Source organism: Mytilus trossulus, chromosome 11 (assembly GCF_036588685.1).
Source record: "Mytilus trossulus isolate FHL-02 chromosome 11, PNRI_Mtr1.1.1.hap1, whole genome shotgun sequence".
NCBI lineage: Eukaryota > Metazoa > Mollusca > Bivalvia > Mytilida > Mytilidae > Mytilus > Mytilus trossulus.
In genome coordinates, this window is record NC_086383.1 from 48,283,455 (window position 1) to 48,427,633 (window position 144,179).

A 144,179-nucleotide genomic window follows, 5' to 3' on the forward strand; every position below is an offset into this window, starting at 1 on the left:
TCAAATTAATATATAAAAAGTTCAATTGTAACTGAAACAAAAACTTAATATTTTAACTATTTTTTAATTCACGCTATATGTTGATCTCTTGTATTAAGCATGGCGATCAGTAATACATTAATTGCATTATGAATTGAAGATATTGGAAGTAAACATAAAGCGTTTAGGAATATTTAGAAACTTTACCAAAAAATGCAAATGCAAAAGAACATGACTAAACTGCATACATGAAAATGCTAAAAATATTACGTTACTTGAATTGTGTCACCTTGGACGAGCGTACCAAAAGAGGATTCAGATATACAAATAAACAAATACCTAATTTTAATTGTTCGTTTGTTCATTTTATCTATCTAATTGTAATAAATTATCAATAACAATTTGTAAAACTAAAAATAAAGATTGTTTCAATGATACCCACATGATAAAAAACATGTATGGTCAGCTCGTACTAGACCGTACGCGTATACTCATACGGTCCGACCGTACGCGTATGGTCGGACCGTATGAGTATACGTATACAGTCTGGACCGTACGCGTACAGTCCAAAAACTCATATGGTCTGGAACATATACAAATTTGTCCGCCATTACGTAAAATCACACAGGTTCCCGAAAACATAATAATTCAAAATATGATTGTTGCTTGGCATCAAAAGGTGTTTCGGAGTAGATCTAACGTTATACGGAGGCAAGATACAGCTAAATACCAAAAGTGTAAATACGTTTATTAACAAAGTTTGCAGAATGATCAATCGATATATAATGGCTAATTACGGATAACGAATTTCATTTCAAAAGGTGGTGGTTCTAGTGTTACGAACGTCTGCTTTCCTTCTGTAGACAAATTTTGATCAGGGTTAGCCTTTATCAGGTCAAATCGTTGAAGTAATGAAACAAAAAATAAAAACAATTCTGCTTCACCTAAATGTTTTCCAACACACTGACGGGGTCCTAGAAATATAGGAAGAAACAAGAGCACGTTATATGATATATGACTCTTAGTTATTTTTTTAACTACTCATGGACTTGTTTTTATAACCAAATGATATCTTAGACAAATAGAGAACATGTTGGCAATCAGTTTCGAAAACATGATAGGTATGATGTATTGGAAGTATCGTAGCAATAATGATTAAAATAAAAAATTATGCTACACGGTTCAAACAGAAACCATACAATCTTCAGATTGTTGTATCCTATCAAAGTTCTGAAGATAATTAATAGTTTAACACGACGGGTGTCACATCTGGAACAGGATCTTCTTGCCATTTCGAAGGACCTGGGATCGCCCCAAGTTCTTGGCGGGGTTTGTGTTGCTCCATCTTTAGTTTTCGGTGTTGTTTCTTGTGTACTATTAACTGTCTGTTTGTCTTTTTTCATTTTTAGCCATCGCGTTGTCAGTTTATTTTCTATTTATGAGTTCTTCTGTTCCTCTGATACTTTCGCCCCTTTTTGAATAACCATTATATAAATGGTTTTACCAGTAATAGTTTTTTAATTGAAATTATGAATTCACTTAATTGTAAATGCATGCATGCAAGGATTGTGCCTGATATTCATATGATGAAATCATAATCTTTCAATCAGTTTAATTGAAGTCTGAAGCTGGCATGTCAGTTAACTGCTAGTAGTCTGTTGTTATTTATGTAAAATTGTCATTTTGTTTATTTTCTTTGGTTACATCTTTTGACATCAGACTCGGACTTCTCTTGAATTGAATTGAAAATGTACGTATTGTTATGCGTTTACTTTTCTTTGGCTAGAAGTATAGGGGAGGGTTGAGATCTCATAAACATGTTTAACCCCGCCGCATTTTTGCGCCTGTCCCAAGGCAGGAGCCTCTGGTCTTTGTTAGTCTTGTATTACTAGGTCTTTCCACTTTTCGTGGAAAGACCTATTGTTTTCTTCTGATTATTTTTTTTTCTTCTGCCGTCTGAGATGCTTTTTTGTTTTACAACATATCGAATGGATGTTTGGCCAATGACGTTGTTCAGTAATGGAGGTTTTAAAACTCACCCTGAGTTATCTCCCCGCGTCCCCTTTCTCTTGTTATTGCTATATCTCTAAAACCGTATAAGATTTTTACAAACTGTTTTCATCAAATTGTTCGTCTACTCTTAAGAATGATTTGTTTTATTTGACTGAGGTGATCAGAAGACATAAGACATCTTATGGGAGTTATTTCCCTTTGAAAATTTAAAATAAACGATATGTTGTGTTATTTCATACGGTATAAGTTGTAGAGGCCTACAGTCTTTTGATATGAAGTCCTTGGTCCATATTAAGTAAATTGAGGTAAAGGTCAAAGGTCAAGGTCATGTTATAAATTTAGAATTTTGCTTGTTATCGTTATTCAAAAGAAACTGTAACAGTTAATGATATGATATGTTTGCAAATTCATTGTTTACAATAAGCCGCAACTTCAACTTATTCAGTCGAAGTGTTTTGGTTAACCCTTATAGGAGTTTTCTCCCCTTATGTATTTGAAATCATTATTTCTCCACAACCATACAGGTATTTGACCGCGGACCTTCTAATTTGAGTTCACTGAACCATTACCTTGAAATTGAGGTCAAGGTCAAAGGTCAAGGTCATGTTATAAATTTTGAATTTTGCTTGTTATCGTTATTCAAAAGAAACTGTTACAGTTAATGATATGATGTGTTTGCCAAATTACTGTTTACAATAAGGCGCAACTTCAACCTATTTAAGTCGAAGTGTTTGGTTAACCCTTTTGGGAGTTTTCTCCCCTTTTGTATTTGAAATCATTATTTCTCCACAACCATACAAGTGATTGATCTTGTGTCTTTTGATTTGAGATCACTGACCTATGACCTTGAAATCGAGGTCAAGGTCAAAGGTCTCTACAACCATACAAGTGATTTACCTGGGGCCTTCCTATTTGAGTTTACTGACCTATGACCTAGAATTTTAGGTCAATGTTGAAGGTCAAGGTCATATTCTAAATTTTGGAATTTGCTTGTTATCTATATTCAAAAGAAACTGTAACAGTTAATGATACGATGTGTTTGCCAAATTACTGTTTACGACAAGGGGCAACTTCAATCCATTTAAGTCGAAGTGTTTTGGTCAACCGTTTTAGGAGTTTTCTCCCCTTTTGTATTTGAAATCGATATTTCTCTACAATCATACAAGTGATTGATCTGGTGTCTTTTGATTTGAGATCACTGACCTATGACCTTGAAATTGAGGTCAAGGTCAAAGGTCAACTTGACGTTCTATATTATGACCTTTGCTTAAAATTTGTTTTTTATTTATTATTAAACAATTAAGTCTTCTGCATATACCTATTAATCTTATTTCTCTATATCAGTTGAGGTACCAAATAACATCAACAAGGAGTGACCCTTTCTAACATCTTTTTTTAAATTTTATTCTAATTATCGAGGTGGAAAGACCTTCAATTGTTCTCTGAAGAATTGGTTTTTAATTTTAATTTTAGTTTCTTGTGTACAATTTGGAAATTAGTATGGCGTTCATTGTCACTGAACTAGTATATCTATAATACTAAAATTACGAGGTCCAATTTGTCAGCCGTCATCACGTAAAAACGACGAATCAAAGAATTCAACTTTATATATAACTAATATAGTACAAATGTGTAGATTAAAAATTACACCACTCAAGGCCCTTTTGTTTTCCACGTAGTTAATATTGCCAATAATTAAGAAGTTCCGGGTCGAGTCCGATACCGATACCAATAGTATATTCACCTGTTATCTATTACCTTATCTGTACGTTCCGCATCTGACAGGCGCACCAACAAACGGTGTATTCAGGATTAATATGCTATATACACGGGTCATAATCACAGAGTTGACACTACTATATTGTCAAATTGTTACCTTTTGTAGTATTTTAATCAGTAAGACTTTCTAAGATAACAATACGAATACTAAAAATCTGGACTAAAATAAGGCGTTTTCAATTTGTTAGCGGGCATGACGTAAAACAGCGAATCAAAGAATTCAACTTTATTTATAACTAATATAGGACAATGTTGTTGATTAAAAAATACTCCATTCCAGGACCTTTTGTTTTCCAAATAATTAATATTACCAATAATGGATAAGTTCCAGTTCGACGGGTTCAAACAGAAAGATTTGAAAGCAGAGAAAACTGTGTATCTTATAATCGGCATGACTTTACTAAAATAAGGCTTGCGCATAGTTTTATACTATAATTCAATCACGGACCCGCGATACCACGGGTGTGTTCTAGTATTTGTTTATAGGGGCCAGCTGAAGGACGACTCCGGGTGCGGGAATTTCTCGCTACATTGAAGACCTGTTGGTGGCCTTCTGCTGTTGTTTTTTTCTATGGTCGGGTTGTTGTCTCTTTAATACATTCCCTATTTCCATTCTCAATTTTATCTTAAGTTTCGCATTTTTTTTCTTCTTTCATAAAATGGTCTATCAGTTGTATTTGTTTCACTTGAATAAATAGTTTTTATATACTTGTATATCTTCAATATTGATTATATTATAATGACATAAAAAGCAGGAAAAATATTACAAAAATCGAGGACAAAATATTTTAAAATACGTTGTATGTCACTATGAAATAAATAAAAATTTAAAATATGATGGTTATCATCTAAATGACAAATAACAAACCGAGTGAAAACGGACAGAAACTTTTTCTTCTAAGAAAATGACCCTTGTCATCAAGAAATCTTTCAGGACGGAACATTGCTGGTTCGTTCCATACAGTAGGATCAACATGTACAGACATCAAGTCGCACAGAAGTATACTCTTCTTAGGGATTAATTTACCCTCAATATAAATGTCTTCTAGCGTAGAATGGGGAACTGCCATCGGAGCTACAATGTACATATAATCATGACAAGTTCCGAACGGAAAAGGAAATATTTTCACTAAGATGGCTGTATAACATATACCAATGATTTTTCTTAAAATGTTTAAAGACCATATGAAATAAAAGGTTAATATACTACTACATTGTAACTTTGTTTCGCAGTGTTGTTGTCTCATATAAAACAGCCATTACCAGACATTTTTTTTCAAATGCCAATTTTGTTTATTACGACTTGGAAGAGCATATATCTATAGATCAGTGCTCGATAATTTTACACTAATTTTTACTGTTTACCGACATAATCGTTCAAACTATCTTTTTACCGGAAGAGTTTCCGTGGAGTTTAATTTCATAAAACTTGCATAAAGCGCGGGAAACTTTATCACACCAATGAAAAGAACATTACAGGAAACAAATGATCCTCATAGAAACGAAGATGGCGGAATAACAATGGAAAACATTCTGGAAAATGTGAAGGTCAGGATTTTTGCAGTGCCATCACAATTTCAGCTGACGGCGACTATTACGTGAAATGAATCTGAGGGGTATGCAACATGAAATATATATATATGTTCCTGAACCTATGAACTGAAATCTTAGCTGTCCTTTGACCTTTTATGTCCTTTGGTTGTTTTTGTCCTTGATGTTTTGTTGTCACATTGATTTATATATGTATCTTTTAATTTGAATTTTGCCGATTTTCACACATTCTTCCAACTAATCCATCTGTAACTTTAATAAATAAACTTCTACCGTCTTCTTTAACCATCATAAATTGAATATCTGTATAAAATCATATATATATACTCTAAAAGATCTAAATTTTGAATTTTTCAGAAACGTAAGGATCAAACCGGAAAGAGAAAAAGGTTTCAGTTATTTATAGCAAGAACGACAGAATTCTCAACAAGTCTTTATTCTGACGTACAATTGACAGCACAATGAAGAATCAGATGCGGATCCAGGAGTTTAGGTAAGGGGGAGATTGTTGCAAACTTATTCTTTTTAAGATAAATTATCGAAATATTCTTTATATTAGATGTTTGCTACTCTGTTTTAAAATAACAATCTTTTTTTAAAAGACTGACTTAAATTGATAGAGTATAAATCAAGAAAGTAAAAAAAACAGAAAAAAAGAGTGCTTGTTTTCAAGTTATATGGCATCTGAAATTTGGCGGAAAATAAAATCTCTAGATTTTTCGTATAATTAATATTGACACTTTTCCTTTCAAAAATTAACAAGGATTTTATACGTTTTTCAAAGATAACATTTTAACTATATACAATCAAATTCTGGAAAGAAAAGAAGGAATAAAGTTGTTGCAAGTTGACGTAATTTTTGATACTGCCACTAGAGCACTTCTTATCTATAAAAATAAAAGTAAACTTGTACTCATGTACTGTTTTACCTTTTGTTTTACCCCTTATTGAGATGTGGGTTTAGCGCTCAGGAATAATCGGTTTAATCTAGATCAGAGGAATAACAAGTCTTTAATCTATTTTTTTTAAAAAGAGATGTCACAGTGGTAATAAAACAGTGTTTGCATTTATCGAATACTAGAACACATGCAAGAGTTCATCTGGCAGCACAAAGAGGGTCAACATCATTGTCCTCTTCTGAAATTTCAAGAGGATTAAAACTGTGTCGGAAACAATCTCGAGATGTTCCAAAAGGAGTGTGATACGAGGATTGCAATTGATAACAGTCATAAAGCAGCGGTATTGATACTGTTACTTGACAAATGAATGGAAATAACACTTTATTAATGTGAAACGTTCGTATCGCTTTTTTTTTTTAGGTTAACCCTCATCAGGAAGGCTCATACCATCGAAAACCGAAAGCCCATGTGAAGGGCTGAATAATCAAAGGGGAGGTAAAAGCCAAACTCACTAAAATGAACTAATCCCTAAACGAAATGTATTTTTTTTTTATATATTCTATATTTTAATACTTGTTGTCGCAATTCGTTGTATTTCATGAAGTGTAGCATTGACGTAGGATAGGTCATCTCGGTCTCTAAGGTGTGGTATTCTACTGTCTCCTATTACCTTCAATAGACAAACGAATTTGAATGAAACATGAATGTATTCATAGTATATGGATACCCACTCACTATCAATGTCTATGTTCAGTGGACCGTGACATCGGGGTCAAAACTTTAATTTGGCATTCAAATAAGACAGGTCATATCATAGGGAACTTGGTTATAAAGTTTCAAGTTGATTGGACTTCAACTTCATTAACAACTACATTGATCCAAACTTTAACACGAAGCGGGACAGACGGACGGACGAACAAACGAACAAACGAACAGGGTACATCAAGAGAAGCTTGGAATCTTAATAGTTTTTGTAACAAGCAATATTTGATGAATAAAATAATTATTTTGTTAAAAAAAAAACCAGGACGGACGCACAGACCGAAAAGCATCATGTCCATAGGTGGGTCCCCATAATATATCATTATAAAGTTATCAAGACAAATCTTGCATATCTTAATTCGCAAGACAAATAGAAGTAAACGATGACAAGAGATATTAGACATTATACAAAAACGAAGATCAAAATATTTTATGTCAAGCAAAATTTAATAATTTAAAGCATAATTTAATAATTTGCTTATCCCAGGAATAGATTACCTTGGTCGTATTTGCTTAAACTGTTTGGAATTTTTGGTCTTAAATGCCCTTCAACTTCGTACTTTATTTGGACATTTAAACATTTTTTTATTCGAGCGTCACTGATGAGTCTTATGTAGACGAAATGTTCATATTTATAAATTAACTGTTAACAAAACTGAATTTTTGAAAAACTAAGGCTTTTCTTCCTCAGGAATAGATTACCTTAGCTGTATTTGGTAAAACTTTTACGAATTTTTGATTCTCAATGCTCTTCAACTTCGTACTTTTTTTTTTTACTGTTAAACATGTTTTGTTTCGAGCGTCACTGATGAGTCTTATGTAGACGAAACGCGCGTGTGGTGTAAATATAAAATTTTAATCCTGGTATCTATGATAAGTTTATTTGCAACTACTGGGTCGATGACACTGCTGGTGGAGATTTATTTCCCCGAGGGTATCACCAGCCCAGTAATCAGCACTTTTGTGTTGACTTGAGTTATCATCGATATGTTCATAAATATATATTAACTGTAAATTACTGTTAACAAAACTTAGAATTTTTGAAAAACTAACTTACAGGCTTTTCTACCTCAGGAATAGATTACCTAAGCTGTATTTGGTAAAACTTTTAGGAATTTTTTATCCTCCATGCTCTTCAACTTCGTACTTTATTTGGACTGATAAACATGTTTTAATTCGAGCGTCACTGATGAGTCTTATGTAGACGAAACGCACGTCTGGCGTTAATATACAATGTTTATTCTTGTATCTATGATGAGTTTATCGGCTTTACAACTATTTTGATATGAGCGTCACTGATGCCTATTATGTTTACAGACAGCGCGTCTGGCGTATTAAATTATAATCATTGTACCTTTGATTACCATTATTACGGTTTCAATCATTGGTGGCTATATGCTACACGGCAGTGAGAGGAACACTGAAAGAGACAGAAGTTACTCTGGACATTTAAATTCATAAATCGAGAGAAACTGACAACGCAATGTAAAAAATAACACAAATACGAAATGACAAACCAATTCCAAAACACTATATTGAATCTAAACACAGTGCAACACGACCCCATATAAGTAGGACCGTCACTCATCTCAAATGCTTCACAAGTAGCATCCATCGTATTACAGGGTAATTTTTCTTTGTGATATTCTGCTTATCCTCAGCAATATTAAGGTCTAAGGGTGAATATATTTATCACACACGGTCTCTTCTTTTTATAACAGCTGCTTCAATTGAAACACACATAAGAAAATAAGTTAAAACACAATGATTTGCGTTAAATCCAAAAAGGACCAAAATATACAAAAGTTTGTGTAATAAGCTTCCGTAGGGTGCTATATGGACTTGTAATATCTGCTTTGACAATATCTGCTTATTCTACAATAAAAGAAAGAAATTAACAACAAAACAATATCAACTTACTTCAAGTATCTCTGCTCGACATTTTTGCTGAACATCCGGGAACTTTAACATATATAACATGCACCACTGCAAGGCAACAGATGTTGTGTCGGTTCCAGCAAAATACATGTCAACAATTGTGTTAAAAAGATAATTTTCTGCAAAAAAAATATGGATAAAAAAGTTTAATTAGGGTTTATCTAAGAACAGACAATTAAGAAAAAATACAGGTTCAATATATTTAAGAAATAGTTCATGGAAGCCATAGATTTGTTGGAAATTTATAAATATATATATATATGGAAGTGTTTAATGACTTTGACTGGCTTTTCAGCCCTCGCACTGTCGGCTCGGTGCCGGAAGGCGTTTGTTGAGCTTTAATATATTGTATGCCGTGGGTCAGGAACATGTAGTTGAGGACGCCATATGTAGGCCGCAATCTTGGTTTTGGTGAGTTGTTTTTCTTTGTTTATTATTTTTGTTGTTATTTCTTCACTAACGGCTGCTTTCAGGGCCAGTTTGGTCAGCTTGGCAGCCCGCTCGCCTCGATGATGAAGTACTGGTAGATGAGTCGTGGACGGAGTTCTAAAGATGACAGGAAGCGTTATCAGTACCAAAGCCGTGAGGCAGTGAAATGCAGGTCAATCACCCAACACCTAGGATACAGCCCTCGGACGTTAATCGGCATAACACTCCCCATGATACAATGGTTTTGGAGTGCATGTTAATGCGGGTACGCCAACTACTACGTCTACTGTACGGCATGGATTGGTTTCTGTCATCTTAAGTAGTATGTCGTTGATCATCTAACTGTAAACCCTCATCGAAGATAGTGGGTTAAGAAGAGCTGATCCAGCACGTCCGTTCAGCTGTTATGACTGAGACGTGACTGGATTGAATGTGATTGAATTTATAAATGACCTGATCCGTGATATGCATATTTTCTGATTGCCGCAACACGTTCTTGTGATATTCTTCCGCATGCGTTAACACAATTTTTCGGTACGTGCGCATAGATATATTATCAATGATATTTTACTTATATGTATATATAGACTATCGACAAAACATTTTCAGATTATTAAATTATGTTCTAGACAAAACTATTGTTATCAGTATTCATTGCAGAAACGAATTTGTAACAAACGATAAGGACAGTTATTTTGCACTCGTTAAATGTCCGCGTATGTATCGTGTTTATAGATCCGTTACAAACCCAACACGAAAGTTACTAAATAGAAATATAGGCGACATCAATACATCAGAATGCCCTCTGGGTCATTGCGATGTAAAAATGCTACCTAATGTTAGTTAAAATGTTACCTGATACTAGTTAAAATGCTACCTGATGTTAGTTAAAATGCTACCTGATAATAGTTAAAATGCTACCTGATATTAGTTAAAATGCTACCTATTGTTAGTTAAAATGCTACCTGGTTACATCTTCTGACATCAGACTCGGACTTCTCTTGAATTGAATTTTAAATGAACGTATTGTTATGCGTTTACTTTTCTAAATTGGCTAGAGGAATAGGGTGAGGGTTGAGATATCATAAACATGTTTAACCCCGCCGCATTTTTGCGCCTGTCCCAAGTCAGGAGCCTCTGGTCTTTGTTAGTCTTGTATTATTTTAATTTTGGTTTCTTGTGTACAATTTGGAAATTAGTATGGCGTTCATTATCAAGAACTAGTATATATTTGTTTAGGGGCCAGCTGAAGGACGCCCCCGGGTGCGGGAATTTCTCGTTGCATTGATGACCTGTTGGTGACCTTCTGCTGTTGTTTTTTCTATGGTCGGGTTGTTGTCTCTTTGATACATTCCCCATTTCCATTCTCAATTTTACCTGATATTTTTGAATCCTGTTTTTCTTCCTGGGCAAGGTAAAGATCAAGAAAATTTCTGATAACATAAGGATCGAAAGTTAGTCTTTGTTTATCTATTCGTCTCCGTATATACTCTCTCGTCTCATCGAAACGTTCGACAGCAGTCTGAAGCTGAAAAAGAGGCTTTCGTTTATTTGGTAAAGATAGTCATTACGGAACTGCCGTGTGAAGGTAATCAATGAAGACTTTGTCTAGTTTTTGTTCTACAGATACCCTTAAAACATGATACATGATTTACATATATATTTCATTTTACACTTGTCGTTTTGGGACCCTTTGTAGATTGCTATTTGGTGTGAGCCAAGACTTCGTATTGAAGGCCGTACTTTGACGTATAATGATTTACCTTTCACACATTGTGATTTAGATTAAGAGTTGTCTCATTGGCACTCATGCCACATCTTCTTATTTCTATTTTAAATTAAAAAAAAAACAGTAAATAATCATAGATTGTTAGGTTTGTAAATTTAAACATAAGTGGACAGGCTATGGCATACCCTGTCAACACATATGGTCTCGTTTGTAATGTATTGCGTGCGATTCCTGAAGTTTTGGAGATTTGTTTTCTGTCTTGATTGATATCTTCTAAATGGATTTATGAGATTTGTTTATTATAGTTTATCGAATGATGCGAATGTATACACCAATGGGGTAAGGCATACATAAATCAACAAAATAAGTTTACAAAAATTAAAATACATCATAAAAAAAAATAAAAGAACAAAACAGTATATACATATGTGTCTATCATGCTGTTGTTGAGTCCAACCTCCACAGATTTGAACATCGGTATCACCAGCCCAGTAGCCAGCACTTTTTGTGCTGACATGAATTATCATTGATATGGTTATATTTATACATTAACTGTTAACAAAATTTTGAATTTTTGAAACACTAAGGCTTTTTCTTATCTATGCTAATGTGTTAACGCGTCTTTTCCTATTAAACGCCACGAATGTCCTATGTTAATGATCAGCATTATATGCAGTGCTCACAACATTATATGAAGTGATCACAACATTATATGCAGTGCTCACAGCATATGCAGTGCTCACAACACTATATGAAGTGCTAACAACATTATACGCAGTGGTCCAAACATTATATGCATATAATGATGTGAGCACTGCATTTATTGGTGTGAGCACTGTATATAATGTCGTGATCACTGCATATAATGCTGATCATTAACATAAGGCAGTCATGGCGTTCCATATTTTTCTATCCAATGTGTTGTTCATTGTCTTTACGTCATTAGTATCTTATTCTCCCAGTGTTTTTAGAGGGGTGGTATAAAGGATTAAAACTTATTCGCTTTGTGAGAACTCTACAGTAGGCTGCTTTCACAAATACATTTAAATTCATTAGCGGCAACAGAAATAATGATAAAACATATGAACTACCTGATTAGTAGTACGAAAAACCTCTAAAATTGGGAAGAAATTATCCGTCCTGAAAGGCGAATTTTGCTCTATGATAAACTGCACGTTCTCTAAGAGTCTGATGAAATCTGGATCTTCATGGTCAAATCTAGGAATGTAAAATAAGTTTTTTTATTAATGAAATGCACATTTAAACCCTAGGTTGAAGGCATATACAAACAATAAAATACAAAATACGCACAATGGAAAAATTAACATATTAAGCATGATTTATAAAGTGGTAAAACAGTAATAATTATGCAGGCGTTGTGTCCACTCCACTCAGTGCAAATGACTTTTCAATGAACGGCACAGTAAGCTGCATTATATCAAATGAAGATAGGATGAATTGTAATCTATCTGCTTCAGACAATTTTAAAGAATTCTGGACATATATTATTTATATCTTTTTTAAGCTGATAACGTAGAGATTTATTAATTTTACATTTTTAAGAAAAAGAAGGTTTCATCTTTAACCTCATTTATATTATATTGAAACATATCCTATTTTCTCTTTGAATTTTTTTTTATATCTACCCCTCTCTATTTCCCAAAAATGATCACTTACTCGCATTTTACCTGATAATTTTCTATTTTCAAAACTATTTTTAAAAATATATTTGTCTATTTCATATTTTGTCTTTACTTTACTGTACAAGAATATTTTACTAGTTTCATAAGTCAATTTTTATTTTTCAAAGAAATTATTTTCATTGCTATCTTTTAATTCTTTTTTTAATATTTTTTGAGAATGAACTCTTCTCTTGTTAATAGTTTTGGTCCTGTATTTTATTTATGTCTAATTTATTTGAGTGGGCTATATTTTCTACATATGAGAATCATGAAAATATACCGAGTGTGCTAAGCTATTTAGATAAACAGAACGCATCATATAAATAAAGGGTTATTTTCATCACTGGAAATTCTTGCTAAGTACTTCAATGCTTGTACTTTAATAAAGACATATATGGAATACTGCGCCAGTTCTGCTCAGGCAGTCGATATAGATGCGAATAGATAATATCAAAATATGAAGCTGGTTAATAATATTCATTGATAGATGTAATAAGTATATAGTCCGGCGGCTACAAGCATATTTCAGACGAATTGTGCACATCCTGTTACAAGCATGAACTTTGGCATAGACCTTCCTCAACTATAACTCTTTGATTTCAGATAGGGAGGCATTTGAAAAAAATGTCTCACTTCCGGTAAAATTCAAAATGGCGGACGTCATACTTAAATCAGCCAAATATCGAAGGCTAGCGTGTAAAAATGTGTTATTATCATGCTACTATCATAATATTTGGTACATACCTTTGTTTTTTACTACTTTTGGATAAATTAAATAGATAAGATGTTTTCAGAAACCCCACTTCTGGTTAAAATCCAACATGGCGGACATTGTACTTAAATAAGCTTATTTTTTAGGGAGGGTAATTGAAATGTGTTTTAACGTATTGCTACTATCATTACATTGTGAAGGATTCTTTCTTTGGTGCTTCTGATGGATACAATGTATAAGACATATGTCTTAAAAATTCTTACTTCTTTAAATATCCAAAATAGCGGACATAGAAATATTTTTTTTTATTCAAATATTCAACTTTTTTCAAAATGTGAAGAAAATAATTTTATTTTGTGCTGGTCACTAAACTTTTGGCATAAAGTTATCCCCAAAACCACTTATTCTAGCATGTTGTAAATGTTAAGATATAAAGTTGACACTTCCGGTAAAAATATGACGTAAATTTCAAAGATGAGTCCTCAATCTATTTCTTCGATGTAGAGTTTTGGATAGATTGATTAAAACAAAATAAAATCACCATAATACTAAAAAATATTTAAAGTTACTGCTATTTGGACAAGAATACATTTTTATTCACAGTCACTATGACATGCACACATCGCAGTGCACGGGATACCCGATTTTCCTAGTCTGATTAAATCACTCATTGCCTAGTGCATTTGAAAGGCCATTGATAGATATTCATCCAAAGTCTTTTGCCCTCCCAAACACAATCCATAGTTCGTCTACCCCTATGTGACAGAATAACGAAACAGCAGTGACAGCATCATCATTAACGACTGTTCGAATCATGACTCGTTTAAGTTCGTGTTTGACTGCATCAGACACATGCACCATGATTTTAGTGTCTCTTAATATGAACTTGGTGCTGAACTTGAAATACATCACGTGGTGGATAAGATAGAATATCCTGACCATTTGTTGCTATAACTACCATACGCATCCAAGACTTCATCCACTCGTATTTCAGTTTCAAGGTATTTTATTAAGGTAAGGACATAATACCCAATCAGCATACTCGTTAGGCCGCAATTCACAATCGGAGAGCTGATTTCCAACATTTACAAAGACTGCGGTCTTGTTTCTCACATCGTTAAATTCCAAAAACCACATATTTACTTGCCTTGTTAACCAAATCTGTTTCTTTTTTTTCGATCTTACAACAAAACCACGTATCGTTTTCAATGACATTAAACTTATCAAATCCATATTGTGATGTTGGCTGGTCAATCATCATTCTAAATGCTATAGTCACATCTTCAAACTCCATTAATGTCACCAACGCAGTTCCTTTTCCAGCAAACGTGTTATCTTTTAATGCCTAGTGCATTTGAAAGGTCATTGATTGATATATATCTTATACTTTTTCCCTTCCAAATGCAAACCAAAGTTTGTCTGCCCCTATGTCACGGAATAGCGAAACAGCAATGACATCAGTATCTGTTTGAGTCATGACTCATTTAAGTCTGTGTTTCACCGCATCAGACACATCGATCTTGATTATAGTGTCAGCCTCTTCGTGTAAACATGGTGCTCAACTTGAAACATCATCAAGTGTTGGATAACACTGAACATCCTAAGCATTTGTTGCTTCAACTACCTTATACTCAAAATTGTATTGAGCAAGCTGCTGTGAATGAAAACTTAAAAGTTCTTTCTTACTGTCGTCATCTCTCAGAAAACTTTGCCAATTTTGAGGATGTTTTTAATCCTGGATTCGTCTGTGTATTCCCTTTCCCCTAAATGTTGCTCTTGCTTCTTTTAGCAGCTTTCAAACTACCAGTATTGCCTATGTTCACATCCGACACTACATCCACTGATGTTACAGTTAAAAGTGTTTCCGAACGAGTATGATGATTGGGTATTATGTCCTTACTTTAATAAAATACCTTGAAACTGTAACAAGAGTGGATGAAGTCTTTGATGAGTATGGTAGTTGTAGCAACACATGCTCAGGATATTCTATCTTATCCACCACGTGATGTATTTTAAGTGTAGCACCATGTTCACATAAAGAGACTGACACTTAAATCATGGTGCATGTGTCTGATGCAGTGAAACACGAACTTAAACGAGTCATGATTAACAGTCACTGATGATGCTGTCAATACTATTTCGCTATTCCGTGACATAGGGGCAGACAAACTATGGATTGTGTTTGGGGAGGCAAAAATCTTTGGATTAATATCTATCAATGGCCTTTCAAATGCATAAGGCAGTGAGTGATCACACACACTTATTTCTGACCCATACCTTTACCGGTTGTGATACGGTTCTCTCTTTGCTTTAAAAGGAAAAAAAAAGACTGTGCGGGAGACATTGATGGTATTAGAAGATGTGACTTTAACATAAAGACGGTGATTGATCAGCCTTAATCACCGAGGTTTTACTGTAAGATCGCACAATTTTATCAGATGGAGCTAACATGATTAACGAAGCAAGAAAGTAAATTTTTGCACAAAATGGAAAGCTCATTATAAGTGAGGCTATTCCCACGACTTGGCCTAGTCTTTTCAAGCATGTAAAACGTGCAATATACTAATGCAGGTGTTTAGTAAGACGAGCTTCTGATTGACTCTTATTCTACCTAGTCTTGTCATTAATGGATCGCAAAGGGACAAAGAGGGTTCCTTTTAAAAAAATCTCTTTCTGAGACCTCATCATTTTTTCAGAAGCTCGTACATTAAGGATGTAAGAAAGGATACCGCGGTTATTTTTAATGTGGAAAACCGGGTGTTCCGTGCACTGCGACGTGTGCATGTGGTGGTGACTGTGAATAAACATGTATTCTTTGCCAAAGAGTAGTAATTTTAAATATTTTTTAATACTATAGTGATTTCGTTTTGTTTTAATCAATCTATCCAAAACTCTACATCGAAGAAATAGATTGAGGACTCATCTTTGAAATGTACGTCATAGTTTTACCGGAAGTGTCAACTTTATATCTAAACATTTACAACAAGCTAGAATAAGTGGTTTTGTGGATAACTTAAAGCCAAAAGTTTAATGACCAGCACAAAATAAAATAATTTTCTTTACATTTTGAAAAAAGTTGAAATTTGAATAAAAAAAAATTATTTCTATGTCCCCCACTTTGGTTATTACCGGAAGTAAGGGTTTTTCAGACATATGTCTTATACATTCTAGCCATCAGAAGCACCAAAGAAAGGTTCCTACACAATGTAATGATAGTAGCAATACGTTAAAACACATTTCATTTACCCTCCCTAAAAAATAAGCTTATTTAAGTACAATGTCCGCCATGTTGGATTTTAACCGGAAGTGGGGTTTCTGAAAACATCTTATCTATTTAATTTATCCAAAAGTAGTAAAAAACAAAGGTCTGTACCAAATATTATGATAGTAGAATGATAATAACACAATTTTACACGCTAGCCTTCGATATTTGGCTGATTTAAGTATGACGTCCGCCATTTTGAATTTTACCGGAAGTGAGACATTTTTTTCAAATGCCTCCCTATCTGAAATAAAAGAGTAATAGTTTTGGAAGGTCTATGCCAAATTTCATGCTTGTAACAGGATGTGCACAATTTTTCACTAAGCCGCCGGACCAATACTATTAGCCAATGTTAATAGAGTAATTTGTGAGAGATTAAAATATTTGACTGGCGTCTAGATATTTTGTTCAGTGCATGTCTTTGATATCAAAGCAATGGAGACAATCGGTGGTAATAGAAAACCAAGGATATTGGGTATCAATCTATGACACATAATCAGTATATACACATCCCCAAAAAAAGCAAGGGAAATAACTATTAACGATGAATACATAATATATAATTCAATGAAATAAAATTGAGAATGGAAATGGGGAATGTATCAAAGAGACAACAACCCGACCATAGAAAAAACAACAGCAGAAGGTCACCAACAGGTCTTCAATTTAACGAGAAATTCCCGCCCCGAAGGCGTCCTTCAGCTGGCCCCTAAACAAATATATACTAGTTCAGTGATAATTAACGCCATACTAATTTCCAAATTGTACACAAAAGACCAGAGGCTCTAGCTATAGAGGTTTTTCATTGTTTAATCTACTGTATGATTTATTAAACGTTATACACATGACTTCAGGTTTGAACATACGAAAAATGTAAAAATAAATAAAATGTAGACACATTTCGGAATGCTTTGTCTCGCTTTTGCAGGCTCGACAACATTTTAAGTTCAGTTTATACCCTGTGCACATCATAATAAAAAAGTTTTTTTTTTTCGTAAGTTATATACCATACTTCTTATAATATTTGTTATTTCTATAATGTTTATGCAAACCGTTCTCCGAAAATGATATTTGAAACAACGTTCGATGAAACCTTTGGAAATAGTTTGCTAGCATCGATTAAGGAATTTTGACTTTTAGATAAAAAAAAATCAAGCAGGTATCTAGTTTCCTCGTGAATTCTCTCTTCAATCGATTTTGTTCCAACCCCAAAATCTTTCAATGCTGTCACAGTAAATTTTCGTGCAGCTACCCATTCTTGTCCATTGCTAAACACTAAACCTAAAATGAGTTGTTACTCATTTAGGATTACACATTACTGTATGATACAAACTATCATGCCAACAAAAGAAAACGAAAAGAAAAAAGACATCACCACGTAAAAGAGCATTTTTCGACTGCTTTTTTTTATTTTGAAAAACTGATAAAGAAATAAAAAACTATAAATTCACCAGCAGTTATATTCTAATATTGATGACCCCTGAAATTTTACTAGGTCAAATAAGTGTCTTTCTTAAAAAAAATATCCATTCATATTTTTATATCTAACTCAATCAATCCTACCGTAAATTTTACGAGTTTGTTGACCGTTATGGAATTACCGTTTCACAAATGATATCGGATATGTTCCTTACGTCGTAACTACAAACCCCTTCCTTTTCATGAATGTGACCTACCGAATTAGACTATTTACGGGATTTGTTATCACATAAGCAACACGACGCGTGCCATGTGTGGAGCAGGATCTGCTTTCCCTTCCGGAGCACCTGGTTTTGCGAGGTTCGTGTTGTTTATTCTTTAAATTAGTTTTCTATGTTGTGTCCTATGTGCAATTGTTTGTCTGTTTGTCTGTTTGTCTTTTTCATGTTTAGCCATGGCGTTGTCAGTTTATTTCGATTTATGAGTTCGACTATCCCTTTGGTGTCTTTCGCCCCTCTTTTTCAATACATTTTTTTTTCCTTTGGCCTTTGTACATGTCACACGGCATATGCATAAAGTAATAAAAAGGATTTTGGATGGGTCTACAGAATAGAAACCATTGACTGGGTTTACAGTCAGAATAGAAATAAAAGACAAATTCTACAGAATAGAAAATATTTGGCCAATTCTACAGAACAAATAGGTAAACAGTATAGAGTAAAACGAACAAAAAAAATCAAAAATAGAGAATAATTGGCCAATTCTACAAAACAAGTTGGTAGACAGTATAGAGTAAAAGGACAAAAAATAAAGAATAGAGAATAATGGGCCAATTATAAAGAACAAGTAGGGGAACAGTATAAAGTAAAAGGCCAAAGAATAAAGAATAGACAAGAATAGGCCAATTCTACAGGACAAGAAGGGGAACAGTATAATAGAGTAAAAAGACCCCCAAAAAATTAAGTATAGGGAATAATGGGCCAATTCTACAGAACACGTAAGGAAACAGTATAGAGAAAAAGAGAAAAAAATAAAGAATAGAGAATAATGGGCGCTAATTCTTAGGAACAAATACGCTAATATTATAGAGTAAAAAAGACACCAAAAAATTAAGAATAGAGAATAATGGGCCAATTCTAAAGGACAAGTAGAGGAACAGTATAGAGTAAAAAGACCCAAAAAATAAAGAACTAGGACAAGTAGGGGAACAGTATAAGGAGAAATGCCAAAAAATAAAGAATAGAGATTAATGGGCCAATTCTAAAGGACAAGTAGAGGAACAGTATAGAGTAAAAAGACCCAAAAAATAAAGAACTAGGACAAGTAGGGGAACAGTATAAGGAGAAATGCCAAACAATAAAGAATAGAGATTAATGGGCCAATTCTAAAGGACAAGTAGAGGAACAGTATAGAGTAAAAAGACCCAAAAAATAAAGAATAAGGACAAGTAGGGGAACAGTATAAGAGAAAATGACAAAAAATAAAGAATAGAGATTAATGAGCCAATTCTAAAGGACAAGTAGAGGAACAGTATAGAGTAAAAAGACCCCAAAAATAAAAAATAAGGACAAGTAGGGGAACAGTATAAGGAAAAATGCCAAAAAATAAAGAATAGAGAAGTTAAAGGCCACAAAATAAAAAAAATAGCGATAATGGGCCAATTCTACAGGACAAGTAGTGGAACAGTATAAAGAAAAAGGCCAAAAAATAAAGAATAGACAATAATGGGTCATTTCTACAGTACACGAAGGGGATAAATATAGAGTAAAAAGACCCCAAAAATAAAGAATAGAGAATAATGGGCTAATTCTAAACAACAAATACGCGAATATTATAGAGTAAAAAAGACACCAAAAAATTAAGAATAGAGAATAATGGGCCAATTATAAAGAACAAGTAGGGGAAAAGTATAAAGTAAAAGGCCAAAGAATAAAGAATAGACAAGAATAGGTCAATTCTACAGGACAAGAAGGGAAACAGTATAATAGAGTAAAAAGACCCCAAAAAAATAAAGTATAGAGAATAATGGGCCAATTCTACAGAACACGTAAGGAAACAGTATAGAGAAAAAAGAGAAAAAAATAAAGAATAGAGAATAATGAGCGCTAATTCTTAGGAACAAATACGCGAATATTATAGAGTAAAAAAGACACCAAAAAATTAAGAATAGAGAATAATGGGCCAATTCTAAAGAACAAATACGCGAATATTATAGGGTAAAAAAGACACCAAAAAATTAAGAATAGAGAATAATGGGCCCATTCTAAAGGACAAGTAGAGGAACAGTATAGAGTAAAAAGACCCAAAAAATAAAGAATAAGGACAAGTAGGGGAACAGTATAAGGAAAAATGCCAAAAAATAAAGAATAGAGATTAATGGGCCAATTCTAAAGGACAAATACGAGAACAGTATAAAGTTAAAGGCCACAAAATAAAAAAATAGACAAAAATGGGCCAATTCTACAGGATAAGTAGGGGAACAGTATAAAGAAAAAGGCCAAAAAATAAAGAATAGACAATAAAGGGTCATTTCTACAGAACACGGAGGGGATAAATATAGAGTAAAAAGACCCCAAAAATAAAGTATAGAGAATAATGGGCTAATTCTAAAGAACAAATACGCGAATAGTATAGAGTAAAAAGACACAAAAAAATTAAGAATAGAGAATAATGGGCTAATTCTAAAGGACAAGTAGAGGAACAGTATAGAGTAAAAAGACCAAAAAAATAAAGAATAAGGACAAGTAGGGGAACAGTATAAGGAAAAATGACAAAAAATAAAGAATAGAGATTAATGGGCCAATTCTAAAGGACAAGTAGAGGAACCGTATAGAGTAAAAAGACCCAAAAATATAAAGAATAAGGACAAGTTGGGGAACAGTATAAGGAAAAATGCCAAAAAATAAAGAATAGAGAAGTCAAAGGCCACAAAATAAAAAAATAGACAATAATGGGCCAATTCTACAGTGGAACAGTGTAAAGAAAAAGGCAAAAAAAAAAAAAGAATAGACAATAATGGGTCATTTCTACAGAACACGAAGGGGATAAATATAGAGTAAAAAGACCCAAAAAATAAAGAATAGAGAATAATGGGCTAATTCTAAAGAACAAATACGCGAATATTATAGAGTAAAAAAGACACCAAAAAATTAAGAATAGAGAATAATGGGCAAATTATAAAGAACAAGTAGGGGAACAGTATAAAGTAAAAGGCCAAAGAATAAAGAATAGACAAGAATAGGCCAATTCTACAGGACAAGAAGGGGAACAGTATAATAGAGTAAAAAGACCCAAACAAAATAAAGTATAGAGAATAATGGGCCAATTCTACAGAACACGTAGGGAAACAGTATAGAAAAAAAGAGAAAAAAATAAAGAATAGAGAATAATGGGCGCTAATTCTTAGGAACAAATACGCGAATATTATAGAGTAAAAAGACACCAAAAAATTAAGAATAGAGAATAATGGGCCAATTCTAAAGAACAAATACGCGAATATTATAGAGTAAAAAAGACACCAAAAAATTAAGAATAGAGAATAATGGGCCAATTCTAAAGGACAAGTAGAGGAACAGTATAGAGTAAAAAGACCCCAAAAATAAAGAATAAGTACAAGTAGGGAAACAGTATAAGGAAAAATGCCAAAAAATAAATAATAGACAATAATGGGATAATTCTAAAGAACAAATACGCGAATATTATAGAGTAAAAAGACCCAAAAAATCAAGAATAGAGAATAATTGGCCAACTCTACATAATAAATAAAAGAACAGTTAAGAGCAAAGGGACAAAAAGTGATGGGGAAAAAATACCAACCAACCCTTAAAAACATTTAAGGAATTACTGTAATATTTTTTCTGTCTATTTCGAATAGACAGAAAAAAATATTACAGTCGTTTCTTATAATTTAATTCTAAATTCCATTTTAAACCGTAGAAAACCATGAAAAAACGTTGATGACGTCACGGTCACCTGACTAAATTATGTCTATGGGCTCAAAACAAAATAACGTCAGCCAATCAGAAGACGCGTTACATCCAAAATTAAATTATTTATTTCTATTTTAAAAAAAAGTATTATGTCATTATAAAAGGATGTATAAGATACCAAGTCGAAAAAAACCTGACATGAGCCATGTTAAAAATAGTACAACGATGAAAAGACAAGCAAGCCCATAGACAACCAAACATCAATTAATGCGAACACCCCCTTCCTCCCAAAAAAGAGGTTTATCTTTTAGACTTTCCTAAACCAAAAACTTTAATTCCCAAACCCCCCTCCCCAACAAAAAAAGGTGTCTCTACTAATTTACACTAGGATGCACACGTTTGATTTAGCGTTTCATATGGTATTAATGTTATTGAATTTAATATGCTTGTAATATTTGATACTGGGCGTGAAACACCAAGCAGACATATTGCAATATGATCACCAAGTACTAAACAACTTACTAGTTTGTCCTTCAAACAGCTTTACGAATGATCGTAGCCATAGCGGTCTGAACTTAGTTTTGTCGCCATTTTTTACCAGGACATCGTGTATTAATTTAAATCCGAAACAAAGTACAAAAGACTGTGATCCAAGTGTAAAATAGACAATATCTCCATACTTCATTCTCAGTTCTAAGAACAGTTTGTTCGGGTTCTTGGTTCGTAGTAACATCGGAAGGTTTCCAATACTTGGCCATGGTATAGGTCCAGGAATGTTAACTCTGCCATTGGAGAAAGTATTCCTCAAAATGTAAGTTGTTAATAAAACTATTGTTAATATAAAAAATGAAGACAAATTCAAATAGTTAAATAGGTTAAAACAATTGCTCAACATGCTGATGTGTAGGTCAAACAAGGAAATACAGCGTTCACAATAAGTTCTTAGTGATCAATAAACACAGAACTGTTTACACCTTTACTGTTTGTTATCTAAATATCTCATAACTGTGATAGCCTTTATGCAATATAAATAAACATGTTATGTGATAACTTCTTGTTAACTCGGTGAAGGCTAAGTGGTCTCTTGTAAACTGTAAAAGATATATTTGTTTTTTCATTGTTTTTTGTTGTTGTTTTCCCCCTATTAAACTGGTGACGAAACGGACCGAGTGTGCACACGTTAAACACATGTTTGATGCCATGACTATCGTCAATGAAACAGTTTACAGGAAGACACGGCATCCTACCCGGACACATTATTCTCACTCTGGGCCGATTCTACTTCATCTATACTTCTACTGGATAATGGCCACAATCACCAAACTGAATATTTTGCCATAACTTCGGTGCGCATACGGCCCCCCCCCCCCTAACCCAATATTGTTTGAATTTTTATCAGCTTTGTCACCGAGCCATTAAAAGCCTCGACTGACGGTGCTGATACCATCCCAGGAGGGAGAGTGTTCCTGATGGCACCGGGAAAGAAGGAATATTTCCGGAAATCACTTGATGCAATTATCAAAATTGTAACAGGTTTTGGGTTTATGTTTCCTGGTCATTTAAATCAATCAATCGGTCAATGATTGTTTTAAAACTATTTCCTACTATCTTCATATATTTTTTCACTCATCACCGAGTTTGAACTAACAAGAGCAACACACCAGAGTTCAATATCGTAGCAGCTACGTAGCGGCTACGAATCTGCTATCAATATCTTTGTAACAATTAGTCTATAGCTACAAGTTTGAAATAGTCAAAATCTACGTAACACTACGTATAGCTGCTACGATATTGAACTCAACCCTGGTTTCACATGTATATATACAGTAGGATCTGCTTACCTTTCCGGAGTACCTGATATAATCCCCAGTTTCTGGTGGAGTTCATGTTGATCATTCTTTTGTTTTCTATGTTGTGTTTTGTGTACTGTTGTTTGTCTTTTTTAATTTTTTTTCCTCAGCCATAACGTTTTAAGTTTATTTTTGACTTATGATTTGAATGTCCCTTTGGTGTTCTTCGCCTCTCCTTAACCAGGGAACTTAGTAACCGATCGGTCTAAGAAGTCGACTCCCACACGGCACTCTTAATTGGACTAGAATTGTCAGTGTTCCTACCGGTTCATTCTCAGAAACATACTAGTTCATCCCCAATTTAAGTAGTCTTTGTTCCGTCCCGTTTGTGAAGTGTTTTGTTGAAATTTGTCTTCGTCTTCGTCAAATTTTGTTTTTATGTGCTGCTGATTGTCAATTTTGAAAACTGTCATCTTTCTTCCCTAAAGGAAGAACTAAAACAATTATATAACTAATTTTTAACACCATACGTGCGTTTTCGTCTACATCCGACTCATCAGTGGCGCTCGAATCAAAATATTTTGAAAGTCAAAACCAAGTTGAAGAGCAAATTGTTTGTACTAATAAGGGCTAAACAAACTTGAGAATGGAAATGGAAACTCCCGCACCTGGAGGAGTCCTTAAGCTGGCCAGAGAAGTTCTCGCTCGGACACAAACTCCAAAAGATTATTATGTCTGGGTGTAAAAAACACTTAATTCGAGCCGGGTCTAAAACTGACCTGCCTCATTATTATATGAAAAATTCAAGAAAACCAACCATCGTATAAAGCAAAGTGTTAATTTTGATTTTGGGGTTCTAATTTATGGTTCAAGTTTGGATGTTTCAAATATTCACACTACGTCTTTTTCTACCAGTATTTATGCTCATTTAAGATACATGTAGTTGATTATGAACGAAAGAAGAAAGTGAGTTTACAGTTTGCAGCTATCCGACGACAAAGAATAACCAGGTAGTTTCTAAGGGTTCTGTATCAATCCGTTGAATAAACTGTCCACTTCTAAATTTTCAACACCTTTTGGTGTGACTGGAACTGTAAAACACGTATGGTGCCACAGCTTTCTTAATGAAAAAGTTGCACATTTATTTTAAAAACTCTGCGGTTTCGGAATTTTCGAGATAGTATGAATAAAGAACATATGTTGCTTAATTTTGTTAAGAAAGTTTGCTTAACACAAGGTTTCCTCCGATTTCTCGCTATTTCTACACAAATAGCTTACACTCAGTGTCCACTATTTCAATTTTCGTTTTAGTTAACAGGGCAGCAGAAAATAAATCTACTACTACATTTGTACCTAGTATCTAAAATTGTAAAAAATAGGTAGCGCCAGTCATTTGATATTTCTCTCTTTTAGCTATATATACCTACATATTGCTCTCATTACATTAACAAAGACCTGTTATAGATGAAATTGACGTTTTCTCATATCTTCCTTTTGTTCTTTACATGCTCTGACCTTCTTTTTTTTCTTGTAACTTTAAAAACATTTAATCCACACTGATCTGTGTCCACACTTGTTACTTTAAAATAAATATCTTACAATCAATAAAAAAAAGCTTTACTATTTACTAGGATAATAATTTTTACTGAATGAATGAATCACTTAGCACGACATCATGTAATCTTACGGTCGGTTTGAAGATTAATTTTATCAGTTGTTGAAGTTTAAAGCCTGAAACATTGTGAGGCGGCTTGGAATTTAAAGGTCATATTCATCTTTGATATAATCCCAACTTAACAACAATTATATTATACTTATATTTTGTAAGTTCAAAGTTAATCCTCTTTAACGGTAAAAATTACAATACTCTCTCCATGGTAATTGTTCAGGGTTTGTAGGAGAACCCATGGTATATGTTATCTAAAATTACTATGTGTTATTCAAGAAATGATTGAGTAACAGGTTAAAACATTAGTTCAAGAACTTCAAGCAGTTTTTGTTGTTGTTTTGTTGTTGTTGTCGTCAATAGATAATTCTATGAACGCTCCCCTGGTAAGTATAATGAAGAAGATGTCGGTAAACATTTAAAAATTAGTAAAGTTGGGTATCGCATTAGTATGCATTAAAGCTAAATGCAAAATGTAGGAACATATGAGAAAGCTTTAGTGTCCCTGAAATCTAGGGTAATGGTGAAAGTTGTCCAGGCGTCCTATAGGAAATAGCAAGGCTCTACTTTGAAAACAATTACATTGTAAAGGAACATATAAAAATATGGAGATGTGGTATTTTATGCTTATCAGACAACTATCCACTAAAGTTCAAATGAAGTGGATGCAAGCAATTATAGGCAAGCATACGGTGGCGGCCTTCAACAATGAGGAAAAAAATCTATACCGTATAGCTTTAAAAGGATCACATATTAAAAATTGAAAAATTCAATGGAAAAAACTAATAGCCTAATTTTAATAAAACATATTACGAAAAACAAATATGACAGACGTTAACCAGTGACAACCACCAAACTACAAGCTCCTAATTTGGGACAGACACGTACAGAATGTGGCGCGGTTAAACATGTTTGATGGCGCTACACCCTCCCCTAACTTGGGACTTATGGGGGTGTATTACACAGTACAAAATAAGAAGTAACTTCTGTTTATAGTTTATAAGTCACAGTTTACTTGGTTAACGATTTTCATGTCGTCTTAAAAAAAACCCGCAATATTACCATCATGATGAAAATATTTAACAAAACGGTATAGAGCCTCGCAGTGATTGCATGTCATTAAATACAATATGGGCGACACCTGTTGCTTAAACTTTGTGAATCAATATCAGATACTTTACAATCAACAACTTCAAATTTAAGTAAGTATGGTTATTCTTAATTAACGAACATTGACTTATATTTGGTTACTGTTGGTCAGTTTTTGAAAATTATCATATATGTATAGTTCTATTCCGTATTTCACTATTTGCTTCCTATTAAGGCGTCATCTCAATATACACAGCTACTTTTGCATAGGTATTATTTCTGTACTATAAATATGTAGCACTAGAAATTTACTTTTAATATTTATTACAATTTCTTTACTTTAAAATTATTGTAATACTAAGGTACTTGTATTTGACTGTACTTGATTTGTACTAAAATAGAAAAACTTTCAAAATGCTGAAAATGTAACGGTAGTAACCAAAAATCTGTAGTACCTAAATTTCAAGTACAAATTAAGTACTGTAAAATACAGGTACCTAAATATAACAATATTTTTAAAGTAACAAAATAGTACTGAAGATTTAAAGTAAATTTCCGGTACTGCAGATTTTTAGTACACAAATAGTACCTATGCAAAAGTAGCTGTGTATGTTATTAAATGGTTGCTTACCCTTATAAAAAATATTCTAAACAAGTAAATGTGTGATAATTGAGGGATTTCTACTTCGTTTCATCAAGCATTTTGAAATTTCATAGAAAGTAAGGCCGTGAATACGTGTTTATTTGGTTAGTCAATGGAAAGGCCTGATCTAGTTACTTGACAGATATTTACACAGCAGATTAGATAAGTTGTATCTGAAAACAGATCAAAAGTAGAAAAGAGATGTAAACTGAAATAAATATTTTATTCCAACCTCAAGTTTTTCTTCTTATATTTCCGTTAATTAATAAAATACGCGTCATTTTTATAAATTCAACCTTTTGCTATATTATTAATGTTTTATTATAATTCTGGATGTAATATGTCTAATGCTTGATTGGGTGAAAGTGAATTAAATTATAAGAAATGACTGTAACATTGTCTACTTACTCATGGGAGTTTTTTAAATTTACATTGACTGGCTATAAAGCGTTCGCTCGCTCGCACGGTCGGTTTCTATTTGACATAACCAGAACCTTTGTTTCAAGTTTCTTTTGAATGTTACAAATTGAAAAAATATAGATAGATGAAATAAAAATGGAAGGACATATTTGCCCTGTTGCTCAGATCAAACGTTTTTGTACTACCCAACTTTCGGAAACCCGTGTGTTCTATGTTAATTCTAAGGTATGCTACTTTTTTTAAGCACCTGTATAGTTTTGAGATGAAATTAGTACTACAACTTTGTTTAAACGTAAGACAAAATAGCTATGAATGCTTGAAGTTGCAAAAAAGAAAGCAAGTGTGTTATGATTTAGTGGTGTTATTCCGTAAAGATTTGCCTGTTATTTATAATTTTTGCCATAAATCTTACGCAATACAAAGTTGAAACGAGTTTGAACTTTTGGCTATATTCTCTGTGAGCTAGAAACACCCAAAACGAGCGAACACAACGTATAAACAATATCCACAATATTCATCTGTGACGTATTTAAAATTTCTCAAACCAATTTGTAACAGTAAAATCTGCTTAGTTTAAAATATCACTTGTGTTTTTTCGTTTTGGAAAAAATGATATTTTAATTTCAAGGGCAATGAAATCCAAAAAAGTTAATATACCGCGAAACAGTGTTATTGGCTTCATGATTTTTGGCGCGTTTACGTCATAAAGTCAACAGGACGTCATTTGAAATCTTTTGGGTGAAACGTAACGTAGCGTAGTGTAAAGTTTTAAGGTAGGCTGTGTTTATTATAATGCTGATATTCAGTCACTTTTTTCTGTTATATTTTTTTTCTTTAAATTAATTATTCAAGTTATGGTTTCAAGATATTATAAATCGTTTCTTACGTTTGTCTGTAAAGTTTGTTTTTTTTATACATCTTTGTCTTCCCGTATGTTCACGTTGCTGTTTGAAATCTTCTTTATAGTGCAGTTACCGATAATAAGTGGAAGACAACATAACAACATAGTTTATGTTACTTTGTATTATGATATTAAATTTTGTAAACGTAAAATATGAACTTCGACAAATAAAAAAAAATGGGTGAAAGTATCATTTATATGTTTGAAAATTTGGGTTTTTTTTCTGAGTAGAATCTTTCGTTTTTTTCACAAAATATGGAATGATCTCGGAAAGTCATAACTGATGGTTTGCTTTTCCATGCAACAATGCCATCTGTTATCGAAGACTAGCATCACACTACTAGCCTAGTCCTATAATATATGACCTCGGGGGCATTATTTAATATTTATATTTACTGTTCTGGTATTTTTTTGCCACCCGAGCATTAGACAAAAAATATAAAATGAAAATATCAGCATGAAAACGTAAAAAAGTGAATATATAATGCGAAGGCATATATTATAGGACTACACACTAGCCATAAAAAAATGTAAACTATAAATGTTCTGGCACGTGAACACAGTTCTTTGAAAATATCAATCACGTGGTAGTTGATTTCTATTTAAAATTTTAGTGTTTATTTTGTTTACGTAAATACGACTGTTTTTGCTGGTGAGTAGTTTATTTTCCTAGAGTTAATATAAAACTTCTGATTGTTTGAACCGATACATAAATTATGTAAAGGTAAGTCTTGTGCTACAACTATTAAACACATGAGTCAATTTTTAACAAAACCTGACGGCACTCTTGATACAGCAATTGAACCCAGTGTATCTTCCTCTGGGGGCTTTCCCTATCCTCATTTTTGTAATCATTTTTTCATGTCAAAAGAGTGGAAGTATCCAGCTCTCTCTCTCTCTCTGTACGATCATAGCTACATACAGGAAGCCTCTAGAAAGGAAAAAAAACTTTTGATGGGTCCGTAGAAATCATTTCTGCCCAGGCAAAGTTTTGTCTCTAGTCTATGCAACATGACCTCATGTACCACACAGGGACTCGGTTAAAAGTAAAAGTTGAAGTTGAAGTTAGCAGATTAAAATTTTGTTTATCAATGTTTTTTCAAATCTTTTCTCGTATTTCCTGTCTATTTGTACCACATTACATATCAAAAATTGTGTCAATGTGCAGTTAACTATCCATATCTGTATACTGAAAAGTCCTACTGAAGGATATCTTTAAAACGTTAATATTGTAATACTAGTTTGTTAATTAAATAGACAGGAAATACAATAGAAAAATGTTTTTTAAAATATTGATTAACACAGTTTTAATCTGCGAAGCAATTCTATGTAATTTACCGGCGAAGTCTTATTAGATAAGATAAGATAATTTTTATTAACCAATCATGGTGCCCAAAATTTGAGCTATACAATCAAATGAATGAATTACAAAATAAAGCACAGAAAATGATTAGAATGATTAAAGTACATTTAGACAACAAAAAAACTATTATGTATGCATTATTGTCGATGAAATATGTAGAATCAACTTGAATTTCTTCTTCGTCGGTTACAGAAATGATGTGATTTATTATCGTCTTGAATCGCTGGGATATATATTATATAAAATATTCACCACTGGGAATTCAGCCAAAAAAATTCTTTTTTCTTTTTAGCCATTCAAAAATTTAATTTTCATATACATTCTTTTTGTTACAAATTTCTTGTTAACCAACAAACAGTTATAATAGACTTTGGAATATCCTCTTTTTTTCAGATTCGGATATGGATACCAATAGATTTGTACTACTGGTGTTATTCACAATCTTAGAACAGACTTTTGCCGAACGTAAGTAATTCAATTTCAGTCATTTACGTGACCTTGTTTTTTTTAAATATTAGTCAAACCAGAATAAAACAAGAATGTATCCCCAGTACATGGATGCCCCATGCACAAAATCATTTTCTATGTTCAGTAGACCGTAAAAATGGGGAAAATCTATAATTTGGCATTAAAATTAAAAAAATCATACCATAGGAAATATGTTTAGTTTAAACAACTTATATTAATCCCTTTCCACTTTGCGGGTGCGAGTGCTGCCTTGTAGCGGCATAAGCCTACTCTTTTTCGAAATCGACAAGGGTGTCTTTAACGTACAAGAGATATGGCTCTCTCTTAACACGGGTCAGCCATTTATCGTCCTCGTCCTCGTCCGACGGACTATCATCGTTTCCTCAAGACCATACTCGCAAATGGTGTCAAGGGACAGCCGAAAATGGAGTTCCTGAAATTTTCATCCCAAACGGGAATCGAACCAGGAACTTTTGTGTTAGCAGTCCGATGCACTAACCACTACACCACGGCTATCTCAGGAAATATGTGTACTAAGTTTCAAGTTGATTGGACTTCCAACTTTATTTTATTCATCCTCTATGGTCTGTAGGGGGTCAGTGGTTAACCGTATAACGATTTTATCGCACGCTAAACTTTTTCTGCTGCGTTTTGTTAAAAAAATAAGCAATGAAACACAACATTATTAATTTATCGGACCACAGATGAAAAAAAAAGTAGGGGTGCGATAAAGGGTGTGCATCAAAGTCGATATGGATTAAACAGCAGGCTATTTATCACATATGCAAAACTACTGTATTTACTACTAAATATACGATAAAGCCTTTTAAACTTAATTTAACAAAATTATAAAAAAAAGAAAAGTAGAGGTTAATAGCGGGTATAAATTTTTAATTGCACTACAAGAATAACACTAGAGGATTCCATATATCTGACCAACAGTCAAAAACTTATTTTATTATTTCAGCTGCTTTTTGTCACAGATTAATCGTAGATAAGAAAGACACACACAGAAAACATTGTTATGAGGAAAGCACGTACAGAATTTGTAAAACTTCGTGTCTAAGTGTTGTTTTAGACGAAAGCTTTATAGCTAATGGTAAGTAAAAAAAAACTTTTAATGGATTGATAACTTCCACTTATAAATAAATGCACTATTAAATTGGCGTAAAAGAACGGAACAAGCTGAATACGTGACATTTACAAATATTTACAATAACTTATTTAGATTGTTTCGGTTGAATTTAAAAGATAATCCGCTTCAATCGTAACTACTCGGCCATTCTCGCTATGCAGTACAATAACCTCGTATGCACTACGGAGAAATACTTCTTAAATTGTTGGCCGGAATTGTAGTGATCCGCGACACAAAGAAGTACTATCCTCCAGGTGGCGCTATAATTTGGTTACATATCACAGTAATCAAGAACTTTAACTCTGCCAAATATTTTGGCGCGAAAGAAGGAGCAAAGTAAATAAGTAATGGTAAAAAAATTGTACCATTCCAGTCGAAAAAATATAAAATTTAATCGGATCGGAAAATTTTCCGGACAGGAGCAAGGTAAATCAGTAGTGGTAAAAAAAATGTACCAGTCCAGTCGAAAAAATATAATTTTGAATCAAATCGGAAAATTTTCCGGACAATGATTCCTCCGCCTAATGCATACGAGGTTATTTCTTCGTGCAACCAGAAAGGCCGAGTAGTTCCGATTGAATCCGCTTCTGTACGGAATTGGCCGAGTTGTGACGATTGATTTTTTTTATGTTATGTTTTGAATTCCCGCATCTGCGCAGAAATCTACAATACCAATTTCATTTTTAATAATTCCTTGATATGAAAAAACGTTACCCGATGATAGCGTTTCTTTTTTTACATTGCATATGACGTCATAACTTTAATAGCGTTACAACTAAAATCCTATACAACAGAACCAAAATTGGAAACGTTACGGTACTTCCGTTTCTTTTTTTTTAACAAATATTTAAGTTATAAAAAAATCATTCAAACAGAATTCGCGTCATAATAATAAATTTTAGAAAGACAACCATAACTTGGAACAAAATGCCGCCAAATAGAATAATGCACCTAGGTAAATGAATTTACTTTTGTAAAGTAATGAAGAACAGAAATATTTCAGTACGAAAACAGGAGTGAAAATTTATAGTCAGTCCAAACAGTTATGAAAGCTGGTATATATATATATATAAAAAAGAGTCGTGATTTAACTATAAATAACACATAAAATAACAAAAAAGAAATAGAAGTTGTATCAATAGGTAAAATTAATACGAAAGAATCTTAATTATATGCACAAAAAGATTTCTAGTTTGTTTTTGTTAATTGTTGTAATGCTGTATCACTGACGTATTCACCAGGTCTCCCTTTGTCCATATGTATGCAGGAACTTAATAAATATTCTTGAAATAATTGAGATAAACAAATGTTCATCCTTGTAATACTCCTTTTTCAGATTGTCCATGGGGCGATGCACCACAGGCTAGAGGATGCCAGAAAATCAACGACTTAACCTCAGGAAGATTCTGTATTAGGAGAACAGGTTCTACACTATTAACAGAAGATGTGGTTATCGGGATTAACTGTTGTGGAACTTGTATGACATCGAACCTGAAACAATCTCCAGACAAACTTAGCGGTTATAGGTCAAAGTTCCCTGAAATATATAAGAACCGTTCAGGCTAAACGAAAGCCATTCCTAGCCGTTCATCCGTTAAATATTTAAAAAAAAAAAGCTGCCATAGACATTTTGTAACTCCATCTATATACAATTCTTCATCGCATCTGATAGTCTCTGTTGCAAGAATGAAAATATTAGCTAGACATATATATATATATTTATTTCACTTTTGATGTTTTAATTTATTGAATAATCATTTTGTTACCAATAGAAAATAGTGTCAGCGATTGTTACTGGTATATTTGTTCCATACGTTGACAGTATACAAACATATAAAATAATTATCAGTGACGCTAGAATAATAAAAGCCTCACTATTTTCAAGATTTGAATGTCCGTAAGACAAAGTACACCTGACCTTGACCTCATTTCATGTCTCAGAGATTAAGATTAAAGTTTCAATGGTCAAACCTAGATCTCAGATCCCATATAAGGAAAGACAAACTATATTTGGTGTATAGAATGATTATACGGTCTGTTCATAACAGGTTTGATTTACTTTGTTCTCAACTTATGGTTCATACAACGTTTCATGGTGTTGGTTATTGTTGCAGATGCTATTTTTGGTATATTGAATGATTCTAACGTGTAAGTCAGGTCGTTTTCATTTGTTCATAGTGTGGTTTTGTGATTGTGTTGGTTCGATGTATCGAAATATTGCAAGATGTACATGTCTGTCTGTCAATTACAGGCTCATTACTTTTGATCTCGGGTTGTTTGTTGTCTCATTCTGAGTCACAGGCAGTTATACCACATCTTCTCTTTTTGATATCAAAATAAAATTTCACCTGTACTCTTGAGATGATATTTTGATACTGTCAGTTTTGAAAAATCTTTTAAATTAGTTCTGGTGTTATTTGATATTTGGATTAAATTTACTTATCTCTTTTCTTTTTTGAGTTTCATGAAGCTTTGTTTTATATATAGAGAATAATACATGGCAAAATTCGTATCAAATGTCGTATCATCCCGAGACACCAATATCAGCCCAAGGGCCTTTAGCTCCGATGGTGATACGGCATATGAACGAATGTTATCTAAACCGAGCCGATTCGAGCGTATCGTATAAAAATGTTTTAGGAGACATATTGATCATTCAACTACTGTATCTCCCATCAATGCAGTTTAAAATGCCCAGACTGAACAACTGACCTGATCAAGCCCGGACGGATGTACGATCATACACCGCTGTTTTCACGACGAATGTACGATCATACACCACTGTTATCACGACGGATACGAGTATACACCGCTGTTATCACGACGGATACGATCATACACCGCTGTTATCACGACGAATACGATCATACACCGCTGTTATCACGACGGATACGATCATACACCGCTGTTATCACGACAGATACGATCATACACCGCTGTTATCACGACGGATACGATCATACACCGCTGTTATCACGACAGATACGATCATACACCACTGTTATCATTTAGCACATGGCAGGAAATTAAGCATTTTTACAATATACCCAAAAAGAATTCTAAATACACAAGACTATGCATTTTCGTGCATACTAGTGTTATGTTTTAAAAACTTAGATACAAACAAAACGCATGCACAAAGACTTGTAAATGTATGCACGATATGAAAGTAGCGGATTATCAGGAAATGGTGCAATTATTGATAATGGTATACACCCAAGACATCATCAGGAAACTATAAACATTCATTTTTGTTTGATCTGAGGGTTTGTTTTCAGCTTGTGTTTTTTTTTTTTATCCTACATCGATCTTTTGATGTCGTCCCTAATATTGCTGTCCATAATTTTCGATCCAACAAATTATTTCGATTTACGTCAGAAACCTGAAAAATACACTTTACTAGTAATAGAAATGCAGGACATTTTATCAACATGTTGCAAAAGAGGGACGAAAGATACCAAAGGGACAGTCAAACTCATAAATCTAAAACAAACTGACAACGCCAAGGCTAAAAATGAAAAAGAAAAACAGAAAAAAAATAGTACACACGACACAACATAGAAAACTAAAGAATAAACAACACGAACCCCACCAAAAACTAGGGGTGGTCTCAGGAGCTCCGGAAGGGTAAGCAGATCCTGCTCCACATGTGGCACCCGTCGTGTTGCTTATGTGATTACAAATCCGGTAAATAGTCTAATTCGGTAGGTCACATTCATGAAAGGGAAGGGGATTGTAGTTACGACGTAAGGAACATATCCGATATCATTTGTGAAACGGTTATTCTATAACGGTCAACCAACTCGTGATGGCGTCCGTAAAATTTACGAAGGGATGATTTCAACTTCACCATTTGGAACTCTTGGTTTAATAGCTTCCTTGTGAGCAATAACCCTCTATAAAATCATGATAGTAAATGCAAGCAGCTGGAATATCGTATCAATTGGGAGATATATACCCCGTATGCAGGTGCTGCTGGAATGTTGCTACTTAGAAATGGAAAGTTCACAATTGGAAAGCTGAAATCATCTCTTTTGTCGTAAAGTTTTGTTTTCAACCGACCCTCATTGTCAATTTCTAGATGTAAGTCAAGATATGAAGCCGACTTAACTGTATCTGTAGTACCCTTTATCTCCAATTCGATGGGATAGATGCGTTCCATATAGTCACCAAATTTTGAATTGTTTAGTGAAAGAACGTCATCTATATAGCGGAAAGTAGAGTTAAAGGATATTGCTAACTTCTTATCTTTCTTCCTAAGAAATTCCCGCTTGAAGTCAGCCTCATACTAATAAAGAAACAAGTCGGCAAGTAGAGGGGCACAGTTTGTTCCCATTGGGATGCCGACAGTCTGTTGAAAAACATGTCCTCCGAACGTAACAAATATGTTGTCAATCAAGAAATCAAGCATCTTGATAATATCGGTTTCAGAGAATTTTTTGTTTGAATCAGAGTGATTCTTTACAAATTAAGTAGGATTCATCCCTCCCTAAGACAAGATACATGTACTTGTATCTACGTTGGACATTCTTTTTTATGAAGCAAAGTAATACCAACTCTTTCAATTTGTCTTTTAGTTTAAAATGTGGAATACTTGTGTAAAGAGTAGAAAAGTCAAATGTTTTAATACTGTTACAAGATGAAAGAGAGTTAGGCCGCGTTCACATTGACCTAAATTCGGTGTTGTGTTAGTGTAACTCACACGTAAACTAAACACAATTGCGTTCCCATTGATTAAACTCAATGTTTACATGTAGTTTAAATCATGTTTTACCTACACACAGTCGATAGTCGATGTAGGCCGTGTGTAGGTTAAGTGTACACAAAACTAGGCAATTAGGACATTAGTTTTATCGTGTATATATTTAAGGAGGAAACTATTTTTGAGTAAAATTGATATTTTTGATAATTATTAGTTGTCTAAATTTTACAGAAAAAAAAATAACGTACTTTATTAACCCCTAACCAAGACTCAATGCAGCATCATTGCCGAACCCACAAGGCAGCAACCAATTGATTTTCGGAGGGGGGCTATTATAGTTGAAAATGCTTCTAGTTTTTGGCCCTGAAAAAAACATTGTTTGTTTCACTCTCAGCTGCCACTATATATAATGCTAAAATTGATTTCGACTTGTCACCAAAATTTGTCCTGAAAAAAAAATCAATAGCTCACGCCCCCCTACCCCTCCACAAAAAATGAAGTAAATAGTTGCTGCCTAATTCATTTGAAAAGGTCTTTTCGAATCGAATTGACGTACACAGAAATATTCGCCACTGGTCTTTACTCAAAAAACGATTCACGCATAAATGCATGACTAAAAAAAGTGTGAGGTAAATGATATGTTTGGGTGCTATAAACAGTTTCGTACCAAAAACTAGGGGTTATTCCCCGTCTAAAAATAACCATGGAGGAAAACCCCTGTTTATTTACTTACTTGGTGAAAAAGTATTATGTTTTTTGTATTTGATTGTAAAAATTGGTTAATAAGCTTTCAATTAAAACAGGTTGAATGATTGAAATAATTTTAAAAATTATATTAAATAAACATGTTTCGAGGGGAGACAACACTGTAAACAGTCTGGTTTTTTAGCAGTGAAAATTGAAAACTTATTTGCAGCCACTGTAGCTCTTTTCGGAGCAGGAAACCTTACCCTGAAACAAGATTTTTTTGAAAGGCCAGGTAAAAACCTACAAAATTCATACAGTTTTGATTATGAAAAATGTGCATGGATCATGTCTTCATGGGTGTGCACTTGACCTGATTTCAAGTTTTTTATGTTAATACTATACCTTTTTTTCCCCATGTTCATTGGATGATATTTTTATAATATATTAAAAGTACACATTATTTTTATTTCATTATAAACTAGAGAACATTCTGATTCCAGTGATATCTAGATGTATACAAGTATTTTTAATAATCAGTCCACCAGTAAGGGTCACACATGCATGGTCCCTCAAAACATGACGTCATAGAAAAAAACTGTTGATTGCACCCTTTGTCTAGTATCTCAAATCCGTTAAATAACACGTAAAATAAATTAAAAAAAACGTTACCCTATTCCTTTACCAAATACTCCTTGGAGAAGAAATACTATTTGAAACGAACAGAAAAGATAAAAATGTAGTGATCCCTAATATCTCAATCCTTTTTTTCGGCTGTAAGCACGCTGTTGCAGCTAAAGTTTTCTAATGCGTTATGATATCGAGACATCTCTAGAATATTCAAACTACTGCAAATTTTAAAAATGGCTTTCATAAAGTAGCAACCACTTAACTTAAAAAAAGGGGGAGGGTTATTTTTTTTTATCTGAGTCAGATTTTTTTTCGCGCGTTCGTTTTTATTCCTTTTTTTCGATGCTGGTGATTACAAGTGAGAACAAATCGTATGTACAGGTAGCTAAACAAGGTGTACAGATGTGAACAAATGTAATGTGAAACCGGTGTACACTACACTAAACTAATTGTAAACATGTTTACTCTACACGGCGTTTGGTGTGAACACGGCCTAAGATTGTATGTACTCTAAAAGATCTTTGGAATTTTAAAGTATCCACATCTGATTCACGCCGCCTCTAGAATAGGCAGTTTCACAATAACTTTGAAGCCCATCTTTGATTGCTGATTAAATAGATGTTAATAATTTAGAAAGAGGTTTTGTGGAGCACTTGGAAGACCCAGCAATATACCGTTGTTTGTAAGGACACTTATGTAGTTTAGGTATCCAATACAGTGATGGAAGATCCAGTTCTTCATCTTTGGTTGAAATACCAAAGGAACAAAGGACAGACCTATGATTATCCAGGATTTCCTCTTTGGTAAGTGTCGTGAGGGTATATGTTGAGTTTCCAAGTGAATTGTCTATACCTAATTCGTTTATCAAGCAATTAATGTAATGACTTTTACAGACAAAAACGATGTTATTTGGGGCTTTGTCTGCGGGGACAACAACATATTTATCATGGAGCTCGGATAGGTGTTTAGCAACATTAGAGTCTTTAAAGATTGACGTAGCATGGGCATTGATGGACCCATTCAGTTTCTTAATTCTGATTTGTATTAACGACCTTACTGCCTTAATCCATACGGATAGCGCGTCTACGTCTTCCTTCTCGCGCTTAGCCCATTGCCTGGCATAATCCTCGACTGAATCCATCATAATTTTAAAGTTGTATTTCCAATTGATGGATTTAGGCTGACGATATTTCGGACCTTTCGATAACACATTTCGTAGAGAGGTGTTATTAACAATGTTAAGGTCACCGGTAATAACGTGGCCAGCAGGATTATATGTGAATTGGGAACTAGCACAAGTGCAATCAGGAGGTTTAGACTTGAAGTCGTCAATATCGAGATCCTGCAAAACGCGTTTGTAATTGAATATTTTAGTTGCAATAGGTTTGATATAGGTATAAGAAATTATTGGTACAGACTGGTCTTTGAAATAAGGAGGTATTTTCGATTGAACTAATTTATGATGAAGGATATTGCCTAGGTTGACGCCATCAAGACCTTTGTTGGCAAAGGAAAGATTTAGAAAATATCTTTTCTCTTTTTCATCTTTTCCAATGCGAACTGGCTTGAAAAGTCTGTGACTTGCAATATCCGAAATTATAGCTTGAAGTTGTATTGCAAATATCGAATTGACTGATATTCCATGTTGCAAGTATTAAACATTAATATTATAATTCTATTGAATTACATAGTCCCAGCTAGAGTCGCTAATTAAGAGTTGCAGTTCTGTGATATTATCTACCGAATTTCATTGTTGGAAAATTGAATGTATTGAAAAAAAATAATGTTTAGTTGAAATTTCGAAACTTCGGAGTAACATACATATAATTTAGGAATTACAACTTTGGAAGATTAACCCCGTTGGTTTCCATCGATCAATATTTTACATTTTAAATCATCTATCTAGCAATTTTTAAAATTAAAACGTGGACATGATAAAACTATTTTAAAACATTGCATACCGTTTAATCGGATAAGGCGTAATAAATACTAGAAATGAACAAAGTTATTATACCTTGCTTTTGCGTTTTCTTTGTTCATGTATACACGTGCCACACGATCACTGGTGGTTCATTCCAAAACAATAATTACATGGACACGTATGTTATGACAGCTTATAAAAATATAGGACCTAAAATGTGTGTAAAGGAATGCATGTCGCACCATGGCTGCAATGCTTTAAACTTCAAAACGGAAACACTGGTGTGTGAATTGTTAACTGTTTCGTACCCAGGGGACCAACTGTCGAATGTACCTGGATACAGTTTTACTGAGATTAACAGATGGACACAGGTAGGATGCGTAGTATAAAAAAACATTAACACATATGAATTGATGTATAGTCCATGTTTATAATGACCAAAGAAACTGTAAATGCATATAGATGTTCAATACGTTTACTTATTATTTTTACGGTGGCAGAATGCGGCCATGTTAGAATTTTTTTTATGGTGTTCCCTCAAGATACTATGTCGTTCCCTCAAGATGATTTGTCGTTCCCACAAGATCCCTCAAGATACTATGTTGTTCCCACAAGATAGTTATCTCGTTCCCTAAAACTGCTATGTCGTTCCCTCAAGATACTATGTAGTTCCTTCAAGATGCTATGTTGTTCCCTCAAGATAGTTATCTTGTTCCCTGAAGAAACTATGTCGTTCCCACAAGATAGTTATCTCGTTCCCTCAAGATGATATGTCGTTCCCTCAAGATGCTTTTTCGTTCCCTCAAGATGCCATGTCGTTCACTCAAGATATTATGTCGTTCCCTCAAGACACTATGTTTTTCCCTTAAGATGATATGTCGTTCCCTCAAGATGCTATGTTGTTCCCTCCAGATGCCAAGGGAACAACTTAGTATCTTGAGGAAACGACATAATAAATTGAGGGAACGACATAACATCTTGAGGGAACAACATAGTATCTTGAAGGAACGACATAGCATCTTGAGGGAACAACATAACATCTTGAGGGAACGACTTGTATATTGAGGGAACGACATAATATCTTGAGAGAACGACATATTATCTTTAGGGGACGAGATAACTATCTTGTGGGAACGACATAGTATCTTGAGGGAACAAGATAACTATCTTGTGGGAACGACACAGTATCTTGTGGGAACGACACAGTATCTTGAGGGAACAACATAGTATCTTGAGGGAACGACATAGCATCTTGAGGGAACAACATAACATCTTGAGGGAACGACGTAGTATATTGAGGTAACGACCTAATATCTTGAGGGAACGACATAGTATCTTGAGGGAACGACATAACTTTCTTGTGGGAAGGACTTAGTATCTTGAGGGAACGACATAGTATATTGAGGAAACGACATAATATCTTGAGGGAACGAGATAACTATCTTGTGGGAACGACATAGTATCTTGAGGTAACGAGATAACTATCTTGTGGGAACGACATAGTATCTTGAGGGAACGACAAAGCATCTTGAGGGAACGAGATAGCTATCTTGTGGGAACGACATAGCATCTTGAGGGAACGACATAGTATCTTGAGGGAACAACATAATATTTTTTCTTTCATGGCCGCATTCTGCCACCGTACATCTTGCCGCCGTAAATTAGTCATATGTTGAAAAACGTGGTCAAAAATTATGATGCATACACTTTCTGTCTTTATACGTTTGTGTTAGAAGCTTTTAAAACTTGGTCACTAAACAATCATTGTTCAGATAAAATGCTATTATATTATGTTTGACCTTGAACTGATAAAACACCAGTTTCTTTCACAGATTCCCACTCCCTCATGAAAAGTTAACCTTTTTATAATATACTTGTTCTGTTGAGGTATACCTTACATATAAAAAAAAAAGCTCGTCAGACACTTAAAATTAATAACATGTAGTTTTCATTTGATAAAGTTATCTGCTCTTTGGTGGATGTTTTTTTCTAAATTGACATAAATTGATATGTCGTTCCCTCAAGATGCTTTTTCGTTCCCTCAATTTTATAGCTATATTTGCTCACGTGCAATATCGGTTAACGAATGATTTATGGTTGACTTGTACTCATCAAGGAGATTATATTGTCAGAGCCATGCTTCGGATTCTGAAATAGCTAAAGTAGTAAAAAAGTAAAATCATTCAACCTTCTCATTAAAGAAAAAAATGGTTGGTATAATTTTAAAATTCTGGATATATATAAATGATCAGTCACTGTTGATGCCTTACTGCTGTGTTAATCAATTCCTTATATTGCTATGCTATAGACATCTTTTGGACGAAATAGTTATTATCCAAGACTTTACATAAAAGTTGTTTACTAAAATTACAAATCAACATGTTTTGAAAAGCCCCGAAAGAATCCCTTTTAATTGTGATGTTTAGAACATATCCTTTCAGAATGAAAACAAATCTGTTATTTATACATACAGCATTTGTTATGTTTATACAACCATCAGTATTTAACTACAATATCAATTGGGCAATGGCCTCGGTGGCTGAGTAATCTATGTAGCGTGTGTCCTCGGCGATCTCAACCATGATTGAGATAGATGAAAAGGAGCAAAGCACCAGCAATCAATCAATCTATAAGATAACAACATAATTTTCCTTATTAGAATACAATGGGGAGTACTTTTCTTCAATTAATACATATTTTATACAATTTCTTACAAGTATTTTCGACGCCTCATACATCGCCAACGACCATGTTATCAAACATTTAAAGTTGGAAACATATCGGGTTATCCTACTATTCTATTTTTTTTGTATCATGCTAAACATCACCCTTTTGCTTTGTTTTAATAATTTCGCTTTAGTTTCGCTAATAGTAGACTACCATTATACAAAAATATCTTTTGTATTTTTTTGTATTCTTGTCTTTCATTTCATTGATAATGTGCTTTGTTAATATACGTAATGGTGTTTCTTTGATGCATATGACGTGGCTCTGTACTTATACATCCCGTCATGGTGATATTGTGCAATTGCACATTTTGGGATTCCTGTCTTTTAGTCCAGTCAAACTAAGATTTAACCTCAAACTAATTGCAACAGAAAATATTTTAGTTCTAATCTATAGTATTATGTCCTTTATATACACAGAAAGAAGTCCCATAAAATCTAACTTGAGGAAAACTCAAAATCAGCATTTAAAATTTCCTATGGAAATTAACATTGGGAGGGGAGATAACTCTTGCAAAAATTAGTCTTTTTTGGTCAGTTTTTGGTTTGTTTTTCTTGAAATTTATGTATAGTATGATACTTTGATGGGGTTATAAGTTTGTATTTGACTAAATTATATAATATTCTGCTCATGAAATGTACAAAACAGAAGTGCTATGGGTAGTTTTATTTTTTTCGTACATTTTTCATTAAAGAAATTGCAAATTTGAAGCTTTGTAACCATTTAAAAAAAAATAATGTGAAAATTTGGTATTGTTTATATCTGTATATTATATTTTTTCAGCAACTTACTTATCTAAGAAACTTTAAACCACAAAAAGAAGAATACATGCTTAATAATTTTTATTAAATTTGAGATTCTTTACCTTGACATGTTGAAAAATTCATAAAATGGTCAACTAATAAATTACGAAATCTAGATTATAGCTTGATAAAATATATGAAAACACCTTTAAAGTTGTTTGTTATACTCTAAAGACCGCTTAAAAATCAAGAATCAATACATTCTGATGAATAGAAGCGGTAAAGTTATAATTTTGTATCATTTTTTATAGATATTTCTGCCTTTTTTGCAAGAGTTATTTCCCTTTTCAATGCAAATCTCCATAGGAATTTTAAATGGTGATTTTTTTAGTTTTCCTCAAGTTAGATTTTATGGGACTTTTTTCTGTGTATATTTGGGGTATAATGCTAAAGATTAAAACTTAAAAATCTTCTGTTGCAATTACTTTCAGGTTAGGGTCAAATTTATGCTAGATTGACTGGACTATTTCTTTTTTGTTGATGTATTTTGTCTATATGCCTTTTTATGTTTCTTTGATATATACATGCCATGGTTAAGAAAGTGTACATCCCGTCAATGTGTTATTGTGTTATGGTAAATTTTTGTATTCTCGTCTTTATTTGTTGGTAATGTGCTTTGTCTGTTTGTGCTTCTTTGTTTAATATTTGATTGTTTTTATAGTGATTAGGATTAAACCATAATGTATACTGTTGTACCTCTATTTTTTTTAACATTTTTACTTATTATGCCTGCTTGTTTAATTCACACATCGTTGTCAATATAATGGAATATTTAATGCGTCTGTCGTACAAGTGAGAGGTGTAGCTAGCCATACAACCAGTTTTAATCCACAATTTTCTACACAAGAAAATCATCAGTGCCAAGTCGTTAGTATGACAGTTGATATCCATTCGTTTGCTGTGTTTGAGCTTTTGATTTTGCAATTTGATTAGAGACTTTCCTTTTTTGAATTTTCCTTGGAGTTCAGTGATTTTACTTTTTACATATTATGTTCACTAAAAGCAATAACTTAGCCCCAGGAGCATCAATTTCAATTTCGAGTACTAGTATTACAATATAATAATAAACTCATTATAGATATCAGGATTAAAATTGTATATTTACGCCAGACGCGTGTTTCGTCGACAAAAGACTCACCAGTGACACTCGAATCAAAATATGTATAAAAGGGCAAAAAAAAAAAAAAAAGAAGTTGAAGGGAATTGAGGACAAAAAGTTCATAAAAGATTTGCCAAATACAGCTAAGGAAATCTATTCCTGAGGTAGAAAAGCCTTATTTTTCAAAAATTAAAAGTTTTGTTAACAGTTGATTTATAATTATGAACATATCATTGATAACTCAAGTCAACACACAAGTGCTGACTACAGGGCTAACGTAATATCATAAAAATTGAATGTGGATATTATTAATGCTTAATTTAATGACACAAACTTTATTCAAATGAAGCGCTTTATTCAATACCATTATTATCAACACAATTGATATCTGAAACATCTCATTTTTCAAACAATGAAACAAAAGCAGCATCATTCATATTACCTTAAAGTTGGATTTCATTTCACGGAACAAATAAAAGTTACGATCACATGTCTGGAATAATACCAGAATCAAATGAATATTTGATATTTTAAACAACAAAAAACAGAATACGATTTATCAAGTTAATCTGAAAAAACATCATTAAAATCATATCTGGACCACATGCCAAGATATAAATTTTCAAGTCGTCAAATGCATTTACAATTTCAGCATTAGTCACTACAGAGTTAAATTCATAAGAAACCAAATCTTCATCAATATAATCCAAGTAAAATTATTACTGCAATAATATTGCATTGTGTGTCATTTCTATTTAGTTTTATACATGGAGCTTATATTTCTATCATTGTATGCTTTTCTTCTCAAATAACACACATTGGGGTGAAAGGATTGCCCAAAACAGACCTCTCAAAAAAATGGATGAAAAAAACCAGTAATAGAATGATAAAGAGATAATCGTTGTTTTTTTTTCGTATAGATATCACCAAAAAGGTTCACATTGTGTCTCGCGACTGATATTTTACGATATCAATGAAAAACCTGATATAAATCTATACATATCAATAACAGAAATTATGAAAAATATATAATCCATTACATAGAGAATAATACATGGCAAAATCCGTATCATATGTCGTATCATCCCGAGACATCAATATCAGCCCAAGGGCCTTTAGGCCCGAGGGATGATATTGGTCGAGGGTGATACGGCATGTGATACGGATTTTGCCATGTATTATACGCTTTATCATATGTTTCACAGAAGAGTATTATATGAACTGTTTTCTGATCCATAGCACTGGGTTACCTTCAGTTCTACTTTTGTCTTGTTTCAAAGGCCTTAGGGTAGGGGTGTGATAAAGGGAGGGTAGGGGTGTAATAAAGGGTATGCGATAAAGGGTGCGCATCAAAGTTGCGCGATATGGATTAAACAGCAGGCTATTTATCACATATGCAAAACTACTGTATTTACTACTAAACATATGATAAAGTTACATAATACTGCATTGTTTGAACAAAACTTTTATAGATTCTTTAGCGATTAACATAATTTGAGTAAAATATATTAGAAAATCGGTAACCTAATATCTTGTATGATTAATTCAGCAGTTATTTTTCCCACTACGAAATGTTCTTTAAACATGAGAACATAAGGAATTCGACAAATTAGTCAATATATTGTTCTCCCATCATCAAGTGACAATATTAATTACCAAAATTCAAAACGACTGAATTAAAATGCACTTTTTTTAACATTGAATACTTCTAGTTGAAAATAGGCAATTACAAGACATGTATCTACTTCAGACAAATCTGCTTGTTGGCCAAATGTTTGTGGAGGTCGAACCAGATGTGTGGTCGCTGCATACAACAACCAGCCTATATGTTTACGCTATGGTAAGTTTGACGAGAGGGGCAAGGATATAAAAATTTCATTTACAAAAAACATGTTAATACAGTATAGCTGCAATGGAATAGAAAATGTAACAGACTTTTTATAATCTACCTAAATTGAGAATAGAAATGGGGAATGTGTCAAAAAGACAACAACCCAAACAAAGAGCTGAAATCAGCCAAAGGCCACCAATGGGTCTGTAAAACAGCAAAATAATTTCGCACCCTGAGGCGTTCCAGTTTTAGTTGAATTCCCTGATGAACTCGGGTTTTTTAAAGGTGAAACAACATTTAAAAGTACACTTTACAAATGGGATTCATCTACTTATACATTTAACTATATATACGGAGTCATTAAAGCCGAGTTATTTGCAGGTGTTTACTAGTTTCTACTTCTACATGGTGACAGTTTGTTAGACATGAGCTGATAAATTGTAACAGTTTAATGAAATAATCTGTTTTTTGTGTGGTTGAACATATTTAATGTTTTAATGTGTTTATGCAACTATATCAGATTCAAATCTTGCATAAATCGACAAAAACTCATTATTACTATAATATACTTTTGAAATCTTACATAATCATTATTGTCAGATATACTTTTGCATCTGTAATTACATTAACGGTACCAATTCTAATACATCAATTACGCATATCGACTATAACGGGTTTTTTTTGTTTCTTTAGATAATCCATGTGACAATGTAACCTGTGATAACGATGGAGTATGTCGTAACGATGTTGGTGGTTATAGATGTGATTGTGACGATGGATTTTATGGGCCGCACTGTGAATGTAAGCAATTGCCGGTATATGTCAAGGTCACCAATTAAAATTATACCATCATAGTAAAGCATTTAATATGAAACCTGTAAGATTATGTCTTAATCATATATAACTCAATGTGTAAAACTATATAATTTTATAACGAATGGTGACGATCAATTATCAATTATTCCAATTATAAGAAATTACCAAGAAGCGATGAAAAAAGTTGTAGAAAAACGAAGCCTGAATGTCATCAGCTAAACACAACACAGAAAGTATTGAGCAATTGAATCTTTATAAAAACCAATAATAGTTACTTGGAAACTGTAGAATATATGTTTTGTATTTTTAAAGTCGTCAGGCAAAGTTGCTTTAGATGATCTTGTGACTATTCACTTAAGGTCTTTCTGTTTAATGCTCTAGGATATAATATAAAAAAAAAAAGTTTGAAATTACGGAAACACGTATTAGGCCCTCGTAACTTGGTATTATACTTGTTTTCGCTTGAAGGGAGATTTTGTCAAATGTTATATTTAATGTGTGTACAACATTATACCGACATTTGTCCTGTGAAATAGGTTAATACTAATCTAATAATCATATTCTACTGACTGTTATGATACTTTTCATAACTTTCAATTACTTATTTCTATCAGACAATATGCAAAAAGCTACTATGTATATCACTAGCCCGTCAACATTACGGTTTTGATTTCCAACTCCGCACAAATCCAGTCTTAAGTGACTATGCAGTTTTACTACCGAATTGTGGTCGTTTTCTCCGGACGGCCTTTGTCACCAATGATAACCGGCCTTAACAGAATAACCAATACTGCTGAGAGTTAAAAAACCAAATCTACCAAATGTATTTTAACTGAATATAAATAGTATTATCAATTCTTTCAGACACTCCCTGCTCTACAAAGCCATGTAACAATGGTGGTTTTTGCACATATTCAGGATCGTCCTTTTCCTGTAACTGTATTAACAGACACTACGGAAGTAAATGTCGTATGTATCTTAAACTATTTGTTTTACACTACATTTAACCATTTACTGAAATGAAGGAAATTTACAGCACTGCAGCCAATTGCATTGAGTGTGTAAGCAAATGTAATAACTTTGGTTAGCTTGCTTGCTAGCTGAACCTTGAAGTCAATTTTAGATAAGATATACTGCCCTCCTTCCGAGGTTGCCTTGTCCTATAGGCATATATCCTTTAAAATCGCTTGACCTAGCTATGCACTATTTTGAAATCCTACTGTGGTTAACTGCAAATGTTTGCATAATGATCATACAAAATAATCTGTGTAGGTCGAACAAATCTATGAGGACGAAATAGGATTAGTTTAGTACGGAATTGGAAGTCGTACGCATCCAATGAAATTAATTGAAATGGTTTGATGAAGTACTACCTCGGAACTATGACAAATGAAACTGTGCATCGACCAGGAATATCCAGCTTTATTACGTTTTGAGATAAGTTCCTACATTTTTGTGCTTTGTAAAGAATATTGTTATAATTGATTGGAAGAAAATGTTTAGACTTAGTATGTCTAGTTTGTGATATCGAAAACCCTGGTGTAATAATTTACGGTAAAGTTTTTTTTCCGTTAAAATCAAATACGTTTTTACATATACGAGCGAATCGAATAAGTTAAGATATATAACCACCACAAAATGAAGATATGCTAAAAATGAACTGAAAATCAAATTGTGGAAGTATCAAGTTAATTGTGTTCAATATTACACACTTGTTTTCGTGTTTCTAAAAGTAGGATTACAAAGTATCACACCATATGACCAGCTGAACAAGGGTAAACATAATACCAATGATGACCGAATAAATATAAACAAACTAAACATAAGTCAAAGTTATTGATGGAAGCTTTTAAACAGTGCATAGGAGAAAAAGAGCAATAACCTCACATCTAAGAATCATAATTTAAAGGATATTGAATTGCTTAACTTTATTAAAACGATTGCATTTTTCCTTTCTTTTTGTTGATCTTTTGCAGAGTACTACAAAAGTAGCTGTTCTTCTTTATGGTGTAAAAAGAAGAAGAAATGAGATATTGCCAATACCTTATATATTTCATGAATTGTCTTTTTTTCATAAAACTTAAAAGAAACAAGCATGTGACTTGTCATATATATTTGAATGAGGCAATGTTATGTCAATTTAGAGTTATCACTGCTTACCTTTCTGGATTACCTTATTTAATGCCAGTTTATTGGTTGGGTTCATGATCCTTAATATTTATGTTTTCGTCGGTGCTTTGTCAACTATCTGTTTGTTTATTTATTATAATTTCCAAATGGGATTGTCTCTCTTTCTTTGGTATATGGTTTTCATTTGCCATATTTATACCTTGATTATAACGACAATTGTTGCATTTTATTATTTTATGATACCTACTTGATTTTGGTTAAGGATATAACCACCAAAAACATTGATACTCATTGCAAATGTTATTCGCCTACTTAGTGTTTAATAGTTACTAGAACTATTGTCAACGTCGGAAGATACTAATCTATCCATTCATATCAATGTTATTGAACCCCAAGTGAAAACTGTGAGAACGATAATTCTTTGAAACTATGACAATTAGTTCAATCACAAATTGGAACAGCATTATATACCAAAAATTCATCAAAAGGACTCAACAAAGTTGTTTACTGCCGTATTAAAAACACCAGTGATTCGAAGTATTGATTTTAAAAGATACAGTGTAACAATTGCATCAGAACTGTTCTTCTCGATTAATAAAAACACTCTGTTAGATTGCCTTTGTTTATATTATAAGTAGGTTAGTATAACCACACATATGGATATTGTGTATGGGACAGATATCCACCACATACCCCTTTCAACCTTTGATATATACAACTGGGTCGATGCCACTGCTGATGGACGTTCCGTTTCCGAGGGTATCACCAGCCGAGTAGTCAGCCCTGCGGTGTTGACATGAATATCAAAGAAATGGTAATTTTATAAATATTCTGTTTGCAAAAATGAAAATTATTCGAAATACAAGGATTTTCTTATCCCATAAATGACCTTAGCCGTATTTGGCACAACGTTTTTTATAATTTGGGGTCCTCAGTGCTCTTTATCTTTGTACTTTTTTTTATCTGAGCGTCCTTTCTGAGTCTTATATAGACGAAACGCATTTCTGGCGTACTAAATTATAGGCCTGGTACCTTTGATAACTTATTATATGTATTTCATTTGTCCAATAAAATGATTAAATGTATTTCATTTGTCCAATAAAATGATAATGATTAAATGTATTTCAATAGATGGTCAATATTATTAATAATATGAAATAATAAATAAAATCAAAAAGACCGTCAGCTAGATGATAAAATGTACATTTGAGTCATCTGTTTATAATAGTTCAAAACGTACCATAAAACGATTCCTTGTAAAGACCTTAAGACGGCGACGTGTTATTAGGCAAAATTTCTGTCCATATCCAATATACCAATAAGTCCATTGTCAGTCTAAATTGCCTCAACCGTCATTCCGAACAGTGGTTGTAATATCAGTTTAATACCGGTTTCGTGTCTACAACATACTTCTGTGGACAAAGCTTCATCACTTTCTTTCAAAATCATAGTAATAACTTTTGCTTAAAGCATAACGATACCAAAATAGTAAAAGATATCAAATTTACCTGCATGTGGTACATTTAAAAGATCTTTAAACGCACCTCTATAGAACAGGACTTCTGGCAAATAAAAAATAATGAACATCTGCGAGATGGTTTTTCCAATATTTCAGTTTGTACACTTGTATTAAACTGATCTCAAAATGTATGATTGTTTCATTACAAATTGAAAACATGTTATAAGTTGTGTTAATACAATGATAACAAAAGATAAAAAAAAAAACTTTTATTAACAAAGTATACAATTTCTGAATCAAATAAATTAAATAAAACACAGTTCTTTTTTATTAAATGTGGAGCGTTGAAAATAATAATATAAAAAAAATTATACAAAAACGAGTTCATTCCCAAATACAAAATCAACAATCATAATTTTAGCACTCCCGAAAACAAAAAACATATATTTCGAAACATGATTTTTTTTTTAAATATGAAAACATTGAAATTGAATTATACAACATTTGCATTTGAATACATTTAACAGTTCACTATCTAGTGATATAAAACACAAGACATCAGATGATCTTTAAAATTACCTACAATCGGTCCTGAAATATAAAGTCATATTTAATTTTCCGCAATCAATATTTTACTAGATAAATAAATTAAGGATTAAATTAGGTATCTGTAAATACACGTTGTAATTGATATACATGGAAATTAAAACAATTGCACATTTCGTTTGGTTATTTCTGTGCATTTTTGCTATTTGAGAAACCAATAAATATCTTATCAGAATTCAACAGATATTCTAAGACTTGTACTTAAAAGCAGTATTGCTAGAAAAGCATGTCCCACTTACATATCCTGCAAAGTACTTCTTCTAAACACTGTTAAGCGTATAAGACATGAAGATCTCAATGTACCCAGAAGCAAAAGTCCATGTTTTCTCGATTTGTTTTCTCTCATTACGGATTCAATTGAAATTGAAAAATATTTTTGGCTATGGCGTGGGTATCATCCAAACAGTACATTATGCATAATAACTTCAATTCACAATGACATGGTTAAAAGACAGACGAAAAATACCAAAGGAACAAACAATCTATTTTTTTTTCTGCAGAAAAATGAACAAATATGATGAACGTACGTATTGCAGAGCCATGTGCATGTGTTCTGCGGTCACTCGTTGAATGTTTTTTTATATTTTAATTCTTGCATAAGTTCCTATTTAATTATCTTATTGTAAAAGTAAAAAATCTAAAGAAGATAAGTTCAGTTTACTTACTTGGCAGAAAAGTCTGAATGTGACCATATATTCCATTCACTTTTTCCGTCATTACTTTCGGGATCACGAACTGAAAAATAACATAAAAAATATTAAAACATAGAACACATTTAATATTTTCACTTAAGAGATAATAAATTATTGGACAAAACGCGCGTCTGGCGTACTTAATTTTAATCCTGGCATAGAAAAGATCGTTTAGAACCCAAGTTGTCTAAAGATTTATCAAATATAGCGTTGAGAGAGATTGATAAATCAGTACCTTCTGTGCAATATAAGTTAAAGGCAAAAATAATAAAAGTTATGCCTTAGTTACATACCCACCACAATAACATTATGTATTGTTCTTTAATTGTTAAGGTACATGTGGAAAGACGTAAACGAACAGAAGCTAAAAAACATAAAGTATTATTCAAATTATTTTCCACAAACATTGAGAACTTTTCAAAATTATTAGAGAGTTCCATTCTTAGAAGCGAAAGATACCAGAGGGACATTCAAACTCATTCGTCGAAAATAATCTGACAACGTTATGATGGCAAAAAAAACCAAAACGACAAACAAACACTACACAAAACACAACATAGAAAATGTAGACTAAAAGAGTGGCGAAAGATACCAGAGGAACAGTCAAACTCATAAATCAAAAATAAACTGACAACACCATGGCTACATAATATGAAAAGACAAACACATTAATAATAGTAATCACGAATTGCCCCGTCTCAAAAAGTTGAAAAATATGCAATTTCAATACACATGTGGACACAAACATGATGGTAGTCTCACATCAAATCAGCTCAAAATCTGGGGGCGTATAGAAAAAAAGTCCGTAGAACTGTGATTTTTAAACAATTTTCAAAATTGTAAACCCTTAATTTTAGCAAAAATTAGCAGAGCGAAACAAAACTTAAACTTGATCCGTAACTTATCATGGTTATCTCACATACTGAAAATCAGACCAATATCTGAAAGCATTAAGAAAGATATGCGTACACAGCAAACATTATCCGAGCGAAACAAAACTTAAACTTAATCTTTAACTCGTCATGGGTAACTGACATACCAAATATCTAAATACGTTTAGAAAAAAAGTCCGTATAACTGTGATTTTTTAACAATCTATCAAAGTCCATAGCCCGTAAATATTTGCAAAAATTAGCCGTGCAGAATAAAACTTAAACTTGATCTGTAACTCCTCTTGGTTAACTCACATGCCAAAAATCATCTCAATATCTGAAAGCGTGTAAAAAAAGTCCGTATAAATTTGCTTTTCAACAATTTATCAAATTTCAAAGCCCGTAATGTCGGTAAAAATTAGCGGAGCAGAACAAAACTTAAGCTTGATCTGTAACTCATCATGGTTAACTCACTTACCAAAAATCAGCCTAATATCTGAAGGCATTTAGAAAAAAAATCCATATTATAATGGTTTGTTGCGGAATGACAGAATTACGGAATGACGGACAAGGGTAAAACTATATGGCACCAAGACCTTCGTTGAGGGGCCATAATAAAACAACATAGAAAACTAAAGACCGACATCATCACTCACACAAAAAATCAGGGGTGATCGCAGGTGCTTCAGAACGGTAGGCATATGCTGCCCCACTAGTGGCACCCGTCGTGTTGTTCCTGTAAGAACACAACATCTTGAAATTTGGTTTTTAATGTTCTTCAAATTCTTCAATGTTCTGACCTTCCATCTATTTTCAATCGAGTTCCACCAAAACTCATGTAGGCGAAGCGCGCGTTTGACGGAATTATAAACGATAACAAGTTAAAAGAAGGGTAATCATATCCAAGAAACCAGGTTTTGAATAACTTTTTATTGAATTACCTTCTTACCAGTCACCGCCATATATTCACAAGAGATATACAATATTTTAATGGTTAGACGTAGAAAAAGAACCATATATAGATTTTAAACGTCTTCTTTAAATACAAAAAGAAGAGATCTGCTAACAATGACAAATATACGTTTCACCTTGCACGAAATACTGGTAACTTACTTTTTCTTGGTTTCTGTGGTTTTTCTTTACTTCGTGGTTCAGATTTATCTAAAGGTGAAAAACTAGAATAATATGAAGTATTGGTGGGTTTCGTATCATATAAAATTACACTATGTAAATACTGGTACGTTTGTTTAGATTGCTCCAATATGTCAGCCCCAAGAATGACTGTTCACATTTGATACATTTATTGTACGAAATTCACACCGTAAACGTATGTTTTGATCAGTCTAACATTTTCGTTAATGTAAATACTAAACACAACACGTCAATGTATCACTGGTTGTATTGTTTGTCGACGGGTGTACCTGTTGGAAATACCAATATAATGTTCTCAAAGGAAAGAACTCAATATATGTGTATAAATCTAGTATATGTATTACCGTATTAAGAATTCTTAATAAGTAAATATGTAAAGAAAGTTTTAACACGTTAGATGACATTTGGTACATTTGCCTTTTTTATTAATTGACCTTGACAACCATTTAAGAAAAGCAAATTTTCGAGAGGAAATATCCCACGAGGAGCTTTAAATTAACTTCGTATGTAATTACTTTTTGTAGCAATTTTCACTGGCAAATTTTCAAAAGCAAATACTTACCGCTCACGGCATTGTTTTTCTTAGCTGCCTTTGGATCTGGAAAGGAATAACTGAATTATAACGTATTCTATAACATACGTAGGTAGTTGTTAATTACTATTGTTGAATAACAACTGAAAATTACAACCAAACTTCATGTATACGAATGACACTTTCTTATCATTTAGAGTTCTGTATAGTGTTTGTAGATAAGTTCCTGTCTGTTTTCTTTCAATCACATTTTCAACGCTTAAGGTTTTTCGTTATTCATATGTATCTTATTTCTCCTTTATAGTTTAGGAATGACATTAAGATTAACCTGCGAACTCGTGGGTCTTATACCGACGACAAACACGTTTCAATATGACAACCACAGCGCTAGAGATAAGCAGTCATGAATGGTTGGGTAGGGTTGAGTAATGCAATTTCTAATGTAAAAATGGAATGTCATCCCGTCAAGCAACCTTTGTAGCAAGTGATGGGTTGGCTTTGATTTTGCTTGCTTAAATGCTTCCTCTTTCAGAGGTTTTATATTTTGCATAAAAATAATCAGTTGCCACTGCGTACTTAATTAGCAATTAACAATCATATTTATATATATAAAGGTTGTTTCGTAAAATATTTCGAATGTCGTACTTCATGACCAAAAATATAGCTAGCAACGACATTTCTGCCACATTTATATTACTAAACTCAATATTACTGTGGTAAATAATAAGGACAAAGGGAATCAGTAGTCCTTTCCTAAGAGATCAAACCAATAAGGCAGCAACCATTTGATTTTCTAGGGGGGGCTATGGTTTTTTTTCCTTGCAAACTTTTTTTTCGCCTTCGGCGAAGAACAATCTATTTTTTTCGCGACAAACCGAAAACAATTTTTTTCTTTCAATTTGAGCATAACATATAGTGGCAGCTGAGGGTGAAACAAACATTTTTTTTCTCAGGGCCCAAAACAAATTATTTTTTTCACCAAAATCTGGAAACAAACTTTTTTTTCCAAAAAAAAAAACATAGCCCCCCCCCCCCCCCCCCGAAAATCAAATGGTTTCTGCCTAAACCAACATCAACGCATATAGATACTAGTATACAATTTAAAAAAAATACATGGTAAGCCTGACAATCACAAAACGTGAAGGAATTAAACCAGGATTTTTTTGTCCGCTAATTTTGGTGCATATCTTGACCACATGTCGTTAAACCAGAAGAAATAATAAAAATAAATTCAAGTCTAGCTACCATACCAACAAGATAATCATTAACATGAACATAGAATTAAAATGTACAAATTTGTTTCCTTTAAAGATACGAAAAATTTGTAAACGTTTTAGCAAAATATATACTTTGATACACAATAACGACAGCGACAGTTGGACTTGATATTTCCTTTAATAACGCAATTTTTAAACAGTTTATAGCCACTTATGAAAATTTAACGAAAAATACTTACTGGTTATTCTCCCTCTACCTCTCTTGCCACAGCAATCCCTATCATTGCTGAAACATAATTTAAAAAAGCAATCCAATCGATGTGAAATAAATGATGGTCTTGAATTTAAGATTCCTGGTAATGACGTTGTGTGTCATCTTATGTACGTGTCATGGTGATCTTTTTATTTGTCTTTGCACATTTCTAACCTTTACTGTCCATGTTTGGTAGTATCTATTTGTCGTGGCTGTGTATTTTAACATATCGACAGAGTGCTATTGTGCTATGGTCTTTTTTGTATTCCTGTCTTTTTCAATGTTTGCTTGTTTTGTTTTCAATACAATGACATTCTATGCGACTGTAATGCAAGTGTGAGGTACGTCACTGTATGTTGGAATGGGTATCCGTAGATATCTTCCGTCAATTGTTAATCTCATTTAAGAACCTAGCTTAAAATGTACTGTTTCAGACGTGGTTGTCATTGCAATAAGGCTTTTAAGTGGCGCTTGAGTTCAAAGAGGCGAAATGTGAATCGATTTCCGCTAAAACCATTAAAAATAAAGAAAATCAAGTCCATACCGGCGATGGTCTTTTATGCTTTTAAGTCAAAAACCAGTATTGTTTCGAATGATGTCAACGTTAAATGAACTAAACAAGGTACAGAAAATTACCTAATAAATGATATTTCATATCAGCACAAGACTGCGGAGACAATGTTTGCAGAAGCGCTGTTCTTTATGATGAAGTTGATTCGTTAAAAACCTTTTTTTATTATCATTTGTAACACATCCCATTGCATCATAATTAAATGCCTATTTTATGCAAATAACATTCTACTCACAAGCAACCACACGTATCAGAGAATAGTCGTGCGCAGAACCCAGGAACCCTGCAACATCGGTAAATCATATAACCTATCAATGCAGCCATAACTGCAAGAGCTATCATGGCAGGTATAAACCATGCAAGGTCTGTCGGACGACTTAAGAAAGCAGCAGGTGATCCACTGTTTCCGGTATTACTAGTTCCGGTTCCGGTTCCGGTTCCTGTTCCTGTATTACCATTATTGTTGTTTGCGTTGGTGATGGTATTGGCAACTGTGGTAGTGACGGTAGTAGTCGTCGGATCAATTATGACAATAGTGACAGTTGCCTCGTCATTCAATGATGTGTCATCTGTATCAGTGGCAGTAAGTGGGAAGGTAAATGTTGTGCCCACTGGATATCCACTGAAGTCTGTAGCTGATCGAATATTACAGCTATTGTCCACGGCAAAATTTGAATCACCTAAGGAATATGAGCGTTGTGTATGTTCCGTTTTGACGTCATCGTCTGTTGATGTACACGACAAAAGTTGGGATCCTACAGGTGTATTTTGTGGTACATTTCTGTAGTATGTTCTTTGATTCAGTTTCGGGGGGTTGTCGTTAATTTCTTCTATCCTTATATTTAGTTTTGTTGTAACTGTATGACCTGCTTTGTCTGTTGCTGTCACATCACACTTTGGGGTATTGAATGGCCAATTATTCGGATCTAAATCATATTCTTGAAGTTGTGTTATTCTTCCTGTAGTTCGGTCCATTTCAAAATAACTTTGTTTGTCTTTACAGTCCATAGTGTAAGTCTGTACATCATTAATATCCACGTCATTGACCACAAATCCAGCAGCCGGTAAAACCGTTCCTTTCTAATAAAAGAACAAAATAGAATTTTGAAAAAAAGCAAAATCACAAAAATACAGAACGCCGAGGAAAATTCAAAACGGAACGTCTCTATTCAAAGGGCTTTCGATTGGTAGGAAGACAAACTGTAATGCATACATACAAAAATAAACATTTTAAAACATCAGATTATTCCAAGCAATCATTCATTATCATTTTAGTTTCTGACGAAAATATAATTCTTCATAATATCAACCCTTGCACAAAGAACACAAATAGTTTGCCTTTCAAAACCATTCACGCTTTTCATCACGAAAATTTACAGAGATGCGTCATTACATGCTGTTAAAGGGAATATTATATACTAGTACTTTGAAAACGTAAAAAATTATAGTAACAGTATATGTACCTTTATTTAAACAGATTTGGAGTAAACTGTTTTTCCAACATTTCAACAATATTCAAGTGCCTATATTATATGTGGCACTTAATTCACTTAGATGCTAATTAATATAACGAACTACCAAAGAATTTGCATAAACATAAAATAAGTTTTATAGACAAACAACCTAGTAACTAACGGGAATACTGACATGGCGATCACCTTCACATGTGGAGGAGTTAAACTTGTTTTTCCTTAACATTTTCGAAGTACCCCCATGAGTAACTCACAGTTCCTTCTGTTCCTATAATAGTGTATAAATCTTCTTCAAAACCAGTTTGTTGCTCATTGACATCAGTGACCTCTATCCTTAATTTCTTTTGTATTGATGTTTCCCTTCCGTCATCCACCGTAACAATTAGATCGCAGATATGACGTTGAGGACTACTTGTTTTAAGTTCTTCATAATTTAATATAGCTGTCGTAGACACAACACCAGCTTTAAAAATAAGTAATGTATTGCTTATCATAAAATTTTAAAGCATAATTTTATTTGAAGGAGTAGAAAGACCATAATAATTATACTTTCTGCATTAAGATTTTATTAGCTGACATTAACAATTCAAGCAAAACGCATGCAGTTATTTGATGCGCGTGTCTAGTCCTAGAAACATTTGAACAAACATAAAAAGACTCTTTCGTTCTGTATGTCAATATTGGTTTTAGTGAGGGCACATGTACATCCACTATCACTCAATACATCACCTAGAATTTCATAACAAGTATTTTAAATGTGAGTGGCCTCGGTGGCCACTGTAATCACTCGCCAGTCAACATTGAGATGGTGAGTTCGATCCCCGCTCGTGCGGGTATACTCGACACCAGTCTTAATTGACTAGGATTGTCAGTTTTCCTATTGATGGTCGGTGGTTTTCTCCAGGCATGCCGACTTCGTCCACCAATAGAAACGAAACTGGCCGTCAGGAAATAGCCTAAATATGGTGCTTAAAAGTGGCCTTTAAACATCAAAAATTTTAAAAATCACATCATTTTACGGCCGCCATCATGAGTTGGTTGAATGTTATGGAATAACCGTTTCACAAATGATATCGGATATGTTCCTTACGTCGTAATCGAAATCAAAAGGCGTTTATGTTGCTCATTCTTTTGTTTTCTTTGTTGAGTTTTTTTATACTATTGTTTGTCTTTATTTTGGTTTTCTTTCTTTTTATTTGTCATGGCGTTCATTTGTCACTTTGTTTTCGACTTATGAGTTTGAATATCAACTGGATATCTTTGGCTAAACGACTGTTTATTTCCTTTATGGCTTACTGCTTTTTTTTCACCAAGTTGTAAAAAATGCAAACCTTGTTCTGAAAACCTTGACAAAAAAGCTTTATATTATCAATCAACGATTCTCTTTAAAGAAAAATGAATGACATATGATAAAAAGACAATCTTACTTGTTGGATCGAGGCTGTACAAGTCGGAGCAACCATTGGGATTCGCTGTCGCAGAAAATGTGTGGGTGTCAACAATATTGTCGTCAGTGATATCGATATCGTAAACCTGTCGACCTATCGTGGTGTCACCGTCTATATTTTCGTCAATTGGCTGTGTAAGTGACGTCACACCAAGGTTATCAATTACTGGTCTATCATTGATATCTTTAAAATAGTTGCAAACATTTTATTTATTACAGCACAAGTATTGTTCTGTGCATGCTATACAACATTTCTTATTTCTTTGAACTGTGAGATGAATATTAACGAATGGTTTACATTATATAAGTATCATTATGTGATAAGTGTTTTACAAAGGGGTAAAGTAATAAAGCAACTGATATTGACTGTAATATTAGGATTCTTTAAAGTATGTTCGTCAACCTTCTTTGAAAGTAATTTATGAAACCAATTTTGGTTAATAAAGGTATAAAATGTATATCTTTTTCAAGAGGAATGATTTTTTACAATTTTGATCAGTAGCTGCATATACAATATCGGTTTTATATTACTATCTTTATATCTATTTGTAATTTAAAAATAATTCATGGTCGTATAGTTTTGTTGCCTGACAAACGACAGGTTGAGGACTCATTTTACGTGGATGAGTTTGAAGTCACTTTATCACATTGTGTATAGTAGTTGATTGGTGTTACGGCAAAACATATTTGATAGGAATCACACACAAAAAAAACATAGGAAGAAAAAATACACATATTACCAATCTCAGAGCACTCGCAGTCACTGAAAGCCAGCTCAAAGTCATTAATAACGTTCTTCCAGTTTATAGCATCAATCAGTTCACATTCAACATATTCAGAATAAAGACGTCAGGGGATGTTTTTGAAAAGCATAATTTTGTGCAATGATGAATTAAAAATAAACGACTATTATACTAGAAACGATTCGCTCATTCAAAACATATATTTTTATCAATTTACCTGTTAGCTCTACAGTCAGTGTTTTTGGTCCAGTTGTTCGCTGTTCGTCTTTTACTACCACATAAATTTCATATGGGCTTACTTTATGTAAGGTTAAATCTTCTGTAGCTGTTATTTCACCAGCTGTTTAATACGGAAATAAATAAAACGTTTTTTTTAATTCTGTAAACATGACACATTGTACCAATCTCCGTACAGCGTATATTTAGTGTAGTGATACGTAGTAAGTACGGAACGGATGTGAGCTCTGCGCCGGAGATTGACATTGTACTCTCTGTTCTTTTGCCTGTTTTCTTTTTATTGATTCTACGGCTAACTTAGAAATGTATAAAGCCTCGGTCACACGTTAACGGATAGCTCGAACGGATGCCTAATAAACTCATCATAGATAGATACCAGGATCAAACTTTTATATGTACGCCAGACGTGCGTTTCGTCTACAAAAGACTCATCAGTGACGCACGAATCAAAAAATGTTTAAAATGCAATACAAAAGGTATTTATTGTAAATGCATGTCCAATTCTGTTAGATAAACTCATCATAGATTCAGTTTAAAACCTTGTACGATAAACAGACGCTTTCGTCTACAAATACTCATCATTGACGCTCGAATAAAAAATATAAAGCGCTAATAAAGTAAGAATTATGTTGACGAGCACTGAGCCCTAAATTCTGAATCATATTGATATGATTGTTATAAATAATCATTATATATCAGACAATCATTACTTAACAAAAGCATCATACGTACTTGGTGAGATTTTAAAAGGACACTGAGTTGGAGAGCATGTTATACTATAAGTCAGGTCTTCTGCTAAAGTATCTGGGTCTGTTATATCCACCTGATAAATCGGATCTCCAGACTTTGTACGTAATGTTGACTTTTGTTCAGTAGCTTTAAATGTAAATAAAAATATGACAGTTTATTGAACACATTTGTATGCAAATGATACATTTTATAAAAAATGCAGGCAAATTGTTAAGTATTATTGGTTACTTTTGCTTTGTTAGGACGATCGATAAAATATATCCTATATCGATTAACTGGTGATATATACTTTGTTCATTTTGTTATTGGAATGTATCACACAATCGATAGAATATAGCCCATAATGATTTGAACTAGTGATATATACTTTGTTAGTTTTGGTATTGGTATTGATCACACAATCGATGGAATATAGCCTATATCGATGTGAACTAGTGATGTATATTTTGTTAGTTTTTGGTATTGGTATTGATCACACAATCGATACGATCGCGATTGAAAAGTTCCTATGTTGATGAACTGGTGACTTTCACTGCATAGGTTTGGTATGTTCACACGATCGATAGTAATACGTGTGAATATTAAAAACAAAAAGACTTCAACAATAGATGAGTGTTACCACTTACTTGGCAAAACATTAATAACGGGTTCAATATTTTTCTCAACATTGACATAAAATATCTTTTCTGCTGCTAGTCCGTAGTCATCTGTACACACTGCGGTAACTGTATACTGAGGTTTGGCATCATAGTCCATATCTTTCATTGAACCTCCCTTCAGATAAAGATTAAAAGCTGAAATCATAGTAAAAGTATTATTGACGTTTCTAACGTTTCTAACGTGGCATGAAAAGCAGAATATGAAAGGCGTTATATATTAAAAAATATGTCACAGAAAATGAAATTACCTTTTAAACATAAATTGTCAATACCGTTTATTGTGCTGTGTTTAATCTCAAATGATAGCTTAAAAATATTTTATTGTCCAAAACATTGACAATAGGATTAGACACAAGTTTTGCAACTTAGAACGTCTTCTCAAATTATGTACATAGATAGATAGATATTCAATGACGAGATCTCGAATGTTGTACCTAGCTAGACATTAAATAACGAGATCTAAAACGGTCATGTACTTAGATAGATATTCAATGACGAGATCTCAAACGGTGTACCTAGATAGATATTCAATGACGAGATCGCAAATGCTGTACCTAGATCTTAAGTAATTTTCTGAGCACCATCATCTGCATTTCTAATCATGTTATTCCTTTTTAAAACAATTCCTTTTGTTTTCTTTCGCTATCATGCTAACAATTATAGTCTGATTTTGAGAAAATTGTTCTTGATCTTTATCTCCTTGTAGTGTTAGGTACCACCTTAATAAACATTCTGTTTTTAAATTTTAAACAACTCACGATCAGTTCCAGTTGGTTGTTTGATGATAAATATCCCATCATTCGGACTGACTGTTCCAAGGTTACACCTGTAGGTCTGTTTATCTGTCACCGTTAGTGACATAATTTGGGTTTCGTCATTGTTATTTTCTTTTATGTTATAAGATATCACAGTATTCTTTATCTCTGGTGCCTATGGTTGAAACGTTTCAATGAATACCTATGACGTTTCGTTTGTAATAGTATAGTTTCATTTTAGAAACGCTACATGCAGTTTAGCATTATTTTGTAACAGCCATCGTATTTTGTTTTGTTCTTCTTCATTTTTTAGGGCTAATGTCTATATAAATCTAGCAATTAAATAAAAAAAAAAACACACATTTGACTGTACAGAATATTTCCAGTTAGTTGTACCCGACTTTATTCGTTCTAAACAAAGACATTACAATGAGTGGAGGATCCATAACTTTTGTAAGGGGGCTAGTTGACTGGCCTGAAGGGGGAGTCGCTCCAGTCACGCTTCAGTGTTTCCCTTCATATATAATTAACCAAATTTTTCCAACGAAAGGGGAAGCTCGGACACCCCCTTTTACTCCGCCTAGCCTATGACAATTTCATTGACAGTTTTAAGTGTAAAACACAAGATTGAAAGCTCGATATTGTATCTTTGCAAAACGAGTATTCTGAACTTTGTGGTCTTGTAGTTACATTAAAAAGAAATGACTAGGTTCGGGGAATCAACGCTTAAAAACCAATGCAACGTTTCACGGTGTAAATAACTTCCATCATTTCTTAGCTTGTGCTGAACCCAGAATTTTTAAATTCTGTATTAATTGAAAGCTTATTCAAATACATTGCTGAAAGTGACTGTTACATGTGTATTACAATTAAAAGACTTATCAAACTTTCCCGAAATCTATTATTTTAAACCAGAATATCTTATTTGTAGATAATTTTTACTTTACCATAAAATCTTCCATTTTCTAAAGCTAAGTTACCAACCGTATTGTTAACACAAACTATTACAGATGTAGTACCCTCATTCAAACACTGGTCCTTCACGCTGAATTCTAGTGTATACTCTCCAACTTTCCAGTTTGCTGCTGATGACTTAATCCGATCTAAACAAAGACATGAAAGTTACATTGTCAGTGTAATGCGATTTGAGAATTCATTAACTTAAGCATCGATGATCATTCATAGTCCTCCTTTTTCTTTTCTTTTTTTTTATTCCAGGGCATGTTTTTTATTTATAATAAATATCAATATCTTGAAATCATAAAAAAAAAGTTTATAAGAAACATTGAAAATTTGGAGAAAATTAATGAAGCACCGAGTATCAAATACAATTCTTTATCCCGTATATTCACTGGTGTTCAATCGATAATCGTAACTGAAATTACAACGATCCCAATAGGTCGAAGACATGAATCTTTCAGTCATTTTTCTCAAATGTAGCTTGTTGTTGCCTAGAATTACTCAGATGCTAAGTTATTCGTGAAAAACAACAGGTTACTGTCTTTTATTTAATACTGTATTGCATGTTAGCCAGCTGTCTATTGTTTAAGATTGTATTGTATACTGACCTATATATCTATTGTTTAAGATTGTATTGTACGTTAGCTAGCTGTCTATTGTTTAAGATTGTATTGTACGTTATCTAGCTGTCTATTGTTTAAGATTGTATTGTACGTTAGCTAGCTGTCTATTGTTTAAGATTGTATTGTACGTTATACAACTGTCTATTGTTTAAGATTGTATTGTACGTTAGCCAGCTGTCTATTGTTTAAGATTGTATTGTACGTTATCTAGCTGTCTATTGTTTAAGATTGTATTGTACGTTAGCTAGCTGTCTATTGTTTAAGATTGTATTGTACGTTAGCTAGCTGTCTATTGTTTAAGATTGTATTGTACGTTATATAGCTGTCTATTGTTTAAGATTGAATTGTACGTTAGCTAGCTGTCTATTGTTTAAGATTGTATTGTACGTTAGCTAGCTGTCTATTGTTTAAGATTGAATTGTACGTTAGCTAGCTGTCTATTGTTTAAGATTGAATTGTACGTTAGCTAGCTGTCTATTGTTTAAGATTGAATTGTACGTTAGCTAGCTGTCTATTGTTTAAGATTGAATTGTACGTTAGCTAGCTGTCTATTGTTTAAGATTGTATTGTACGTTATACAACTGTCTATTGTTTAAGATTGAATTGTACGTTAGCCAGCTGTCTATTGTTCAAGATTGTATTGTACGTTAGCCAGCTGTCTATTGTTTAAGATTGAACTGTACGTTAGCCAGCTGTCTATTGTTTCAGACTGTAGTGTATACTGACCTAGATGTTTATTGTTTCAGACTGTAGTGTATACTGACCTAGATATCAATTGTTTAAGACTGTAGTGTATACTGACCTAGATATTTATTGTTTCAGACTGTAGTGTATACTGACCTAGATATTTATTGTTTCAGACTGTAGTGTATACTGACCTAGATATTTATTGTTTCAGACTGTAGTGTATACTGACCTAGATATTTATTGTTTCAGACTGTAGTGTATACTGACCTAGATATTTATTGTTTAAGACTGTAGTGTATACTGACCTAGATATTTATTGTTTCAGACTGTAGTGTATACTGACCAAGATATTTATTGTTTCAGACTGTAGTGTATACTGACCTAGTTATCAGTTGTTTAAGACTGTAGTGTATACTGACCTAGATATTTATTGTTTAAGACTGCAGTGTATACTGACCTAGATATTTTTTGTTTCAGACTGTAGTGTATACTGACCTAGATATTTATTGTTTCAGACTGTAGTGTATACTGACCTAGATATCTATTGTTTCAGACTGTAGTGTATACTGACCTATATATTTATTGTTGCAGACTGTAGTGTATACTGACCTAGATATTTATTTTTTAAGACTGTAGTGTATACTGACCTAGATATTTATTGTTTGAGACTGTAGTGTATACTGACCTAGATATTTATATTTAAGACTGTAGTGTATACTGACCTAGATATTTATTGTTTAAGACTGTAGTGTATACTGACCTAGATATCAATTGTTTAAGACTGTAGTGTATACTGACCTAGATATTTATTGTTTCAGACTATAGTGTATACTGACCTATATATCTATTGTTTAAGACTGTAGTGTATACTGACCTATATATCTATTGTTTAAGACTGTAGTGTATACTGACCTAGATATTTATTGTTTCAGACTGTAGTGTATACTGACCTAGATATTTATTGTTTAAGACTGTAGTTAATACTGACCTAGATATTTATTGTTTCAGACTGTAGTGTATACTGACCTAGATATTTATTGTTTAAGACTGTAGTATATACTGACCTAGATATTTATTGTTTAAGACTGTAGTGTATACTGACCTAGATATTTATTGTTTAAGACTGTAGTGTATACTGACCTAGATATTTATTGTTTAAGACTGTAGTGTATACTGACCTAGATATCTATTGTTTCAGACTGTAGTGTATACTGACCTAGATATTTATTGTTGCAGACTGTAGTGTATACTGACCTAGATATCAATTGTTTAGGACTGTAGTGTATACTGACCTAGATATTTATTGTTGAAGACTGTAGTGTATACTGACCTAGATATTTATTGTTGAAGACTGTAGTGTATACTGACCTAGATATTTATTGTTTAAGACTGTAGTGTATACTGACCTAGATATTTATTGTTTCAGACTGTAGTGTATACTGACCTAGATATCAATTGTTTAAGACTGTAGTGTATACTGACCTAGATATTTATTGTTTAAGACTGCAGTGTATACTGACCTAGATATTTTTTGTTTCAGACTGTAGTGTATACTGACCTAGATATTTATTGTTTCAGACTGTAGTGTATACTGACCTAGATATCTATTGTTTCAGACTGTAGTGTATACTGACCTAGATATTTATTGTTTCAGACTGTAGTGTATACTGACCTAGATGTTTATTTTTTAAGACTGTAGTTTATACTGACCTAGATATTTATTGTTTAAGACTGTAGTGTATACTGACCTAGATATTTATTGTTTAAGACTGTAGTGTATACTGACCTAGATATTTATTGTTTAAGACTGTAGTGTATACTGACCTAGATATCAATTGTTTCGAATGTAGTGTATACTGACCTAGATATTTATTGTTTCAGACTGTAGTGTATACTGACCTATATATCTATTGTTTCAGACTGTAGTGTATACTGACCTAGATATCAATTGTTTAAGACTGTAGTGTATACTGACCTAGATATTTATTGTTTCAGACTGTAGTGTATACTGACCTAGATATCTATTGTTTCAGACTGTAGTGTATACTGACCTAGATATTTATTGTTTCAGACTGTAGTGTATACTGACCTAGATATTTATTGTTTAAGACTGTAGTGTATACTGACCTAGATATTTATTGTTTCAGACTGTAGTGTATACTGACCCAGATATTTATTGTTTAAGACTGTAGTATATACTGACCTAGATATTTATTGTTTAAGACTGTAGTGTATACTGACCTAGATATTTATTGTTTAAGACTGTAGTGTATACTGACCTAGATATCTATTGTTTCAGACTGTAGTGTATACTGACCTAGATATTTATTGTTTCAGACTGTAGTGTATACTGACCTAGATATCAATTGTTTAAGACTGTAGTGTATACTGACCTAGATATTTATTGTTTAAGACTGTAGTGTATACTGACCTAGATATTTATTGTTTCAGACTGTAGTGTATACTGAACTAGATATTTATTGTTTAAGACTATAGTGTATACTGACCTAGATATTTATTGACTAAGACTGTAGTGTATACTGACCTAGATATTTATTGTTTCAGACTGTAGTGTATACTGACCTAGATATCAATTGTTTAAGACTGTATTGTATGTTGACCAGCTGCCACTTTTTTAACTGCATTGTATGTTGATAATGTGTCCACAGTTTCAGACCATATCATGTTTGTCCATTCATAAAATATAAAATTAACCAATGGAATAAAATACATTTTACTTCTGTGGTAATGGGTGTGCATTAAAACGATTACACAACTTACGTATTGCGTCACTTATAAATGTAGTGTCTGCCTCGTTTGTCATTTCAACTGTTAAAGTGGTATCATCTTTGTTCTCGTCTGTAAAACTCATTTGGACACATTATCAACATACAATGCAGTTAAAAAAGTGGCAGCTGGTCAACATACAATACAGTCTTAAACAATTGATATCTAGGTCAGTATACACTACAGTCTGAAACATATCATGTTTGTCCATTCGTAAAATATAAAATTAACCAATGGAATAAAATACATTTTACTTCTGTGGTAATGGGTGTGCATTAAAACGATTACACAACTTACGTATTGCGTCACTTATAAATGTAGTGTCTGCCTCGTTTGTCATTTCAACTGTTAAAGTGGTATCATCTTTGTTCTCGTCTGTAAAACTCATCTGGTATAATGTTACCCCAAATGATACAGTTTTTGTGTCCAAAAATGAAACCTTAGTACCCCCGTTCGTAAAAGACGGTGCTGAATCTGAAATGTGGAAGGATATGTAACTGTCTCATTTTGCTGATTTTTACACAAAGTTAATATGTCTTTTTTTCTATTGACATAACATGCGGAAATATTGTGGATATGTTATTAGAACATGACAACGATGTTTAAGACCTTGACCTAACATTGGAAATTGATTACGTTACAGTTTTATCCAATGAAATGGAAGCTCGAGCAAGAAGTTAATAAAATGTCGGATTTAAACGATTTTTTTGGTTTTGCGCCCTGTGTATGCTCGTATTCGCAGGTAATTAAAATTTCTTGTCATCAGAAAGTACACAAAAATGTTTGATTCCAGCAACAAGGATTGAATAATTATTCAAATGACGATAAGAATTGGTTTGTTTTTGTTGATTTTCAAGGTATCATACTAATTAATCATATTTTACAGGTTGTTCACCTCATTGAAAAGTGCATATTTATACATATATAGTTTCCGTAGAAACTGCTTTTCTCAAGTTCCGTTATTTTATTAATTCGATAATTAGATTATTTATTAAAACACAATTTTAATGATAAAACAATGTATTTATAAAGTATCGTATATAGTGTATGTCCCCCTAATTGATCGCCAAAAAGTCATGTTTAACACAGATTTTTGTAGCCAACATTTATTCCTTTTTCTTTAGTTACCCCCCTTTTTGAATCGCAATTTAATTGAATTTTCGCAAAAGAAATAATAGTGCATTTTATTTTTTTCAAAACTGAAAAAAAAACATTTAAGTATTTTTTCCAAAATTAAGGGAACTCGTAACAATCCTATATTATAGTTTGAAACGGGTTTCTTAAGATGTGTTACGAATGATTTATTGCTTTTTGTTATAAAATGAAAACAAATATAGATCTTTACCTTGTAGTACATTTTTCAGTTTCCTAAATATTTTAGAGGTGGCTGCCTATAAAAAAAGGTGGAGCTTCAGCCATGGAATAACATGAAAATGAATATGTTGTACCATAGCTTAGCTCAGCCTTCTTTCCTTTGGATTCTAGTTGAGTTCCATATTTAATTGGCAAAGTATGGTACAACCTCAATTAATTAATATATAATATACCATGGTTTTCCCTCACCACACTTTTTAAGCAAATAATTTCATTAAAACACCAAAGGAAAAAAAAACAATTTATGTCACAACACCCTCATTGTCGTCATCATAATCTTCGTCATAAATTTTCGAAATGCAATACTGTTATATTTTCATATTGTCCGAATCTTGCAGATGACTTAATTTTGAAATTTACCGCAATGAAAAACTTTAAGATGAACAATTGTTAACTGTTTTACTACTTTTAGGTTTTAAGAAATTAAAAAGTACCATTTTACATAAAGTACTTGTGTATATAGAGAATAATACATGTCGTATCATCCCGAGAATTCAATATCAGCCCAAGGGCTTTTAGGCCCGAGGGATGATATTGGTCGAGGGTGATACGGCATGTGATACGGATTTTGCCATGTATTATACGCTTTATCATATATTTCAACAGAAAAGTATTATATTATATGAACTGTTTTCTGATCCATAGCACTGGGTTACCTTTTAAATTAGTTCAACTTTTTTTGTTTTGTTTCAAAGGCCTTAAAAGAACTGCTCAATTACTTATCCAAAGCACCTTACAATTTGCGTGCTGTTGTTTTAAAAATTATTTTGTTTATTATTGTATTTATTTGTGTGTTTTGTACTTTTTATAGTTGCATTTAGTGTGCCAAAAATATGAAAACTTGACGTTCTTGACGTCACATACAATATAGAAAACTTGACGTTTGTGACGTCACATATCAAACAATGACGTCATTCAAAAAATTGACATATTTTGAAGAAATTTACTTTGGAGCAAAAACAGAATAAAACTGACTTTATGTAAAAAAAAAAAAAAAAAAAAAGTAGGGGTGTGATAAAGGGCATGCGATAAAGGGTGCGCATCAAAGTTGCACGATATGGATTAAACACCAGGCTATTTATCACATTAAACATATGATAAATAGAGAATAATACATGGCAAAATCCGTATCATATGTCGTATCATCCCGAGACATCAATATCAGCCCAAGGGCCTTTGGCCCGAGGGATGATATTGGTCGAGGGTGATACGGCATATGATACGGATTTTGCCATGTATTATACGCTTTATCATATATTTCAACAGAAGAGTATTATATTTAATGAACTGTTTTCTGATCCGTAGCACTGAGTTACCTTCAGTTCTGCTTTTGTATTGTTTCAAAGCCAAATAACTGCTCAATTATTTATACGAAGCACATGGGTTACCTTACAATCTGTTGTTTTTCAAATATTTTGTTTGTTATTGTATTTTTTTGAGTGTTTTGCATTTCTTATAGTTGCATTTAGTTTGCCAAAAAATATGTTGTGAAACTTGATGTTCTTGACGTCACATACCAAACAATGACGTCATTAAAAGAATTGACCTATTTTGATGAAATTTTATCTTTAGCCCAAAAAAAACAAAAAACTGACTTCAAGTATAAAAAAAAAAAAAAAAAAAAAAAAAAAGGTATGCGATACGGGTTTTACCATGCGATACGGGGTATGCGATACGGGTTTAGCTATGCGATACAGGGTATGCGATACAGGGTAGGTGATACAGACTGGGAAAAGAAACCTTTATTAGATATACAAAATAGCTGTATTTTGTACTAAATATATGATAAATATATTTATCATATGTTTAGTAGTAAATACAGTAGTTTTGCATATGTGATAAATAGCCTGCTGTTTGATCCATATCGCGCAACTTTGATGCGCACCCTTTATCGCATACCCTTTATCACACCCCTACCCTTTATCGCATACCCTTAATCACACCCCTACTTTTTTTTTTTTTTTTTTTTTTTTTACATCAAGTCAGTTTTTTTTTTTTTTTTGCTTATGAAAAATTTTCCTCAATTTTTTTTATGACGTCATTGTTTGGTATGTGACGTCACGAACGTCGTTTTCATATTGTATGTGACGTCAAGAACGTCAATTTTTTTTTCTTAATTTTTGGCACACTAAATGCAACTATAAAAAATACAAAAATAAACAAAATATTTTTAAAACAACAGCACGTAAATTGTAAGGTAACCAAGGTGCTTCGGATTAGTAATTGAGCAGTTCTTTTTTAAGGCCTTTAAAACAAGACAAAAGTAGAATTGAAGGTAACATTTATCTTTTATTATTTTTAGTTTTCAAACAGTTTATTGTTTAACGTAAGGGTACCCAAATTGCACCGAGTACCCAAATTGCACCTATTTAGAAAAAAATAGCAATAAAAATCTTACAAGATTTCCTAGAGACTAAACAAGTTGTATTTTTATGATTTGATACTATGCCCGTCTTTCAACATAGGTAAACATATTTAGTTATACACAAAACGTTCACAGTATTTATCAACAGATGGACTGTTTACTGAAAAAAACAAAATGTACGAAAACGTCACCATGCGACGTCATCAAAACGTCATCTTTTTAAAATTGGCAAATACAATATATTATAAGTATCCATTTCGTAAAATATGAATAGTAAGCATGGACAAATATCCAATTGTTCAAAATATTTGAAGAAATTAAACAAAAGCTCGGTTATTAGACTTTTGATGATGTAAATTTAAGCATGGATGCAATCTGGGTACTCCTCATTACAGAATCATGGATAGTTTGGAGGTTGATTCAAACCCATTTTTTAATGACTCAATATGGACTAAAAAATTAAGTTGGTGTACGTATATGACAAAGAAGGATAGGGCTACAAAATAAACACAGTATGGACATTTTTTTCCTGATCATAAAAAAACGTAGGTGAAAAAACTGTCAAAATAGGTGCAATTTGGGTACCGTCACGTTAAGTACTTTCTTTGGTATCATAATCCATAAATTATATAAAAAATTTAGGTAGCTTTGATGAAAACTGTCCTGCCAAAAAGCCTGAAAATTAAAGACTGGCGATTCCTACACGATCTTGGGTGTATTGTCAATATTACAAACAATAAATATATATATACTCACTAACGGCGGTTACAAAATTAATGGCATATGATCTTCCATTTAAAAGAGTCCCGGAATTAAATTGAGTTGGACCAGATACTGAACCGACATCTACTCTGTAATTTTGATTTACAGCTCCGTTTTCGTATGGTACCATATCAGTTCCCGAAGTATACCTATAATAATACAAAAATCCAATCGTTGTTAATAACGTCAGCCATGCAAAATTCCAAAATAACGGACATGATTATGTTTACTTAATTTATATTAAAGGGTCGCGTTTTGGCTTTTATGGTGGCGATCTCAGATCTCAGATTAGTTTTAATAGATAACAAAAGATGTGGTTTGATTGCCAAATGAGACAAATTAACTCTGTCATCCAAGTCACAATTTGAAAAAGTCAACCATTATAGGTCAAGGTACGATCTTCAACACGGAGCCTTGGCTCACATCGATCAGCAAACTACAAAGGGCCAACAAATGACTAGTGTCATACTATTTAAACGGGAAATCCAACGGTCTGATCTATATAGAAAACTAGAAACATTTATAAACCACATCACTTACAAACGACAACCACTGAACATCAGTTTCCTGACTAAGGACAGGTGCAAATAAATGCAGCGATTTTAAACGTTTTTTTTTTTATACGTACCAACCTTCACTCTTACCTGAAATAATAGTGTATATATGTGCTACTTTTCCCTATGTGACAACTATTCGCCAGATGCCTTTCTTAAAAGCAACGATAGGTTACCGAACGGCCTTTAACATCATGTCAGAAACAATTATACTAGATAAGAATTATATTTTAGCTCCAAGCATAGTTTCACACATACATTGTAAAAAAAAAACCCAGATTAAAGACAATGATAATAATTACAATGTCCAATAACGAAGTGACGCTTACCATTTAATCATCTAGTTGGGCTTACCTTCCAATCATCTAGGAAAGCTTACCATCCTATTATCTAGTGAGTCTTACGATCCTATCATCTACTGGGGTTTTCCATCCTGTCATCTACTGGGGCGTGCCATGCTATCATAGAGTAAAGCTAACTGTCCTATCATCTAGTGAGGCTTACCATCCTATCATTTACTGGGGTTTGCCATCCTATCATCTATTGGGGCTTGCCATGCTATCATAGAGTGAAACTTACTGTCCTACCATTTAGTGAGGCTTACCATCCTACCATTTAGTGAGGCTTACCATCCTATCATCTAGTGAGGCTTACCATCCTATCATCTACTGTGGTTTGTCATCCTGTCATCTACTGGGGCGTGCCATGCTATCATAGAGTAAAGCTAACTGTCTTATCATCTAGTGAGTCTTACCATCCTATCATCTACTGGGGTTTTCCATCCTGTCATCTACTGGGGCGTGCCATGCTATCATAGAGTAAAGCTAACTGTCCTATCATCTAGTGAGGCTTACCATCCTATCATTTACTGGGGTTTGCCATCCTATCATCTATTGGGGCTTGCCATGCTACCATAGAGTGAAACTTACTGTCCTACCATTTAGTGAGGCTTACCATCCTATCATTTAGTGAGGCTTACCATCCTATCATCTAGTGAGGCTTACCATCCTATCATCTACTGTGGTTTGTCATCCTGTCATCTACTGGGGCGTGCCATGCTATCATAGAGTAAAGCTAACTGTCTTATCATCTAGTGAGTCTTACCATCCTATCATCTACTGGGGTTTTCCATCATGTCATCTACTGGGGCGTGCCATGCTATCATAGAGTGAAACTTACTGTCCTACCATTTAGTGAGGCTTACCATCCTATCATTTAGTGAGGCTTACCATCCTATCATCTAGTGAGGCTTACCATCCTATCATCTACTGTGGTTTGTCATCCTGTCATCTACTGGGGCGTGCCATGCTATCATAGAGTAAAGCTAACTGTCTTATCATCTAGTGAGTCTTACCATCCTATCATCTACTGGGGTTTTCCATCATGTCATCTACTGGGGCGTGCCATGCTATCATAGAGTGAAACTTACTGTCCTACCATTTAGTGAGGCTTACCATCCTACCATTTAGTGAGGCTTACCATCCTATCATCTAGTGTGGTTTGTCATCCTATCAACTACTGCGGCTTCCCATGCTATCATAGAGCTATCATACAGCTAACTGTCCTATCATATCATATCGTCTAGTGAGGCTTACCGTCCTATCATCTAGTGAGGCTTAGAATCCTATCATCTACTGGGGTTTTCCATCCTATCATCTACTGGGGCATGCAATCCTATCGTCTATTGAGGATTACCATTATATTGTCTAACGAAGATTACTATCCTATCATCAAGTGAAGCTTACCATCCTATCGTCTATTGAGGCTAACCATTATATTGTCTAACGAAGATTACTATCCTATCATCAAGTGAAACTTACCATCCTATCGTCTAGTGAGGCTTACCATCCTATCGTCTATTGATGCTTACCATCATATCGTCTATTGGAGCTTACCATTCTATCATCTAGTGAAGCTTATCATTCTATCATCTAGTTAGGCTAACTATTCTATCGTCTATTGATACTTACCATCATATTGTCTAGTGAGAATTACCGTCCCACTATCTAGGCAGGCTTACCATTCTATCGTCTATTGAAGCTTACCATCCTATCATAAATTGAGGCTAACTATCCTTTCATCTAGTGAAGCACAATCCTATCATCCAGTGAGGCTTACCATTCTATCTCTACTGAGGCTTACCATCATATCGTCTAGTGAAGATAACCGTGCAATTATCTAGGGCAGCTTACCATCCTATCGTCTACTGAAGCTTACCATCATATCTATAGTGAGGCTTTCCATCCTATCATCTAGTTAGGCCTAACATCCTATCATATAGTCAAATTTACCATCCTATCAATTAGTCAGGCTTACAATCCTATCATCTAGTTCGGCTTACCATTATATCATCTAAGTCAAACTTACAATACTATCATCTAGTGAGGCTTATAATCCTATCATATAGTCAAACTAACCATCCTATCATCCAGTCAAACTTGCCATCCTATCATCTAGTCATGCTTACCATCCTATCATCTAGTTAGGCTTACCATTCTATCATGTAGTCAAACTTACCATCCGATTATCTAGTGAAGGTCACAATCCTATCATCTAGTCAAACATACCATCCTATCATCTAGTCAAACTTTCCATCCTATCATCTAGTCAGGCTTACCATCCTATCATATAATCAAACTTACCATCCTATCATCTTGTCAAACTTGCCATCCTATCATCTAGTGAAACTTATCATTATATCATCTAGTCAAACTAACCATCCTACTATCAAGTCAGGCTTGACATCTTATTTTCTAGTGAAGCCTACCATCCTTTAATCTAGTCAAACTACCATCCTATCATCCAGTGAGGCTTACCACCCTATTATCCAGTGAGGCTTACAATCCTTTCATATGCTATCATCTAGTGAGGCTTACCATCATATCATATCCTATCATCTAGTGAGGCTAGCCTTCCTATCATATCCTATCATCTAGTGAGGCTTACAATCCTATCATATCCTATCATCTAGTGAGGCTTACCATCCTATCATATCTTATCATCTAGTGAGGCTTACCATCCTATCGTCTATATATACTTATAATCATATCGTTTACTGACGATTATCGTTTTTCTATCTGGGGAAGCTAAACCATCCCGTCGTCTAGTGAATCTTACCATCTTATCATATAGTGAGGCTTACGATCCTATCATCTATTTAGGCTTACTATCCTATCATTTAGTTAGGCTAACTTTCCTATCATATCCTATCATCTAGTGAGGCTTACAATCCTATCATATCCTACCATCTAGTGAGGCTTACCTTCCTATCATATCCTATCATCTAGTGAGGCTACCCATCCTATCATATCCTATCATTACGTGAGGCTTACCATCCTTAATATCATATCATCTAGTGTGGATTACCATCCTATCATTTAGTGAGGATTATAATCCTATCATGTAGTAAAGATGACCTTTTAATCATATATTGAGGCTAACCATCATATTGTCTAATGAAGATTACCATCCTGTCATCTTGTGAAGCTGGCCATCCTATCGTCTAGTGAGGCTTACCATCCTATCGTCTTTTGATGCTTATCATCATATCGTCTAGTGGGGCTTATCATTTTAGTATCTAGTGAAGCTTACCATCCTATCATCTAGTTAGGCTTACAATCCTATCGTCTATTGATACTTATCATCATATCGTCTAGTAAAGATAACCGTCCTACTATCTAGGGCAGCTTACCATCCTATCGTCTAATGAAGCTTACCATCCTAACATATAGTGAGGCTTACGATCCTATTATCTAGTCGGGCTTACCATCCTATCGTCTATTTAGGCATACCATCATATAGTCTACTGAAGATTATCGTTTTTCTATCTGGGGCAGCTTACCATCCTATCGTCTAGTGAATCTTAATATCTTATCATATAGTGAGGCTTACCATCCTATCATCTGGTCAAACTTACCATCTTATCATCTAGTAAGGCTAATTATCCTATCATCTAGTCAGGCTTACCATCCTATCCTCTAGTAAGCTTAATATCCTATCATTTAGTCATGCTTACCATCCTATCATCTAGTCAGGCTAACCATCCTATCATCTAGTGAAGCCTACCATCTTTTTATCTAGTCAAACTTACCATCCTACCATGCAGTGAGACTTACCAACCTATAATCCAGTGAGGCTTACCATCCTATCAGATCCTTTCATCAGGGAGGCTTACCATTCTAACATATATTATCATCTAGTGGGTCTTTCCATCCTAACATATGTTATCATCTAATGTGGATTACCATCCTATCGTCTAGTGAGGCTTACCATCCTATCAACTAGTGAGGCTTACCATCCTATCATCTAGTGAGGCTCACAATCCCATCATCTAGTCAAACTTACAATACTATCATCTAGTGAGGATTACTATCCTATTATCTAGTGAGGCTTACAATCCTATAATATCCTATCATCTAGTTAGGCTTACCATCCTATTATATCCTATCATCTAGTGAGGCTTACAATCCTATCATATCCTATCATCTAGTGTGGATTACCATTCTATTATATCATACCATCTAGTGGTTCTGACCATCCTAACTTATATTATCATCTAGTGTGGATTACCATCCTATAATCTAGTGAGGATTACAATCCTATCATTTAATAAAGATTACCTTGCAATCATATATTGAAGCTTATCATTCTATCATATTGTGAATATTATTATCATCCTATCATTAAGGACAGCTTTCCATCATCCAATCATGTATAAAAAGCTAACCATGCATAAAGTATTAAATGCTATCATATAGTGACGCTTATCATCCTTTCAAAAAGTTAAGCTTACCATCCTAGCATGTCGTTCTCCAATATAGTTGGTTGGTCTGCGGTATCTATTGGTAGAGTGTGAGCTGTGATAGCATCAGCTGAAAAAATATCATAATAAGGTATTCAGTGAATACCGACTTTGATGTAAAATGGTACTTTCTACTCCATTCTTGTTTGCAACGTTATAATCTGGTATTTAGCTAAACCATTAGATAAATGATGTAAGCGGCTTATGCAGTTATAAATAAATTATGTAAGCAGCCGCATGGCGCAATTTTTGCATTCTGACAATTTAACACAAGAAATGTCAAGAAAAAGCAGTAGGACAACAGCAGGCAATCGTCTAGATACTTTCATATCATTTTTGAAGGCCCCGTCTATTGCAGAAAGGGTAATTTCTAGCCCATTTCCAGAGGCAGGTTCAGTCGCCAGCGGCAGTGGGTCGCCAACGGTAAAAGAGCATGGTCCAGAAAAGGCTATGACCAAAATGTTAAAAGATTTACAGTCAAAGTATGATTCCCTTGAATATGAACATATAAATCAGTTACAACTTCAAAACTCGGGTGTAAGAGGTAAGAAAGCTCGTAAGATAACAGACTTTGTTTGGCCAAACCCCCTAGACTTCTTAGAGAGCAGGCACGTAATTGACATTGGCAATGGAAACCAAATTCGTACGGATGGGTTAACAAAGAAATCGACACTTGGTCAGTATAACAATATGGTTATGCTAGTATTGAGATTATGAATGACATGTTTCGTAGTTTGGATTTATTACACGGTTAACTCCCAGACTATCTGTGTTACATACATTCTATCTTTCGGTTAGCAGCTAACAATGTTTGGGCTAGTGTTTTACTTTATGATATGAAGTACAAGGACCGCCAGGCACTTGCAAAATTCAAATGGGGTACTTATATATTTAATCTTAGGGAGTTTCATCTTGTTCAGAAACCTGAAAGTGCTACAGCAAAGGCTATTCAAGAGATCCAGAATGTGTCGCGTAGTGCAAACAATTCTAATTATAAGGATCAAAATTCAGGCTTTAATAGTTACAACTAAAAGGGGAGAGGACCCTTTCTTCCTGATGGTCGCACTATTTGTATGCGTTTTAACACAGGTGATTGTTATCGAAAGGACTGTAAACTGGTACCTCACTGTGTAATATGTTATGCTAAAAATCACAATGCTTCTCAGCACTCAACTTCATTTCAATTTCGTTAGTCCAACAGTGTTTCCATTCAACAGTCATCTCAACCAGAATTCAATATGCACGGTTCAAAAAACGAAGGAACTTCGGGTTGTTAGACCCACGCACATTAACCGAATTACTGCCAACATCAGATTTTGATAACAATTTTATTATTGATTGTGTAACTGATGGTTTTAATCTGATGAATAATTTGTTTCACTCTAATTTTGTATGTGATTTTAATGAACCTTTTATTTGTAAAAACTACAAGTCAGCATTAGAAAATTCTGATAAGGTTGACATGAAATTAAGGTCCGAATTTAAACTGGGTAATTATATTTTGTTATATATATATAATTATATAGCCAGTTTGATATTCAAAATTTAGTGAATAATCATAAGAAAATTAAATACTTGAAATTATAAAAAGCACGATTTTCATAGTCAAAAGGACTGATAAGATACGTAGACTTCATTAAATGACCTTTTCAAGCTGTCGCAATTTCTTGTTGTCCTCGAATATAAACCCTTTTCCGTGCGACTTATTTGCCTGTGTGTAATATAGAGTTTTGTCATAAAAACGACTTCAAAGATGTACTTTTGTGTATAATGTTTCTTACGACAAAAAGAAAAACCAATAACTCTAGAAATATGTTTAACTATAAATAGAAATATATATGGAAAGCCGAAAAAAAAATTTCAATCAAAAAATGTCCAAATTTTAGGACAAAGGGCACAGGGTGATGGTGAGAGCCCCCTGATCTCTCAATCTTTCTAATATTTAACAGACATTTAGTCAATAGGTAGATACAAACGTGACTAAAAGGACTTTGGGTACACTTCCTGTCTTCTATGTTTACGGAGCGCCCAAAGTGCCAGTTGGATATTCAAAATATATAGCGAAAACCTACCCGAGACCGCTTAAATGAGGTTGAGACCCCCCTGGTCTTTCAATGTCCATAAAATTCAACTAAATCATTTTCTCTGTATATATAAAGATTGTATTAGATGGATTTTCCCGAAAAACGTCATCTTCAATATCTACGGAGGGCTAAGATTGTCACTTTTCAGTCAAAAAATGTCCAAATTTTAGGACAAAGGGCACAGGGTGATGGTGAGAGCCCCCTGATCTCTCAATCTTTCTAATATTTAACAGACATTTAGTCAATAGGTAGATACAAACGTGACAAAAAGGACTTTGGGTACACTTCCTGTCTTCTATGTTTACGGAGCGCCCAAAGTGCCAGTTGGATAATTTACATTTAGACGAATATGCAAATTAGAAAAGGGTTTATATTCGAGAACAACGAGAATTTACGACATCTTGGAGAGGTCATGAAACTATCTCCTACGTATCTTATCAGTTCTTTTAACTATAAAAATCATGCTTTTAATGTTATTAAGTATTATTCTTTTTTTATTTTCAACTTAATTTTGAATATCCAACCGACTGCTAGAAGCCGGTTGGATATTGAATATCGAATATCGAATAACGAACCGGCTGCTAACTTCACACACATCTTTTAATATCACCTTTCTTGAACACTCCTTCTCCGATAAAGCGCCCAAATACCGACTCAAAAATGAAAGAAAACAAATTGCATCAAAATATCTAAACAAATTACACAGAGCATCCTGATAGTAAATACTATCCACCATATAAATTTTGGCATGTAATGTTCTACCATTACGTCGTATTGATCGTTGATGTTGAAGATGAGATAAACAAAATGTTGTAAAAAAATTACGTGTTTTTTTCGTTGACGTCGTTATCTGATCGATAGTAAAATTTATAGATTAAAAGAAATAATGCATAAACCTTTGATATCATTTCTTTGTAAGGTATTTTATTACTTCAAACTTTATAAATTCACATAAACGTGCGTTTTTCTCGTGTGATAAAACAAAGATTTATTTACTAATGTCTGCATACTTATTGTCGTACACCAATCTTTTGACTTTCTTCACCACAAACTTTTTTTTTTTTTTTGTCAAACCAGGGCCGTAACTAGCCTCTTCTAAACGTGAGGCACGCATTTTTTATCGAGGCTCAAGACCTCACAGAAGCTTTGAGAATGATAACTTTAAGCTATTTTTCTCCAAAATGGCTGGTCCCAAAGCAAAAACATAAATTTATTATAGATTAAGACTTTTACGTTTTAAGGACAACATTTTACCGGAGAAGCAGTGTCAAGCAATGTTTTTCCCTGCAAAATTTAATGTATTAGCAGACTGTATTTTAAGATTGCATGAAAAGGGACAATTATTTAAGTTGTGGAGTTTGAACTATATATACTCGTGTGGTTTCATAACGTTAACTTTGAAGGAGCTTTGTTCTCATATTTCACCGGCCTTTGTATTTTACAGGTGGGGAAGAGCTTCGTGCAAGACTGTATAGTAGTGTGCAGAAATACAAAGCCTGTGGTTGGTCAGAAGGTACAAAGCGTACATACAGGACTCAATTGAATTGTTTTAATACCTTTTGCGAATTATAAGACTTGGCTTTAGTGCCTTTTTTAGCAGATAATGTGTGTTCATATATAGCATATTTAGTGGATGTGAAATCGTTTAAATATTGTACAATTGTGAATTATTTGAATATTATTAAGCATTTACACAAAGCAAATGGACTAGAGGAGCCAATCTCCGGTAATTGGCAGATTCAGAAAGTTTTAAATGGAGTTCGTCGTTCTATAGGTGATGCACAGAAAAGTGACGAATTAATGACACCTGGATTACTCTTAATAATAAAAGCTAATTTAGATTTGAATTTGCAAAATGATATTTGTATTTGGTCAGCTTGCTTAATGGGATTTTATGGATTATTACGTCCAGGAAACTTTTGGCATTCGGGAAAATATGTAGAACATAGAGATATTCAAATTTGTTATGTTCACTATCATAGGAATGGTTCCGTAATTGACCTTCAGTGGACGAAAACAGTACAATTTCGTGAACGCAAATTAAATATTGTGTTACCCTCCATAGTGGGGCATTCATTGTGTCCAGCTTCAGCAATAAAGGAATTATTGCAGTTTCATTTTAAACGTGGTTCAAATGAAAACGAACCTTTAATTATTGTGCAATTTATCATATCAGATGTCTATTTCACGCGTTAATAGCATTTTAATTTGCAATGATGTCAAACAGCATATAACAGGTCACTCTTTTCGACGGGGCGGTGCCACCTGGTGTTTGCGCATTGGGATGTCGGACAGTATGATAAAGGATATTGGAATGTGGAAAAGTGATGCATATTTACGGTACACAGAAGTGGACCTCAGCAGGAAATTCGACATTGTGCAATCTTTTGGTGCTACTCTTCAACCGAACTAACTTGGTAACTCCCCTTTTTTTTTTTGATTGGGCTGGGGTTTGTCTACCCTTCATTGTATTGATTGCATTATTAATTGCATTTTCTTATTACTAGTATTAAAATTTGGCCCATTACACAGCCTTATGTTTATTTATAATATATATATATTTTGCCAAACTTGGAATCAAATACATATTTTCATCCACTCATTTATATAGTTATGTGCACAGGACAATATCCCACACATACCATTCTACAATCATATTGATATAAAATATATAACAGTAAAAACTGACAATGCATGAATGTATAAACACTCAAAACCCTCATGTAAGTATTTATCGGTGATATAGGTGTCTTTCGCCATTTTGGATTGTAAAAAAAAGAGAACTTAAGGTACACATTTTCAATTAAGTTAGAAAATTTGATACAGGAACGCAGATAACTTATGTTAATTTTCATTGAAAGCTACGAAATTGTATAAAAAATCTAAAGTTTGATTTGTTTTTTGTTCAAACAATAATAAAAGTGAAATAGTGAAATAGTGAAATTATGATTTGCTTTTATCAGCTAAAATGGTTCAATTTTGTCAAATTAAGCTAATAAACATTAATAATGAATTAATCACTTGCCAGTGAATAATTCGACCTCATTAAATCCGTATTCTTGTGAACTCTAATTTAATCCCGTAGAAAGAGATAGAAAAATGCATGCATTCAGGAATCTGATGTACAGTAGTTGTCGTTTGTTTATATAATATATACGTGTTTCTCGTTTCTCGTTTTGTTTATATAGATTAGACCGTTGGTTTTCCCGTTTGAATGGTTTTACACTAGTAATTTTGGGGCCCTTTATAGCTTGTTGTTCGGTGTGAGCCAAGGCTCCGTGTTGAAGGCCGTACTTTAACCTATAATGGTTTAATTTTTAAATTGTTATTTGGATGGAGAGTTGTCTCATTGGCACTCACACCACATCTTCCTATATCTATAGTCCATGTACGGTTATTTACAGGAAAAAAGAATGTCAACATTGAAAGTGAAACAAAGGTATTAATAAATCATTTGATTGATACCCCCCCCCCACACACACACACACACACCCATCCACCCCAAATTATTGCTCCCTTACTCATTTATAACAACATACAAAAATCTGACTTCTGAGCTACTTGTTTTTCAATACTTAAAATGATCTTGATCTTAGCTTGCAGTAATCTTCAGAAATGAAAATAGTGCTTTGAAAAGTAGCTTAGAACTACATCTGCGTGTTGTATCTTGTTGAGTGTTTCCAACTTAGTGGTATTCCCATGTGGACAACCGCAATACTTATGCTGGTTATTATACTGAATCGTATTATTCGTTAAGCGTTTAGACCAGTTTGCGACCTCACAGTTTAAATGTCTAAAAAAAATAACGATTTGATAAGTGGACGATACAGACCAACGTTTGAACCTATTCTGACCAAGTATTAGTCGTTTGATAAACTGAGCGTGCAAAGACTTGATCTCGTCCACACTGTTATGAAAATGGTTATAGTTCGTAAACTTTATATTTTTTAAACAAATTTAGCTTGTCAGTTCATAAAGAAAACCTGATGTCCTCCTTGTCTTTTTGCTTTTGGATATTTGTTTAAAATCTACTGTTTAAAATATCATTTCTGCTTTATAGATTTTAATAATCATATTTCGTAAATAAAAACGATCGAAAGAACTTTTTAATGTTTTCTCACGTGTACTGAAAGTATATTGTGAAGAATGAACCAGTGTATATGTTGACCCTGACTGGCGCCATATTTGAAGGTGTAGTGTGCCTAGTTCAGCTATTTCCACGTTAAATCCACTTAAAAGCCCACAGCAATCTAGTTTATATTCCTTTGCTAAATATCCAGCTCCTACAAAAAGAATTATAACAATGATACGTTAAGTAATGTAAACGTAATTGACTTGTGGCCACATAATATAATATAACATTAGCTTTTGTGTTCCTTATGTTCAACTTTTATATTTCTACGTAATGATCTTGTTATTATTTTTCAAGTGTTTGCCATCATTAGTTTTCTGTTTCTATTAGCATGATTAGACTTTATCAGAAAGTCCCAATTTTAATCTCTCTTTCTCTCGTCACAAAATGTTGTAAACTGAATGTGTCGAAAATTTTCTATACCTTCGTGAAATGTTAAAGATACAATATTAGTTTCCAGCGCACAAAGTGGAGAATAGATGAAACTGAAACTGTGCCGGTCTGTATCACGAACCCAGGTGACACTTTTTTTCTAAAAACTACCCAAGTATTCATGGTTGCTAATGCACGGAAGGACAAATCAATTCAAGGGCTTAAATACTGCCATAGAAGCGGACAGAACAGCCCATAAGAACTTCATGCCTAATCATGGCAAAAACAAATTTATCAAACTGTTCTGGAGGGGTCGGAAATGTGTTCTGCCATTGAAAATGAGAGAATGTTGGGAAGGACTAGATATTTTGCTTTGCGCCAGATCAACTATGGACCCCTCCGAGAGTTGCTACAATGGTTTTAGAATTAATGTGCAGAGATCGTGACAATCGACCTACAAGGGATTAAACGCCGAATTCCGAGAGGATGTGGCTGTGTATTTATACATCCTGCACAGTAAAATCTAGAGGTCAAGCTTGTATTTGGGCCTTATCACTCTGGTCCTGGAAACAGTTTGATTAATAAGTGGTTTTGTCGTTGTCTTCTTCATAAACCTGATAGTATGAAATTAAGGATTTTCTTGTCCCAGGAATAGATTACTTTAGACGTATCTGGTACAACTTTTTGGAATTTTGGATCCGCAATGCATGCTCTTCAACTTTGTACTTGTTTGGCTTTATAACTATTTTGATATGAGCGTCACTGATGAGTCTTATGTAGACGAAACGCGCGTCTGGCGTACTAAATAATAATCCTGGTACTTTAGATAACTATCATTTACCCTGGCTAAATATATGATCGCAAAGGTAATTTTTAGCTCTGTTCTCAATTTTTGTTTCGATTATATTTTTTCAGATAATAGGATTCCTTTCGCCTTACGCAGTTACATCTAAGTATCGACTAGTGAAACATTTTTAGGGTCATGCTACCATTAATTACTGCGCTGAAGTACGTTCACTTTTAAAATTTCCAATATACATTTACTAGTTTATCCTTGATCGCAGAGAGAATCTCTCATAAAGAGATTGAACCTGTTTTCTGCTCTCACCGAAAGGTATTATGGGTTGTATTCGATGTATCTGACTGGCATAGAGGATCTTAAATCTGATATTCTTTTTGTTTAGTGTGTCACGCTCTACACACTTTAAAAACACTTGCAGCAAGCTTTTGATTGTTCCGTCGGCGGCTTGTTGCAAGGCCAGATGTCTGCATGTACATATCTATCGTTTTTAATTTCAGACACTCAAATCAATCCATGTGTTCGTAGATAGTAGATGTTTTTGTGTCCTGTTAAATTGTTCCTTTTAAAATTGTTATACGATGATGATTGATGTACCCATATTTTGACTATTTTATTAATTGTGACTGTTTATGTAACGCATCATGTAAATGTACCGGAATTTGATGAGACTGTTATTAAAGTGAGAGGGTTAGCGCTATAGAACCAGGTTTAATCCACCATTTTCTACATTTGAAAATGCCTGTACCAAGTTAGGAATATGACAGTTCTTGTCCATTCGTTTTTGATGCGTTTTGTTTTTTGATTTTGCCATGTGATTATGAACTTTCCAAATTGATTTTCCTCTGAGTTCAGTATTTTTGTGATTTTACTTTTTGATACTTTTACAATGGTAGCATAATGCCTCGTTCACATGTAAATTTGATTCGTATCGAAGGCAATCGACTTCGCTAATCGCGTTCACACATTCTTCTTTTTTTTTTTTTAATTCAAATTGGAATTAAAAGTTAACGTCGTTCGGGCAGTGAAGCGAATTTGACGCGCATTGCAACTCGAATTAGAATTTACGGTTGAACGTTAAAGTTTTGAATGCGAATTAAACTAATTCGAATAAGTTAATGCGAATCAAACTCGAATATCGTGTGAACGCAGAATTATTTTCTCACGTTTTATTTTGGACGAGCAGTACTAGTACCTATACAGATGTTATATATTATTTAATTAGTTCAAGAAACTTCATGAAATATTTCAAACTGAAAATGCATTTAACCTTGAAAAAACAACCGGAAGTGACCTTTTAAGACATCAACAAATTATTTTTACTTAATTGATAGTTGCGACATGTCTTAACGAGTAAATTTTGATTGCAAGGGTACGTTGAACGTAAAAGGGATTTTTCTCCCATCTAATATTTAAAAATATGCGTATTGTGATATAACTCATTAACCAAATATAATGAAGACCTATGGTCTTTTGATTTTAGGTCCTTGGTTTATGACCTTTGAAATTGGTCCCAAGGTCATTGCTTAATTTGACGTTCTATATTTTGACCTTTGCTTTTACCTCATATATCTATAATACTAAAATTACGAGGTCCAATTTGTCAGCCGTCATCACGTAAAAACGACGAATCAAAGAATTCAACTTTATATATAACTAATATAGTACAAAGGTATAGATTAAAAATTACACCACTCCAGGCCCTTTTGTTTTCCACGTAATTAATATTGCCAATAATTAAGAAGTTCTGGGTCGAGTCCGATACCGATACCAATAGTATATTTACCTGTTACCTATTACCTTATCTGTACGTTCCGCATCTAACAGGCGCACCACCAAACGGTGTATTCAGGATTACTATGCTATATACACGGATCATAATCACAGGGTATAGTAACGACTTACGTTGACACTACTTAATTGTCAAATTGTTACCTATTGTAATGTTTTAATCAGTAAGACTTTCTAAGATAACAATACGAATACTAAAAATCTGTACTGAAAATAAAGCGCATAGGTACAGTTTTCAATTTGTTAGCGGGCATGACGTAAAACAGCAAGGCAAAGAATTCAACTTTATTTATAACTTATATAGGACAATGCTGTTGATTAAAAAATACTCCATTCCAGGACCTTTTGTTTTCCAAATAATTAATATTACCAATAATTGATAAGTTCCAGTTCGACGGGTTAAGTATATAACTATGCGCAAGCCTTATTTTAGTATTTAGTTTTGTCATCACATAAAGTCATGCCGATTATAAGATACACAGTGTTCAAACAGAAAGATTTGAAAGCAGAGAACACTGTGTATCTTATAATCGGCATGACTTTATGTGATGACAAAACTAAATACTAAAATAAGGCTTGCGCATAGTTATATACTTTAATTCAGTCACGGACCCGCGATATCACGGGTGTGTTCTAGTGTAAACATGATAAAGCCATGAGACTTTTGGCAAAATGTATCAAACCATTTAACCTTGAAAAACAACCGAAAGTGACCTTCTGTAAACCGGAAGTAGCTATTTTTTGTACTTTATTAATATAAAAGTATATAGAACCAGATATATTTGGATCCAGTGTCAAGTAAATATTCAATTGTCGGAAGTTACATTTTTCAAACCAGAAGTAACAAATTATCTCCCTTATTCAAAAAATGTTGTATAGAAATCATATATGTTTTGGAATCAGCGTACGTTAGGCTAACATTTGACGATTGAAAAAGATATTTTAAATTTAATTTTACTACTTTTATATTTGAATACATGTTTTTTTGGTGGAAAGACCTTCAATGAGTTATTTAATGATTGATTAGTGGTTGTTTAACGTTAAGTATTCCATATTAAACAGAACAAGAGGAAGTAACAAAGTATTAATTAGTAAGATATAAAAAGAAAACGGACCGGGAGAAGCGGCAGGGAATTTTGATGTTAATGTTTAACTTAAATGGAATAACTTCTTAACTAATTCTTTTGATTTATTGTAAAGAATTAGTTTTCTTTTCCTCATTTTTACTTACCAAGATGGATACTATAATATATTTGAAATTATAATAGTTCATATACAGTCAGAAATTGAATCCGGAGATAACAAAACAACTGTATGCTACTGAATCACACTTACCACTCGTAGTGTTATCCCATTTCGTGTATTTCCCTACTCCTAAATCCGTTGCCTTTGGACCAACTGTCTTCACGCCACATGCCACAGCTAGATGTTTAAAAAAAGTACCTCTAAATTGCTTTTATACCAGAAAGATTATCGGAATATAATATTTTAAAAGCAGTCATTTATATTTTAAACTTTTTGTCATATTATATACTTAGCGTTAAAACATTTACTTTGCTAATTACCAGAGTCAAACATTACTTATATAATAACATAATATGAGACTGAACTCTGTATTCAGTTGAAATGTTAGTTTGAAATTTAACGGACTTGTTAGTGGTAATTACTTGTTTTTCACCTGAAATAAATGACTATTGCATATTAATTTGCGTAAAAGCTCCATCAGATCCTCGACTGAAGCCTCGTTGCGATACCGGAATCTTCGAATAAGATTGAGATTGATGTTGATAATAATATGTAGTATAATATATGTACTTAACATACTCCTGATGGTTTTGCCTAATCATTTGTTGTTTCAAGTAAAATGGATTCCAAAAATCCAAACATCTGTATTCAAATGTAATCGGAACAAGATTTTCATCTGGCACAAGAAATGGTTTATTTGAAAATGAAAATGACATTTTTTAAATTTCGTTCGTCCAAAACGCTTTTCTGGATTTTAACTCATCAAGGACGCTCACAATTAAACATTGGAAATTCAGGGATTCATAGATACGTAGAAACGTTACTGCCGATGCGTATCCAGTGCGGGCGCCCTCCCCCTTTTGTCTCGGAAAATTGATTATATAGGAAATCACTTAAGCATGAACAGAGTGGGCCCCCTCTTAGGCAGTCAGTGGGCTCCCACTTATGAACATTTCTGGATCCGGCATTTCAACTTAGGGCCTATATTACAATTGAAACAGGAAACGGCGAGGTTGATATAGAAACTAAATGTTAAAAGTTGATTAATAATGAGATATAATGAATATAAAAAATACGGATCTTACCACTGGTATATGCTGGGAAACAAAGAAATATAAAATACACTCCAAACATTAGATGCGAGATAAGCGACTTGATGATGTTGTTTCTTTGACACTTTAGTTTATTTTCTATATTACATCAATAGCTCATATACGTAGATATGTTTATATACATATTCTTAAAGGTTACATTTTGAATTCTTATGATTTTAAGTATAACGTATGTCAATAGATTTGTATTCATTGAAGCGATATTTGTCGTGTATTGGCTTTATACGTGCATCACATGGGTGACAACATTTTCTCCATTAGGACTGGATACCTTCTTTAGCTGATTTACGCGAAACGCGAAACGCATTACATTCTTTACAAATTACAAAATTAAAAGCTAATTCTATTTTGTATATCACTTTTATTTAAAATGACGTCTAATTTTAATAACTTTTTAGAGATGCAGTCAACAGAACATTAGTATTCAAGTCACAAAAGTTCTTATAATCAAGGTACAATGAGACACTTTTAATCTGTAAACATTTTGTTTATTTATTAATCGACATAGGTAACATTTCATATGCTAATATAGTTTTTTGTGAAATATTCATCTAGTAACATAAGATGCTATTGAATTCATTGTCGAAGTTTATTCTTAAGAAGTTAAACCTGATCGTATGTAATTAAGAAAACGACCAGATGAACTATATACTAGATAACTAGATAACTAGATAACTAGATATACATATTCTATACCAAGAATTTGTTTTGATTAAAAAAAAAAGAAATATGAAATATATTGTTAACGTCTGTTTTTTCTATAATTTTGTCGTTAAGAAATACAATTTGTCGGATTTAATCATTAAGTTACCTTTCTTGGAATGGTTGAAATTATCTGTGACTGCCTCCGACAAAAAAAATCAGCTCATTTTCAAAAAAATATAGGTTTTAGCTTATTCTTCATTAAAGAAATTAAGACATTTTGAATTTTAATATCATATCAAATGTATTTTTCGGTTTTCATCATTGAGTTACCTTTCTTGGAATGGTTGATATTGTCTGTGACTGCCTCCGACAAAAAAAACAAAAGAGATCGCGGCTTCCTGGGGAGGGGGTAAAAAGACTGAAAACAAGAAATTAATTGAAACCACAGGTTGAGGGGAAAAACATTACATGGTAAATAAACAGAAACAGAAAAAGACAAGGAATATTTTACTAAAAAATGAAAAGATTAGGATTGTAAAACTGAATGTTCTAAAAAGGTTTGAGTATACAGTTGGTATCCCAACAAAAAATGGATTCTATGTTAAAAATGTAATCTATCTGTTTGACGGACATCCGTGTATTTGGGTTATTTCTAAATCGTTTTTCAATGTTGCTCGCTAAAAGAAGTATTGATACTGCTCGTAAAAATATTCTCCGTTTCACATGTTGAATCATATAAAAACTTATTAAAGCAACCAGGATTATGATTTGATAAGCCAGACTAGCGTTTTGTCTACATAAGATGCATGTAAGACGCTCAAATCATAACATTTAGCAGGGTACAATAAAAAAAATCGAAAAAATGTGCCAAATACGGCTATCGCCATCTATACGATAATAAGAAGATCTGGTATGGTTGCCACCAGAGAACTATATTTACCTCATTCATCGTATGGTCTTCAATAATGAGCAAAGCAAATTAGTAGATTTGCCCTCGTAACTTATGGCGCAAGTAACTATGGTGTTTGTCGTAGAAAGCGACATAACTCATATGGTTTTTAAATTGTTCTGGGGTTGTTGATTTTTTTGGCTGGCAGAAAGTGAAAAATGAAAGGTGTTATGATATTTAACTTCACCGACTCTAATTAAATAAAACACATGTGGTATTTTTCCTATTTATTTATACCATTTAACTATTTCTTTTTATACTTTAAATAAAATGTATGTGTGATGCATATATAGTATATATATGTTTGGTATTTGGAACACTTTTGGTGTCTTGAATATACATATGAAATCATAATCTTTCAGTCACTTTAATTGAATTCTAGAGCTGGCATGTCAGTTAACTGCTAGTAGTCTGTTGTTATTTATGTATTATTGTCATTTTGTTTATTTTCTTTGGTTACATCTTCTGACATCAGACTCGGACTTCTCTTGAACTGAATTTTAATGTGCGTATTGTTATGGGTTTATTTTTCTACATTGGTTAGAGGTATAGGGGGAGGGTTGAGATCTCACAAACATGTTTAACTCCGCCGCATTTTTGCGCCTGTCCAAAGTCAGGAGCCTCTGGCCTTTGTTAGTCTTGCATTATTTTAATTTTAGTTTCTTGTGTACAATTTGGAAATTAGTTTGGCGTTCATTATCACTGAACTAGTATATATTTGTTTAGGGGCCAGCTGAAGGACGCCTCCGGGTGCGGGAATTTCTCGCTACATTGAAGACCTGTTGGTGACCTTCTGCTGTTGTTTTTTTATTTGGTAGGGTTGTTGTCTCTTTGACACATTCCCCATTTCCATTCTCAATTTTATATGACATAATAAGCGACATCTCATACAAAGCATTATAATATTAACCATAAAAATTTTGATGACATTGAAAGTGAAATATTTAAAAATCGACTAATAATAAGTTAAGCTTCATATTCAAATATTACAAAATTTCAAACATAATATAAAATTTCTGACATCTTTATAACTATCATTTTCACGATTTTCTAAATCAATTTTAAACAATATTTATCCCTTTAGGATGTAGTGAATTTAAATCTATATAACATAAATGATTATTTATTAGCTTTTTCTCCTAGGATAAAACCATAAAGAAAATTGAAAATGAAATAAGGTATAAATGCTGTTATCTTAAGTTGTATGCAAACAGTCAATGTCATTATTACTATTTTGTGCGAAGTGGGATAAATTCCCAAGTTTGAAAAAGATTAAATGATGCGGTCCCCAAAAGCGTGTTGACACTTATAAATCTATTAAAACTCAATCCTGGAAAATTTTGGAATTATTTGGATGTACGTCTATAGAATTCTGAAGTATTTTAAGCCTTTGAATCGGTAATAAATATGAAAATGTCTTAATTAAATTCAATACTGACAATTTAGAGAATAGATGATAAATATTTTTTAAAAGTTGAATTGAATTTTTTTTTATCCTAAATTTTTTAAGCAGAAAAAAAGAATTGCTGTCGTCCTTGTGTTTTTACAAAAAGGAATAAGAATTGGGCGATAGAAGCAAATATAAAGTATTTGTAGAGTCCGTGACCCCTTCCAACAAATCGTCAGAATGAGGAGACAGTTTTACTCCTCCATTTTGAAATGCAGCTCCTTGATGGTCACATAGTACAATGATCATGTCAAGTCAGATCCACGACTGGAATAAGCCAAGAATTGAAATTAAAATTTGATAAATCTTCATCAGCATTTTAAAGATTAGAACAAAAAACCTAGTAGAACGTTGCTTTGTCTAGGAAAAAAACAGTCAATTAATATCCTGAATTCGGTTGAACGATAACTCGTGTAACTTCCATATTGTTTTTTATGAATATAGATAAAAAACAAAAAACGACGGAATTACATATAGATTTTAATAAAGCTTCTCATTCCGGTGAAATGGTGAAGTCAAGTGTGTAGTTCAAGTTGTCTATAGACTTTTTCCTGATTTTTTTGGCCAGTTCTTCATAGTTTTTATATAGTTAAATATAGTATTAACACACCGATACAATACACACATATTTGGCGCCTTTCTTCTTTAATTTACCAGAATTATTTGAATTTTCTATCGTTCCTCTGTTGGAGTGGGGGAAGGGTAGACGTGTATTCAATGATATTCTAACTCTTATATATGTCGTGTACAAGTTGCGATTTTGTACAGGTTATAACATGTACAAAAATATTGTACATGTTATAACTTGTATAATGCAAAAATACAAGTTATAACATGTACAAAAGTACCTTATACATGTTATAACCTGTACAAAATATTGCTTAAAAATGGTTTTAACTTGTACAAAATCGAAAAATAAGGATATTTTTCTATTATCGCAACAGATGATATTGGCTAATGACCTTAATAACCTTTTCATAACTTTTTTTATTATTCCTTCATGTTAGTGAGTTTTGTCCTTTTTTGATACAGTTAATGTCCAGGGGTTGGTATTACGAAGCATTCCTAAGACCTGTCCTAAGATATAGACATGTCTTATGATCCTCTTACGACTATCTTTGGACATATCTTTATTTGATGAATTATAATTGTGAGTGTCCACTTTGAAGGCAATAGTAAAATACTTTCATTCTAGTTGACACTAAAAGACATAAGAAGATATCCAGGATAGATGTGTCTACAAATAAAATTGGGAATTGAAATCGGGTAGGTGTCTAACGACAACAACCTGCCAATAGAGCAGACAACATCCAAAGGCTACAAATAAATGCTTTCATAGTAGAGGATATATAATTAAAACATTAAAATGACATTCGCCTCATGCAATGATCTTATAGTTTATAAACAAAAAGTGAGTTATAAATTTACATAAGTCATGCTGAAGGCCAAAAATGTTGAAGAGTAGATCCAAAGATATTGATAATGAAGCGTGGTCCAATGAAAACTATTTCAACTCTCTCTTGCTTTTAGAGTAAGCATATAAGACATTATTTTAGTCTTTGCATGCTATAAAAACGAGAGGGAGGAGTATTTCCCAAAATTATTAAGAATCGTTCTTAAATTTTTTTTTGGAAGAATTTAGAAACTAGTATATAATGTAATTGTCATTGAGGAATGCAAGCTTTTAGTAAATAGTTTCACACTTATTTAAACCATGATGGACTGCAAAAAACATACAATTACATGAAAACACATTTTGCCAACATTATTCATGAAACATATATTTCTGAAACTTTGAAATCATTGTCTTTTACAGAAAAAGACACTTTATGGCCTTTTTGTAGTTGTTCTTTATGCATTGGTGAATTTAAATGTATATTTTACTTCTTTAAGATTTATTTTAAATTTTGTACAAGTTAAAACCATTTTTAAGCAATATTTTGTACAGGTTATAACATGTATGAGGTACTTTTGTACATGTTATAACTTGTATTTTTTATATATGTCGTGTACAAGTTGCGATTTTGTACAGGTTATAACATGTACAAAAATATTGTACATGTTATAACTTGTATGATGCAAAAATACAAGTTATAACATGTACAAAAGTACCTCATACATGTTATAACCTGTACAAAATATTGCTTAAAAATGGTTTTAACTTGTACAAATTTAAAATAAATCTTAAAGAAGTAAAATATACATTTAAATTCACCAATGCATAAAAAACAACAATAAATAGTCCAGAACGTGTCTTTTTCTGTAAAGGACAATGATCACAAAGTTTCAGAAAAGTATGTTTCATGAATAATGTGGCAAAATGTGTTTTCATGTAATTGTATGTTTTGTGCAGTACATCATGGTTTAAATAAGTGTGAAACTATTTACTAAAAGCTTGACATGCATTCCTCAAATGACAATTACACTAGATACCAGTTTCTAAATTCTTCCAAAAAATTTAAGAATGATTCTTAATAATTTTGGGAATACTCCTCCCTCTCGTGTTTATAGCATGCAAAGACTAAAACAATGTCGTGTATGCGTACTCTGTAAACGTAAGAGAGAGTTGAAATAGTTTTCATTGGACCACGCTTCATTATCAATATCTTTGGATCTACTCTTCAACATTTTTGGCCTTCAGCATGACTTATGTAAATTTATAACTCACTTTTTGTTTATAAACTATAAGATCATTGCATCATTGCATGATGTTTTAAATATATATCCTCTACTTTGAAAGCATTTGTTTGTAGCCTTTGGATGTTGTCTGCTCCATTGGCGGATTGTTGTCGTTAGACACGTACCCGATTTCAATTCTCAATTTTATTTGTAGAAACATCTATTCTGGATATCCTCTTATGTCTTTTAGTGTCAACTAGAATGAAAGTATTTTACTATTGCCTTCAAAGTGGACACTCACAATTATAATTCATCAAATAAAGATATGTCCATAGATAGTCATAAGAGTATCATATGACATGTCCCAAGATATATATCTTAGAACAGGTCTTAGGAATGCTTTGTAATACCGACCCCTGGACATTAACTGTATCAAAAAAGGACAATACACACTAACATGAAGGAATAATAAAAAAGTTATGAAAATGTCATTGAGGTCAATATCATCTGTTGCGATAATTGAAACATATCCTTAATTTTCGATTTTGTACAAGTTAAAACCATTTTTATGCAATATTTTGTACAGGTTATAACATGTATGAGGTACTTTTGTACATGTTATAACTTGTATTTTTGCATCATACAAGTTATAACATGTACAATATTTTTGTACATGTTATAACCTGTACAAAATCGCAACCTGTACACGACATATATATATAAATGTGTCTGTCCCAAGAACAAAGGACATCGTAATTAGCATAAAATTTTGGAATTATAGTTTGATCTTTAATAGAATTTGGTGATCTTTGGTTTCCAGACTAAAAGAATTATAATGTACAGCATATAAGAAAGGTGGTTGATAGCTATAGTCATACCAGAGTAATGGACAGGTAATTTACACCGCGTGTACATATCTGTTCATTTTCAAGAGAGCATACCCAGAAACATAACTTCTGTGTGTTAAAAAGCAGTTGCAAAAATATACAACATTTTTCATACTGAGTCGCATGCCATTTTATCCTGTTGATCTGTATACACCTGTTGTGGAGTTAAAATGGAAAATAAATATGCTATAAATCTGAAATTAATATGATGTTTTATCGTTAAGTAGGTCGGTCCTTCGTTAAAAAGTAACGAAATGATGTAACAAATTCAACAATATTTTTTGTTTAGCTTTTTTTTGCAAAAATCAATAAATCAAATATAAATTCATATTTAACAAATGATTCCTTCAAAACAATTCATTCGCAATATGTATGTTTCTCAATATTAATGCGACATTAAGAAATACATCAGTACTTGGTATTTTTTTTTAATATTGATATGCTTTATTGGGCAAAAAATATTTATTCGTCGGTATAGGAAGACTATCCTATCAAAGACTGTTAAATGTTTTGGGTATACGTAGATGAGACCATACTAATTGGCATAATAAAGACACAATATGTTTATATTGTTTTGAATTTATATATAAAAAAAAAAAGACATGTATCTATAATTCAGTGATATTGTTGGCTTTTTTTCAAAACTACCTCTACCCTTTTTTATTGGAAAATATGCATAATTTTCATCAAATTGGGAAATTTAGAATAAACCATGAATTTTACTGAAACTTCAATTTACAGACCCCCTTTCAAGAGTCAAACCCTGCTTTGAAATAAGACCCCTTTTTGACAGTGATGATACATAAATAGACCCTCAAATCTGCACATATAGTCATTTTAGGCGTGAAAAATGTATAAATGAGTGTTTTTCAGTTTGTAATAATGCACAATTACTACTGAGACTGCAATGTTTGGGAATAATTTTAAGCCAATTTTTTTTCAAATTGGGATTCTTCTCCAGGGGAAAAAGCCTTTATTCTCCACTAATTTAAGACAAACAACATCTATCTATATATAAAGAAAAGCCAAAGACATCCATATATATAGACAATAGACAACTTATTAGAAAGAACATATCTATGTGAAAACCCAAATAAGAAAAAAGAAATTACATGCATAGGTAAAATCCTTCTTCTTTTTCTTTTATTGATAATTTTTTTATTATATTTTTTTTATAAAAGTCCCAAATAAGGACACAACATTTTATGCAGCGAAAAAAAAGTCAGATATTACAACGAGGATCTTTGATTGATGCCTACGGTATATGAACAAGTTTCGGGCTTCAACAGAGATAAACAAAATTCCATATGTGTTTTATAAGACGATATCAAAACATCTTTGTTAAACAAGCCCAAAAGAGATTGTTTGTCTATGTGATAGAGGCAGCCCACTTTTAATCTATAACTGAAAGTGTTTATGACACCCGAAAATTAAAGAAAAAAACTAATATATATGTTATGGAAGACGTGTTTGATATTCATAGAATGCTTTCAATATATACAGAAATCCTTCATTGCTGCCTCTCGTGTAAAATTTGTCTATGCCTTTACTGAGATAACAGTCTCCTTCAAAATCTGCACCGTTATATATTTTTTTCTGATCATATAAGGAATACTAAAAATATGTATACATTTTAAATGACTTCATTGGAATTTTAAAAAAAGATGTGTGCTTTAGTTTTAAGTTCTAATTTATTTGTTAACTGGTTTTCTGATATAAATATAAATGTATCTATGAAATATCTACCGTCTTATTGCACAGATGCTTCATAAAAACTTTATCATTATGTTTTTTTTTCAGATAATCGTTTAGTGATGTAAAAACGCAACACGGATGTCGTAAATTATATTAATAATCAAGATTCTACTCGTCATTTTACGGCCAGTTTCAGCATTTAATTCAATTGCAGCAATTAAAAGCTTTTATTTGTTGTTTCGTTTGCTATTTGACCGTAGCTCATCCAGTTTAGTATGAAGTACTTCTTAATTATATAAATAGACCTAACATTTCATTAGTACATAATTTCTGAGTAAATGCATGACAAATAGCAATTATTCTAAAGGAATAAGTAATCTGTAGAGACTTCTATATCTCTTTTGATTTGTACTGTATCTTTGAAAATTAGACGTTGATGAACCATTTAAAACCCCTTGATAACTTTTAAAATCAATTTACCTAAAAGGTTCAGTAACCAAAAGATCTACTCGCGCACATGTTATCTGCTGCTAATAGTGCACCTGTCATTAAGCGCTCATCACGCATTTGTCTTCGTCTGGTCACCTTTATCGTCATCAGAAACAGGTGCCAAAGATCTTTATCAACAACACGACTTCTTACGAAGGATTTCTAAAATGTGAGTGTCATCATATCATATTTTTTTATAATTTATTGGATGAAGTTGAACATTTTCTGTCATTACTTTTATGTTTGTCAATGTGCATACAAGTACGTGTTACCACGGGACGGGTTTTAGAACACCAGAAACCAAAAATATACAACTACCAAAGAATTATGGAACGACCAGGGGGAGAGGGTTATTGGTATGTTTTTTTCCCGAAAAAAATATGCTGATCCCCTTTTGATAAAAACAAAATATTGTGGTCAACTCAGATGACAAAAAGTATTCAGATTCCCCCCGGCATACCTTATAGTGTTAAATTTAAAAAAACCGCATAGTTTGATTGAAAGCGTTGAAAATCTAGAAAATAAAGTTTTTTTTTCAAAGGATTATCATGGCTGCCTTCTACCGACAAAACACGTTTCAATGAAATTGTGCGGCGTTTGCTAGTTGAAGACTGACGTAGGCTTGTTTTACCTCACAAGTTTAAATCTATTTCCCTGTACAAATACTAAACCTACAGAAAGGGTTACCGTCTTAAATTCATTTTAAATAAATATAATTGTATTGAAATATTGAGAATAAGGGTCAATCTTTTAATTTTTCTTTTAACACAATTGTAATCGGAAAAAATAAATAAAAGATTATAGACCCCAGTAGTGATATTTTGATGCTATATATAAACATAGTAAATTATATAGCCAACGAGGAAACAGACGAAGGGACATTAAAAGAGATATGTTTGCATATCTGTCATAAATACACATGGGTTTTGATTGTAGTGTATGTAAAATACTTCATCGAGACTCTTAAGATAATTTTGATGGCGTTTATCTTGCAGAACGACTAATAGTTTGACAATTTGATAACACTTTATGTTCAAAATACAGATTATGAAACTATTTGGTAATCTGAAAATGCTTTTTAGTAGGGAGATATCTCTGTTTTAGCGTCGATTGTTTGCAGTTGAATTACGTAAAGGTGAGTAGGTCAATGCAGGGATTACATACAGATAACTCTCGAAAAAACACGGAATTTAGGCTTAGGTTATCGAAAACAATAAAGGAGATCCGATAGTTTCAGGTCACACTAGTGTCATGGTAATTTGAAAGAATTTTAATTGGCGCATTTTATCACATTAAGAGGTTGTTTCCGTAATTATATACATCGTTAAAAATTATGATGAATATTAACAAAAGCTTTAGTGAAAACAATGAAGATACAGTGCTGTGACTTTCAGAGGATAGATAACACTAGGTCAGAAGAAAACAAGAAGATAATATAAATAGTATAGTATACAAACAATGCAATAAATAATTAAAGTAAAACAATTTGATTGCTCAGGTATCTACGGATTGGTAAGTGGTTCCTGTTCTACTTGTGCCACCCATCGTGTTGTTAATTTCAAATGTAAAATTACACAAATGGAGTTATTCGGTGTGCCTGAAATCTTACACAAGAACAGAAGGACAGATTGCTGCTGCGGAACATGTAACATGTCCGTAATATACTCTTTTTGAGTGATTCCATTTACTTTTTAATTGTATCTGGTTCGGGTAATATAAAACTCCTTGTTGACCGACAGAATAAATTCGTTGGTGGTGAACTATTCTTTTGTTTGAAAGGGTGCCTTCCTCCTTGATACATTTTAATTGTTCATTATTATCTTTCTTTAAAACATGAATGAACGCAGTAATACGTTATCTTCTTACACAATATTATCTTTGCCCTTTGTTTTAACCTATTGTAAATTTTGACAGGCAGAACAAGAACCCGACTGCGGTCCGGCAATTACTGGCGCCTTTAAAAGGTTTTTGTCGCTTATGATACTCCAAAAATGCACAAAAAGACCAATTGTTTTCTGTATCAAAATTGTAACTAGGATTAAGTGTTTTATCTATTGGTTTTTACTAAAATCTGTTGACTTTTTGATAAAGAACAAATAATGTCTTTAATTTTTACCTGTTTAAGTTAAAGTGTTTGCTCTTAAGATAATCCTTATAGTAATGATAGTATTGCAAGGCTTTAATTTGATATAAACTTGATGTGAAAAACACTTACTGTGAAATAATAAAACTAAACTTAACAAAAACTACTACTACAAAGACAAAGGTTTTATAAAATTCAAGGAAACTATAATCTATATACAAGGATTTGTATATAGTTTCCTTGAATTTTATAAAACCTTCATATAGAATAGTTAGACTATCCAAATCCTTGATACAATGACAAGAAAACAAACAATCATCCATGATGCATGCATACACTAATTACACAATTATTCATACTCTTTTGCTAAAATACATCTACACGTATACATCTTAATATCGATGTACTCTTAAAGATTGATTGAGTGTTGTTTGCCTGACGTCCAGTGGCAACTGGTTCAAGTCATGCATATTCCTATATAAAGTTTCGTCAAATTTGCTCAATCTGCATCTTCTTGAGAAATTATGCCTACCATTAGGGCATGAGGAACAGTGACTGCAACCTGGCCTAAATTATGATTGTAAAAACCAAACCACAGATTCATTAGAAGGTTCTTTACAGTCATGCAGATTGCATTGCTATCTCCCAAGAGGGCACTGGATTTTACTTCTCTGTTACTTAGCTGCGTATTAATAAAACCCGCACATTGAAATGAACGCGCTTCTATTGGCATGTGTTCTTACTCTTGGATTTGAGTCCATGAATAATTATAACTATAAATATATACTAAAATAACACAATATGACGAAGATTTTGGTATCACAATGTAATGATTTGATAATTTTCTAAATCCAGGAATTCATGTTTTTATTTTGATATCTCCAAATGATTTTTTTTTTTAAAGTTATGAAACTGATTTTAAACTATAATAAGTATTTTCGTTTATTTGTAGATGAATAAGATGACATTTCATTGTTTAAGTAAAATTACTTATTTGAAACTATTTGTTTATATTTTTTTTTGTAAAAGAAATAAGTAAATTATTAATCATGGGAAATAAATAATTGAAACATCTGGTATTCTTTCAAGTCTATTTGGTGGATTCAAAATTTGTAACAACAATTCAAAATGTGGGAATGTTCTCTATTTTGGGAAGGAACAAACTCATTAGGTGTCCAAAATAAAGTGGGGGATTGTTTACTATGATTTTAGCTTTAAGGAAATTTTGTTTGAAGTGGATTGCAGCCTGGTATATCACGATGGTCACCGAACATGACCGTTGACAGCTCCGGAAAGGCATTCCGTTGTTACCTTGCTCTACCAATAATATGAAATAGATTCCGTACGACTCCTTTGTTGACCACCGTAATGTCAAATAATTTATGTGTTCAATTGAGGTCAAGTATATAAGTTGATCAAAATTTTATTACCTTAATATTTATTAAATGTATGTATTTTGTGTACGATCGCTTACAATAAACGATGCCAACATTGATATAGACTTTATTATAGGGTAGAAGAGTTAGTTCAGTTTGTCAACAATATCAAGCTTATGAATTTTTCCCTCTGTTTTTTTTTTTTACTTTACTTAACGTTTTCTTTTCAATATTAGCAGTTGTGATGGTAAGCTAGGAGGACATGTGAGTTAAACATCCATTTAGCAGCTACCCAAATAAGAAAATAAACAAAATGCATCATAGAGTTAACATTCCAGTATTGAACAATAGGCAGTATTCTTGACGATATGTCAAACTTAAAGTCGTCCCGAATCTATAATTAAGTAAGATTTAAGTCAATCAAAAACCTGCCAAAAGTGTCAATTTTTTTAAATATAGTAACGAAGATATCAAGATAGACTACCACGCGCAAGGACTTGGTTCCAAACTTTAAACATGCAGGCACAAGAATATCACGGGGTTAAACTGTTGTTAGTTGCTTTTTCCTTTATTTTTATAGATATAAACCCTATTTTAATGTAGGCAAGTGGGCTTAAAGGAACGTGTATACAAAAAAATCAGTACAAAACACTCAACTCAACTTAAAAAATGAAAAAATCTGAAAATTAATATTTTTGGAGTATTAATGGGTTTGGATTTTATCATAATAATAATCGGCAGGTCGTGATTTATGTTATTTAGAGCGGATGATTTTATAATTGATTATAATCGGCGAGGTCGTGGATTTTTATATATTTTATTTATTTTATTTTGTTCCATGTATTCTAAGCCAAGGGGTGGGGATTCATTGTGGTTTTCCATATTAAGGGTTTCAAAATATTATTATTATTATTATTATTATTATTATTATTATTATTATTATTATTATTATTATTATTATTACCAGTATGAGGCAGTATTATTTGTTAGCTATCAGTATTTCGCAGTAGTATAGAAAGTCTTGCTCACATCTATGTAAATTATCTGTTTCTTATTCATTACACACATTTGATACGTGTTCTATTGGGGACATAATAAGTATAAACAACATAGTAATAATTAAGTTTAGTCAGTTTTTCCTGAATGATAAAAATCATTATGCATATTGAAACTTATTTCCATGAAATTGATTCGGACCGAATCGAAAATTGTGGTCAAATTTGTGGTTTGTATATATTTTTATATTTCCGTTACTTATATAGAATAACCTTTATCTAAATAAACGTACGTGAGGAAGGGTGTATTTTCTTTTTCTGATACATACATAAAACCGATTAGAAACGCTGTGCTTTATCATAGTTTTACATACAAATCATATTTTTTTCTGACTGTTTTTACAATAAAAAATATCCATATCAATTTTAGAGAGAAAACAAATTCAACGGAGATATAGATTTAATAAGGGGGTGTTTTTTGCGTCCCTAACGATTCGCTATGTGATTGAATCCTCTGACATTTGTTGTTTTTATAATAAGTTTTGATATACACCCCTCAAACTATTCGAATATTATAAATCAAGCATTCAAATGGACAGGCATATCTGTAACATTTTGTTTACTTCTTATTTTGCAGTTTGGTAAGAGATATGCTGGCAAGATATTTTATAATCTATATTCGTTAAACGCCTATTAGGTGCGTAAAACCTATTAGTTACTTAATGTTTTTCTTTTCTTTATATCAAGGACGTATACTAATATACGTGTCCTTGTTTATATAAATATTACTTTTCTCAAACAGTTGAATTTGTAAAAGCCTAGCTAACATGTTATTTTTATGTTTAAGGCTTTAAAAAAATACGAAAAATCAATTGATGGCACCATCATCATTATTGAACTTTAAATTTCATATATATATCCAGAAGGTGTTTTATCCCCCCCCCCTTTTCCCGAAATAATGAATAATTATAATAACAATATGATAAATACCCACCGTCTTATAAATATGATAAATATAAATTCTTAATTTTGCAGGACCGTATCCACTTTTGAATTGTGTGCATAAGCTTATACGACAGTCAACGTATACATGGAATAAGATTTTCAATGCACGTTTTATCGGAATGGTGGATACCACATACTTGAAATTATCATAAATAACTGACAACCTATCACAAAACTCACACATTAGCAAAGATATATGGGTGTTTATTAATTAGTCTTTGGGATAAGATGCTACCAGTTGGTATGGAGAGTTATCATCCTACTATCAAGGCAGATATAGATATCGCCTTTGAATATACTCCTCGTGGCTTGGTATCTGATAGAGAAGTGTTCGATACACAAATCTCATTGAAAGTGATACATTAGATAATTTATAACTGTATTGAACTTAATTTTTATCGTTCTAGCTATCACAAATCCGTATAAACATATATTTTATTATTTGATTATGAACACACACCGTATTTTGATACTGAACTTTAATGGTAGTATTTTAAAATTTGGTGCAGATTTATAGCTCTTGACCATTGGTGAAGGACGACAAGGGATTCGAGGAACGAATAAAAGACATGCCAACAATAAGAATGGGTACATTGGAAACTTTATTCAAAGATTCTAAACCAAAGGATTAAGCAGGGAAATATTAGGGAAAAGATAAAGTAACCCGTCCTGGCCACCCATCAATATCATGAAAAAAATATGATTCCGTCAGCACTAAATCGCTCTGGTAAAGTCTGCATTTTTTACAATTGAAGTAAATAACTTGACATTCATTGTGTTGTGGTTAGAAATTAGAACTTATGTATAGCATAACAAACTGCTTAAAACAAGACATATGTACTTTCTTAAAACTAACAATTAACTTTTGACACAATTCTTTAATTTAGTTAAATTGATTGAAATCTAATGTTAACAGAGTTTTGATGACGTCATTAGTTTTTCTACCAAGACAATATATCACTATTTGGACAACTGATTAATGGCGATTGTACAAATACAAGTATGAAGAATGGCTACTTTGGTCCGTAGTCCGCAAGATCGATTACAATTCTATTTAGATTTATTTCTTTTTAAACAACAACGCTATAGACTGGAGACTATAATTTCTTTCAATAGTACACCATAGTTTCGCTCGTTTCAATTGTAACTCCATTTTCAAAATTGGTTATTTAAAGTCAGCTCGTTTTCATTTGTACGCTTTATCTTAATTTGAAATATGTCCAAATAATACAAAATCCCTGATAGGCGAGTTAGTAAACATTGCTTTTCAAAGTGACCTTTGTTTACTACGAGCACCGTTCAGAGATCAAGTATAGTCAGAATAAGATTAATTATAACCAGTGACATGTCAAAAATCACCCGCAAATTTGATAAGATAACAAATCAAACATAGGTGACTAGCAAATCGAGGTTGTTCAAACACGAGGTCATCTCCCGGATATAGGTGGTGTTAAGGTTGATAATACGGTATAGTCGTTTACCAAAAATTAGAATAGCTACATTGCGAAGATAGGCTATCTTATTTCTCACAACTGAGCGTAAGTTGTCGTGTGGCCATAGATTAAGGGTATATACTTTCTGATGTACAAGCTATTATCTCATATATTTACTTGTAATTTCCCTTATATCTTTCAAAAGATACACAAGAGTCTTTAATTCTGTAAAAATGATCTTCATAGCTGATTAGTCCTATTAGATAGCTGTCAACTGAAAAAATATAAATAACGACATGAAAGAGTGGTAGTTTTAAAAAGCCCTCTTCCAGTAGATCCAAGGAAGTTATACAACCAGAGCATACTATATGAGGACATTTGTATGTTGTGATCTAACACATTGAATCTCATTTTAGTTCAGTGAAATATTCAATAAATATTTTCGTGTATATAGATAATTTAGGGTTGTAATTGGGTCTGGGATATGTTTATGGTGTCGAATATTAAAGAAAATATGGTTAGTTCTAGCTCAAGTGATAATTTTGATGATGTTCTTTCCATTAACACTCCAAACGTTATTAATTGGGTTTATATATCCTCCAGAACTATAAATTAGAGAAACAACAGGCACGGCTTCCTCTGCTGCATTTTTAAACTTGTACCTCGAATTTGACACAAGCAGTCATATCGTGTTTATTTTATTTGTCTTAGTATACATCATTACTTGTATTGTTAAGTGTATATTTGGTTTTGTCCATTTGACGTGGTTCGGTACTTATATATCCTTTTGACGTGACTCGGTACTTATATCCATTTGACGTGACTCGGTACTTATATATCCCTTCATTGTGTTATCATGCTATGGTAATTTTTGTATTATTTTGTCTTTTTTTTTTGCTTGTTCTTTGTTGACGTCTTTGTTTGGTTTAAATTGATTAAGATTGTAGAACAATGCTGACTGCTGGAATTTGTAATTTTTACCTAACTATGTTTTTTTAGTTCACATGTCGCTTTCAATCTTATGAAATTTTATGCAACAGTCATACTAGTGAGAGTTTTACCTAGCTATAAAACCAGGTGTGGTTTCCGTAATCAGCTTTTTTTTACTCTGCCTGGTGATTAGCCATGCGAGAAACCTACTGCCTGCAGGATGGTTGTGGTGGCCTCATGTGCAAATGCGCACGAAGAGGATTAAGTATATAACCAGGTTCAATCTACCAAGTTAGGAATATGACAGTTGTTTTCCATTCGTGTGATGTGTTTTTGGCTTTTGATTTAGCCGCTTGTTTATGGACTTTCCGTTTTGAATTGTTTATGAATTTTTCTCGTAGTTCGGTATATTTGTTATTTGTGTTTTCGAAGAACTTGAAGTTTTCCACTTTCTCATGGTTAGACAAGAGACGTTTACTGGTGTAACTGATTAGCGAGATTAATATAGAGGGCATTGCTGACCTGTCCCGGCACAATATGTTCATGATTTCAATTGGGTTTCTTGATGGGGTTGCTTGTTGCTTAATCTGTAGTATTCTGTGTCGTGATATGTTAACGGCCAACAAATCACCAAAAATGATTCCATTTTGTATCGTTCTGCAGCAGTATCAATTCAACTTACTGTCTTTTATGGCAGGTTGGTTTTCATATGTTATAAGCTCATATTTCTTGTGACTATACTTCTACATGTATATTGTAATTCTGCCGAATAAACTCCTTTACCCTTCTGGAGAGAAGACTTGATATAAACAGTTCCTAAACTCGGGTTTTTATTGTGGGAATAACTTCTAAAGGTGCAGCAATAGATTTAGTTTAGGGACTGTGGTTTGTGTTATGGGAACAACTTCTGAAGGTGCAGCAATAGATTTAGTTTAGGGACTGTGGTTTATATTGTGGGAACAACTTCTAAAGGTGCAGAATTCATTTTAGTTTAGGGTCAGACAAACTACAAGTTCTTTTGTGTCACGACATGAAAAAGATGTAAACAAGCCTTTCCAAACTGAACTTTTAACTCTACAGACACCAGAAAAGATAAAAATCTTAATTCAAGTACCATTTCATCCTTGGCCCCATGTAATGATTTGAACTCTTGTTCGTTGTCATAGTAGGATTTTATCTCGGTCCTCAAAACCGGTCTGCAGTGGTATCAAAAGGTTCGTGTAAAAGATTCTTAAGATCTACTAAAATGCAGACTATTGAACATCAAATGGAATTATGGAATATGTGGGAAACTACAATATGTCATTTTGAAACTGTCAAATGATAAAATAATTCGAGTCAAATAGTTTAAACAAGGAAAGAGTTTAATGGTACATCGCTTATAATTTAAGAGTCAATTTGTATATATGCGAAGGCTCAAATGGTATATTAATACTTATAAGTAAAGGGTTAAACAGTATGCATATAAGGAGTCAATTGTATAAAGCTAATAAAAAGAGTCAAACGGTATACTAATTATAGTAAAGCTTCAAATGGTATACTAATTACTAGAAGTAGAGCTTCAAATTGTATACTAATTAGTAAAGCTTCAATTTGTATAAGAATATGTAAAGCTTAAAGAGGTACTAATAAGTATACAACATTGAGTATGTGTCTGAGAGATTGAAAACTCCAACTCATCACTGTTCCACAAACATCAAATAATTATGTGTATGAGTGTTAGCGAAATATGACGTGGCTCTATACTTAATATACATCCCGTCAGTGATGTGGTATTTTGTCGTGGTTTTATGCTTGTGAATATACAGTGATTAAGATAATAACACAATGCTGACTGCTGTACCCCTCATTGACATGTTTACCTATTATATGTCTGTTTTGTTTTGTTCACACAATGTTGTTAATATAATAGAATTTTATGCGACGGTCATACAAGCGAGAGGTTTAGCGAGCTATAAAACCTGGTTTTATCCACCACATTCTTCATAAGAGAATGTCTGTATCAAGTCAGGAATATTTCAGTTATACAAGCGAGAGGTTTAGCTAGCTATAAAACCTGGTTTTATCTGCCATATTATACATAAGAAAATGCCTGTATCAAGTCAGGAATATTTCAGTTATCAATTCGTTTGATGTGTTTCAGCTTTTTGATTTTGTCATTTGATCACGGACTTTCCTTTTTTAATTTTCCTCGGATTTCAGTATTTTTGTGATTTGAATTTTTATGTACAACAAAGCTTTAAGTTCATGATTTAAGTGCTTATACTTAGAATCATATTTAAAACAGTGTGGTCCTGGCCATTGATTGACGACCTAAATTATCCCATCGCTGCTCGACAATACTGACGCGAGGAAGAGATTTATCATTGAAACCCGGTTTCTTTTTTCTTAAACATTACCATAACAAAGAAGTACTGTCCCAAGTCAAGAACTTTGTCAGTAGATACCATATATCACATCTAAATGTTCGTTACTTGAATAATTGGATGTTGGTGATTATTCTTATATAAAAAAAAATCAAATCTATCTGCACTTTTAATAGAGGGGATTCGGGACGACTTTGTGTTTAACTTATTGTTTATATATAGACCTTTGCCTTTATTAAAGACTGTATGCTGTCATCTAGATGTCTCTTCCTACCGTCGTACTCCTGGTATTTCTCCCTTTGTTTGCAGTTTAAGTAGATCCATTGTGTACTGATATTTTCTGCTTTTATCCCATCGATATTTAGATAACAAACAACTGACCATCAATGAAACAAGTCAGAGAACAACTATAACTAGTTGTAGAAGAATTATCAAAATAAAACAACATATATACATACCTGTAGTACAATGCAGTTCATTTCTCTAGAGTCAAATGTGTAACTAAAAGAAAGAAAAAATATAAGAAGAGAAAACTATATAAGTCAATGGTGTTTATGGTTGCTAAACTTAATTGTACTTAAAGAAAAATAAATTTATAAACCAAACTAAAGCTTGATATTTTACAAAAGACAACAGCGAAAATCGTTTATTTATCTCTTGTCCCGTTCCTTTTCAACTAGAATTTAATAGAGAGAACCACCTAACATTAAATCTTCTTTCATGTCTGCATCAGTTGTATTTTTGATGAAGACTTTATTTTATGATGATCTAATGAAATGAGGCATGTAAATATTTTTGTCTGGTATAGTATAAAGTACTACGTGTGGGGTTATAGATGCATGCACATGTTAGGTGAATAGGATTGCTTTCACTATTGTGTTCATTCTAAGTATCTGCATTTACTTAGTAATCTATACCTCCATTGCAATATTGATATTTTTTAAAGAATGGTCGAAAATAAGTGAAAAGAGGAAAGAAGATATAGAGACATCAAATTAAACAAAGACGTGTTGTAAAACATACTGGCCTACAATGACAATTTATAATTTCTGTATTTTTGCCTTTTTGAATATCTGCCATTTTGTCAAATGTTTTAAGACAATTCCTTAGTGACCTTAAATGGCAATGTATAATTAACTTTTTTTTCATTTTTATACTATTTTGATAATAAAAAGAGAGAAATTCTTAATAACGAAAACTGATGATCTACAAATATGTTAACAAATGATATATAGTATTCGACTTTTAAGAGTTATTTCGTTTATGTTCAACATAGCCGACATAGCGACATAAAAATTGTCAGTGAACTTCTAAACCGTGTGGATAACTTCTTTAGAGAAAGTTGCAACCCTAGGAGTTGGCAAAATTTAAAAACTTTCCGGATTTAAATTTAATAAAATCTGAGTTTAGTTATATCATTATGGACGCTGAAACACTGACTAGTCTGTGTACCCGCGAGAGTAACAGTCCATCAACATCAGCTTTCACAATACAGTGAAGTCTGTCTGTTTGATAATAGCATGAGTTCGAATCTTGGCGAGGGAAGTTTTGCCTAGCAGCAGGCCATTTATCTTCCGACATCCAAAGCGTTCTCAAAGTTTATGTATTTATACATCCCGCCAACAAAACGGAACTTAAAACGCTAAACTCTTCAGCTTTGTTTTGTTTACCGGTTGAGCAATATCCATATGACCATATTAATTTCTACAAACTCGTCAATCCATTGGATGAATGATGATGATATGTATTCGTATGCAAGAAGGAACTAAATTGCAAACACAAAATGAAAAAAAGAACATAGATACTAGTAGTTTCAATCGTTGTGCTCATAAAAACTCAATCGGATAACTCTGGAATTTGTAACTGTCTTAGTTTTTTATTTAAACGGCAGTACATGTCTCAAAATAAACAAAGATAAGAGATGTATATGTTTCAAGTATACCAGACAAAAACATTGATACAAAACAATAAACATAACAAGCATTTGAATAACTACAAGATTTATTATATAACTGTGAACAAACATGATGCTTTTGAAAATTAATAATAGTAAAAGGTAACTCAAGATTACACAGTTGTATAATGCACTCAAAACTATTTGGTTTTGAAAAAATGACTACTGCCAGTCATTAACAATTGTTGCCAAATGCTTATCTAAATTATCTGCATTTGTATAGATGTTGGTTATTTTTTTTTTATTAATTATGTATCCACACCTTAGGGTGGACAAGCCAGGACTGTTGTACGCTCCAGTGCCAACAGATGTCTATACTGTTGAAAAAAGAGCATCCGCATGGAGCGTAGGCTTATATAATCTACATTTGCATGGATTTGAACAAGGCCGATCCAACCGCAACATCAGTAAGCTTTGATCCGATCCATTTTAAACTCCTGTCGGTGGAGGTCGTTTGAGGGGGTTTGGGATGTAACGGAATTTACCTCATCCAATAATTTGACAGGAAGATTTTTTACAAACCTAGTTTTTCGATTATTATATGTATTATTATAATTATGTATTCAGTTTTAACCGGGTTTTAAAAACGCAATTTTTACTATGAACATTTTCTGTATCTGTATCTGTATGCTTTCTGGGTAAAACTATAATTGTTTGGTCCAATTGAAAAGAGGCTAGTGTACACTTTAAAAGACTAGCTGTGATCTTTACTGGTGTAATGACTTCATTTATCTCTTATATGGATCATTATCCCGTCGATTATCAAAATGACGAGATCGATGAGTAATTGATTTTAGCAAGTTTTTAATTCTGTGTAAGATCTAACTATATAAATCTTTAATTTTAGATAGTGTGCCAAAATCATTTGATCACTTTAGTTCAGCAGCCCTATGGTGAGGATTTTTAACATAATCAAGTCAAATTTTGCAAAGAGAAAGAAATATATATTGTAAGTCCTGAATTTTGTCGAAAAATGTCTCTAGTTTAGTCAGAGCAATCCAGTTTCTCTGCAAATAAATTATCACTAAAATTATTCGAATGTAAATCAATTGATTTGCTTCAAATCCCAAAAAACAAACAAACAAACAAACAAGCAAGCGGAATAGCTTTTTTTTTTAAATGACCAAAATAAAAATTCCAGGTACAAAACAAACTGTTCGTACACCTATTCCCTTTGCCGTGTCTTTTTTTTTTTTTGGTCTCATTTGGAAATCATATTACATCTCCTTATTCGAATGAACTAATTTTGTATCCACAAGAAAACTATAGTTTCAATGATATATAATTTATACATAATATTTACACGAGTGTGGAAAGTTTTTAAATTTTGATGAGAATTTTTAACACTTATTCAGAAGACACTTTTTCGCGCAGGTGAAGCACGTAAATGATCTCACGAGGAAAATAATCCAACCAATAATACAACTAAACAATAATAAGCAGTTTTTTCACCTGCCAAGTTATTACAACTTATATTGACTTCTTTTATCTTAAAACGTTTGTATAGAAGTTATAATAAGAAGATTACAAAATCGGTTTCATTCATTTCTTTCAATTCGCGTGGGATTTTGCGAGATAAACTGCTTACCCTAATATACAGAAAGATGCCGGAACATCCTCCTATCTCCGTAATCCATTTATCTTTGATTACCGTAATACACGATAAAAAGATATAGATATACAACAAAAAGGTTTGTGGCATTATTACCAGTCTAATATATTTTGTGAATGAAAGAAAGGCAATATAAAATACTCAAATAGCTGGCTAATTGATGCATTTGATTCTAAAACCAGAACCGAAAACTGATGACAGTTTTTGTGTTGTGAAATGGAATTACTGTGAAAGAAAATAAACCGTTTGTTAGTGCTTGTTATTTTTTCCTCATTATTGAACTAGTTATGTCTGCTGTTCCTTTATATTTTTTAAATGACGAATGATTGGTCAGACAGTCATGTTTACTTCAAATTACATTATAAAAACAAAAAATATTTTTGTCATTGTACTTGTTTTCCTTCGTATGTGTTTTTTGTGTTTTGAGAGGTTGTTGCCTTTTTATGTTTTATTTTTTTTTGTTTGTTATGCATTTGGGGAGCTTTGGAAGTTTGGTTAAAGATTCTGATTTCATACACATTGAAGACAGAATTGGTTATATAAATAAACGTTACTACTATCAAACACTGGATAGCGGCATTTGCAATAATTGAGCTGCTTACTAAAAAGGTTGTTATATTGTTAGCGCAAGTACAGGTTCTAATATTTATTCTTTTAGATGTGACAAATGCTCCTGTTCATCTACCTAATATTTATGTATTTTAATACATTCTGCTATTTTAGTATAAGACAGTCATTAGAACTGAGGACGGGAGATTTGAACTGATACATTTTGTATTTTAATATTGTACTGTGTATTTTTGTATATATGTTATGTTTGTCACAGATCTTCTTTTGATTTATATGGCAATAAAATTATTTGATTTGATTTGAGTAGAATATGTCAGTTTAAAATTATAAACAAAAACATAGGAATCGTTAAAAAAAATAGCTATGGTGTATGATGAAATTTTTGATTTAATATTATTTTATCGAAAACTATTCTCAACCTTTTTTTGAATAAAACATAAAAATATTGGTATTGGCTGTGATATTTGTGATCGACCGTTACGCATAACATTTCTGAATGGCTGCATCACATCTCTTTCTTTATGGCTCAGTAATATTTCAACAAGTTTATAAATTACCTCTAAACAGTTAGCTGATGGATGCAATGCGATGTTTTCACGACTTCTTCGCGGGGGCAAATTGATTGATTAAAAGCGCTCATTCGACATCCAGTGTCAAAAACATATCGCGAATAAAATGCTACAAGAAACCGTCCAAACCTTATCACCATTCCACCTGCTTCACTTAATAAATATATCACCATCAATTATAAAACGTCAGCAGAAGTCTTTTTACTGTCCAAGATTTATAGCACAGGTCGGATCCAAATTGACGCATTATAGCTTCACCTTACATTGGAATATTTGCGAAATCTTATAAAAAAATATCTTGATTTATAATACAGAATATTTGAAATATTTTTTAAAGTCAACTGTTCATTACACTGGTGTTTTTTGTATTTAAACAAAATGTATCACGCTTTTTCATCAGCGGGTCGGGCGTAAAACAGAACATAGTGCATTTGTACCCGGCAAACATGCTTGAAACACCAAATCCAGTATTTTGAGTTGTCAAATTCTGGGTCTGAGTACAATAGTCGTACTCCAAAGATTAATTACCACCAGTCCAAAGCTTTTAAATGTGTGTTCTTTGAGTTTTTAACAATAGTATGTTTTAATATACTAAATTAGTTAATATCTATTCCAAAATCACAGTTCTTGTGAAAATAAGCCTCTATATTCATATTGTCTTTATTAGTATTGAAATTACTTTTTGGCTCAAGATGATCCTCGAGGCAATATTTTACAAACACTTGCAAAATATTCAATAATGTTTTAACGTTTTTTTTAGGACTGGATTATATGATTATCTATAAATGGTGATGAATATTGTCAAGGAAAATCATATAGACTTTTGATATTTTTTAAGCGGGTAATCATGATCTGTGAGGGAAGCACATATACATTAGAATATTGATTCCACTTCAATAGGAGGTATTCTTATGTTTCAGTTTTCTCTATTTTAATATATATTTAAGTCTGATATAATTAAAATATTTCACTTTGACATAAAAAAAAGTAAATATGAAACCGTGGAACCGTTCATACAATGACACATGAAGTTACATTTGTATCATACCAATGCATTATAGCATAACAGTTCTACATAACCGGGAAGCAATTGTGCGTTTCACACTAACATTCTGAAATCTTGTCTCGGTATGCTCGGGTGATCTGTATAAATCTTACAGCCAATGCGTGAACAAAATACTTCACACATGTTATACACATCAGATGGGGCATATACTCAAGTCAGAAAGTCTTCGTGTTGACATAAATAAAAGGTCCTCGATGCCTCCAATCGTGTTTGAAGAAAGAATGTACTGCTTAAAATTTTTATTCCTTGTTTGTTTGAAGAATACAATATAAAACGCTTTTAACGGGTTTGTCATTTGTATTTTTTAGTAATTGCGATTTACAGAATTAAAATAACATCAACAACAAAAAACAAAATTAAAAAGGTGTAAATTGGGCAATAAGATACACTTAATTTATGTCTACGTTTTATCGCAGTTAATATTAATAATCAGATCAAATTTCCATTTATCTTTATCAAATAATATTAAAAATCCCGATAATTTTTGTTTATATACCATGATAGGGATAACTTATGTACATTTCCTATACCCCTAACAACCTCGCTTCTATGGGTAACTCGTATCGGATTTATGGCTTTATAGTGCCCTCTTCATAATTGCCAATAATGTTGATGGTCATTTCAATCTATGGTTGTAAATTTCAATATTGTTTGTTAATTTCCCTTTCAGTAGTAAACATGTCACAGATTTACGCCGATGAAAAACAAACTGCGACGAGCTTTCTTGGTACGGACAACTTTCGATACCAATAAGAATAGGAACAACTGTATTTATTTTCTCATCTTTACATATATGATACCGTATGGTATTATATATGTTGTTTAAAAAAAGTGGAATAATTGTTTTTTTTGGTACAACGTTCTTGACATAATAAACAAAGATTTCTTAACATGTACTTGTACAGGAAAAGGTATACTGTTTTTATGTGTGTCTTTTGCTCATTGATGAAGGCAATACGGTGATCTATATAATTGTTAATTTCTGTGTCATTTTGGGTCTATTGCGGAGAGCTGTTTCATTGACACTTAAACCACATATCTCTCTTGTTGTAACTTTTAAAAAAAATTAAAGAAAGACAGAAACGATAAAATAAAGAAACTAATAAAAGAAATAAAAGAAAATTTACAAAAATAAATAAATAAAAAGTTTATTTATAAAAATATATTTTACAAAAATTGTAAAGAATTTCGACAAAATGTCATACACGGGTTTGTATATTGCAAACAAGACAATAAAAATAAACACAAGAGAATTTCATGTTCCTTCTATTTATGAGAGATATATAATGGGTCAGAATTGGATTGTATATTCCAAATTTAATGAAAGTTTGACGGGTTTACAACTACTTTAGACCTTTGATGACAATTACCTAATTTCATTCGTATCGTGACATCTTTCATTCCAAATTTAAAATACGCTTATTTTGAAAGTATAAAGTTTATGAAAAAAGACCACATCTTAGTTGGTTTGTTTAGAAAACCAGAGACATTTTGAAACTACATGCATAATATAATAGTTGAAGGTATGCATACATGTTTTTCATGATTTTTGTACTGAGAAGTTTTGAGACGTAGCTCTTGAAACATTTTATTTGCCTTTTTAGTTGAGTTTGTTATTATAATTATTATTATCTATTAAAAACCTCATCTTCAAGATTATCATTATGGTTCATAATATCCTAAAAATTAGACAAATTATTTAATCAAACATTAATTGAACGTGTTATCTTGAACGCATGTGAATATATTAATTGGTATAACATGGAATATCCGATATCCAATATTTCTAAAATTGTACAGTAAATCACTACGGATATAGGGTGTATTCTGAATCTGAAAATTAAAGGGCGTTGGTATTCAATTATGAAGGAGGAACTATTTTATATTCATCCAAACTTCTTTTTTTAGTTTAGTATCTTAGACATAAATGCAATGCTAAAAAAGCGCTTGTACTAATAAATGCAAGTTGTTTCATTTGTTGACATTCACTGAAATGGCACTGGATTGATTTCCAAACGAAATTTTTGGACTGATTTTTACAAACTTTTGGATTGAAATAACTTTTTAAAATTCTATTATTAGAAAACAATAAACTTTTAAGGAAAGAAAAATATTTTTGAAAAATCGTTTACAGACTCGGGAATACCTATTTCCGTATTTTTCATCTTGAGGATTGGAAGAGCCAGATAACTTATATGGTGTATCTCTTTGTTTTATCAGAGACGATTGAAGTTGAGGGTTGAGGAAATTTTTGTGAAAAATTTAGAAATGATCAAGGATGATTTCCAAATCACCGCTATCATATTTTTCGTTTCTAACCCAGAAAAAATAAAAAAAATTATTTGTAAACGTGGTGTTCATAAAATGTCAATGTAAAACTAAAACGGATAAAAGAAATAAAACCCTCAAAATTTTATCATGTAATACTTATCATGAGAATTTTCGATAAGAACCTAATATTTAAAAGATACTATCTTGTATTCGCTCGTGCACGCGTGCAAGTTGTGCAAGATACGATAGGGGGTTAATACTAAGCTCCTTAAACTTATGTAGGAAATATTTCCAGAAAGCGGTTTCTGAATAAAACAGAACATTTTACGCAACATCGGTTGAAGAAAACTACAACATTAAGATTTTATCAGGGGAAGCCTGCAAATTTTATCAAAAATAAGTTGGTTTTTATCTTCTATCGGTAGATTACATGATAACAGAAAATAGTCGGCAAATTTGAAAGAACAGTTGCAAATTTTGAGTTAATTTTAATTATTTGTGAAAAAATAACATTAATTAAATTTGAGAGTTTTTATATTGTTGACGAATATTAGTATCCAGATAAGCTAAGTAATCACGTGGTATCTGGCACCGCCCACTTCAGCTTATCTCGATGGTCCATTCGCCAAAACCTAAATAAACATTATATTCATCTCGTAAATGAGGTATACTTTAGAGATATCGGCATTATAACTGCGATAGTGAGGATTGGATAGATTTTTTTCCTCTGATTACTGACCCACGAAAACTTTCTCGAGATAAAGTCAAAAGTTCCATCAAAACACTAATTCCGAAGTCTACATAGAATAAAAAGGTAAGTTTTAAGATTTCTTCTATCTCTTAATAATCTATGATAGTTTGTACCGTATCGGAACAGGCTTGAACAAAACCCGGGTCCAATATCTTTATAACCAATTTCTTATCATATCACCTTTATTATCACTTGAGTAGAAATATTTTTGGAAGATATCATCATTAATGAATTTGTCAGTGAGAAATACTTGTACTGTGAGTGTAATATATTCTGATTACTAAAGTTTTGGAAATACTATACGAATGTAAACTAGGATTTCATTAAGAAATTGCATATGAAAGTTGACAAACGTGCATCCATCGTTTCAGGTAACCAATACTATTTCTATAGTCCCTTAGTTGAGAAACCCGCAAATATGCAATTAAAGAAAAAAAAACTTGTAATGTGAGTGTAATATGTTCTAATTAATAAGTTCGGGAATAAAATACGAATGTAAACTAGGATTTCATTAAGAAATAACATGCGAATGGTGACCAACACACATCCATTATTTCAGGTAACCAATACTAGTTCTAAAGTCCTTAGTTGAGAAACCCATAACTATGCTAATGTCAGGAATAGCACGGTACGCCTCATTTGAAACGGATGCAATAGTTTCTCGACACAGAGTTCTCAGCTATGACAACTGAATTTAAAAATGTTTATTATTTCAATGAATTATTACCTTTTTTTCTGACGCAGGTGTAATAATGTATAATTGAATATTCCACAAACTATATATTAAGAATGTAATTGAACACTCCTGCGATTTTTTTTCTCTTCGATGACAATTTGTATAAGTTTATGTAAATAATAACCCCCAAAAAAATCTTGATTCTATGTAGTATTTCTTGTACTGAATTTCAAAATAAACTTTTTGTGTTTTGTTTTTGATAATAAAATACATATATTACATCAGCGCAGCAGCCGTGCTTCGTTTTCAATCATGATTTACTTTTCTAAAATTCTCCGCTCAAAATATCAGATTCCAACTTTCTCGTGTAATTTAAAACTAAGACCGATTTTACTTTACTTGTTTTGTCCCTTTTGGACTTTTTTTTTTGTAAAAAAAAACCCACACGGAACTGAAACGACTTCCTACTCACACATCCTTTGCCTTGATTTTTTTTATTAGCAAATTCAAGCGCACTAAATTTATAAAATTTTATTTCTATCATATTAGGTATATACCTATGTCCAAGCTAAATATCGAAATGATGATATTGCTATATAATAAATTAATATTTTAGTTTTGTTTTCTAATGTTTTAAACCTGATGTGCCAAAGTATGCTTCAATTAAATGTTTAAAAAAAATATATTAAATGATAATTTTTTTAAATCGTGATTGATCCAAAACATGTGCTTTCTTTTTCATTTTTTATGATAAAAAAAATAATAAATAAATCATCGAAATCAGTGGTTCTCACAGCATATTATAAATTGGTAATTTTCATTAGTTCTACAAGTGTAAGTTGAAACTCTAGATAAAAGTAGACATCAAGTAAAATTATGAACAGGTGGTTACAGAAATGTTAAAATAAAACGGTTGCTGCATAAATCAAGTTTACTCAAATTTGTAACATTTCTTTAAAAAATACTAATCCTAACGAAGAAGCCACAAACTATTTGTTTTTATTTGTTTTAACCTTTGTTAACAACTTACCGAAACAAAGCTTTTGTTTAACTCTTGAAACTAGCTAATAATTATTATTAGTAGTAATTTGTTTATTTACCTATTAACTGTTAATCATGGATCAAAGGAATTATCACGCCTTTTGTGATGGCTTCGGTTAGGACTCAGCAGGGATTTTGTTTATATAATAATTACTCCTATGATCTTTGATGTTAGAAGTTTACAGCCAATATACATAATTATTAGTCTTGTTAATTTTCATTATGAAATAAGAGACAGAGAAGTAAACATTTTAGGATAAAATACAAATAAGAAATAACTGAAGACTACAAGGTAGGAATATGTAATATGTTAATTTTCGTATTTTTTATTTGTTGACGAAAGACTTATATTAGAAAACGTGGTGAATCGTTGAATTGTTTTGTTTTTTTTTATATTTAGAGTATTTATCTTTTATACAGCAGTTTTGGTACACTCTTTCATGAAGACTCGCGTTTCATCTAGAACTATAACACTAATATATATATATTAGTTTCCGTTTCGATTCGTGCTAGATTTTCTTGCAATAACTTCTATCAATTTGAAACTCAAATAATTCAATCCCTCCCCGTAATCGATCTAACAGCGGAATATAATGACTGAATAATTCTCGTTAATGCTTAAAATCAGAATAAAATGGTAAACAAATGTCCAAGAATCATAAACAGTCAAGAATTAATATTGGTCAATGTTCCAAGGTGGTTTTTATGATGTTCGTAAAATAATTATTTTGTCCCTTTTTAAACTTTGGAAATATAGGTATTAATAATTTAAGATTGCAATATAATATGTAAGTTTACGTATATGGCTATTTGCCTTGAAACATTTTTTTTAGTTTTTTGTTTTGTTTTGTATAATACTTCCATGCTTCCATGGTTTGAAAAATGAAATGAAATATGCCTATAAATAGTAATAGTTATTTTTTAATACAGAAGGTTCCAGTTCTGGCAATGGTTAATATTCCTCATTTGAAGAAAACTTAATAATGGTACTTTATAGATTGGTGTGACAGTAATATAAAAAATACATTTGTAAATTATTTCAGAGTATATAGTTATCATACTTTTTTTAATGTACAAGTAACAATGATGTAGATGGATAAGAAAACGTATTGCTGACGCGGATTCTACTTTTTACCATACGGACATTATTTGTAGAAGTAGAATTAAAGAATATTTGATACAAGTAGAAATATATTCCATAAATACAATTAAGTTATCATGTCTCAACTTTTGTTTAAGATATAATATATACAGGCGTACGTATGCGCATTAGTTGGTTGGGCTGTCGACTATTTAGGGTTGTTTAAGATTGTCTCAAAATTGTGCTGTTGTTCTTGCAGTATCAAAACTTGAAACAATTGATATATTTTGAATGATTGCTATTTTTTTAGTTATATTATTCTTTAAATAAAGATCATAAAAAACGTGATTAAAGCTGAATGTTAAGATGTAAAAATAATGTATTTATATTTTGTATCCTAACTTTTCGTCTAGGGTATCGTCTTGGTCATGTTTGTGCTGATGTAAAAACAGTCTTGTCTGGTCTTTCCTGGAACCCGATTAATGTTATTCAAGAGATTATTGCCATGCATGCGCATGAAAATTGATATTATAACGATCGATTTAAATGTTTGATGTGCAATATTTCATTTATAAGGAATATCAAAATTATTTCCAAAATATAATTCGCACAACTTTCTAACAGAAATCTGTATCATAGACCCAAGCGCCTGTGATCAAAACGATTTGGATCATACCGAGTTATACGACAATCCTTCGTGGAAAGACGGAACTACATAACATTTGTTTTAAATGACAAATATACACAATCCTTCGATCGAATTTTTTCAAATGACACATATGAAATATTTTGAATAATGCAAGTAAACAAAGTGCCCGTATTTTATCAAAATGTATTCTAAAGTTCAAAACAAATACGTAATGCATCAGATATGAGGGTAATGTGTTAATATGTCATGTTGTAGCATACTAAGACCCTTTTGTGTATTTAATGTTGATGTCCATTGCATTTGTCTTTTAAATATTGGGAAATATTAAGTATTTTGGAAACTTAGACCTTATAAAAAAATAGTATTTTGGAAATAGTTCGACTACAATTTGGACTAAAATTAAGGTTAGTAAGAAGTTTGATTTTGAAAAACGATTATTAAACCAGAATAGCAGTCATATGTTAATTTCGAAAACATCCATAATTTCTATTCACACGTCTTAAATATTATCATTTTCAAAGGGATTATAAAGACTGAGACTTAAGTTTTATCCATATTGTTTTCTTATGAACAGAAGCAAAATTGAACAGGAAGATTTTTTTTCAAAAGACAGCCAGCTGATATCTGCTTGTCAATATATTTGTAAAATTCTTTCAAGCTTATCATTTTAATCCGCAGGTTGAACATCAGATACAGCAATTTTCCACCTGTCGTCGCCCACACTTAGAGAATATATCATAGTAAACGACGTTTGACATTTTCCTCATTCTCCTGTGTTCACATTTCACTACGTATGAACCGAATGGAGTTTCATGGCACATACGGAACCATTGTGGATTAGTGCGCCGCAGTCTTATTCGACTCAAGTGAAGGAAGAACCGTTTGACGACCATTCAGGTAATCATCATCAACAGCAACATAGTCCACCAGTTAACAACACACAACCCGCAGCCTATGCGCGGGGTATGCTGAATTTCCAGGAAAACAGTCCACTTTTGCCAAACGAAGAAGTGGAAACTTTCTTTAACCATCTAGACCATCCAGTTAGTATAACTCGTGCTCACGACTCAGAACGAGACTCGCATTCAAGTGACTCAGACAATTCAAAACTCTCACCGCCAAATACAATGTTTCATAACACGATGCAATCGATGTCAATCCCATCAGCCGGTGGTTACGCTGATGCACCCGGTGCTAACAGTTTTATGCATGCAGGTGCCAGTCCAGTTTATGTACCAACAACCAGACCAGTGCTTCCAATGCAGTATGTCGGCAATGGATCCGGACAAACTGTGTCATCTCCAAACACTCCTTCCATGTGGCCAATGCAGTCAGATGCTACTTACAGTACTCCAAACACTCATCCATCTGTATCACCTAGATTTGCTTTCGCCCCATCACCAAACTCGCCACCATCAGCCAGAACAGACTCTAGTTTCAATTCCGCTTTACGTCCAAGTGGTATCAGCCCGTATCCTCCGTATATGACACCAGAGTTCTCATGGAATTACAACATGGCCCTGCAACAAGGTTTACGGCGGTCAGGCCCTGGTGAGTATTTATTTTCAGTTCAATGTATTCCAAAAAACTGTTTTGTCTTATATATTTTGTAGATTCAACACGATAGCTTTCATTTTCTAGTGTAACCTCGCCAAAATAGGATTCTGATTTTACCGCAAATTTATAATCAATGTTTGGCCGTTTTTTACATAAATGCCCTAAAGAAATAAAAAGTTTAGAGGGTAGATTTTTAAAGCATATTTTTAGGACATTTTTTAGACTGAAATCGAAATTTTTGAAATGCAATCTTGAAATATTTATATTGGGTATTTACACGGAACATATCATTTCACGACTGTAAGACAGTTTTATTCACATATTGGAAATATCTGAAGTCGAGTGCGACATTCTGTAGATGTCAAGAAGGGCTACGAGATGTCTATGTAACAGTTGATATAAAACATTCACCAAGCTTAGCCAATTATGACCAGTTTTACAGCCACGATGTCGTGTCTATGATGCAAACTTGAGACCTTTTAGTTTCATTAGCAAGATAACACGACGTGTATGAAAATTCATTGCCTTTTTATTGTAGTTAATTACTCTAAACACGTAATTATGAGTATATGCAGAGATAAGTGTTTAGTATAGATAACGAAAGTCATATTTGAAATTTGATCTGCAATAATTTAAGTATGGAGTATCTTTTGTTTGTAAATTTACATTTTTCTTTGTTGAGTAACATCTAGGATTTTTATAGTAAACTATAATTACAAATCGTTGGTAACATTATAATTTTTCAAATATATTTTTTTGACAAAATATACATATAATTTCTCTTGTCATTTCAGTGTACCAAAATTAAAAAAATATCATTTTTGATACGTTAAGAGTTATTTTGGATATATTTTTTAATATTTTTTGTAGAAACAAGGATTTTTATAGCTTTACTTTTTATAAATCCTTGTAAATTACTTTCTTCCAAAAACTATGAAAATAAAGGGATATAATAAGAAATATTTAGTTTTTACAATTAAGCACTTATAACAAAAATTGCTAAAATGTTCAATTTAAGTTAAATATAAATTCGTTGCCTTCATATAGGTTTGATAGACATATATTGCTCCCGATATTGCTGTTTCATAATATAATAAATTTTTATTTTAAAAGTTAATACTTGTCCTGCCAAATTTATTCATATCATAAATATTTGAAATTTACACAGGAATTATTTGTACTTATCTATCTATATATGTATATGAAAATCGTTGCGTAAACTTTAAGGAAAACAATGAAAGTGCCCTCCCAAATCAATTTATACTTCAGTATTCGAATTTACTTTGAAATTATGTATTATACAGAAATTGTTATCTATATTATTACTGTATAGCGCTAATAGTTAGGGGATTTGTATGAAATAAATTGACAAATCTCGGATCATTCATAGGTGCAAGGTTAATCTTAGTGTCATAAGCAATTTTCTGATAAAGGTGTGCTCCGTCTTAACAAAATAACAAGTAATGAGGGTAACAGAAATATGTCAAATATGTTAAAGTTTGTTTCATTCATGTTCATCTTCCGGATCGATTTACCGGCTTTGAGTTTTGTTTTTAGTTTATTTGGGAGTTCCTACATCAGGAAATTGTAAATGTTCAAAGTTACAAGTATATATATTACTTAACAAAGACGTACTACTTTAGATATTTGTTTGTACACTGTGTAGTTTGTTGTCTAAAAGGTCGGCTGCTCTAAGTTCAATGTTAAAAGTGCACGCATACTTTTATACAGTGCCGGATTTAATTTTCTAGTACGCTTTAGTATATTTTGAGTCATTAGAATAATTTATAAAAGAACTAATAAAATTTATATAACTACTGTTTCATGAAATAATAATTAATAAAATGTAAGAACTTAGATGCTATTTTCTCGTACTATACATGTAGTGAAAATATTGATTGAAAACGAAATTTTGCATTACTGAATTGATCAGGAAAAAAAAATAAGATATTGCATCCGAATCTATACATATCCGACTGAATTGGTATAAAAACATTGAAACATTGAAAGCTAGTATTATAGATTTTTAACATACTATGCAAGCGATGACAAAATATTATTGTGCGAAAATTGCCACGCTTTCGTCTTCGACAAGTAGTCGTTTTACCAGAAATTTCTTTCCTTATAATTCCTTATTATAATGTTGTCACGGCTATGGATAGTCCTATAGTATAAGATTTCTTAGGTTCATTATTTCTATCGGATTTTTTTCTATCAATGCTGGATAAGTGATTTCAAATACAAAGTTTCCAAAAGTATATGTTATTTGAATAATTATTACAGAAATATCCAGTGGTAGGAAATTTATCAAAGTTGAACGATACACTGAAATGCATATGAAAAATGAAGATTTGACTAAATTGTTTTTATCTAAATCCATGTAATCTGTTTATCACAATTGCCTAAGATAAGATGAGATACTTAAAATTATCCAAATAAAAAACTACAGGCTCATATTTTGAGGAAATTTCAAGATTTTAAGATTTTTAAATCCAGTTTATTATTATCAGTAAAATCTGTGCCTTGACCAGAGATAAGAAATGACTATTTGTTGCTATTTGCCAAGCCTATTGACGACCTGGCCTTTGTTTGTCCACTGAGGGAGATTAACGACAAATTCCTCGGTTACCAGATCTTGCCGTATTGAAGCAGTATATTTACAACTTAAAGTAAACACACGAAAATGAAAATCATGTGCAATTTGAAAAGTAACAAGACCAAAACCTTTATACAAATTAACAGTTGTTGCCTGGAAGTAATTTCTTTGTAGAGTATCGACGAAAATAAATTGTGTTTCAATAGTGAAACCCTGTTAAGTCATACTAGAATATGTCATAATGTAAGTGACACGGGTAAATAAGATTGATAAAATCAGGACCCATTTATTTTCACTGAAAAATAATTTATGTTTCAGTAAAATCATTTTATAACTGCAACTTGTTTTGAAATGAAAAAAAAACCAATGAAAAATAATTAAAAAATTATTTATCAGAAATGCACAAATTACATTTTAAACTAGATCAGCTTTTTCGCTTACGAAAATTGGAAGAACTAACCTATAACAGTTTGTAGTAAGGTACATTTCTATGTAATGGATAAAACAAAGAGAAATCCGAACATTAAATTATGTTAAGATGAAAGCTACTTGGTAATTTTGATCAAAATTCTAAAAACAATAAAGAGACATTAGTTCTGAAAAATATTCTCGTTTCAATTAATTTGGTTGATAGGTAATACAAAATGTAGTACCACGAATTCACGTCAAATTCATAGCTTCATGCAATATATATCAATGTATAAATATACCTGTACGAATATATTCTAAATTGATTGTACAGGTTGAAAACCCATTTAATTTTTAACCGTGAGAACTTAGACGCCATTAAATTCCATGGAGATCTTCAATTCCCTTCCGTACATATTGGAAATAAATAAACAGTTTTAATACGTTGTTTATGATGTTTGCAGTTGTACAAATTAGCAATCAAACGCTCAAAGAAACATAAATTTCACCTCGTTATTATGATTTTACATGATATATTATACTAATTTTCTGGACCCATATTCTAACAAGATTTGTGTATTGTTTATTGGTATACATGTATATTGCTAAATTAAATTTCGTTATTAAAAGTCCGTTTATTATTGAGAAAAAAATGCTTCCTTTAGATTTAGATACATTTACAGGCTATCTGATAATCATTATGAGGTAAAATACAAATAAACACAAAAAACTGGAAAAGTTACGATTAACACAAAAATTGCATAATAATAAAAACCTTTTTTTTATTTCTCCTATTTAATTTGTCGGCGTTTGCCTATTTTCCCATGATTACAACGTTAAAGATGGTCAGTTGCATAAGTGTAATAGAAACATAAAAGCAGTATCTGGTTAGATGTAACGTTAAATTGTTTCAGGTCTGGCTATTATCATCTTCACCATTTCGACATAAGGTTACATAGATAAAATGTCTTAAGTTCCTTGAATGTTGTCAAACAATGCAAACTGAAGCCAAAATACGGCGATCTGTTTAAAACATTGAACACCTGCCCCGACCTGTCACGATTTATACTTAGAATGCTTGTGAAAAATAAACAAAAGTGGCACAATGATAGTTTACTGTGTCTTGTCCATAAGAATATAAGGAATTCTTTGAAACTTCGGAAAGTCACTGAATATTGTTTAAAGGCTTATGGAATTTGAAAAATGTTAAATTTATTTTACATTATACGATTATAACCTGTAAATGTGTACTAACTGCAGAATTTTTTTTTATATAGAAATAAAATCTCTCAAAATGAAACTTTTTTACCCTATGTGATCCAGTACAAGTATATTGTTACTGGTGGTTTTTCGACAATGTAGCGATTTTATGATACAATGTCACTGACGTAAACATACATATTTCTTTTTTAATTTTGCACAGATAAGTGCAAAAATATTACTGCGCTTTCGTTTGAGAATTCTTTAATTATATCTTTGGTATATAACAAATATGACTTTCATCTGAGAGACTTCTTCAAATGTGTCTTCACTTGACCATTAGTCTTTGTAGCTACCTACACGCAGATTTGTGTTAAAACAGTATGTCTAGTGAGCAAAGTTTTTAGACAGTAAATGCACTTTGTTTGCCATTTAATTTGCCCAGTCAAAACCAAACGGAACAAAAGAGATAGGATATTTTGTTCGTTTTCATAGACATTTTCCATTCATGAAAAGCAAAAAGTTCCCATGCAGATTGTGAAAAGCGTCGCTACACAACATTTCCTCTCGTTTACCTCGCCACCGCCTCAATGTTTGCTGTTAAGCAAGCCACTGACTTCAAAATTCTTCACCTACGAGACAAATGTCAGTTTAATCCATGCTTATCTAAAAGTATGGAAATGAATTGTGAAATAAATACATATCAATTTAAAGTGAGATATCGAATACGAAATTTTACAATTGAAGAATGGGACCCTCTTCTCTATGGCGTCGAAAGGTCAGATAACTATAAGTAAATGTCTACTCGAAAGGATAAATTATGTCTTAAAATGTTTCCGAATGGATTAAACGATTAACTGAAAACAGGGCTTTTGAAATCAACGTTGAAGTCAATTTTGAACACTGTATATTTTCAATATTAATTGTATTGACCTAAGAGAAAACCTTTAGATTTATGAATCCGTGTGTAAATATATGTGACCCCCCGAGTATTATGAAGTAGGAATATTTCGTTGTGTAAATACCGTTTGACATTACATATAAGATTTTATAATTTCTGGTATAACCCACAATTGAATCGAGTGCCCCTTGTACAATTTTACGATAGGGTTGTATACAAAATACTCTTGTCTCTTCGTGTAGTTTAAAACATAGTTTTAAGTGTCAATTTTGGTGTTTACAATTTTAAGATTGTTTTGTATTTTAATGTCTATTTTGTTATATAAACTATTTTGTAACTTTTTCTCTTCCAAGACATAATAGTATACAAGAATGTTTTTTGTGCCTCCAATGAGAGAACAACCAAGAACTGCTGTTTATCATATACTGTGTCAATTTACTTAAACTTGACAAATTTTATTTTGCTTGTTCTTAAAAAAAAAACCCATGACATCAAAACTTTCGTCTGATTAATAGAGTATATAAGAGTGAGTGAGAGAAATGAAAAACATAGAAATATAACAGATTTTGTTCATGTATTTTGTTCCGTAGCAATAAAGTGATTGTCCATAATTTAAGTTCGAAATTTTCTATTTCTCTTCTGCCGAATGTAAAGTGGCTATATACTTGTCTTGTATGTTAACGGTCCTTCATTTCCTTGAATATGCAAAACGCCGGAAGTGTTACCGCACATTATACATGTAGTCCGAAGTACACTTCTTGACTTTAAGTATCTTTATTACTTTGTATGCTTTGGTTATTGACTTCTTTTGTCAACGAACCCGTGTTTCTGTGAAGATAAATGAACTCACTTAGAAAATACTCTTCTGGCTTAAAAAGTTACAATCTGATAAATTCGTATCTATTGACAATCTAAGATGCGTTTTAGAATTAATGGCTGTAAAACATTTACAAGAAGTATCATGGCGAGAAAAGATACTTAATTTTTTTATACAGCAAACAGCACGTGAAGTTAAAGCAGACGTTAAAACGCGCGTGCTGTCATTCGGTACCGAGTGACACATATTCTGTTGAATCAAATTCGGCCCTATCTAAACATCTTGATGAAATGAGTTGATGCAAGATAATTGAAAAACATTTTACTTTAGTTTTTAAAAAGCTCATCAAGAATTGATAATCAAACCAAGACGGCGTGTTTCTTGATAAAACTTGGGATAAAAATGATAAATTACCGAAAGTGCCCTATCCCCCTTGTTGAAAAGAACGATAACATTAATTTTAAATCATTTAGATATAGTTGTCTTGTTGCTTTTCATTTTCCATAATAATAAACTGACTCTAAAACCACTTAGGATACTACAGCAGTTTGTTATTTTACAACTCATGAAATTTCTTAATATAACTCGAAAGTATAATAAACGAAGATTTGTTTCTAGTTTCTTACAATGTTCGTAATAACGATTATATTCTTTTTGTTTTATTTCCCCAATATGCCAGGATCGTGAATGATACATTCTATTTCACTACTATACCAGTCCTGAAATTTTTTCCGTTTGACTCAAAACATGCTATCTTTTAAGGTATAAATTATGATTCAAATATTTTCGAATCGTGCTGCATTGCTGTAAAAATCCTAGAGTTTTTGGGAGGAAATGTTCAGACTTAATATTTGTGAAATGAAAAAAGATATTTATTATTCAAATAGAACCGTCACGATTCTCTGGTGATTTACACCCGTATATCCACCTTCTTCGTAAGACGGCGCCACCAGTTAATTTAGTTTCGTAACTAATTCAAGATCACGACAACGCTTGTTATTTCTGACAAATGAATTATGAACACCTCAAAGTGTTAAAGGTTGTGAAAATGTTTAATTGATTAATAACCGTGGTATGAGAAAATGCAATAGAACCGTCAATTTTAGGTTAAAACCAGGAACAAGGCAATAAATCTCAATAAGAAAAAAATAGTACAAAGGAGCTGTGTACTGCTAAATTTCATAGTTTTTGCTTGAAAATGACATTGATGCATACCATACCACTATGATGTGTAGCACCAAAATATGAAACCTGTTAATTCTGATATAAGTAATAATGTTGTTGTTAACTTAAAGTAAAAGATGTATGAACATGTTTGATTTATTTTAATATTTCATTGTAATTCATTGGAAGTTTCTATACATAACCATTTTGTTAAGATTAAATACGGTACTATATACATATATATATAATAGTTATGATGAAAACATTGTATTATATTTGCCTGATTGATGCATTTACAGAACAAACCATTCTAGAAATCCTCGCTGAAGATAAATGATTATTGGCGATGAATTTTACCTTTTTAGTTGCACCAAATTGGCAATCTCAATGAAATTTCAGTTGCACCAAATTGGCAATCACAATCAATTTTGTATAAATATTCTGAAATATAATTTTTCTTCGTAGATCACCACAGCAAAGGATTTCCGGGAATGGTTTATGCACCCGAATTCGGCTCCTTAACTTATGTAAGTATAAGTTCGATATTTTTACAAAGTTTATTTTCTTTCTAACAGATAACCAAGACTACTTCGCGGACTTGGAGGGGCGGGAATGTGTAAACTGCGGAGCAATCTCTACCCCATTATGGCGCCGAGATGGTACCGGTCATTACCTATGTAACGCCTGTGGATTATATCATAAGATGAATGGAATAAATCGCCCCCTCATAAAGCCTCAAAGGCGATTGGTTAGTTTCTTTGTATTCAAATTAACATGTAGCTAATTAACCAATTATATGTTGTGTTACATGTAGATTTGCCCTTAGATGGTAGCGTTTGCATACATTTTTCTAAATTCATCTTGAGTATATACCCGTACGTCTAAGATGTCAAGAAATAAAATGGGGCTTTGATGTTTAGTTAAGTTCTGTGTTCTAACTAATACATTATGTTGTTCCTATACTAAAATTCTGTATGCATTTGATTTAATCTTACGTTGGTATTTATTACTACTTATAGGGTGATTTCGGTGATGCCTATTCGAACGCACCCCAATATCAGACTGGCGATGCTCTTCAAGCATTTGGTCCTTGGACAACAGGCGGAAAGGTACTGGGAAAATCTAGAGTATGTTGATATTACATTTATAAAACTAACACAAGTACTAAAGATGAAAATAGATTAATTTATGCAAGCGCAAGAATGGCTAAAACTTATAATTTATAATATATAATATTTTGCATATTCAGTATATATCTTTTTCAAAATATATTGCTACCCTGCCTTGCATAATGCTCATTTTCATCTTCAGAAAGTTTTATTTTTGAAAATATTTAATGTTTAATTTATGTTGGATATTAGTTTTTATAATTAGAAAATTTTAGCAACTTATTATGTCTTTCAAATAACCTGTATTCTATTTGACTTTTGGTCTTGGACAAAGTCGATAATGAACTTTTCTTTTATAAATACTAAAATATATTTTATTGTTTAAAATTAGAATTTTATCCTAGAAAAATAGTTTAAAATTTGTTTACTTATTTTAAGAAATAATTGCTTGCTTTATCCGTCGTCGTAAGTATACACGTGTTAGCTCTTAAATAAAATCCGTATGCTCTGTGTGTGGTTGGCATAAAACATTTACTTATATATATTTTCATCTTGTCGCTATTCAAATTATGTGTCAAAGATCTATAGCGTATGGGAGCCGGAACATAGTTTTATACAATCGATTGACAATGAAATAGGGAACCTGTTAATTTAATCTTAAAAGAATAAACATGTCATATTTGTTTCCTCCGAAACTACCTACAAATTTTCAAAACTATTCGTTACAGTCGATGTGATGACTAAATTTCATCAAATGTTTAATTTTTTATCAACAAATAAGCATTATGTTATCAAAACGTTGACGTGATCTTGATAAAACAGCAGCAGACGTTCTCACCACATTCAAAGAAATCATTTTCATGTTTTCATATTATGTCAAGAGGCAGCGCGTGCCATGTTCTTTTTTGTATCCATTTGGTCTTTAAGTAAGAAGTAGCGCGTGATTCTTTTTTTTTAAGTTCTTCAAAAACAGCCGGTCGACAAATGATAAATCACAAATCCATTACTTCCAACTTTATCCTTGTTCCGGAAATTTTATATTGCTATTTTTAAGACTGAAAAAAAATGAACATAGTAATAAGACGATATGGTATTAGTGCCTATGTCGACTTATATTACTTAACTCCACTCGTCGATCAAAAATATAAAATAAAGCGGCAAAAGACAATTATATTTTTTAGAAAATAATGAGTTGAATGCGTTCATGGACCTTTGTATCGATGAAATCAGCGTTTCTATTTATTTATATTTGAAAATGCCACACACAATATGATTGTAAACTTAAGAACGCAAGATGATATTTTTCTTACATCACATTTATAGGTATTTAAGTATTTTGATGTCATTGAGAAACAAGATGGCTCTTGTCATTTCATGCTCTCTAAAACTGAAAGCAATTGAAGCAATCGAAAACACAAGTTTATAAACTTGATTTTTATCTTCTGGAAGATAAAGTGAACATTTTATGCAATGCTGCGATACACATTTCGTCGCGTGCTTTTTAGATCATCAGCTGCGTCCCTGTTGTAACGAAAGCCCGGTATCGCTCAACACCGATAATCACCGATAAGAACTGGTTCCCAAATTTCCTCTTTATAACTAGGGTTTCGAGGTGGTCTTCGAATTTTTTTATCAATAAATCAGAAGCAATTTAAGATATTTCAGTTGATAACGTGGAGAGGTATTTTGATAAATTTTGATACAGTATCTGGATTTAAGATCGCTATCTACACTCGGCAACATTTACATGTATGCACCGGCGGAAATCTAATTTATTTCAATTTTACGGTACGTTTCTTATGTTCTTAGCTGCAGAATAAAAACAAATCAAGACTCGTAAACTACAATTACCTTGCTTTATATCAAGTTACTTCTGATAGGTAATTACACCAGTGAACGATTTCATTCGTATTTTTATTAGTTCATTTAAAATAATTATTACACCCGAAACTCACCTTCAGTTTCTTCTGCATCTTAAATTAGTTTATAAATGCATTATGTGTATGAAGTTAGATAGAAAAAAGTCATATTTCAGGAATTTTGAAATCCGAAATGATTTGCATCGAGTAGGATATAAATAATAATAATTATATAATTAATAACCCCAACCATTTAATGATTCCGGCAAAGTCAGCATAAGTCTTGTTGTGTATAAGAAACAAAGGCGGTCACCGTCATTTAATTGGCTTGTCTACACTTGTACTACACAGTCATAAAGTAAAGTAGGTGTGTTAACGAATCATAGATACATATTTAATGTGTTCCCAAATAATCCAAACTTCAATTAATTTTTTTTTACATGTATTGTTCTTTCTATTTCAGAGTGCTTCTAGACGAGTTGGTCTGTCTTGTGCTAATTGTCATACCTCAACAACTACTTTATGGAGGAGAAACAACGAAGGGGAACCAGTTTGTAACGCATGCGGACTCTACTATAAACTTCATGGGGTAAGTGCTTGTATTTCCCCTGGTTTCCTATATGGTCCTTTTACGTGTTGTTAGACTAAAAAGGAAGACAATCAATCTGAAATCATTTTATAATTCATTTTATTACGAATTATGTAGTACTTCTTTACTCCTTTGGAGAAAGAGCCATAAAGAGAATGCTAGTTTGCCATTAGTAGAAAAAAATACATTTTGGGACAGAAGAACCATTTTAGTGATAATCTCTTTGTATAATCTCTTCGTTCATAAAGGCTTACAAGAGCTGTAAACGTACTGGACAGCACAACATACCAATGTTACCACTAACAACCGACTCCTTCGAAAAAAGGCCGTCCATATACATAGAAAAACATCAACACATGGTAAAAATACCCTGCCACATTATGCGCCTATATCAAGTGAGGTTGAATCAACAAAACCTCTACCTATGCCTATCCAGAGTCATATGTTGACCAAATGTATGAAACGAAACAGTTTTATACCATCATATTTAGGATTTAATGTCACTTCTGTGGTGTCCTATGTATAACAGAAAGACTTCCAAAATTGTGGTTTTCTTTTTAAAACATGGACATTGCTTGTCTTATATGACCAAACTTGATGATATTCGACAAATAAATACGCATAAGAAACACACAACACGTAATTTATGTCGAACGGCTACATGTACATAAAGTTAAGTACGGAAATAAAATAAGTTAATACAAAAGAAATCAGTTTTAATTGTATTTTGATTCAAAGATTTAAATTTAAAATATATTCTATTGTTTACAGGTAAACAGACCTTTAGCAATGAAGAAAGATGGCATTCAGACACGAAAGAGGAAACCAAAGAATTTAGGCAAGAATAAAACAAACCAAGGCAAAAGTGATCAAGGTAAGATTAGTCTCAATCTATATAAGTTTTATAAATGAGAAATTCAGGCAATTTTGTACTAGGTTCAATCAATTTGGTTATTATTTTGGTTTTCTTGGTAATACAGCTTTTCACACATTTAGGTTGTTATATATCCTTGCTCTCTTAAGTTTTTGCAAATGGGTGTTCATAATAAAGCTTAATCTAGAAAAGCGCGACACATTTATGAACTTTTAATTTCAAAAGGAGATACATTACTGAAGTCATAAAAATGTTTAACTTCAGTTAATATAGAATTTATATTTTAACTTTTAAAAAAAAGGTTGTTTTTATATTTTTAAACTGAATGTATGTGCAGGAAAACCAAATGATGCATGTTGTTTCCACAATGAACAGTTAATTTCATTACTTTCTAAGTTTTTCAATGACATACACTTGATATTCCTGTTTCAGGTAAAGTTGTACGGAAAGACAAATAAATACAAAAACTGACATTCATGCTCATTCTTATTAAATTAATTATTTGTAATTTCAGATGTGAAAACTTCACCTCATTCTCCACAAATGACCGGAAATCAGAGTTCCCACGTGACACCAGTTGGCACGCCTACCATGAACGGAAATACTATTGAAATGCTAGCGCACAACAATCCTATCACATCCCTTTCTTCCGACCATACATCTGGTTTATCGAGTCCACTGAATAATGTCCATTATCCATCACCATCTCCACCAAGAGCCGTCCCCGTAAAAATAGAACATGACGTCATGGAATCACATGGTCAAACATATCATTCGGAATCGCCGTCAGGATTAAATACTGTAACTGTTGGTGCTAACTGAAGAACAGTTGTATTCAAGTGTAGAGTAACAACATTTACTCACAAATCGACGAGAAAAAACGAGATCATACGATAGAAATGAGATATTATATTCCTACCTCAGGATAATTAACAGGTTTAACTCATCACGTGTGTTCATCAGAAATGTAGTTACAATATGACATATCAGTGTATTTGTGGACAATAAAAACCAGTTGTGTATCAGACCTGGTTTCATGTTTTTTCGTGTATTAATTCAATTCCAAATTGACTTGTGATATTTATATATATTTTTGCATTATTGCATTAAATAATTACATAAATGTATATGTATATATATATTTTAGTAGATTAATTCTATTAAATTTATTATGATACCAAAAGAATAGCATTGCATCTTATGATTCATACATGTATAAGAAATATTAAGCTGCCAGCTATTTGAGAAAATATTGTGCCAAACTTGTATCTTGCCTTTTATGTTTGATCTAGTCATGTGGTCACCTTAGTTTCTTGCCAGACAATACATTAAAACACGTGACAGATTTTATCAAAGCATTGGTTCCCTTTACTTTTTCTCAAGAATGCATTGCTAGTTGATTAATATTGGTTTTAATTTGACACGTTGAAATATTGTCACATACATGCTAGCTATACTGTAAAGATAATGCATAGAACGTTACTTTTTTTTTATATTATTTCTTATTTATGCTTAATTTTTGTCTGAGTGTAAATAATTTCGCCAGTGCTATTTTTCTGTTTGCAGGTTAATATATACTGTACATTAGCTAAACTAAGAAAATACCATTAATGTTATTTTTAAGACTGTTTTTACGAATTGATTTTAAATGTTGCTAAAAAGAGTATCACAGTTTTTAACGATTTTCTTATGTTCAAGACTATAAACGATGGACAACTGAACCAATGTAGGCCGTTTCTCGCTTCTATATATAACGTTTTATGACACATGATTTCAGTTTGTCATATGATAACATTTTTTCAAATATTCATGTGACTTGCATAGATTATATATAGATACTTTTAAATTGTTATGTACAGTATAGAGATGTTATCAAAACAAAAACATTTATTGAGATAAATATTTTCTAAAAAAAATAAAAATATTGAAAATGAATATTGCTTTTCGTTACTCTGTATATTAATTGTCATTTCACTTCTTCTGATGCTCTGTTTCGCATATATCCATACATGTACATTTTCTTGCATGAACCTGTGTTATTCTCTCTGGAATATTTGAGATCGATCATGGTTTCCCCAATTTTAAGGTTGAATACCGTGCAACAACCTAAACAATTTTACATGTCTATAATGCATTTGTCATCTGAATATGGTTTCAACGGTACCTTATGGAAAGTAATAATACAGCGTAGTACTTTCAAAGGTATGGGATTAAATCTTTTCCAAGCATCGGTGCTTATTTAAACAATTGGTCTTATAAGTAGATGTTTATAGGCCCCTTATGAAGACTGCTAAAGCTATTTATTGTGACCTTTCTGTTTGTTGCTGTGTCTACTGATAAATATAAATAAACGTCCTTTGAATGTGACCTTTTCGATAACCTTTAGATCGAGTATAGAGGGAAAGTTGAGAATTTATAAAGATATAGTTAAAAAGAGATAGTTTAGTTGTCTTGAGAGTTTTTAAAGCTAGTATAAAAGCGTTCACGTGTTCATTTTACATGCAGGTAAAAAACCACGTCATTTGATATATGTCTTGACGTAATGTGTAGACACTTATCTCTTGTGTTGTTAGGTTGCTGTCTCATGGAAGTATACACAACTTCGTTCTCTAATTCTAATTTTATTCAAAATACCATTATACCATCACATAAGTCGACATTCAACATTTACGCGTATAGGACGCATATAAAAAGTTCAAATAATCTCTTACCCCTTTATGAACTTCAGAAAAGTTCACTCGATTGTTCATAAAGTTAACTTACCAAAGTAATGATTTGGGAAACTAAGTAACAGCAGTGAATAAAAGGAAGGCTCGTCAAAATTGGATTAAAATACATAATCTTATTACCGTCTAGGAAGTCTTTCAAATTAATTCCAAACTTGTGAACATACTCTATTCAGAGTTCAAGTTTCAGAAATAATACTGACGTGAGTATGTTCAAATGTATATGGCTCACAGAAACTGCCAACAATTAAATGCACTTTTAAAACACCACGATGACAAATACAGAATAGTGGTATTGCCTGTGTCACGCTTATTACTTACAAAAGACAAATCTAGAGGAGAAATAGAAAAGCATTACAAAAAGGTCATGTAAAATGATATTAAAAACACATCACGAATATTTGAAATTGTAACAGAAACTCTGAGAACAGAAAAAATTGGTATTGCAGAGATAAATACATTTGACCTTGAAACTAGAGCAGAATTTCAAATGGTATCAATAAGATCTTTATCACTGGACTGTTTGATTCGCATTGTTAAACATTTGTTGAACCACGATCAGCATTACCACCCCATTTACGACATAATTCCAGACGTTGTTATATCTTGCATTCGTGGATGTTCACACCGATATAGAGTATCAGGGTCTTAATTTGATTTATAATCCGATACATGATAGAAAATTTCAATGGATTTGATAGACAATTCTTTACGTCATTGAAATTGAATCTTGCTTTGTCAAACACACGAAAGTAGATAACATATTTTACAAACATTTAAAAAAAAATACAAAAGCACTTCTGCACAGAAGCTGGATCGTGTATGGTTAATATATTCAAGTCTGATAAATCCTTTAGGGGGAGATCTGATTTGACTGCCCGAAGCACTTTTATAAATGCACTGAAAAAGTACAGAAAGATGTATACTCGTTTTTTTCTTCTGTAATGTGTAGATTCATACATGTTACAATTAAAAGATGTAACAGTTTTGGCATTTGTCCATACCTTTTATGCAACCGTAAGATGATGTAGTGTCTGTTGAAAAAAAAAGAGAGAGAGAAAGTATACCTGGCATCATATATGAGAATCTTTCACAGTCTGAATACTAGTCTTATTGACGTATAACCCAAATACATTATTCAACAACAATCTTTTTATGCATAACAGTTGTTGTCCAATCGTTTGATGTGTTTTGTCATTTGTTTTTGCCATGTGATTAGGGACTTTCCGATTGAGTTTCCTCGGAGTTCAGTATTTTTGTAATTTTACTTTTGATCAAATACTGAAGCTTCAATATATAAATTCTCTATACTTTTACATGTGCATGGATGTCCACTGTCTTAAACTGTGAAGTTAAACCTCGTCTTACATAGACCCTCGGTCATTCGCAATAAGTACATTTATGTCCAATATGCAGTCACAACAGAAACCGTTATTATTATTTAGGTAAAATATATTCGGCTTAACACCTCTCTCAAGAATATACTTTTATTCGCTTCAAAACTGGACATTGGTCTTGAAACTACGATTGAAAAGATATACAGTGACCGTGTCTAACCATTCACACAAAGAAAATATTTATTTAATAAAAACACTGAAAAAAGAGAGATCAGGCAAGCGAAAATGTCGAGTGTGTAAATTTTGATTCGCTTATTTGCTTGACTATAAAAGCAATAATTCTCACGTCCATTAAAACGCAGACATTCCATAATGTAATAAGTTATCCATGAAACTATTCTAAATTGAATGATGAAATAATGCTTTTCAATATTGAAATTCGCCAATATACACGAAGAAACGGCTTAGAAAGCATGCCCAGATGTTCAACTGATAAGAATTGTTCTTTAATCACAAATTAGGCGGAACCAATTCATATTGTAGCAGATTGGAGTTCAAGGGTTCTTTAATTTCGTTGTCCAGAGCAGTGCTCCACGTATTTCATACCTGTAATTTTGTTTGATGCATTCTGGGATTGCTTGAAATAGACACAGTTACACAAACAGATGTTTTACGGTTCACAACGCGTCATTTAAATACAAACTAAAACTTACATGTATCTCATTTTGAAACATGCAATTATTTTTTTCATGAATGCATGCGTTAGAACTTTTTTAAACAGACATCCTGCAATTGCATTGTTTTTATTTCATATATCTAACGATATGTTTACAAAGAAATATTTTCAAAACTACTGTTTGCAAAACGTTATATGGTATTTTTGTCGGGAAAAAAAAACACATTTGAAAAATTCATATTTCCATATGTCCATCGTTCTTACTGCAGGAATTTTATAACATACCAAATGCGAGCTCGGATTAGCTCTCATCTGAAAAACCAAAGCATAAAAAAGTAGCGCACAATTTACCGAAATGAATATAAAAATTAAGTGGTACACATGACTGCCAATGAAACAACTCACAACAAGAGACCAAATGACACAGAAATTAACAGATATATTACCATAAAGCCTTCAACAATGAGCAAAGCCAATACCTGATCATAGTCAGCTATTAAAGTCACCGAAATGAAGCATATTTGATCAAACTGAGTTAATTTTAAAAAAGACAAATAATCCTAAACTGAATTACCTAAAAGTTAAAAGCATATGCGAACTTCTTAAATTTTGAATTTTCAAGGCGTACCTTTGTTTTAAACCAAAATTATAATATAATGGTTCTTTAAAAAAAAGGTTAAATTTTTACTGCTGCTAAACAGCACAACCGACCAGGCTTAATTAATAGTTCCCTTTTGGTAGCTCATAACTGCACACCATAGATCTGGAGTTACTATGTTGAAAGTTTCAATTTGTAGTAGCCCCATATGGTAGTTGGTTATGAACTCATCGATCATGAACCAGTCTGCAGAAATAGTAGAACAAATCACATGAATATAAAGCGTTTAGTTGTAAGGACACAAAATAATAAATAAAGTTCTTTAATCCCTTTGAAAATATTTCAATTAGGAACCCCAATCTTCTAAGAAAGAATTCTATTCAGTTGATACCCATTAATCAATGTAACTAAGGAATTCGTAAAAATATATACAAACGGGATCATCAATGGACAGCGGACATTGCAAGAATATTTTCTCTACTTTTCTAATCTTTTATCAGATATTGCATTAATATGCTGTTTTAAGCTCCCACTGTTACGAGACGAGTTTGCTTTATTTATCAAAACGCACGTGTCAGCTGTGGTGCACTAACTAGCTTCCTCACGTGTTTCCGGTCATTTGATACATCAAGGCTGACCAGGATGAAAAAGCAGTTGCCAAATTACTCGCATATCAAAAATGTCCAAGGCACCAATAATCAACAGATATCTTGCTGAGAAAATAATATTTATTATAATAACTAGACATATCAATAGAATCTACAGAAGTGGAAGAAAAATAAGGAAAACCAAAATTAGCACTGCACACCTTTTTACGTAGGAGAAAACATTTCCGTAAAAATGTTGTTATGAACTAAAATATTTTGCATTTTTTTGGAAAAACAGTATGTTTTGGTATACTACAAAAAATAGTATGACATAAGATACTAGTAGTTGGGAAAATTTTGGTTCCATTGTTTTTACATCTTTCCGCCAACCGAAACTTCCGATGAATGTTTATTGGAAACAGAAATAATACTTTATTTCTTTTGTCGATTTCTAAAATTGTATAAATCTTAAATACTGATATTCTGGTTTAAACAACAACAGCAAGAACAATACTTTTATACATGGCATATATTAGTATAATTAGTTATCAAAGGTACCAGGATTCTAATTTAATACGACAGACGAGCGTTTTGTCTACAGAAGACTCACCAGTGACGCTCAGATCAAAATAATCATAAAGCCAAACAAGAACAAAGCAGTTGAATTGCGTTAAGGACCCAAAATTCAAAACATGTATGACAAATACGGCTAAGGTAATTAAACACCCTTCCGCAGGCAGTATTCGCAATTTCTGTATGATCTTAATATTTTTTTAATCAGATAATAATACAAGGTCAGTGATACATATTCTGATACTCAAACTATTCTGACATCACACCTCCCCATGAAGAATAGTGATAAGCCATATTATATAAATGTTTTGAATGGGTAATGAATACTAGAAAAGTGTGCTCCCCTACACCTAAAGAAGGACCACATGTTGAAGCCATGCTGTTAAATTATGGACTTATTATTATTAAGCACGTGTTAAATGGTATCAAATGCACTTGTTCCGGTAAAATATACATCATAATGTCCTAAACTTGGTACCATTTTGGAGTCTAATCTTAATGATGCTTTAATTGACTGTTGTCAAGTAGTTTAATCAACGTTTTTTTTTTTAAATCAGATACAAAAAGAGGAGGATGAAGTAGAGGAGAAAGGACAGACACTATTGTCGTTCAAGATATTTGTTTACCAAAGTACAAATAATTGTTTCTCTATTCCACACCTTATGTTGCATACTAATATATCTTCAAAAACAAAATATAATACGGGTGGTACTCTGTATGATAACTTTTAAGTATACTTTATACATAGTATAAAAATACTGAGGATTTCATTACCATTAATAGTCATTCATGCATTTATACTTCGTTTATAAAATTTTCTGAAAAAACCAAAGACTCTTTTGATAAGACATGTGTTGGGCTCAGCAGCTAACCAGAAAGATTTAAACGACAATGTCAGTACAATTCGACTAGAGACTAAGATTGCACATATTCTTTCTCGTTTTTAAGTCTACTTAGACGTTTAAGCACAGTATTAAACTAAGAATTTAAAAAGAAAGAAAATGTGGATTGTACAAAGTGAGATCCATAGTATGTTTAGACGTTGCGCACGATATTGGTGTCACTTTGGAAATATGGGATACTAAATTGGTGTTTGACAGATATTTTAGCTTGAAGACGAAAATTGTGTATAATATTTCAAGAAAACGACAATGATACTTCTTCACAAAAATTGTGCTTGCTGTTTAAGAAATTGATAATTACTTTAATGCCTGTTGTGTTTTATAAAAAGCCACCGATTATATCAAAATGATAAGGAAAGCAAAGAAATCTTCCAGTTTAACCATGTTCTTTTATCTAACCTGCACAGACGCAATATATGATGTGGTGTTCATACTAGAATGGTAAAGTGTTTTTGTTTGTTTTCTGCATGCATGAACAGCACTAACTTGATTCTTAGATTCATATAATTTTCTTTGCTTTATTCTATCTTGTATTACACATTCCACAAGCAAAAACTGCCATGATATTTGTATTTAAAAACAAATGGATTCGAGCAATATTTGCTTGGGAAAGGACATTGCTGGATGTCCGACACCCTTCGTCACTTTCCGATGTCATCTGCGTGCCATTGTTGACTGATTGACGCACCTTATCTTCCGGTCTAATTAATATCGAAACATAAACAAACCGTAAATCAGAATCTTAATGTAGTAAAATTAACTTCATGATTATGTACCAATATCATTACAATGGTACATGTACGTCCAATTATCTGGAACCTTGATAACTATGATATACTATCAGTAATAATCGAGACGAACGACAAGTTAGCCCTGATTATTAGATAGTTTAAACAATTAGTCGTTAGTTGGCGTAACTGACTAGGCGGAGAAAGCCATAAACCATACGGTCATTAGGTGATTGTCAATTTTATAAACATTTACCTGAAAACAGGTTACAACAAGATACCTTTCACATGTCAATACCCTTTCCCAATACGATTTTGGTTTATTCTCCCCCCTCTGATTTTCTAAAATGAATTAAGATAAAGCAACGATAAAATATTAAACGAGATTAAACGATGTTTTAACTGTCGTCATTTTGCACAAAAAAGGAAACCAGAGTCGAACAGGTTAGCACTAGATTTTAAAGGAATTACTTGTGCACATAATTAATTATATAATGACTAAAAATGGAACCAGATACATATTGTATTGCGTTGCACTTTCATGTATAAGAGAGTTAAGTTAATGATCTTGGGTAGTTAGAAAATATTCGATTAGGCCCTTATACATGTTGGTTGTCAGTGTTGTAGCATATTTACTTTAGGTATTCAGACCGGCGCAAATGATAAAGTTACATATTTTTGCTTGTTCCGAAGACATATCCAAAGATTCAATGATACACATAGTAATGGTATCTCAAAGATGGATCGGCAGACAGTGAAGGAAATTTCCACTTATTTGTTCAACTAATGAAGTCAGCCAATTAAGAAAAATAAAAAAAAATTAAAAATATACTCTTATTACTAATCTGGCCGTGTGTGGACCACCTACCATACTGTCATATTCCTCAACCAATGTTATATTATGTTTGAAAATTTAAAATCATCAAAACTGAATTAAATGACAATGAATAACCAACGAAATTATACCAAACATATATTGTTTTGACAAATTATCATATATTAGTTGATATATATTGCTTTTTATTGTTTTAAAAATATGTGACATTTGCTTTAATTTGTCAAAAAATGCTATGCAACCTAAAATAATATATTTATCTGTTTATGAATGCATAACAAAAGAGACTCATATTGAACTGTTGTGATGGAAGATATATAAAGATATATTATAATAAGGAAAAGAAAACGCTGTTTCTGAGTTTAATGATTTAACGTACGTTTCCAAATAAATTTCTAGTTAATAAGATTAAGATAAAATTTTGATTTCGGCGCCAATCTTTGACAGTGGACACAATTTATGCTTGACATTTTTGATAAGAGGTTATGAAACTTATAATGACCGGTGATAAACATTTGATACATGAAACGTTATACGAAACATTTTGTGTTGTGGCATGTTAACCTAAACCATGAAAACAATATCTTTTCTTTTAAGCAGTGATACGCCGCGCCCGGAATCAAACCTTAAGTGTAATCCTTGATATTGCGATAATGACTACCGTATATACCGTTATATTAAACATGTTGATACTTAAAATGTATTTTTTTGTACGGTTATGTGAAAAATCCCTTTTCAGTGCATGATCATTGTTAAATACAGGATGCATTTGTTTATTTTTATTGATACATCTTGTTTTATCGTTTTTTAATGTTCACATATATAGTTGCAAACTTCTTCTGAAATACATTTTTTTGTTAACCATTAACTGTCGGTAAATATTAAGTTTAGAAGTCCCAAGTCAGAATCCTGTAATTCAGTGGTTGATGTATGTTGCTGTGTATAATATTTGTTTTTGTTCATTAGATTGTTGAATTAGGCTGTAAGTTTTCTCGTTTACATTGTTTTATATTTGTAAACCTCGATGCCTTTTAAAGCCGATTATGCAATATTGATTTTGCTCATTGTTTAAGGCCGTACGGTGACTTTTAGTTGTTAATTTCTGTGTTATTTGGTCTCGTTGGTAATCATACCACATCTATGTATCTTTGTAATTGATTGATTTTTTGAAGAAAAAAAGGATAGTGACATTGGTCGTTGGCCTCAGTGAATAATATTTTGCCAATAAAACCACTTATTTACCTCATCAAAAGACAGTACTAGCTGTTTTTGATTATTATTGAAATTAAATCGGCCATGAAAAGCAAAAACTCGAAAAAGTCCGGAGTCAAATATATGCAATATAACGCGTTCGAAGTATACGATAGAGCTTCAAGAAAAAAAATATCTACATACAGTATATATGTCTACAAAATCTTTCAAAATAGCATTGTTTGATATATTTATGCTTAGTTTATACCAAGCATAACCCATAAATTATATTTTCATCCAAATTAAAACTGACAAAAATGACCACTTTGTAAATAATTTATGAGCGAATGATGAATTCGTATCATTTCGCTAGAGATTTCTGAAAGCTTAACACGCTCATTATCCCTAAAATCCTTATCATGCCTTCAAAACTTTATCTTTTGAATGAAATATTCCATATCTAAAAGGTTTTACTCTTCAAAGAAAAGAATATCATTATCTATTGAAGCTGCGAGTGAAGATGTTAATTAACACATAATTCCTGTAATTATAACGTTTGTTGTAAAACTGTCCAGAAAATCCATTTGTCTTGGTCACATTATATGAGGAACGATGGTCATTATTGAGTTTCTGTTGTGTCTTTGATATTTTGACTGAAACAAACTGAGAAATTAATGATCATTTTGTAGAGGTACAGGCTTTTACAGTATCAATAATACCGGAGTAGGGATTTTTGTCCAGCATACATACACCTATGTGCTTCGTCGCTTTAATATAAAGTACTAGAGAATACAGTGTTTTTCCCCCGCTTTGTGTAGTGGTATTTGCGTCATACAAACTGTGCAAAATAATATTTACAAACTAAACAACAAACAAATAAGTACATATTTCAATAGATAGATAATAGAAAAATAACATTTGAAAATAACTCCTTATGAACAAAAAACTAGGAACCGGTATATTTATATGATATGCTTTAAATTGTTTGCAGTCACCATGTGATGTGCTTTAATTAAAGTTTCTTATA

At 32.4% G+C, this 144,179-nt stretch overlaps 4 protein-coding genes and 1 long non-coding RNA gene across 13 annotated transcripts; 3 read left to right on the forward strand and 2 right to left on the reverse strand.

The window, feature by feature from the left end:
• Positions 1–768: 768 nt before the first annotated feature.
• LOC134690430 (cytochrome P450 2U1-like) lies at positions 769–10,842 on the reverse strand. The gene is made up of 5 exons (XM_063550398.1): positions 10,728–10,842; positions 8,904–8,969; positions 6,795–6,891; positions 4,640–4,846; positions 769–953 (listed from the first exon to the last, which is right to left on the reverse strand). Exons 1-5 carry the CDS (start codon positions 10,791–10,793, stop codon positions 769–771), a joined length of 621 nt encoding a protein of 206 aa, XP_063406468.1. The 5' UTR covers positions 10,794–10,842.
• Positions 10,843–28,364: 17,522 nt separating this feature from the next.
• LOC134691247 (uncharacterized) lies at positions 28,365–33,352 on the forward strand. 3 transcript variants are annotated; one of them, XM_063551629.1, is made up of 4 exons: positions 28,365–28,464; positions 30,349–30,420; positions 31,391–31,522; positions 32,895–33,352. In XM_063551629.1, the coding sequence occupies exons 2-4, from the start codon at positions 30,357–30,359 to the stop codon at positions 33,122–33,124; spliced, it is 426 nt and encodes a 141-aa protein (XP_063407699.1). In that variant the 5' UTR covers positions 28,365–28,464; positions 30,349–30,356; the 3' UTR covers positions 33,125–33,352. The 3 variants fall into 3 exon arrangements, with proteins under 3 accessions (XP_063407699.1, XP_063407701.1, XP_063407700.1); XM_063551631.1 differs by lacking the exon at positions 28,365–28,464 and adding an exon at positions 29,152–29,244; XM_063551630.1 differs by lacking the exon at positions 28,365–28,464 and adding an exon at positions 29,267–29,316.
• A 12,521-nt stretch (positions 33,353–45,873) lies between these two features.
• Positions 45,874–47,742, forward strand: LOC134690431 (uncharacterized). The gene is made up of 3 exons (XR_010101929.1): positions 45,874–45,964; positions 46,649–46,756; positions 47,636–47,742. It is a non-coding gene; the product is annotated as an uncharacterized LOC134690431 (long non-coding RNA).
• A 3,013-nt stretch (positions 47,743–50,755) lies between these two features.
• LOC134690112 (protocadherin Fat 3-like) lies at positions 50,756–63,415 on the reverse strand. Its single transcript, XM_063550083.1, has 13 exons — positions 63,303–63,415; positions 62,322–62,493; positions 61,531–61,698; positions 60,887–61,030; positions 60,135–60,257; positions 59,155–59,358; positions 57,982–58,190; positions 56,491–57,335; positions 55,671–55,717; positions 54,245–54,280; positions 53,644–53,691; positions 51,632–51,701; positions 50,756–50,951 (listed from the first exon to the last, which is right to left on the reverse strand). Exons 2-13 carry the CDS (start codon positions 62,422–62,424, stop codon positions 50,936–50,938), a joined length of 2,013 nt encoding a protein of 670 aa, XP_063406153.1. The 5' UTR covers positions 62,425–62,493; positions 63,303–63,415; the 3' UTR covers positions 50,756–50,935.
• A 52,848-nt stretch (positions 63,416–116,263) lies between these two features.
• On the forward strand, positions 116,264–134,865 carry LOC134691248 (transcription factor GATA-4-like). 7 transcript variants are annotated; one of them, XM_063551638.1, is made up of 7 exons: positions 116,264–116,541; positions 120,604–121,476; positions 129,034–129,095; positions 129,588–129,695; positions 132,000–132,125; positions 132,897–132,999; positions 133,514–134,865. In XM_063551638.1, exons 2-7 carry the CDS (start codon positions 120,738–120,740, stop codon positions 133,819–133,821), a joined length of 1,446 nt encoding a protein of 481 aa, XP_063407708.1. In that variant the 5' UTR covers positions 116,264–116,541; positions 120,604–120,737; the 3' UTR covers positions 133,822–134,865. The 7 variants fall into 7 exon arrangements, with proteins under 7 accessions (XP_063407708.1, XP_063407709.1, XP_063407703.1 ...); XM_063551639.1 differs by having other exon boundaries at positions 129,588–129,677; XM_063551633.1 differs by lacking the exon at positions 129,034–129,095 and adding an exon at positions 129,144–129,316.
• The last annotated feature ends 9,314 nt before the right edge of the window (positions 134,866–144,179 follow it).

What these genes read in the sequence shown, in the direction of transcription:
- LOC134691247 (XM_063551629.1), top strand. Translation starts at nt 30,357, where the DNA reads ATGGATACCAATAGATTTGTACTACTGGTGTTATTCACAATCTTAGAA. An exon ending in AGAACAGACTTTTGCCGAAC is followed by an intron (nt 30,421 to 31,390) that starts GTAAGTAATTCA and finishes TTATTATTTCAG; the next exon opens with CTGCTTTTTGTCACAGATTA. An exon ending in CGAAAGCTTTATAGCTAATG is followed by an intron (nt 31,523 to 32,894) that starts GTAAGTAAAAAA and finishes CTCCTTTTTCAG; the next exon opens with ATTGTCCATGGGGCGATGCA.
- LOC134690112 (XM_063550083.1), bottom strand. Translation starts at nt 62,424, where the DNA reads ATGTCACTAACGGTGACAGATAAACAGACCTACAGGTGTAACCTTGGA. An exon ending in ACAACCAACTGGAACTGATC is followed by an intron (nt 61,699 to 62,321) that starts GTGAGTTGTTTA and finishes CTATGATTTCAG; the next exon opens with CTTTTAATCTTTATCTGAAG. An exon ending in AGGTAGAGGGAGAATAACCA is followed by an intron (nt 54,281 to 55,670) that starts GTAAGTATTTTT and finishes ATTCCTTTCCAG; the next exon opens with ATCCAAAGGCAGCTAAGAAA.
- LOC134691248 (XM_063551633.1), top strand. Translation starts at nt 120,738, where the DNA reads ATGGCACATACGGAACCATTGTGGATTAGTGCGCCGCAGTCTTATTCG. An exon ending in TAAAGCCTCAAAGGCGATTG is followed by an intron (nt 129,317 to 129,587) that starts GTTAGTTTCTTT and finishes TACTACTTATAG; the next exon opens with GGTGATTTCGGTGATGCCTA. An exon ending in CCAAGGCAAAAGTGATCAAG is followed by an intron (nt 133,000 to 133,513) that starts GTAAGATTAGTC and finishes TTGTAATTTCAG; the next exon opens with ATGTGAAAACTTCACCTCAT.
- LOC134690430 (XM_063550398.1), bottom strand. Translation starts at nt 10,793, where the DNA reads ATGTTATCAGAAATTTTCTTGATCTTTACCTTGCCCAGGAAGAAAAAC. An exon ending in ACAGGATTCAAAAATATCAG is followed by an intron (nt 8,970 to 10,727) that starts GTAAAATTGAGA and finishes GTTGCCTTGCAG; the next exon opens with TGGTGCATGTTATATATGTT. An exon ending in GTCGAGCAGAGATACTTGAA is followed by an intron (nt 6,892 to 8,903) that starts GTAAGTTGATAT and finishes TGTCTATTGAAG; the next exon opens with GTAATAGGAGACAGTAGAAT.